This window comes from Equus przewalskii, chromosome 13, assembly GCF_037783145.1.
Source record: "Equus przewalskii isolate Varuska chromosome 13, EquPr2, whole genome shotgun sequence".
Taxonomy (NCBI): domain Eukaryota; kingdom Metazoa; phylum Chordata; class Mammalia; order Perissodactyla; family Equidae; genus Equus; species Equus przewalskii.
Window position 1 is genome coordinate 19330283 of NC_091843.1, and position 118534 is coordinate 19448816.

The 118534-nt window shown below is 39.5% G+C and overlaps 2 protein-coding genes and 2 long non-coding RNA genes across 7 annotated transcripts; 1 reads left to right on the forward strand and 3 right to left on the reverse strand.

Moving 5' to 3' along the window:
• Nucleotides 1-18321: 18321 nt before the first annotated feature.
• On the reverse strand, nt 18322-29981 carry LOC139075257 (uncharacterized). Its single transcript, XR_011525460.1, has 3 exons — nt 29715-29981; nt 24626-24720; nt 18322-19638 (listed from the first exon to the last, which is right to left on the reverse strand). It is a non-coding gene; the product is annotated as an uncharacterized lncRNA (long non-coding RNA).
• Nucleotides 29982-37846: 7865 nt separating this feature from the next.
• On the reverse strand, nt 37847-38599 carry LOC139075424 (actin nucleation-promoting factor WAS-like). Its single transcript, XM_070571740.1, has one exon. The coding sequence runs from the start codon at nt 38597-38599 to the stop codon at nt 37847-37849; it is 753 nt and encodes a 250-aa protein (XP_070427841.1).
• On the forward strand, nt 37952-89500 carry RNF145 (ring finger protein 145). Of its 3 annotated transcripts, none has more exons than XM_070570374.1 (11): nt 37952-38117; nt 43980-44182; nt 51823-51931; nt 61112-61203; nt 67695-67930; nt 70500-70675; nt 74088-74228; nt 76980-77162; nt 83904-84051; nt 85250-85606; nt 87869-89500. In XM_070570374.1, exons 2-11 carry the CDS (start codon nt 43999-44001, stop codon nt 88253-88255), a joined length of 2013 nt encoding a protein of 670 aa, XP_070426475.1. In that variant the 5' UTR covers nt 37952-38117; nt 43980-43998; the 3' UTR covers nt 88256-89500. The 3 variants fall into 3 exon arrangements, with proteins under 3 accessions (XP_070426475.1, XP_070426474.1, XP_008513375.1); XM_070570373.1 differs by lacking the exon at nt 37952-38117 and adding an exon at nt 38189-38544; XM_008515153.2 differs by lacking the exon at nt 37952-38117 and adding an exon at nt 38698-39414.
• Nucleotides 66968-114415, reverse strand: LOC139075258 (uncharacterized). Of its 2 annotated transcripts, none has more exons than XR_011525461.1 (3): nt 114140-114415; nt 97444-97545; nt 66968-67316 (listed from the first exon to the last, which is right to left on the reverse strand). It is a non-coding gene; the product is annotated as an uncharacterized lncRNA (long non-coding RNA). The 2 variants fall into 2 exon arrangements; XR_011525462.1 differs by lacking the exon at nt 66968-67316 and adding an exon at nt 96831-96973.
• Nucleotides 114416-118534: the final 4119 nt, after the last annotated feature.

The window sequence follows — 118534 nt, forward strand, 5'->3', positions numbered from 1 at the left end:
ATTAGGCAATGGTTTCTTAAATATGACACTGAAAGCATAAGCAACAAAAGGCAAAATTGGTAAGTTGCACTTCATCAAAAACAAAATGTTTGTGCATCAAAGGACACTATGGTGAAAGTGAAAAGATAACCAACAGAATGGGAGACAATATTTGCAAAACATATATCTGATAACAGTTTAGTATCCAGAATATGCAAACTCTTACCAACTTGACAACATAAAGACAAACAGCCCAATTAGAAATGGGCAAAGAAGGGCCAGCCCAATGGCATTGTGGTTAAGTTTATACATGTTCCACTTTAGTGGCTCCGGGTTCATGGGTTTGGATCCCAGGTGCAGACCTATACCACTCATCATGCCATGCTGTGGCGGCATCCCACATAAGAAATAGAAGAAGATCGGCACAGATGTTAGCTCAGGACCAATCTTCCTGGGGCAAAAAGAAGAAGATTAGCAAAAGACGTTAGCTCAGGGCCAATCTTCCTCACCAATAAAAAGGGGGGTGGGCAAAGAAAAAAAAAGGGCTAAAGATCTAAATAAACATTTCTCAAAGAAGATAAGTAAATGGCCAATAAGCTTATAAAAAGATGCTCAACATCATTAGTCACTAGGAAAATACAAATCAAGACCACAATGGGTACACCACTTCACATGCACTATGATGGCTATAATAAAAAGAAAAAGAAATATGTCAAGTGTTGGTGAGGATATGGAGGAAATGTGCCCCTGCAAACCTTTGGTCAGAATGAAAAATGGTGCAGCCACCATGGAAAACAATTTGGCACTTCCTCAAAATGTTAAACAAAGAGTTACCATCTGATTCAGCAATTATCCTCTTGTGTATATACACAAGAGAATTGAAAACGTGTTAAAACAGGGACTTGTACATGAATGTTCATAGTAGCATTATTCATAACAGCCAAAAAGTGGGAACAACTCAAATGTCCATCAACAATGAATGAATAAACTGTGGTGGGATAGAATATTATTCAGTCACAAAAAGGAATGAAGTACTGAAACATGCTAAAATGTGGATGAACCTCGAAAATATGCTAACTGAAAGAAGCCAGACACAAAAGGTCACATACTGTATGATACCATTTATGTGAAATGTCCAGAACAGGCAAATCCATAGAGATGGAAAGCAGATTAGTGGTTGCCAGGTGGTGGGGAGGCTACACTGGAGGAGAGGTGACTGCTTATTGCGTATGGCGTTTCTTTTTGGGATGATGAAAGTGTTACGAAATTAGATAGTAGGGCTGGTTGCACACATTGTGAGTGTAGTAAAAGACACTGAATTGTAAACTGTAAAATGGTTAAAATAGTGAATTTTGTTATGTGAATTTTACCTCAATTAAAAAAAAAATTTCTTAATATTCTATGAAATCTCCATTGTCTGATGCATTCATTATATCCAATTCCCAAATCCCATCCAAGTGCTTTTCTCCAAGAACAGCAGCCCAACCACTCATCTTCTGTAAGTTTCTTCTGTTTATTAAATTCACTGGCTCTTTTTTCCCATCCTTTAGCTTCATATGAAAGCAAGTTTACGCTTTTCTGAGCACGGGCATTTTCCTCCAACTATTCTTTATTGCCACCTCTAGGTGTTCATTTAGCTGATGTATTTTTAAGGATGTTTGTGTTGCAGCTACTTGAAACTGGATATATTCTGATGCATTTTTTAAAGATCAAGTCTTTCTTGTAATGTCGGCCATCAGCTCAACTTGTTCCCCGTGCTAAGATTTGTCTTCAGAGTCTCTCAGCCCCAAGTAAAAAGTTGGACATTTCCAGGCATTTATTAATGGCCACCAGTTTTTGTGTTTATGATCATTTGTTGAAAAGACTAGTTTACATTAAAGAAGATTGAAAGGCTCCAAATTTATCGGAATGAGGCTAAGCTGTTAACAGCATTGATGTCTTTCCTCCTTGAGGGCAGAAGCTCCAAAGGCCAGTCCTTTGTTTTTATTTGCATAAAATTGTGTTTTTAATAATTAAAAATCTGACTGTGACTGCAAATACCATTATATCTCACAGCTATTGGTGAGGATCTGTGCTGAGGTTTGAGAAGCACTGTTCTAGTTAACTCTTTCTTGCCCCCAGGCGTCAGCTCAAGCACCCTTTCCTCAGATAGGCTTTTGTGAACTCACAGACTAAGTCAGGTCCTTGACAGTGAACTCCAGAGAAGCACAGTCCTTTCCTTCAGAGGTTATCATAGTTCATAATCACATACCCCAACTGAACTGAGAGGTAGCCGTTTTCCTGAATTTGACATTAAGCATGCCCTTCTTTGCTTTAGAGCGCACCACATATGTATGTAACCTCTAAACTATTGTTTACTTTTGTCTATTTTTAAACAAAATCAATTAAATCATGTTGTATATGGCATTCTGTGATTACTGTCACTGTTTTGGGATTCATCCATTTCATGTGTGTGCTTGCGTTAATTTTCACTGCTGTATAAAAAATCCATGACATGGATAGATCACAATTTGCTTATCCATTTTACTGTCAATAGTAATCTGAATTGTGCCAATGTTTTTGCCCATTAGGAACTGTTATGGGCTATTATGCATTGGAGCCTCTTTTAGGTGTCTCTTGCTGCACATGTGCACAGATCTTTTGAGTTTATCTGTGGCAGTAGAATTGCTTGGTATATGATATGTGCTTATTTGACTTTACCGGATGATGCCCAATTGCTTTCCGAAGTTGTCCCAAATTATCTCCCCACCAGGAGTGTGCGAGTTCGCACTGCTCTACCTTCTTGTCAAAACTTTGTATTGTCTCATTTTTACATTTATGCCAGTCTGGTGAGTTGAAATAGTTTCTCATCATGGTTTTAATTTGCACTTTCCTGATTACTGAGGAGACTGAGTATTTTTCCTGTTTCTGGACATTTGGGTTTCCTCTTGTGTGAAGCGACTTTTTGCCTATATTCTTTATGGTTGTATGTCTTCTTCTTCGTTGTTTATAGGAATTATTTATACATTCTTCATACTAATCTTTCACGCATTATGTATGTTGTGACTATCTTCTTCCAGTTTTGCTTTTGCTTTTCATTCTCTTTATCATATCCTTTGTTGAACAAAAGTTCTTAATTCTAAGGATGTTTAATGTTTTACCTTTTCCTTTATGAGTTGCTCTTGCTGTAGCTTGTATAAGAAATCTTTCCCTAGCTTAAGTCATAAAGATATTCTGTATTTTCTTTTAAAGTTTTCAAAGTTTACCTTTCGTATTTGATCCTTATGAAATTGAATTTTGACTATGGCATGAGGTACGATCCATTTTCACATGGGCTTGTTTTTCTCTTGTGTAAAACAAATCTGGAGGTAGGCAATCCAGCAATGCTACTCCAAGGTATATGCCCCAGAGAAAGAATCTTGGACATATATGAACAAGTTCAATATAACATTATTCATAACTGCAAAAACGCTGGTAACAACAGAAGAAATTTAATGTGGAGAACTAGTGACAGAATGTTGGCAGAGCTGCCAATGAGAAGATGAGGCATCTCAGAGATCACCAACTGTGGGGAGTCACTACCATCCCTAGGGATAGAAGACAAAAGGAGGAGATGGTGTCATTGGAGCCCAGGAACCGGGGTATATGGCAGGATCTGTGTAGCCGCCCCTGACACAGGCAGGGTTAATAATCACTGGAAAAAGCTTGCCAACAAACTGTGACCCGGAGGTGAGAAGGCCAGTTAGCCAATGACGGGTAAGACCTCCAGGGGGAGGCAACCTAAGACAGGCATCGGCCGCCAGGGGCACAGATGGAGACACGATATCAGGAGAAGAAGGGGCCATTGCCTAGGAGGGCTTGCATGTTCCAAGAGAAAGTATACGAGCACAGCAATAACATGATAATATCAAAACAGAGGCCAAGGGAGGGCTCCTTGAGAAATCACTAAGAATTCTTGGCATTCGCTAATTACTTCATCCAGAACACCTGTGTATGTTTAACAGCTGTAAGCTATGTATATGTTGAAATGCTCGTTATAATAAACTCAGAGTGGCCATCAGCCCTCTCCGCATCTATCCTGATGTGTACATTGGATTGTGACACCGACAATCTGGAACTTAGAGCAGGAGTCTCCAACACCACTCAATGGATTGTGCAGCCAGGGTTTCCAGAAAAAGTTGGAGCCATGCATGGTAGGGGCTGCCCAGCAAGAGCTGGACCACGGAGGAGACACAGCTATGCCAGAGATGCTTGCCCAAAGCAGAAAGAGAAGGGGAGAAATACACTGTCTTCTTCCCTCCTCCTGCCCTCTAGTCTGCTATCAGTGCCCCTATTGGCCAAACCTAAGCAGAAGCCAGTGGGCAAGGTTGTCTGAGAGATGTGTGTCACTTGGGTCAGCAGGAGAGGGCAGGGAATGGATCTGAGTACCATCACGCCAACAACAGGCACAAGATACTTCCCGTGTCTGGCCCTAATTTACCTTCCCTTTCTCATTTCCACCACTCCCTGCCCCCTTGTACTGTTTGTCTCCAGCCATGTCAGATTATTGGATATTTCCAGGCTATGCTCTGCACATTCCCATTCTCTGGCCCTTTGTTCCAACTGTCTCCTCAGCTTAGAATGCTTCCTTGTCTCCCTTGAAATTTTATTTATCCTTCAAATATTAGTTTATGTCCTCACTCTTGAAGCCTTTCTCCCCAGTCACATTTGCGAGTTTCTCACCCTCCAAACATCCTGTAAGTGTTGGGGTCCCTAGGATTCTGTCCTTAGTGACCTTAGTGGGTGATTTAATACAAGCCCATGACTTTCAACTTCCACTGAAGTAGTGATGATTCACAGATTTATCTTTCCTAAACTCTAGACCTACATATATAGCTATGATTAGACGTTTCCACTCGCATGTTTTGTAATGCTTCAAACTCAGTATGTCTAAAACTTAATTCTTCACCAACCAAACTGCCTCTCCCAGTATATTTCACTTGTATCCTACTTAGTTGCCGATGGTCAATATTTAGAAATCACCCAATGCTACTCCTTTCCTCTGAACCTTTCCCCAGTTATAATCAGTCACACCAAATCCTATCTGCGCCACCTCATTTAAGTCTCAAAGATGCACCCTAAAAACTTGGCAACGTATATAAAAAGTCTTAAAGATACGTTATGAGTTGAATTTTGTCCCCCTAAAATTCATGTTGAGGTCCTAACATCTAGTACTTCAGAATGTCACCTTGTTTGGAAATAGCGTCATTATAGGTGAGGTCATACTGGAGTAGGGTGGTCCCCAATCCAATATAAAAATGGGAAATCTGGACACAGACAGGCACACAGGGAGAACGCCATGTTAAGATTAAGGCAGAGATCGAGATGATGCCGCAGAAGCCAAGGAACACCAAAGATGTCCAGCACACTATGAGAAGCCAGGAGAGAGGCATGGGGCACATCCTCCCCATGGCCCCTAGGAAGAATCAACCCTGCCGACAGCTGGATCTTGGACCTCCAGCCTCCACAACTGTGAGACAACGAATTTCTGTCGTTTAAGCCACTCAGTTTGTGATACTTTTTTCCAGCAGCCCTAGAAAACGAATACAGTATGTGTACTCTGACTAAATTTTCACACCTGGTAATTAATCCTATGAAAATAATTGCACAAGTGAACAAAGGACAATAGTGCTTATAGTTGTATAGCAGGACAGACAACCTAAGTGCTTACAGTGGAAGACATAGTTCATAAATTATGGCATACGCAAACAGTGGAATGTTATGTCACTTTAAAAAGTGATAATGTATGTATAGAGCTTAAGAGAGAAAGACATTCAAAATATAGTTAAGTTGTTTACAGGGGGGCTATAAAAGAGCATATATATTACAAGACCATTTTTGCAGCTTATATTTAAGTGTGTTATAAATGCATAGGAAAAATCTGAAAGTATATCAACATATTTACAGTAGTGGAATTTCAGGTAATTTACATTTTCTTCTTTCTGTTTATCCAAATTTTCTTAAGAGACATGGTTAAGAAATTAACCTGTAAGTGTTGTTAGTTTTCTCTTTCTCCACTGCCCTCTAGTAAAGAGAAGACATCTTTGCCTGATTAGATTTGCAATCCTTCTCTACCTTGGGAAGGAGGAAGGAAGAAAAGGAGTAGGGGGAGGAGCAAGAGGGGAGGAAGGAACGTTGTCAATCTATTAAAGAACTAGGATAGAAAGATAGGGAATTTATAAAGCAAAATAGCAGTGTGAACTGTAGGAGAAAACGTTTTTGAGAGGTAGAGGTGTGAATGAGAGGATCCAAGGCAATATGGGGTATAAGAGCAATGTGGAAGACAGAAAAGGGCACAGGAAAAGGGTTCCTGGCAGTTAGAAACGAGATACTCAGGGCCAGCCCCGTGGTCGAGTGGTTAACTTTGAACGCTCTGCTTTGGCAGCCCAGGGTTTTGCCAGTTCGAATCCTGGGCGCCCACATGACACCGCTCATCAGGCCAAGTTAAGGCGGCATCCCACATACCACAACTAGAAGGACCCACAACTAAAAATATACAACTACGTACCAGGGGGCTTTGGGGAGAAAAAGGAAAAATTAAATCTTGAAAAAAAAAAAAAAGAAAGAAAGAAATAGAATCCTCTGCAAAGATTTTTGAGCAGTGCAAGTTAAAACTCAGAATTTCATTTTTATTATTCCTAGCTGTTTGTACTTCTTTGAATACAATATCGTACAAAGAAAAGACCCAATGAGTCTCAGATTAATAAAATTTACATTATTTTTTCTATAATAAACATACAAATCCCAGTTCACAAACTGATGTAAGAAATATGACTTTATTTTTCTGTATCTGAACTTAATTTTTGTTATTATTCCACTCAGTGGCAGAAAGCCTCAGACAATGTGAGTTTTCTGAGATAACATTTAAGTGGAGGTAGGGAGTGGGCACAGGCTTAAGTAATGTTGAGTCACATTTGGGGCACATCTGGGCCTCAGCTCTCAGAACAATGAAAACCTTTGAGATGTGTCTCATCCCATCTGGTCTTTGGTCATTAGTCTGTCTAGGTCTCTGACTTTTCTAGTCTGATGAGTCTCTTTGCTGGGCCCAGGCTGTTTTGAGTTAAGGGGCTCCTGAACTACATTGGGCCATGTCCACTTTACTCCCTTCCACACTGGGCTGTGGGTAAACTGGAGTCTTGTCACCTCTAGGGTTCGATTTGGGACTTGGGTAGGGGACCATAGATCCACTTAAGCCATCAGATGAGAGTCTGTAATTCCCAAATCTTTCTAGGGCTTCTGACATTGCATCCCCAAGCCCCTAGCCACCTCCCAACGCACACGCTGTGAGTTTGACCTCTTTCTCAATGACGCTTGCCAATATTTAACTCTTCTGCATTATCTCCAATTCCCTTTCTCCCCTCGGTCTTGGGAAATCCTGCCACAATTTTCTGCTATCCAGATTCTTCTTAGGCCTCTGAGCATCCCTTCACTGTCTCTTTCCTGCACGTTTGTTCATCTTCTGCCCATGAAATATTCAGCATCTTAGCATTCCATCTTCGGCCCGCTGTCTCAGTTTTCCCAGGTTACCTCTTCCACTCCCAAAGATTTAACCACCACTATTGAACCTGACTCCCGAATCTACAGTTCCAGTTCAAAATCAATGTCCAGTCACTGTATATCTCTTCACGATCTCCCACAAGCCAATAAAAACTTATCCCAAACACTATACATCTTTTGGAGACCTGTTCTTTCTCCTGCATTCTCTCATTGTCTGTTGGTAGATAGGATTATAAACTGCTAAGGTTATTAAAGAAAAGTGCTTAGTGCTCTGAAGATGTTCAATGGAGGCACTCTCCATCTGTTTGGGATGGGGAGTGGCAATGCAAGGCAAGATTCTCTCAGTATTACTGCAGCCCACATTTCTGTATGTGCACAGCTCAGGAACCTGACCGTGTCACTTCCTTGCCCCAGATCTTGAGGAAAAATATGCAGTGGTCATGTTGACAGAGAGGAGTATTTTTATCATTGTTTACAATTGTTGGTAAGTTAGTCATTTTTATTATTGTTTTCAAATACTCTACAAAGAGCACACTTCCTTTTTGCCTGCACCTGGGGCGGACCACTCCAGTTACTCTCGGCTTGGTGTGCCACTGACAATTTGGAGGTCTCCAGCCTCCTCTCCTTATTGCCACCTGCCTTTCAGGTAAGGATCTAAAGCTGAGTCACTCTTCAATTTCTCACTTCTTTGTCTCTTGTCATGCTCTCCCCTTTGCCTGAAATGCCCTCACTCGATACACTCTCCATCTGGTTTCCCCTACTCTTTAAGATTCAGCTTAGTGCCACCTCCCTCAGAAAGCTGCTTCTGCTCACCCAACCCCAAGTCATGTACCCCTTGGGCTTCCATAGTATCTTCTAAATATTGAATTCCTTTATTGTCCACATTGTACTCTAATCTGTTCATGACTGTATCTTCCCCAGTTACTGGGCACAAAGTCAAGGTCGTCTTATTCATTTTCATAGCTCAAGGATCTGGGGAAATACTTGTCACATAGTATGCCTTCAACAAAGGTTTACTGAAAGAATGAAAGAATAATGAAATCACTATCATTTTATTTTTTATTTTTTTAATATTGATTAGGAGTTAACACATTTAGTGCTTCTGAAATGCTAGATATATGAGCTGATGATAAAGGTATTTAGTATTTTTCTTGGGATGTAAGTTTTAATTTCTACGAACATTTATTTTCATGGAAAAAACATAAGTTTTAAATTCTATTAAGACTTATTTCCATTGAAGGAATCTCTTAGAATCTTCTTCTACTTCCTTTCTTGATGCCCTTTAGAAACCTTCATGTGATCTTTCCACATATCTGTTTAAGGCCCTGGTTGGTCTCCACCCATGTGGCCTGAATTCTGCAACATTCACAAGGTGAAAGAAGTTTTTGAGTTTTAAAGAGTATTCTTTTCCAGGTCTCTGCAGAGCTTTTGTTTTGGCAAGACAGTTACACTCAGTGACCAAGCATTTGGGATTCAATTATTATTCCATTTATTTAACTCCACCAGCAAAGGGTAACAGAATTCAGAACGTTGAGCTACAATAGTGTGGAATTTTTAAAAGGCACTTGAAATCCTTGACAGCTGAAGCAGAGACATTTAAAATACATATGACAGGGAATCAAATTGTGAAATGTTCTCTCTGTAATCTTCACCAAAGAGATGTGCTCTGGAAATGACTCCTTATTCCAGGGGAGAAAATACGATCTGTTCGTCTCTTCCCATCACTGCCATTTATAAACCACCAAGTCTTGCAGATTTTTTCTTCCCAATGTCTCTCGTAACCATTTTAACTTTACTAGCCTTATGAATGTTCCATCACTTCATACCATCTTTTACAGTCATTCTTTCAATAGCTAGAATACTGTGTTGAAATATCAAAAAGAGCTGGAAGCAGTGGTGTGCTGGTAAATGTATCACAACCAGCTCTTTGGGGAAAGAAGCTCTGTTTGTAATACTTGCCAATTGCGATGGTATAAATACTCCCACCAAAGCAGATTTCAAACTATCACCTTGACGTGACAGAATGAGGAACAGGTGAGAAGAGCGCAACAATTGGCTTTCGTGAGCCAGAGCAAGCGGCTGCAGGTCAGCTCCAGCACACCACTGACTGGAAGATTAATTTTTCTCAAGCACCATTTAGATCAGGCTACTCCCAGATTCAGGAATCCACCTAGACCGCTACTGCCTACCATGGAAACAGCAACTGCAGTCTGTTCACTTTTCTCTACCACAAACACTATGCTAGGCCACTTGACTGGAGGCTACATTAGCCATTTAAATAATCTCCCTGGTTCCCTGATAGCCCTACAATTCTTCTCCACCCAGTACTCAGAGTGTTCTTTTAAAAATCCTGATTTGATTGTATCACCTGCAGGAAGGCAATGTTATGCCACACCAGGGAGTATGCCAACAGTGTCCCACAGAGCTATGCAGTGCCCAGGGCGTATAGTCAGCCATATTTAGCACCTCTGGCCTTTCCTTAAAATCCTCGGTGGTTTTCCACTACACTTAGGGATTTGTATAATATTGGTATTTGTATCATAGATGGCCGAACATGGGCTCTGAGGACCTTTATGATCTGCCCCATCTCCCTCTCCATCCAGCACCGTCAGTGCTGCTCTCCCTCTGATGCTCTTTGTTCCAGGTACACTGGACTCCTTCATTTCCTCTACCACACCAAGTTCTTTCCAGGATCCCATCTGGAACTCCTCTCTCCTTACTCTTCCTCTGGCTAATCCCTTTTTCCAAAAAGTCTCTGCTCACAAGACATTTTCTCAAAGAAGCCTTCCTTAAACCCCTAATCTAAATTAAGTCCCCTTCTTTAGTTTCTTTCACCATATTCGTTCCCTTCAAGGCACTATATCAGGTACTTTCAGCATGAGTTTTTTGGTGTTATTGATGGCAGGTTTTGTGCCCAGTAAAGATTACCTACAATTAGTTTGGCTTTAGAAATGAATGTTCCACTTAAGTTTATGTTGACCTCAAACAAATAGACAGCCAGTTATTTCTCCAGCAAAACTGGATTTATTTGGGATCAGCAAAGAATTGCGATTTGGGGTCTGCAATCATGGCAAGCCACATATGAGTCCCTCAGCAGCAAGGGAGGAGAAACTCTATAGAGGGGAAGAGGAAGTTGGGAGGGCTATTGTAAACAAAGAGGTTGAGGTGTACTGGCTTTCCATTGGCTGAGTTGTGACAGTCTCTCATAGGCTGAGTTTCTTGGCACTCATGAAGAGGAAGCCTCTGACCAGCCTGATGGCACAGCTGTTAAGTTTGCACATTGTGCTTCGGTGGCTCAGGGTTCACCAGTTCAGATCCCAGGTGCGGACTTATGCACTGCGTGTCAAGCCACGCTGTGACAGGCATCCCATAATGTAACGTAGAGGAAGATGGGCACAGATCTTAGCTCAGGGCAAATCTTCCTCAGCAAAAAAGAGGAGGGTAGGTGGCACATGTTAGCTCAGGGCTAATTTTCCTTAAAAAAAAGAAAAGAAAAAAGAAGAGGAAGTCTTTCTTCTTCCTTTTGGGCTCTGCTATCTACACAGGGCATGAGAGTTCCTCCTTTTGGCCTCCTGACTCCAATTTAATGAGTTTTCTGTTTATTAATTTCCATACTTTTCCCTTTTGATCGAGATCTTTCTCTGAAAGCATTGCTGGGCAGGTTTTTCAGGTTTCAGTAGCCTTTTGTCCCTCAATGCCAGGAAGGAGCTTTCCATAGTATCATGTCCCACGTCAGAGGGAAAGTGCATAGATTGGAAACCTATTGAGGTCACGTTTGAGCAACAAGAAAAGGTAGAAGAGAGAACACCCAGGCATTTTTCTTTTCTCTTTTATTTTTGCTGGGAAAGATTTGCCCTGAGCTAACATCTCTTGTCAATCTTCCTCTCTCTTTTTTTTCCCTTCCCAAAGCCCCTACTACATAGTTGTATATTCTAGTTGTAAGTCCTTCTAGTTCTTCTGTGTGAGCTGCCACCGCAGAAATGAGTGGTGTGGTTCTGCACCCAGGAACGGAAGCTGGGCTGCCAAAGCAGAGCGGGCCAAACTTTAACTACAAGGCCATCAGGGCTGGCTCAGGCATTTTTCTTTTCTAAAGTCCATATGTCACCAAGATCATAGGCATTGGAAATCATCTGAAGCATTATGTCATTATCAAAGGTTTGGCAGACAAACTTCCAACAGGCCTGATCTGGACATCTTGGGAAAGCTGTCTCATCAGATGATGTCTACCTCAGTTCTGGGAAATCTTTACTTTCAGGTCACCAGATGATGTGCAGGTCCAGCCAGGGTTTGGTGCTTTCTTTAGGTGTGTCCATGTGAATCGAAGAGTTTTGCAGCACAAGGGTTACTTAAAAGGACCTGATAGGGGCCTTTCCAGTGAGGTTGAAGAGAGTCCTTCTGGAGGGGTCTTTTCCAATAGATGAATCTCTAGGTTGCAAAGTGTGAGGCTTAAGGTTTTTGTCTCCCTGGAGCAGACTGTGAAAAGATTGCTCTACCAAAACATGGTGATTTTTAATAGAAGCAATTAAGCCCTTGCAATGTCAGAGTATATCTCCTTTTGTCAGCTATGGGTCAAAAGAGTCAGGAGCCAAATGCATTGGGCCTCCTGTGACTATCTCAAAGGGCGAGAGCTTACGAGTTCCCAAGGGGGTGGATCTGACATTTAGAAGGACCAATGGCAATGCTTTGGGTGAAGGCATTGGAGGATCTCTACCGATTTTGCTAACTGAGTCTTAATAATGCTGTAATACATTCAACTAAACCAGAGAATTGAGGGCAGCAAGCACAGTGAAATTGTTGTAAAACCAAACAGCATGGACTTATTGAAGTACCTGACCAGTAAAATGGGTTCCTCAATCACTGCAAAGCTTAAGAGGAGTTCCCCAGGTAGGGACAATCCTTTCTAAAAGGATTTTAACCACAGAAGAGGTAGTAGCCTGTCTGCAGGGGAAGGCTTCAGACCAGCACACAAACCATGGCTAAAACATATTTATATCCATAAGATGGGAGTTGTATGAAATCCATTTGCTAAACCTGGAATGGTCCATTAGGCAGTTTAAAATGTCTGGGCACAGTACAGACAGGTTTCCTTGGGTTGTATTTTGGACCAGTGAGAGAAGTGAGGTAGGCACTTTTTGTGATCTTGTTAATCTTTTCCCACCAGTATAGATTCATGAATGTTTTCATCTTGTCAGTAGATCAACGGTTTAATGCACGTACAGCAGTTAGGAGTGGGAATTTTAGAGTCTCCAGGAGGAATGGGTTGTTATTTGGTCCAAACCAGAGCTTCCTCTTTTTATCAAACCAACAATTGTTGAACTTCTAATCTTGTTTTTCCTTTTCTGAGGCCAATTGTTGGGCTTCTCTAGCTAGTTTTTCTAAGTTATCATTTGGGGAAATATCCATTAGGACCATGACAGAGGTTTGATTGTTGCTGGTTTCTTTAAGGGCTGCATTCCTTGCAGAAATATCAGCAAGGTGATTTCCTTTAGCTTCCAGAGAGTGAAGTTCAGAATGCCCTGGGATCTTTTTTCTTTTAAAGATTTCATTTCTCCTTTTTCTCCCCAAAGCCGCCCAGTACAATTTGTGTATTTTTAGTTGTGGGTTCTTCTAGTTGTGGCATGTGGGATGCTGCCTCTGCATGGCTTGATGAGCGGTGCCATGCCCGTGCCCAGGATTCGAACCAGTGAAACCCTGGGCCACCGAAGCGGAGCACGCAAACTTAACTACTCAGCCACAGGGCCAGCCCCCACCCTGGGATCTTAATAATAGCAAAAGCAGCAGATAAAAGTATAGCATCCAATAATTCCCGAACATAGGGGCCATTTTTAGTTGTATTTCTGCCAGAAGTAAGGAATCCACGTTGCATTCACAACATTCCAAAATCATGAGCTACTTCGAAAATGTATCCACTATCAGTACAAATAGTGGCAGTTTTGCCCTTGGCAAAAGTACAAGCCCATGTAAGAGCATGTAATTCAGCCTGTTGGGCTGAAGTAGCCATAGGTGAAGGTGCTGCTTAAACAGTATCAAAAGGAGTTGCAATAGCATACCCAGCACAGTATTTGCCATTGTCACCTTTTAAATAACAACCATCAGTTAACCATGAGAAGTCAGCGTTACCCACAGGAGTTTCCTGCACATCATCATGTGGAGCCAGAAGGGGATCCGTCAGCATTAAGCAGTTGTGAGGGACTTTGTGGGTAATGAACGGGAGAAGAGTAGCAGAGTTAAGCTTATTACAACATAAAACAATTATTTGAAGAGCGGTTAGCAAAAGGATTCTATAGAATTAAGGCAGCTGACTGAAAAATGTTGAGTGTGATGAGAATTCAGGAGGCCTGGGCAAACTGCAATTTCTCCTTGGCGAACTTACGTCCCTTTAAGGCTAAAAGCTTTAGCAAGTGGATGCTGTCTTCCTGTGGGGAGCTACAGGAAGGAGAGTGAGAAAACAAATCCTCCACATGTTGCAACAAAGTAGAACCCCTAGGGAATTTTACATCGTCCAGATCAGCCTTCAGGATTTGTGAAAAATAAGAAGGGCTCTCAGTAAAACCCTGAGGCATGACTGTCCAGGTGAATTGTTTTCCTTCCCAAGTGAAGGCAAAAATGTATTGACTAATTTCATCCACTGGGATGCAAAAGAATGCACTACATAAATCAATTACAGTAAAGAATTCACTTCCAGTGGGAATGGATGTTAGTAGCGTATAAATGTTAGGAACAACAGGGCATCAAGGGATGACGATGTTGTTTATTGCTCAGAGGTCCTGAAAAAACCTTCACGCTTGGTCCTTGGGTTTTCTCCTTGGTCCTTGGGTTTTCTCACAGGTAAAACGGGAGTATTACAGGGACTAGTCTTGTAATCTCTTATTTTTATACCTTTATACCTTGAAGGGCTTCTTTACTTACAAGGTATTGATTAATTCTGAGGAGAGGTTTCGAGGTATCTATTTGAATCTTGATGGGAGGTGTGCTGTGAATTTTACCAATATCAGCTGGAGATTTTGCCCATAAGGAGGGTCGTAGCTGATCCAATAAGGACAAATGATAAGTGTTTACAGAATCAGCTCTAGCGTCGTCAAAGATGGAGCAAATAAAAGATGTCAAAGAGTCACTTAATTCACCTGGTTGGCCACTTTGATGGCTACTGTCAAATTTAGAATTATTTCCCCCTGTCAGGAGAAAGAAATTCCAGCACAATACTTTTCCAAGAAGTCTCGGCCAAATAGATGGATGGGGGTGGAGGAACTAAGGAGAAAAGGGTGTGTGTCTCTCAAAGGGCCTAAACAACAGGGAATAGTGCAGAGATAGGAACTTTTTGAGGTTTATTAGAAATCCCCACTATTTTGAACTATTTTCGTACTCCGAGGGAGAGGCTGCTTTATGGTGGTGGGATTGAGCATCGAGAGTGTGGCTCCAGTGTCACTTAGGACAGAAAGAGATTCATCTCCAATCTGGAGAAATGTTTCTCCAAGCCAATTAAGAGGGGAGATTGGGAAGAGCCCCCAGAGTTCCTCGGAGCCCCATCATTGAGAATTTGGAGGACATTGGAAAGGCTGGTTAGAGGGCTGAAGGCACTTGAAGCACTTAAATTTGTAACAATCTCTTTTCCAATGTCCTGGCTTTCTGCAGTAACACCAGAAACTAGGAGAATTTTGTTTGCTTAAGGGCCTTCATTTGCTGGAGTTGAAGACTAAGAATTTTAGTGGTCTTTTTTGGGGGGTGACTCATCTAGAGTACAAGAGAGCTGGTTTGCCATATTAACCAAATCTGGAGTGGACATAGTTTCCCATTCCATCCTGGACCTTTTACTAAAAGGGAAAGGTCTCAGTTCAGCTCATTAATAAACAGAGTTAAAAGCTACCAGGTACAATCAACATCTGAAGGAAGACCAGAATTTTCTTTAAAAACAATCTGGGGGCCAGCCTGGTGGCATAGTGGTTAAGTCTGTATGTTCCACTTCAGTGGCCTAGAGTTCACCAGTTCAGATCCCAGGTGGGGAGCTATGCACCGCTCATCAAGCCATGCCGTGGCAGGCGTCCCATGCTGCCGAGACCAGCTAGGCAGCCAGCTGAAGGGGCGGACGGAATTAATAAACAGAACACAATCTATATTATTCAATGGGACGGGGGACCATCAGCCTCAAGGACTGAGGTGATGTCCCTCGGATCGCCACATATTTATTTGCAGGTGAAGAATCTCAAGCAAGTACAATAGCCGGAACTCATGCCTGCAGGGACACGCAAGCCAAAGCCCAAAGGTTCTATTCTTCATCTCCCCAAATCACACCAGCCCATCCCAGGTCATTCCCTTGGGGAGTATCTTAAGGACAATCAGCAAGGTATGCAGACGGTGTTCTGTCCCTGCAAGGGCCCGGTGTTCCTAAGCCCCTTGTCTTCATGCTCCATGAGATATTCCCTTCCGGCCTTTGAATCCAAGGCGCAAGCAATCTGGTGTCAGTTCACAAATCTCCCAGTTACCCATTTGGAATTTGTTTTTCCTAGGCTTAAAGCTTAGCAAGAATGCCGCTATGATCTCCTGCAGCAGTCCCACATACAAAACAGAAGAAGATTGCCATAGATGTTAGCTCAGGCACACTCTTCCTCAAGCAAAAGGAGGAAGATTGGCGACAGAAGTTAGCTCAGGGCCCGTCTTCCTCAAAAAAAAAAAAGAAAAGAAAAAAGCCTTTGGGACAGCCCTAGGAGTTGCCCAATGAAGTCATCTAGCAGTTGCCCAAGCCTGATCATACAACAGGTCAGCAGGTTGGTCTCCTGGTTGTAAATCTAGAGACCTTTCAGGATTTTCCCAACCAGCGAGTTTCATCCAACGCTGGGCCTGGCCTTCACTGACAAGCATATGAACTAGCTGATATAGTCAGAGAAACAAGTTTGATAAATTTGAATGACTATATTAAATTCCTCAGCAAATCTGTGAGGATCTTCAGTTACTTTGGGAAAATCTTTGATTACGGCTTGCAGCTCAGTGTTAGTCCAAGGAATATAAAAAATTACAAGTTTAGTCTTTGGATCCTCAGAAGGCTTAATTTTAAAGGGACAGGTTCTTCTAAAGAGGGAGTAGGGAGAGGTTCTGGGGAAAAGGAAAGTTTGACGAGAGTGTTAGTATGGGGGAACTGAGAGTACAGAGGAGGTGTAGGTGGTATAGAAGGGAAGGAGGTGGCTCCAGAGGTGGAGCCTGAGACACGGAAGCAGGAGGAGAGGTACAAGATGGCGCCGGAGAAGAGGAGCTTGAGGCTTCAGAAGCCATGTTATCTTTCTTTAATTGTTTGTTTGCCTCAGTTAATCTTAAAATTTTACTTTGCAAAGAAGCATTTTAGGGGCTGGCTCCATGGCCAAGTAGTTAAGTTTGCGCACTCTGCTGCAGTGGCCCAGGGTTCACATCCTGGGCGTGGACATGGCACTGCTCGTCAGGCCACGTTGAGGCCGCGTCCCACATCCCACAACTAGAAGGACCTGCAACTAAGATATACAACTATGTACCGGCGGGGTTTGGGAAATAAAGCAGAAAAAAAAAAGATTGGCAACAGTTGTTAGCCCAGGTGCCAATCTTTAAAAAAAAAAAAAGAAGCATTTTAGACTCCTGATAATGTTTGGAAGACTCAAAACACCCATCAAACTAGGCGTGCCCTTCAGTTTGGGAAACAGAGATATAGTTGTCCAATTTGGTTCTCAGAATAGTTTGGGGTGGGGCTGGCCCAGTGGCCAAGTGGTTAAGTTCACAAGCTCCACTTTGGCAGCCCCGGGTTTCACCAGTTTGGATCCTTGGATCCTGGGAGCGGGCATGGCACTGCTTGTCAGGCCATGCTGAGGCAGCGTCCCACATGCCACAACTAGAAGTATCTACAACTAGAATATATGACTATGTACTGGGGGCCTTTGGGGAGAAGAAGAAGGAAAAAAAAAAAGAAGATTGGCAACAGATGTTAGCTCAGATGCCAATCTTAGAAAAAAAAAGAATAGTTTGGGTAATTCAAAAGTTCCCCATCATGGCCATTGATATTCTAAATTACTTTTGGTTGAAACCGTCCATTTAGTTAGAAATATGCATGAGGGAGGACCGTGATTTTTAAACATAAAACCAGCAGGGGTCCCTGCAGAGGGGGTGCCCTTAAAATATTTAGATAACTGAGATCCCATTTCTTAGAGGGTTTTCTCTAGAGCAAAGGGATAATTTTAAACAGCCTAAACAGCTCCAACAGCTTTAGCTTGCAACTCAAACAGCTTGAACAGCTCAAACAGCCTGCAAGCTTAGTGCCAGCCAGTTCCAATAGAATAGTCCAACTTCATTAAGGTAGACCGAAGATTGAATCAACGCAGTTCCAGAGAACAGCCCAGTTCCCAAAGGAATCAAACCGAAGGGTGATCAATGCAATTCCAAGGGACAGCCTGCTCCCTAGGGAGTCAGGGTAAGGCTGGATGGCACAGTTCCAATGAATAGTCTGAAAGTTGGACCAGAGGCTAACCAGTCCCCAGTATGGAACTGAAGGCTAGCTCAGTTCAAAGAAATAGCCCGATTCAAAGAGTCAGGCCCAATTGAAAGACTACTCACAGACAAACAAGACCTAACCAGAAAAGGACAAAGCCTTAAAATAGATCTTAAATAAAAAGCCTGAAGAGCCCCAAAACACAAAAAGGGCAGAAGCTCAGATCCAGGAGAAAGACTTCCCCTCACACTCTAGGGTGATGAGAAAAGCAGCGAGAGCAGCGGACTGTGTTGTGGGTACCACACCTGTTTGCTCACCAGTCTCAGAGTCGTTGGGTGTCTTTGCTGGAGCCAAATGTCGACCTCAAACAAACAGATGGCCAGTTATTTCTCTAGCAAAAATGGGTTTATTCAGGATCAGCAAAGAATTGCAATTTGGGGTCTGCAACCATGGCAAGCCACGTGCAAGTCCCCTAGCAGCAAGGGAGGAGAAACTCTTTCATACAGGGGAAGAGGAAGTTGGGAGGGCAATTGTAAACAAAGAGGTTGAGGGGTAGGGGCTTTCCATTGGCTGAGTTGTGACAGTTTCTCATTGGCTGAGGTTCTTGCTGGTCAAGAAAAGGAAGTCTTTCTTCCCGTTGGGCTCTGCTATTGATGTAGCGATGAGAGCTCCCCTTTTTGGCCTCCCGACTCCAATTTAATGAGGTTTCTGTTTATAAATTTTCAGTCATAAGATTAAAAATCTATTCATCCTTAAGCTTCTAAACTCAAAGTTAAAATCACATTGTTCTATTTATAGATAGACAAGACTTTTAACAAATATGTTTAAGGTGGACTTTAATTAATGTGTGAGCCTATTTACAAACTTAATTTTAGTTTCTTAAACATTTTAAATTATACTTATAAATGTAATGTAATTGTTTTTATTTTAAGTCCTTCAATTATCTAGCAAAAATAATGTAACTGTAATTTATTAAACATCTATATATGGTGAATACTAGGTTTTCTTAAATATTCCAATACTGTCTTCACATTTAGTAAAATCTTCCTATTAATTGAACTTAAACTCATAAGTCTAATCAATTATTCAATTACATAATATAAATTGAAATCACAAGGCAATTTGGTTTGATTTGCTAATATGCTAAACTTTCCGAAATATTACAAGCATTGTAAACAGCAAGCATACCCTCTTATTCCTCTGCTTACTACGATTACTACAGTAAGTTCAAATTAATCAGTTATCATTGATGTGGGCTCAGGGAGGTGAGGAGTAGAAAGAAAGATTTTGTGGACTCTCAAGTTCTGGTAGTAGTGCTCTTTTATTCAGAGAATAGCATGGGGACAGGACCCGTGGGCAGTGGAGGGCTGCAGCATGGGGACAGGACCCGTGGGCAGTGAAGAGCTGCAATGGGTTAGCAGTAGGGTTAAATTTATAAGGCACAGATATGTGAGTTATTTTCTTACAAAACAAAGGAAAGATCATGTAAAAAAGTCCTTAAAATGGTGCCAGGGCAGGTGGGGCCTGGTTATCGTGTGGTTGTACAACTTTAGATATGAATCAGGTCAGGACGTCCTATACTTCCTGGAGGCTGGTATAGATGGCAGGTAGGCCAGAAGGCCTTGGGCTTCTCTCCCTGGGGCAGCCTTGATCCTCCTCTTCCTCCTTTACTCCATTATCTTTATTCTCAATTCTAAGTCTTCCTGGAATTAAAATGGACAGATAACGCAGATTACACCATACCAAACAATTTAGGGTTATCTTTCAGGGAGGAGGGCACTGAGGATACAAACTGACCTAGGATTTGGCTGAGACTCAGGACTGTGTGTTCTCCCATCACACTGAGGCCTATTCATGTTCACTATAGCAGGGATTCCACCACCAGAAAGGGTCTCATATCCATTTCCCTAATTTTAGTCAAATTTGAGTCTGTAACCTCTCACCCGGATTGTTTCACTTCATGACTGGATTCATTTAATCTCTTAAATTATCCTCTAAATTGAATTATTTTTAAATTATTGTATTCTTCCTAGCTGGTTGGGTTCAGCCCCTACTGATATTTAAAAAGCATCCAATAGCATTCCACATATCTCTTGTAGTTTTGTACGGAGATGGATCTCAATCTACAAACTGACAAGAGATTTTCACATATTGACGAATACAGGGTTCGAGTTCAAAACTGATTCAGCTTGAACTAAAAAGCCTGACTTATGGCCTATCAAGCATACATTGTACATCTGATTAAACATCCAAAGTAAAGAATGCACTCTCTTAAGATAAGAATGCATACTTCCCCTCCTGCGCCTTATTGGTAATGCCTGGATTAGTTGAACATCAAGATAATGTTGACCTGCTAATTTGCAACTGAGTACCACTTTGAAATTTTGATGAAAATGTATCCTGGGTGTGTTTAGTGTATGTTCTTTGTTCTAAAAAGATATAAGACTGCACTGAAACCCATGCTTCTCTGGAACGTCTTCTAAGGCCTTCCTGGGTTATAATCCTCACTCTGGCTCATAATAAATTCACCCCAATTTTTATTTATAGGTTGGTTATGGATTATTTGTGTTGAAGAAACTCAGGTCTACAAAAACTCTAACTTTTTTTTTAAATAACTCACCTTAATTAATAATTTAAGCCTCCTTTCAACGAGGAATTGAAAACAATATTGGAGTCAGTATTCTCCCCTCCTTTTCCTCCTGGAGTTTCATCTAGTTTCCAGGGAGCTCACTGAGTGCCACGACATTAGGAGAGGGAGAATGTGGTTCTTGATTGTCATCCATCAAAGCTGATCTCTGCTGTAAAGTCCCTTGACCCCTCAATTTCCCAGTAACAGCCTACAGTGGCCTCTGCTGTCACCTCCTGGCTTCCATTTATGGGCCTTCCAGGCGCTGCTCTTCCTTGTTCCTTCCACATACCCCTTAGGGGTGGGACAATCCATTCTGCAGCTCTTGCACCATGCTGAACTGTGGAAAATTCTCTGGGGCCTTCTGACACCTGTGGGGACCTGAAATTGGCCACCCCAAGATATGTCTCTTTGGCATCAGGATTATTTGAGGCTGATTGCTTTTGATAAACTGGGACAGGGAAGGAGGCTCTGAGGAATGGAACTTGCCCTTCCTTAGGACACCTTTACATTTGTAAGGTAAATCTCTATCTGTAAAGGTGCCTCCCTCTCTGTACCAGGAAGAAGAAAGGGGATGACCTTCTCTCTAAAAACTCTTAATCAATACCAAAGGCAAGGACTTAAAATCTGCATTTTATTGTGCTAGTCTGGTAACCTCCTGTAACTGACTTCCCTCCCCCTCCCAACGTTGGCATTTCTTTAAGGATTAAGCATCTTTCCTTAGGCTAGGAACTGATTGCTGCGCTCACCTGTGACCGCCCAGCTCCAGACAATCGACTTGCCTCCTGCTACGCCCACCGAGATAGCCGACCACTACCTGCTGTGTCCATCAAACACTGTGCCGACAGGGCAATCTTGTGACTATTGTGGGAGGGACATTTCAATCGCATGTGAAACACCCTGTTTGGGGGTATATAACCACTATGTGCACCCCACTTCTTGGGTGTCCTTTCTTCCTTCGGGAAGAAAGGCCCCGGGTCATGGTTCCTCATAAAGCTTTGTTTAATTTTCTCTTGCTATTCTGTCTCATGTGAATTTAATTCATTCTCTGGCCAGACGAACCCCCCATTTGGGAAGAGGAAATGTCTTCCTCCCCTACACACCGTATGTGTGATATAGTAAAAAATGTATATATTTGGTCTTTGTTCCTTGTTCCTGGCACAGAGCTCCTGATACCCCAGGAATTTCCTGATAGAGGTCTTTTGTTATTCCTAACAAGCCCCTTTCCACCATACCTGAATTTATGCTAATGAGGTGATTCTTGGCCTTTAGCTAGCTTCAGGATGGGGGCTGGTCACCAGAGGAACCAACCACATGATTAGAAGGTTAGAACTTTTGTCCTATCCCCCGACCTTGGGGAAGGAAGAGAGACTAGAGATTGAATTCAATCACCAGAGGACAATGACTTAATCATTCATGTCTACGTAATGAGACTTCAATAAAATCTCTAGAATAACCAGGTTTGGGGGCCTTCCAGGTTGGTGAACACATTACTGTACTGGGAGGGCGTGTACTTGGAGAGGGCAGAGGAGTTCTGTGGACTCCCCCTCCCTTCCTTGTCCTGTGCATCTCTTCCATTTGGCTGTTTCTCAGTTGTATCCTTTATAATAAAACTGTAATGGTAAGTATAGCGCTTTCCTGAGTTCTTTGAGTCATTCTAGTGAGTTATCAAAGCTAGGGGTGAGGTTGTGGGAACTCCCACATTTGTAGTCAACTGGGCAGGTGCAGGTAGCTTGGGAACTCCATTTGTGGCTGGCATGTGAAATGGCGGCTTTTTTGTGGGTCTGAGCCCTTAATTTGTGGATCTGTACTACCTCTGCGTAGTTAGCATCAGAATTATATTGTTGGACACCTTGTTGGTATCAGAGAATTAAAGAATTGGTTGTTGTTGGAAAACAACAGATTTGCTGTCAGTAAAACAATACTATGCTTCTTTGGAGTATTACTCCTCTCTGCCCTGGGATCACTTTGCTTTTCTATACCAAAAAGAAGCACAGGCAACTCTGTGAGGCTTCAAAGGCCAAGTGCCTAGACCTATCATAATGCCGTTTCTAGTCTGAGGTTGGTCAACCTGCTGGGCCATACTGGAGAAGGGGAGCACTGTTCTCCTGTGCTCTCGTGCACCACAAGCCTATCTTGGTCTTCTGTCATCCACTGGAGGACGCCCTGGGCAATGAGATGGGATGGGGGCTCCCTTTCCCAGAGACCTAGCAGCACCTATACTCTGATCACTTCGCTTCTGACTCTTCTCTCCTTCAACCTGTGGAAATATTGCTCGCCTCTGGGCCAGGAAGCCTTGCTCTGACTCATCAAGTATTTTCCCAAATCACTATTCATGCCAGAAGTTATAATCTTTGCCTTCAGAAAACCAGGATTTTGAAACTCAAGAGCTGGGACAAAATTCCCGTTAGTTATACATTGGATTCTGCTGTGTCATACCTTTTCTGAGTCATTACATACAGAATACTGAAAGGAATAAATACATAAGGGCCAAAGGGGAATGGGAAATACTGGTGACAAAACCCACATTGATTGGGGCTGGCCCCGTGGTCGAGTGGTTGAGTTCGCGTGCTCCGCTGCAGGGGGCCCAGTGTTTCGTTGGTTCGAGTCCTGGGCGCGGACATGGCACAGCTCATCAAACCACACTGAGGCAGCGTCCCACATACCACAACTAGAAGGACCCACAACGAAGAATATACAACTATGTACCGGAGGGGCTTTGGGGAGAAAAAGGAAAAAGTAAAAAAAAATCTAAAAAAAAAAAAAAAACCCACATTGATTAATATGCCCAAAATATTAACCCAGTGCCCACTTTGGCAATTTGTATTGATATTTATGGAATATTATTTGATATTAATCTTCCACTAGATTATAAACACCTGAGGGCAGAAATTATATCTCTTGTTCATTATTGTATAAAAAGTACCTAGAATAGTACCTAGCACTCAGTAGAAAGTCTAAATATTTGTTGAAGGCGTAAATTAATTTAAACCCCTTAGGTTGACATTCAATACATTTAACCAAATGATGACTCCCTGCTCTGATAAGCTAATTTTAGTCCTGTATTGACCAACTTTCTTTCTTTCTTTTTTTTTTTTTTGAGGAAGATTAGCCCTGAGCTAACTGCTGCCAATCCTCCTCTTTTTTGCTAAGGAAGAGTGGCCCTGAGCTAACATCCATGCCCATCTTCCTCTACTTTATATGTGGGATGCCTACCACAACATGGCCTGCCAAGCGATGCCATGTCCGTACCCAGGATCCAAACTGAGGAACCCTAGGCCGCTGAAGCAGAACGTGCGTGCGCACTTAACCACTGCACCACTGGGCTGGCCCTGACCGACTTTCTGTATCACTTGAATTAGTATAGTTACCAGCATCTGTCTGTCACTTGTTCAAGACTGGATCATTTCCTTGAATATCTCATTTTCTTTGGTAAAAATGTCCTTTCTTCTTTCTAATAATTAATCATCTTCCCTACTTTCAAACTATGCCTTAAAACTGACCTCCAAACAACCATCTATGATTGACCTCACTTGTCTATTCACTCAGTTTTATTCATTCATTCATTAAAAATATATATACTGGATAATTACCATTATTAGACACCCATTATAGGCACTGAGGATATAAATGTAAATAAGACAGAGAAGGTCTCTGTTTAAATAAACAAACACACAAATAAGATATTTCCAAATAGTGGTAAATACTAATAAAACACAAACACATATGCCTGGTGGCATAGTGGTTAAGTTCACGCACTCTGTTCTGGCAGCCCAGGTTCACAGGTTTGGACCCTGGGAGCGGACTTAGTATCGCTCGTCAAGCCACCCTGTGGCAGCATCCCACATAAAAAAAAATAGAGGAAGATTGGCAACAGATGTTAGCTCAGGGCCAATCTTTCTCACAAATTGAAAAAAACACACACAAACATAGGGCAGTATGATAGAAAGTAACTGGGGGACAACTTTAAATAAGGGTTCAGGAAAGCACCCTTTGAGGAGGTCATGGTTGAGCTGGGACCTGAATAATGAGAAGAAGATGTGAGAGTGGAGAATTTCTGATACCATTTCTCACATGAGGATGAACAGGTACAAAGAACCTGGTGCAGGCACAAGGTTTGGTTTGTCTTGGAAAAGCAGGGGTGAGGTCATCACTGGAGCTGCAAGAACAAGAAAGAGAGTGGTAGGAGCGAGGGCAGAGAGGGCAGCAGTGCCTGACCAAGCAGGGGCCTGCAGGCTAAGAACAGGAGTGCGCATTTTATTCCAAATGTAAGGGGGCTCTTGGGAGGCTTTGAAACTTGCAGTGTCATGGTCTGATTTAAGCTGCAAAAACCTCATTGAGCTTTGGGCTATAGACAGCAAAAATGAAAGGAAAAGGACTAGGGAGAAGGCAATTGTAGGAAGAGGCAAGGAAAAAATCTTTCCTAGAGCCTTCAGAGGGAGCATGGCCCTGCCAATATCTTGATTTCGGGTGCCTAGCCTCCAGAACCATGAGGGAATACATTTCTGTTGTTTTAAGCTACCCAACTGTGGTCATTTGTTACAGTAGCCCTAGCAATGTAACGCAGAAACGAGAAAAGAAAGTGTTTTAGACAGGGGTAGATGATAGACCCTTTGGAATGCTGCCAAGAAGATGAGGACTGACAAGGGGTCACTGGATTTGACAATGAGCAAGTCTTTGGTGACCTTGCTAGGACCAGCTTCAGTGAAGTGTTTGTGGTGGAATTCTGACTGTAGTGGGTTGAGGGGAGAATGGAGAGTGAGGAAGTTGAGACAGGGGCTATAGACAACTTTTCAGAACATTTTCACGGTAAAGTGGGGGTGATGGTTGCTGGGCATGGAGGGATGTTTTTAAAGATTGCCATCCTAAGTACGTTTGTACGCTAGTGGCAATTATCCAGTAGGAAAAGAAGTTGATGGTACTGGGGAGAAAGGGAATTGCTGCAGGTTATAAGTTCTTGAGAAAGCAAGAGAGCCTGAGATTCAGATTCCTAGTGGAGGACCAAATCTTTGATAGGAACGGGGAACCGTCTCCCATTATACAAGAAGGAAGGCTCAGAAGATCGCTACAGAGGCTGATAGGTTCACAGTGGAAAGATGAGGGATTTGATCAATCATTTCTATTTTCTCAGCTAGCTACTCGCCTGAAAGAGAGTAGACAAGAGAAAGAGAGAGAGAGAGAAAGAGAGAGAGAGAGTGGTATTGGAGGTTGGAGAAGAAAGCAGAGTGAGCCACTCTGAAGAGTACAGAACAAACTTATTAGGGCAATACGGTGGGTTTGTGGAGCAGGGCTGAGGCCTAAGCTTGGAGATTTGTGGCTGGTTGTGGGGTTTATCCAATAATATCAGCTGCTCAAGTGGAGGTGTAGAGCAGATGGCGGGGGAGGGAGGGAGGAGTTAAGAATGTTTGTGTTAGAAATTTAAATGGTAGACTATAGAATGTATGGTGGGTAAAGAGAGATGTGAGGACATAAGAGGGGTATGTAAAGAATTGGTAGGGTCAGTGGACGGAAGCTTAATGCTGAGAAGACCATGTGAGTGTAGGCTTTATAAAAAAAAGAACCAGGGGCCGGCCCCTTGGCCGAGTGGTTAAGTTTGCGCACTCCGCTGCAGGCGGCTCAGTGTTTCTACGATTTGAATCCTGGGCGCGGACATGGCACTGCTCATCAAGCCACGCTGAGGCAGTGTCCCACATGCCACAACTAGAAGGACCCACAACTAAGAATATACAACTATGTACTGGGGGGCTTTGGGGAGAAAAAGGAAAAAATAAAATATTTTTTTAAAAAAAAGAACCAGAATGTTTGCAGGAGTGATCAGAGAGAAAGATGCTCAAAATTGAGGTTTTGAAAGTTGATGTTTAATGACAACTTGAGAGGTAACTATGGGTGTAGGTGGGATGGAGGAAAAGATCATTTAAGTGAGAGCGTCAAACTAGGAGATTGGGGAGCAACTACTTCATGGGTACGGAGTTTCCTTTTGGGGTGCTGAAAATGTTTTGAAACTCAGTAGAGGTGGTGGTTGCATAACATTGTGAATATAAGTGCCACTGCATCGTTCACTTTAAAATGGTTAATTTTGGGGGCTGGCCCTGTGGCCGAGTGGTTAAGTTCGCGTGCTCCGCTGTAGGCGGCCCAGTGTTTCGACGATTTGAATCCTGGGCGCGGACATGGCACTGCTCATCAAGCCACGCTGAGGCAGTGTCCCACATCCACAACTAGAAGGACCCACAACAAAGAATATTCAACTATGTAAGAATATTTGGGGAGAAAAAGGAAAAATTAAAATCTTTAAAAAAATAAATAAATAAATAAAATGGTTAATTTTATGTTATGTGAATTTCACTGCAATTAAAAAAAAAGAAAAAGAGAAAAAACACGCATTATCTATGCGGTTGTTGAAGTCACCAGGAATGAGGACGCAGCAGAGGTGGAGAGGAACTCAGTGAGCCAGGGATAAAGTTATCTGTGAACGAGGGAGAGTGATTAAGCATGACCTCATTCCATTTGTACCACTGCATCAAGGTGCGGTCCTATAAATTTGTTTCTCAGTTGCTTCGTGTTCACTCAACCACATTTACTGAAGACTTGTGATATACAACATCCTAAATGGACGGCAGAGTTGGTGAGGGGTTCAAAGAGGAATAAACATTGGCTCATACCACGAAAGAGTTCATAATCAAGCAGGGGAGATAATATGCACAAAGCAGCTTTACAACAAGGCAGTATAAGTATAATAGTCCATCTATCTAACTGGGTCATGAGAGGCATGAAGCCAGGAATTATGCTGTTTCATTTGTATCTAACTAGCATCTGTAAAAATTGTGTTTTAATTCATTTATATCGTACCTAGAATCTAACAGATACTATTACTATGCATTCAATAAATATTGACTGATGGTTAGTATCTTTAGTATTAATCTTTGAATAGTGAAGCATGATAAACCAAAATAATAACAATAATAACAACAATGATAGTTAATGCTGCTTTCCTTGTGCAAAGCATTGTTCTATGGTATATATATATATATATATACACATCTAATCTTCACAAAACTCTATGAGATCACTGCTATTAAGTGGGAAAATTAGGCACAGAGAGGTTGGCTAACTTGATCAAAGTCATATAACAAGGAAGTGGCAGAACCAGGCTTTGAACCTAGGTAGAATAACTCCAGACTCTCCTCTCTTAGCCACCACCTCTATTTCCTATTTAAGAAAAGGCAATTTTCCATACTGTGCTCTGAAGTCTATGACCCAAAGCAAACTTTCTCATTTTGTGGAACCGGGCAGAGACATCAAAGAGTGCTCACAGGGAAAATTCCCGAAGTGTTGCTCCTTTTTGTTTATATAGGTATTTCAGGTAAGATAATAATAATGTATTCATTTCCAAAGAGAGACCAGGGGACTTTGAGTTCTAGACACAGAGAGGTGGCTCTTTGAATAAACTCATTACCTCTTCCGATATGGTTAGTCTGACAGGAAGCAGGGTACAGTGTGGTGAGGGACATACGCAACCAACCCCGACACTGGGTCGCATCTAAGCTCTGCTCTTGACTAGCTGTTTAACACCAGACAAGTTACTTGACCTCTCTACACCTCAGTTCTCTCATTTTAGGGTGGAGATAACGATTGCATCTATTTCACAGGGTTTTTGTGAGGATTAACTGTGATAACTCATGTAAACAACCTAATATAGAACCTAGAACGTAGTGAATGCCCAAAAATATTACTCTCCTGCACAAACTCCTCAGTGTTGCTCCATTTCCTGTTAAAGTCCAAATTCCTTAGCATGACGTGGAAAGTCTCTCCTCAACTCCTGAACAGACCTCAGCTTACTTCATCTCTTCCTACATTCCCTCTGTAAATCTAAGATCCAATCACAATTGTATTGCTTATTGTTTCTTGCATGTACCTCACACTCTGGGGGTACCTAGCAAGATTTGTGATGTAATTAAAACACAATCTGATTTTGTCACCCTCTAGCCCTTAAAATTTTTATTCAGAAGGGGTAATTCTTCCCTGCCCTCCAATGTACTCTTGGACGGATTTCAAGACTTCTTAATTAAAGGGCAGTCCTACTCACTTTAAGTCACAAATCATGGTCTTGATTTGGTAATGAGAATGTGTCTAGTCAAGAGATTAATTAAATGTCTCAATCTCCGTTCAGGAAGTGAGAGTTCTCTCCAGGTGTGAAGGCCTGTGGTCAATTTCTGCTCTTTCCCCATCACTTTCTCCCTGTGCACCAGCTGCTGCATCAAACCCGGCCTGGGTGGAAGCCACCTGAAGCAGGACAGGTCAGGGACCTGGCAGTTGTTACTTGTTGGTGGCTTTCAACTTCTCTCGATCTGGCAGATGGCTAAACTTGAATCTTTCTCTCCTAGTGCCTAGTGCACATTTTTTTCTTTTTAAATAGCAGTTTATTGAAAAGGATATATGGATATATAACAGAAAGTGATATAGTTGATGGAAGAGGACCCACGATATCACTATTCACTAATTGCTCCAGGAAACTAGTTCATGCAGTGACTCAGAAGGGGGTCCTGGTTGCAGTGTGCACGGGCTGCTTCCACATTGGTTACTAGTTATTGGTAAAGTCTGAACAATCAGCACCGACTACTGATCTCTCAACTAGTGGAAGCTAGCTGGCTTTTTATAGTGATCAACTGTGGCAAGAAGCTGGTGGTCCTCCATGGATTGTTAGAAGATTCTTTTTTTTTTTTAATTAAAAAAATTTTTTCCTTTTTCTCCCCAAAGCCCCCTGAAACATAGTTGTATATTTTTAGTTGTGGGTCCCTCTGGCTGTGGCATGTGGGACGCTGCCCCAGCATGGCTTGACGAGTGGTGCCAGGTCCTCGCCAAGGATCCAAACCAGTGAAACCCTGGGCCACCGAAGTGGAGCGTGTGAACTTAACCACTTGGCCACAGGGCCGGCCCCTGAAGATTCTTAATTCTGGTGTCAATGACCTAGGTAGATGCATCTCTGTTCTAGGTGATCACATGTGACCCTAAGAATTGGGTTTTTTACCTCCAACTTCTTACTGCCAGGTCCCTCTGCCCTTCTATTTAGGCCTATTTTACAGGACTGTGGAAAACTGGGGGCCAGCCCTGTTTCCCATGGGGCACACATCTGCTCCGTGGGAAACACACACCTACCTCTTGCTTCCTTTGACAAACGCTAGCAGTGCTCATCCATCCCAAGGCAGCCGCTTCTCTTTTGTGGCCACAGGTTGCTTTCACCCTCTCAGGTGGGCATTAGGCACCAGCCTATGCATGGAACACATTTCAACCTCTGTGAACGGTCCCATGGAAGATCTCACCACCGTTAGACTAGAGTGGAAGCAGAGAGCATCCTCTGTGATGCCTCCTTTGCTTGGACAGCAACAGCTCCCTCCAAAGAAACCTTTCCCAAATCCTCTCTCTGCTCACACTTTTACACCATTTGGTAACCTCGTCTGGCTGAAGGGGTCAACGAGTCTTGGAACTAGTTTGCTCACATTCCTTTGGTAAGTTATGCCCGTGGGAGAATTTGCTTCATAAACATGCTGGCACCTGAATCTATTGCTTTGGCCCCTCACTTGACACTTCAGCAAGAAGTGGCCCATGTCAACATCCTGAAATGTGTATGTGAAATGTGTGCTCACTCCCCCCCTCCCCCACTCAAGAGCTAACTCCTATGGATTTTTCAACACTTAGCACGCCTTTCCCTTCCTCCCTCCCCGTGACCCCACAGAATGGGCTAATTCCTCCCATTTGTATTTCCATGGTAGCCTTTGCTTACCTTTATCACAACCAATCCATTCCACTTGGCATTAAAACCATTTATGGTCTGTCCCCAACCCCAAGAGCTTGGAAGTTCTTGGGGTCAGGGACTCTTGAGATTTACTGTTACGTATTCAAAGACTATGATAAAATTTAAATTACCATTAACAATAGCATCAAAAACATAAAACATCTAGGAGTTAATGTAATAAAGGATATGCAGACCTCTATGTTGGAAAACTAAAAATCTCAATGAGATCTTGGGAAACTCAATAAGCCAAAATTCCAAATTTCATTCCAAAATCAATAAAGAAATGCAAACAGCCAAGATCCTCTTGAAGAAAACAAAGAAAACCAAGTGGGAAGACTTGCTCTACTACATATCAAGACTACCTATTTAGCAAAATTAATTGAAGTGGTTTGTTATGGGCACAACGACAAACGAACAGGTGGGGTGGACTGGTGAGTTCAGAAACAGACCTACTAAGATCTGCTCACTCAATTTAGGACAGCGATGGCACTGTGGAGCAGCGGGGAAGCAGGCTTAAAACCAGCATTAAGCATAAAAAAATTATTAAATTTAAATTAAGAATTTATGTTCATCAAAAAACACCATTTAAAGAATGAAAAAGGAAGCTACAGAACAAGAGAAGATTTTTGCAGCATATGTAATTGACAAGGGGCTTGCATTCACAATATACAAAGGATTACAAACCAAAAAGCAAAAAACTTGCATAAGAGACTTGAGCAATTCACAAAAGAAGAAGTCCAAAAGGCCAGTAAACATATGAAAAGGTACTCAACTCCATTAGCCCCACTCCAATGGCTAAAATGAAAAGACTGACATGCCATTGCGGGCTAGAATACAGAGCAGTAGGAACTCTCACAAGTTGCTGTTGGGAGTGCAGATTGGTGCAAACATCTTGGAAGACTGGAGTTATCTAAGAAAGTTGAATGCCTGCTGACCCTGTGGTCCAGCATTTCTCCTCAAGAAAAATGCGTTTAGGTGTGCACCAGGAGACAAGTGCAAAAATCTTGACAGCAGCATAATTCATAGTAGCCTCAAAATGGAATTTGGGTGTTCACGAACCCAAATGCTTTTAAAAAGCAGAATGAATTAATAAATAATGCTATAGTCATATGATAGAATTGTATACTGTAATGAAAATGAATGAACTGCAGTTTCACACAAGAACGTAATTGAATCTCAAACACAATGTCAAGCAGAAAAAGTTACTTACTGAAGAATATATACATGTGATTCCATTTATATAAAATTCAAGAACAGGCAAAACTGAGCTACAGTATTTAGGTATTCGTACTTAGGTGGTCAAACAAAGAAAAGGAAGTGACTCTATTAAAGTCAGAAAAATGGTTACCTTTGTGCTTAGTGAAACATGCTTTGTGCATGGGAAAGAGTATATGCAGGATTTCTGGGGTATTGAGAAAGCTTCTATGTCTGGATAGTGGTTCAATGGTTGTGTTTTATAATAATTTATTGATTTGTACAATTGTGTTTCTATATACTTATCATCATTTTTTTAGTTGCTTCCTCGTCTTCATAACAGCATATTACACTGACTAGCAAATTAAAAGGATTGAATGCCTTGCGACTCTTTTAACTGCAAATAACAGAAAACGTAACCCAAACTGACTTAAGCAAAAAAGGCAATTTATTGGTTAATATAATTAAAGAATAGGAGGTGGACATGCTGGCTTCAGATAAGGCTTAGATCAGGGCTCATACACTGTGATCAGATCTTGGGGTTTTTTGTTTTTGTTTTTGTTTTTTTTTGAGGAAGATTATCCCTGAGCTAACATCTGCTGCCAATCCTCCTCTTTTTGCTGAGGAAGACTGGCCCTGAGCTAACATCTGTGCCCATCTTCCTCTACTTTATATGTGGGATGCTGCCACAGCATGGCTTGACGAGAGGTTCATAGGTCTGCACCCGGGATCCGAACCAGCAAACCCTGGGCCGCTGAAGCAGAATGTGTGAACTTAACTGCTACACCACTGGGCTGGCCCCCAGATCTTGGTTTCTTATTATGCCTTGGGTTCTTTTACTTGCTTTGGCAAATTTTCAGATTGGCTCTTCTCTTTTGGATCCAAGATGGCTGCCTATAGTCCCTGAATTTATAGGATTCGTTTTTTATGTCCAGCAAGAAAGAGAAACTTTGCTCTCTTGATATTTCAGTCAAAAGCCCTAGTCTTGGGTCTCGCCCCGATTGGCTTGACTTGGTCATCGGTCCTTCCCTGCATGATCACCATGGGAGATAGGATAAGCAGATTGAGCCATCTATGGTCAATGACCAAAAGACTACATGGCCAGAACTGTCAAGATAGTATTAAAAAGAGAGAAAGGAGAATAATCGATATTGAGGAGGCAACTTTCAAATGTCTATGACAATCAATATCTGCTCAATTTAGTTGAATATCATCTGTTTGAAAAGCAACACACAATTTTGTATCACTGCCCAGCTCAGGCTTAATCAGAATCAACACAAAGAAAGTGGCTGGGTAGGATAGAGGCACACCAGCTGAGGTTAAATCTGAAAACAACAGCAATAATATATATATATATATTTTCCTTGCTGATGTTAGAGGTTCAAAACGGTCACCAGCACTCTGCACACAAAAGCAAGGCTGGCTTATAAGACATAACAACCAAGGCAATGAGTGAAAGTTGATTGGATCTGGGTTAGAAAAAAAGTTATCTGTAAAAGATATTTCAGAGAGAACTATGAAATTATGAATATTGGCCGGACAGTAAAAAATTTAGGGAACTATAATTGATTTTCTTAGGTGTGGTAATGGCGTTTGATAATATCGGAGAAAACGCTTGTGTTTAGAAGAGGCAGGCTAGAGTATTTAAGGGTGCAGCATGTTGATGCCTGCAACTTACTTTCAAATAACTTAACAAAAGACACATATAGACAAAGCAAATATTCAAAACTTTAACAACTGTTGAATCTAGCTGGTGAGTATATGAGTGATAATTGTAACATTCTTTTAGTTCTTCTGTATATTTGAAACTTTTTTTTTTAAAGATTTTATTTTTCCTTTTTCTCCCCAAAGTCCCCTGGTACATAGTTGTGTATTTTTAGTTGTAGGTCCTTCTAATTGTGGCATGTGGCACGCCACCTCAGCACGGCCTGATGAGCGATGCCGTGTCTGCGCCCAGGATCCGAATGGGGAAAACCCTGGGCCACTGAAGCCGAGAACTTAACCACTCGGCCACGGGGCCAGCCCCTGAAACTCTTTAAAATAAAAAGTTGAGGAAACAAAAAATCTTTCGGGGAAAATCTGAAAAATCCAAACCAAACAAAAAGCTGACTTGTTTCTATGTTTTCTCCCCTGATAGTCTCAGGAATTATTCCATAGGAGGTAGAAAAAGATAAATTTATTTTGGTATTAAAACTATGTAAGTTCTATTGCTTTTCCAATTATCCATGACAAATATTTATTCAGCACCAACTATGTGTCTGCATCTCTAATTGTTAATAGGGAGTTATAATTTTATCTCTTTCTGACTTTATTACAGAATAAATGTTGCCAACCAAATACTAAAGACAGAAGGAAGGGAACGAATAATATTTATTGAGAGAGCTTACTTTGTACCAGGAATATTACCATACATCATTTCATTTATTTTTCATTATAATCCTGTAAAGTAGATATTATCATTATCCCTGTTTTGCAGATGACAAATGGAGGCATTTGTAAATTACGTACACTTGGCACAGGGTTCCACATCCAACAAGTAGGGGGCATCTGAATCTAAGAGTAAATCCTTCCTCCTACACTGCTGGTGGGAATGTAAAATGGAGCAGCCACTTTGGAAAATAGTCTGGCAGTTCCTCAAAAAGTTAAACATAGAGTTACCATGACCCAGCAATTCAGTTCTGTTCCTAAATATACACCCAAAACAAATGAAAAGATGTGTCCACACAAAGCTCGTACACAAATGTTCATAGTAGCACTATTCATAGGAGCCAAAAGGTGGAAACAACCCAAATGTCCATCAAGTGGTGAATGGACAGACAAAATGTGATATATCCATATAATGGAATTTTATTTGGCAGTAAAAAGAAACGAAATACCTGTACATGCTACCGCATGGATAGACCTTGAAAACATTATGCTAAGTGAAATAAGCCAGACTCGAAAAACCACATCTTGTATGACTTCATTTAAATGAAATGTCTAGAATAGGCAAATCTGTAGAGACAGGAAGATTAGTGGTTGCCTAAGGCTGGGGGAAAGGGAGTGACTGCTAATGGATTACAGGGTTTTTTATGGGGAGGGAGGTAGTGATGAAAATGTTCTAAATTGATTGTGGTGATAGGTGCATAACTCTGAATATACTAAAAACCACTGAAGTGTACACTTTAAAATAGGTGTATTGTATGGTATGTGAATTATATCTCAAAAAGAGTGAATGTCCCCTTTACTGAACCGTGTCACCTAAAAAAACAATAGTTTTCCTCTTAGAATCGGCTCTCAAAATCAAAACATGGGCGTAGCCAGGTGGAATGAGATTTTATGTATCATTTGGAGTCTTCTATTCAACAAAGTTAACTATTTTTGAATTGGATAGATAAAATCTCAGAGTGCCCAGAAAATATTAGAAACTAATAAAGTGAGTGAATAAATGAATAGATAAAAAGTCTCCGTTCTCCAATATTTCCAACGTTGGCTATCCAAGTTCCTTCGTTTTGGCCCCATTCTGTGAAATCTCTTATGGGACATCTTATCTCTGGATCTAGCAGGTAGTGCATAATGAACTGGCCGTGAGTTATGTGCAGATTTGCAACAAAGGACTATTTCTATGTGCTGATTAGCAATCACTGGTTCTATAAGGAATCCAGGGACTAGCCTTTTGGAGTGGCCAGAGCTGTAACCAACATGCACTCTTCCAAACTTTGTGCTGACTTCCTCCTCAATGTTGCATACAGTCAGTGAACAGGAAGATAACCTTTAGAATCCTGAATGGTCTGCCATTCTGCACTCATAAACACTCCACTCCTTTCCTTCCAGCACCCGGAGCTAAGTCTTTTATGACCAAGCTGTGGCATTTGGGCATTTCCTTAAGCTCGGTTCCAGGTACTTATAAGTTCTGCTCCTGACCTTTGGTGATCTGGGTGAGTCTGGCGCCTCTAGAAAGTACTTCAAGTACTCTGCACTGGGATTGCTTTTTATCTGAGCAGCCCTCTCCACTTCCCCACTCCTGTTTTTTCTCGTGCTTTTCCTTTTAGTTTGATTTAGTTACTTGCTTCTGGCAATGTGGAGCTTTCCAAAACTGGATTAGCAGCCAATATAATAGCAGTAACCCTTTCATTACCACAGTAATTTTCTTTACTGGTTTTGAACTTCAGCATTTACAGGCAGCTGCTGTAAAATTCAAAGGTGAAAAAAAAGACATGTGGCTTTTTCCTGTTTTTACAAGTCCAGAGTACTTAGAGTGAGGGGTGCAGGGCTTTGAAGCCATTTTTTTTTTCTTTTGAAAAAAGGAAAGGTGAGAGCTGAGGTAGGCCTCTCCTCCATTTAAACAAAACACACAAATCCAATAACAATACCAAAGGAATATCTTCAAGATTCTGCAATTCACTCTAGAAGATGAATAAATCCAATTGGAATTTAAGATTTTTAGATTTTGGATTGAAATTTAAATATTTTTTTAAATAAAATTAACATTTTATTTTAAATTTTAAAATTTAGATTTAAATTTTTTTAAATTTTAGATTTTGACTTCTTTGTAATCTGTTTCTGGCCTTACGTTTTCTCCATGGAGTCAGGAGTAAAGTTGCTAAAATAGGGAGGAAAGCAAGGAATAAGGCCTTGCTATCTGGGGTGGTTTCCTATTCCAGTCATTAGTCATGTGGCCTCTGTAATTTCTTACTATACCAGGCTATATAAAGAGACTCATAAAACTACTGCCCTGGGATGTAGCAGGCCTGATTATTCCAAAGCAGTCTAAAGTACCAGGATGAAAGGTGAAATGTGCTTATAGAGAGTTATGAACACAATTCCCAGAAATTTCAAAACCTTGATTTCTTTCTTTTTCCTGCTTTTTTCTCCCCAAATCCCCCCAGTACATGGCTGTATGTTATAGTTGTGGGTCCTTCTAGTTGTGGCATGTGGGACGCCGCCTCAGCGTGGTCTGACCTAGCGGTGCCACGTCTGTGCCCAGGATCTGAACCAGCAAAACCCTGGGATGCTGAAGCGGAGCGGGCGAACTTAACCACTCGGCCAGGGTGCTGGCCCCTAAAACTTGATCTTTTTTATTTTTTTGAGATCGGCCCTGAGCTAACATAACATCTGCTGCTAACCCTCCTCTTTTTGCTGAGGAAGACTGGCCCTGAGCTAACATCCGTGCCCATCTTCCTCTACTTTGTGACATGCCTGCCACAGCATAGCTTGATGAGTGGTGCCATGTCCGCACCTGGGATCTGAACCGGCAGACCCCCGGCCACTGAAGTGGAATGGGCGAACTTAACTGCTACGCCACCGGGCCAGCCCCTAAAACTTGATTTCTACAGAGCTATCGAATTAGTAAAAGAGAAGTTACTCAGAATTTGATAGACTGATATCTCCAATAATTACATTTTCTAAATGTAGAGCTCGCTTTTACAATTTTAGCAGGATACAAAGGTTGCTCAGAACTGGGTTTTGCCATTTGAAATGCAGAGGCCAGAGACTTGAATTTCCAAGGAAGGCCCCCAACACAGAAATCTAGATTGAAGTGGGCTCATTTCTTTTGTAACATGCAGAAGTTGAGGCTTCACAATTTCAGGATGATCCATATAGTTGCGACATTTTACCCACTACTAGCTGTGTGTCTTCTGTGTATACTGTACAGACACTGTCACCCTCAAAGGCCAGACTGGTTCCAAGTAGCTACTGGCTCTCCAGGAACTAACCAAAGACAAAGCAAAGAACAGTGTAGGGAGTTTTTCTGGAGGGGGAATTTGTGGAAGGTCATGGTGAGGCACGGCAGTAGAAAAACTGGGCAATAAGGAGTCCTGCCAAAGCCCAGAAGACTAGCAACATCTGTGATTTCGTTCTGTGCACACACAACGTGCTCCAGGCTTTCTACTGTGGGGGAAGTTCGGAACAGCTCCTGCCCTAAAAAGTGTGTAGGCATTTAAATTAAGGTAGGAACGATGGTCAGTGCTAGCGACTCAGGCAGAACAAATGGGTTTCCTCGACCTTGGGAAGAGGGTGTGTACGCTAATCACTGGAACCTTGGACCAAAAAACAAACACACAAATGCCATTTCATTTCACACTATAGTAAAATTCTTCGAACAAATTCTTTAAACCAAGAGGTCAGAATTTTAAAATTAAAGATAGCGAACAGTTTCAATTCATTTATTCGGGCATCACTCATTTAGTCAACAGAGGTTTATTTAGCGCCTATTCTGGGCTAGGCACTGCTGAGCCATCACAGACATGGTCCCTGACGCCACGGAGTTGGCAGTCTAGGCCAATCAGTGAGGGAGTTAACTAAAATTCCGGCATCATTGCTACTGCGGTTGCACCGGCTGAGGATCAGCCCCTCCAATTCTCCCACGTGGTCCCGGCAGGTGAGTGTGGGTGTGAGCGCGTGAGGCTGGTGGTGTTTGGGGAGTGTGAGAGCGCACGTGTGTCAGAATGGCGGGTGTCACAGTGTGCGTGCAGGTGTCGCCGTGGTAGGCGTCTCCATAGCCGCCAGAGCCCGGCTGTGCGGGCCACGGGAGGCGTGTGTCTTTCGCCCACGTACCGGAGACAGCGCGGGAACCCCCGGCCGGTGTGATTGTGAGTGAGCGCGGGAGCGCGCGCGGGGGCGGGGGAGGGGGCGCGCCGTGCTGGCAGGGCGGCGCGCAGGCGCAGAAAGCGGGAGCCGGCAGCCGCCGCCGCAGAGCGCCGGGGGCGGGCGGAGTGAGCGCAGGAGGCCATGGCCGCCGCCGGCTGCTGAGGGGCTCGGCCTGTGAGCGCCAGCTGCCGCGGACGATGGTGACCGCACGGGTCGGGTCGCTGCCGCCGCCGCTGCCGCCGCCTCCCAAGACGCAGCAACCAAGGCCCGGCGCGGAGGAGCCGCCGCTGTGAGCCGCGCCGTCCGGGCCCCCGCCGCCGCCGCCGCCGCCCGAGGAGAACGGGAGGGCTGGCGAGAAAGCCGAGGAGTTGCGGAGCCCGTCTGCTCGCCGGCGGTGCCGCCCCCCGGGGAGGGAGGCCGCAGCCCGAGGTGACCGAGCGGTACCCCCCTTCTCATCCCGGCGCCCCCCGTCCACTTCCCACATCCTCCCTCCCCTCCCCCATCCCGTCGCCCGCTCCTTCCTCTTCTCCCCCTTCCCGGTTCACCGCCCTCCTCTCCTCCCATCCTCCACATCCCCTCTTCACCCGCAGCGCCCCCTCCCTCGCAGCCGCCAGCCCCTCTCGCGGTCCTCCGGGCCCCTCACCCTCTCCCTCCGACTCTGCCCTCTCCTCTCGGGGCCCCGCACGGAGTCCCCTCCCCCAGCCCCGGGCTGTGTCCGCCGCCGCCTCCCCACCCTCCTGGAGATTACCCTCACCTCCCCCGGCATTCCTGAGATGCCCTCACTCTGAGCTCTCCCCCATCGCTTGCCCAGCTCCCTGTTTCGAGGCCTTTTCTAAGCCCCTTCCTGAGCTGCTGCTTTCCTAGCTGCTCTTTTCCCCCAGTTCCCACTTCCAACTTTCCCTCTTCTGCGTCTTTGTCCACTTTGCTTCTCAGCTTCCCTCCCTCTTTCCTTTCGCCTTACCCTTGGGTCCACGCAGCCCCAAACTCGGCCTCCCCACTTTCATGCGGTTGGAGGTTGTTTGGGGGTGGGGGTGGGGGGGGGAAGGCCTGCCAAGCCGTTTTTCGAATGGGGACCCATCTGCTCTGCATCCCGTCTGTCGGTCCTGTTTAACAGTGAGGCGTTCCTTATCCTTTCCTTTTTGTCCTCATCGCTTCCTCTCTCGCTTGCCACCCTTTCTGCATCCCCCTCCAGTTCTGCTTTTCCCACCCAAGGACCCCCGAGACCTCCCTTCCGGAATGAGTCCCCTTTTTGTTCGGGTGTGATGAACTTCGCCGGCGTCTTTCTTCGGAAGCTTTTTGGTGCGTGGCGGGCAGCATCCTTGGCCAGACGAGAGGAGAGCTCCCTGGCACGGGCCTCTCTCCTGGCAGAGTTTTTGTGGACGTAATCCCCTAGCCCCGCGGCGGCAGCAGCTCCGCCGCCGCGGCTGCTGCTGCTGCTGCTGCTGCTGTGCTGCCTGCTTTGCAGCGAGCTGGGTTGGGGTTACTATAGTTCAAACGCATCTGAGATCAGCAGGCGTCAGGGGCGGGGGAGGTGCAGGGAGAGAGGAAAGGGGCTTTACAGTGAGAAGGCATCAAAGATTAATGGATGGCTTTGCATCGCAGTCTGCAGTAAACAGGAAACTAGTTAGGAAGGAGAGGAGAGGACTGTGTGTCTTTTTATTTTTTAAAATACAGAGTGTGCAGTTCTACTGAATCTTGAATCATGCCCAAAGGATGAGCTGTCGGTGCTGCAGTCGTGACCCAGGCTGCGCGCCCAGTGGCAGAGATAGCAGTTTTTATTTCCTCTGTCTGGTTCCTTAAGTTGAAAGATGGCCTTTGTATTCAGAGTGGACTCTGTCTTGGCCGCTTTGGAGATGACGAGCTGCCACAGAATTGCTAGTAGTTTATGTGAAAATCAGGTACATAAAAGTTAGCTAGCAGTGAGTGAGAGTGGGGAGGACCAGCTCTATTTAAAACGTGCCAGTGCTTATGTAAGAAGTGCCTTCTCTTCCAGGATATCTCAGTTTTGGCGGAGTTTACTTAGGATTTTAAGGTCTAGCTTTGCCCTCTCACATTTTCAGGACTAACCATCCTAACATATGGACAGTAAAGGAAATATATTTTTCTTAAGATGGGTTTTAGCTGATGGTAGAATGTTTTTTTAGTTGGATTGGACAAAGAAAGGAGATTAATGATGAAGAATAGTATGTTTTTCTTTTCATGGGGGAAAAAGGTGTAGAAACTTTCAGCCATAAATTGTGTTGTACTGAATAATTTTGAATTGGATCTATGGCATTCTTATTTTTGTCTTTTTAAAAGGAATTTTATCTGGGAGATATGAATACTGTTCATTTTTTGGATAAGAGGACATATTCCATTTCTGTTTCTTATTTAACATAATTCTTCAACAGGTTGAGCTGTGACTTTAAAAACTTAGGTTTTTCATATTGTTCAAGATGATTTGTTTGACTTCTTCATATTCAAAACCAAAATGCAATGTTTTCAGGAAAGTAGAATAAGGCCTCATGTGTTTCGTAACCCACAAATATGAATGGTGAGCTGTGCACAGGACGTTGCTGTGTGTATAAGCAGGGGGAAGTCATTTAATGAAATCGTTGTGGTCTTGTTTTTGGTTAGCATTTGTTGAGCCTTTTTTGCCGTCGTTGGAAAGAAAGGGTTTTCTTTTAAGCTGTTTTACTCTGTAGAGCATCTTTGAGTCACGTTTAGTTTACGTTACTTGTGAGACATTTTGTTGAAATATTACTCTCCTGGTTCTTTTCACATTTCAAGGAGGAAATTTAAAAATCTTGCAGGAAAGGTAAAATGTAGGTAATGGAACAGGGCCAGAAGTAGCTTTAGATATTTGGCTTTAGGAGTGTCAAGCCTTTAGATTTTATTTGCCTTCAGTTCTCTTGCTTTTTTTGAGGATTATTTGGTATTGTTTTGGTTTTAAGAGAATTTTGAGCCCCCTCTGACTTAGAATAGGCTTATTAGCTCTGTTTGACAATAAATCTAGGAAAAAGATAAATTAGCTTGAACTAAACATCACAGAGGTATGGTAATCTGTTCACCCCAGGAGAGAAAGGTCCATTTTTACCTCATACTTCTAATATAGTGATTTGCCAGGTGTAAGTGATTTCATGTATCTGCAAACAAGATAAATATTTCAGCATTTTGTTTAGGTGTTGGTTTAGTGTGTAGTGTTAGAGTGTAGTGTACGGTATTTATTTGTGATGGTCGTCACCCTGTCACGTGGTGCTTCTACTTTAGAAAGTTTCAAAATTATAAACTTTGGGGGGAAGTATTTTTTTTCTCTTTTCCTTCCGCAGCTCTTGTGGGTAACATTTTAGATTTAGTTTTCCGTGTATTAAATTTGTTTCCTCTGTACATGTCCCTATACATGGCCAGCTTGCCAATGACTTGATAAAATAACACTCACATATAGAAATAAATGAAATATTTAGTAAGCATTAGATTTGTTATTAAATGAGCATGTTTCATTCTGTCCAAGATCCTCCTTAATTCAGACGTTTCAGTCTTGAGTTTACTATGCAGTAGAGTTTTGGGATCTGTCTTGGACATTCCTCTGTATTAACAGCTTTAGGGACCCAAGATTTTCTTTTTATTCTTCTATTTGTGAGGCAGGAGTACTGGTAATTAAGAGGGAACATGTGCCATTCTGCTAATGGCCTTCTTTTGTAGGAGAGATCATCCTCTGTAAGAATTAGGGAGATTTTTTCCCCTACAAGTTCAGGTCTTGGTTTCTAATGCAGGATTGGTTATTTGTTTAGTTTAAATTTTTTTGTTTACCCCTTTAAGGGCTACAATAAATGGTGCAAGTTGGTACATTTAAAAATAACAAAATATTAAAAACAGAGGAGGGCTCCGAGTTAGATGAAATATAGACCACATGTATTAGTTTAGTAATAGTCCCTTTTTTTGTTACTTACAAAAGCAGTAGTGATTTGTATTGGATTCTAGAATGTGGAAAAATAGTTACTTTGCCATTGTGGTATAATGCCTGTCAGTGATATAATTATTTCCGTACGTGGTAATTTTTACACGTGACTGGTGGCTTGTGAGAAAAATCTGTTGTTGTGTACTTTAAAATAAAATCCCAAGAGTGCGTTGAGTGAACAGTTTGACTACCAGAGTAAGTAGTTATTTCCCGTATATTTCTTTAAGTCAACTATATGGCGTAGGCACATTACACTTTTTACCAAGAATTTTTTTTAAGTATATCCCCCTCCCCCCAATAATAGATGGGTATTCTAAGACATCTGGCAAAGAGAAAAAAATAGAAGGAAATAAAAATCTCCCCAGCCCCACTGTTGAAAGATTGTTAATGTGAATATTTTGGCATATTTCTTCCCAGCATTTTTTTTTGTTAATATCGTGAGCTTTGAGAAATTCAGGTTCCTGAATGGTATAATGTGCGATAAATATTGATTAGAGATTTTATTTTTCAGTGCTTTTTTTGCCCTTAGGATACAGCTATTTGGTTTTGATTCTCTTACAATATTTTTTTTCTTACAAAAGAAAATTATTAAGGTGGTTTTGTTCATTTAAAGTAATCAGAATTACAGTATTTATAAAAACATTAATTCTGCATTATTGGTAGGATATATATATAACATTTGGGTAATGAGAATGTTGTATGAGCAATCACTGATCAATAAAATCCATCAGTTTTTCAGAGATTAAAAAACATTAACAGTGTTCCAAGTTGAGTTGCCTTTTTTTTTTTTTAAACTAAGCTAGGAAGCTATGAAAATTAGAGGGTAAAATGGAAATACTGACAAATATTTAACCATAGCATAGCAATCTGTCACTATAATTTTCTTCAGAAATAAATGTTTTCATTTGTCTTGTAATGTCTGAAATTTCTGCCAGAGCTAGAATTGTGTTTAGCGTTCTCAGCAAAATTTTTAAAAGGATATTGTCAGAGCCAACAATCCAGAATTATCATTACTGTGAAAATTGTCCTTTACCCACTTTTGTTTGCCCTCTTCTCTTTCTTATAATTCCTTGGATTAATTTGCGGCTCTATCATCTAAAGCAGTATTGCGCTGAATTTGCCCTTTTAAATAGTAAGTTGTCCAGGGAGATCCTTCATGACTTTTTTTTTCCATTCTACTACTCCTACTACTCATCAACAGCTAAGCAAAGATGGGCTGCAGACTCACAGTGCCTGACTTCTTCCGTGTGCCAGCATGTCTGTGTATCACGGGAAGATGAGCATTGTTTTCCTACTTTGGAGGCAGACCACGGGAATTTCAGACCAAGAGTTTAATGATTCAAGGAAACAATATTATAGCTAATGTTACCTTTATATCATGAGTTATCTGGATTGTATTGATATCATGTACATTTAATACTTTAATTTTAATTGTAAGAAGGAAAAGGATAGACTATGAGATGCTGCAAACTAAATGTGCAGTTATCAGATTTTTATTGAATAGCTTAGGCTTTTCCATATAATGACAATTTAAAATTTGCCCTTTTTTAAGAGCTGCGTAAATCTCTCATAATTTCATAGGAGTGAATTTTTCTTTTCAAGTCAATTGGACAAAAGCTGGAGTATTCTTATAGGGTATTTTGTTACTAAATGCCTAGATTTGGAGTTTGGGGCTTTTTAAAACTAAGTTTTGAGGCCTGGACATTTAATCAGAATCTTAGGATTGGGCAGACTTGAAAGAGTCAAGGTGAAAACACAATACAAAGCTTATTTCATAAATATCTAGAAGTAGTAGATGTGGCTAAGGAGTTTTATCCATTGTAACATAGTTTTTGAATAGTATGTGGCAATCCTTAGATTCCTAAGAGGATATCTAAAAGCTATTTGAGCTGACTTATTTTTATATTTTGTGTCTTCTGAATTTTAGGCCTGTTCCAAGAAAAAACATGGCTGCAAAGGAGAAACTGGAGGCTGTGTTAAATGTGGCCCTGAGGGTGCCAAGCATCATGCTGTTGGATGTCCTGTACAGATGGGATGTCAGCTCCTTCTTCCAGCAGATCCAAAGAAGTAGCCTCAGTAACAACCCTCTTTTCCAATATAAGTATTTGGCTCTTAATATGCATTATGTAGGTAAGTGTCTACATCACCTTTTCTAATCTTTTAGTGAGCATTCTGATTTATTTTATGTCTTTGTATATTTTTGAATTTGGGTAAAATGAACTCTGGTTTACGTTAGAGGAAAACAGACAGTGTTGGATTTATTTTACTGGATGAAACTTTAAGGCAGACGAAAACATTTTGTGTTTTACTATGATAAAATGTAATGAGAAACGCTTTTCCAGATATTTGGCCTGTTCTAATTTGTCATGATTTTGGGTTGTGGTAGTAATTCAGAAAGTAAGCTTTTTTAAATCCAATATTCCTTATTGCTCCAAAACATTAATATCAGTTGAAGATAAATCATTCATTTCAGTTAAATGAAATATAGGAAGTATAATATTATTATAATATACTTTAAAATTATATTATATTTTATATAATATTTAAAAAATACTTGAAATATAATTGATATGATTTGGAGTTAGTGGTGAAAGTAATGTTGAGTGTAAAGAAATCAAAGTCAAGAAATATAGGCAGGAAACAGATAAAATTTATCAAGAATAAAAGTCATGATCCTTAATTTCTAGGTTAATTTTTGGTTTAAGTGATAATGGCAATATATTTTCATTTAACGTTACTGTTGCGTAACTCAAGACGTGGTTTGAATGATATACTATAGTGGTTTTATTAGTATTTTTTATTATTAGAAATTTCCATCAACAAGTATATCTCTTGTAAAATTGTGAAGGGTTATGTTTTATAAAATTATGAAGAGTCGTCCTGTCTCTGAGATTTATTTTTAACTGTAGATGGACTTTCTGGGTACGAAAGCTTAGCCCTGAGAACCTCTTACAGCTCTAAGAAATTACCGAATAGGCCACTGTGGGAAGAAGTTGGCATAGTAGGAAAGACAGTGTACTGGAAGCAGAACATCTGGGTACAATAAACTCATCTCTTAGATGGTACTACCTTGGGAAAGTCTGTGAAATGTTCTTTTATGCTGCAGAACACTATAATTTGCAGCCCTTTATTAAAGGCTTTGTATGTTAGCCAATTTATGGAAAAAAATTTCAGTCTGTTGTTGAAGTGCAGTTGGGTACTTGGCTTAGATTTTTAGCTTAATCAGCAGAGTAATTCACACTGTGGTTTAAAAATATGCTTATATATATATAATTTCTCAATAGATTGAAATATTTATTATAAAAACAGCTGCCTAATAACCAGAAACATTAATTTTAGAAATTGAATAGGTGCTGGTACAGTTGCAGTTCATACTCTCTCGCTCATAACTTTGGGAACTCAACAGAACCTTCTTGATAGACTTATTACATGCTATGGTAGAGTAAATTCAGTAATTACATGAGTAGATATTTTCAGCTTGAACAGTTTTTTTGGTTGGAGTAACCTCTGTGTCAAAGTATTATGTAATGGTTATGTAATGTTCTGGTTTACAGAATTTCACCCTTAAATACATTTTAAAAAGCAAAAAGCATAAAAAGTATAGTGAAAATATCTTCCTCCTATCTCTGTTCCTCATCCACTAAGTTCTCACTCTGAGCCCCAACAAGCAGGCATTTTTATTTCCTTGTGTATAATTCTAGAGATATTTTTATGTATATAAGTAAATATAAAGATATATTGATATATAAATGTAAATATGTATAAAAATAAATGTATTTCCAACTTTTTGTACAGATGATAGCTTAATACACACTGTTCTGAGCCTTTTGTTTTACTTGACGATGTATTGTAGAGCCATAACTACTCTTTTATTCATGGAAGAAAGCTTTGTAGTCTGTTTTTTTTTGTTGACACTCTCTGTTCTGCCGTATCTTAAGATTTTGATTAAATGTTGAGCCTCCCCACAAGCCTCCAATTCTGTTGTATGGTGGCATAGTTTCTTTGTGTGGCTGTACCATAATTTATTGAACTAATTACTTTACAGGTGGTCATTTTAGATAGTTTCTGTCTTGTGCTGTTTGATTCAGTTTTGTACTAAATTTTGTGTAGCCATAATTTCAACAGGTCCAAATATAGCCTTGGGATAAATTACTAAAAGTGAAATTGCCGGGTTAAAGAGTATATAATATACATTTGTATATTGATCGATATGCTCTTCATAGGGTTTTACTATTTTGTGCCTCCACAAACAGTGGTTGAGAGTTCCTGCAGTCCTACATCCTTATCAAGAGTGTTATCCAGGGGCTGGCCCCATGGCCGAATGATTAAGTTCGCACGCTCTACTTTGGTGGCCCATGGTTTCCCCAGTTTGAATTCTGGGCATGGACATGGCACTGCTCATCAAGCCATGCTGAGGTGGCACCCCACGGGCCACAACTAGAAGGACCCACAACTAAAAAAAATACACAACTATGTACTGGGGGGCTTTGGGGAGAAAAAGGGAGAAAAAAAGAATGTTATTCAGCTTTTATATTTGGCTACTCCAGTAGGTGAAAAATAGATGTTTTTTAATGTAGGTTTAATTTCTCTTATTATGAGTGAGATTGAATTTTAGTCACATTTAAGAAAAACGTGCATTGCCTCTTGTGACAGTTGTCAGTTATATCCCTTGTCCACTTTTCTGTGGGATTGTTAGCCTTTTCTTACCAATTTGTGGGAGTTTGGTATATATTAGGGACATTAACCCTTTGTGATGAGTTGAAATTATTTTTTCCAGTTTCAGATCCCCTGAGTTTGCTTATGATTTTCTTGACATGCAGAATTTGTTTTTAATATGGTTTAATCATTTTTTATAGCTTTAGGATTTTGCGTCAGTTAGAAAAGCCTTCTCTATTTTTGAGTTTATGAAGAATTCTATCATGTTTTGTAACATTATTTTTGTGATTTCATTTTTTCCATTTAAATCTTTGCTACATTTAGAATTTATCTGCATTTACAGTGTGTTATAGGTATAATTTAATTTTTTTCCAGATAACTATCTGGTAGTCTCCATGTATTTATTAAATAGTTTAGTCAGTCTTTTCCTCACTGATTATTATGTACTAAATTCTCACGTATATTTTGTTCCAGTTCTGAACTTTTTTTTTGTTCTTTTAGTCTGCCTTGCTGAGGATTTAGATTATATTTACCTGTCTGATAGAGTTAGTCCCATCATTGTGTAACAGACTTTTTCTGTTATTGTTAGTTTTCTGTATGAACTTTAGAATTATCTAGTCTTGTTCCCAAAACAAACAACCCTCTTGACCTTTTTGTTGAAATTGCATTATTACTAAATTTTAAGTTAGGATGAAGAGATAGCTTAAGGATGCTAACTCTTCTCTATGTAAGAACACAGAAAGCCTTCCTGTGTTCAAGATTTCTTTTGAATCCTTCTGGAGTGTTTTAAAGTTTTCTTTATATAGGTCTTGGACATTTATTGTTAAGTTCATCCTAGGTATTTAATCTTTTTTATTGCTATTCTAAGTGATTTTTCCTCCCCTTTATATCCTTTAATTGTTTTTAAGAGCTTGAAAATGAAGGTAGGGAGTGGTAAAGTTTGTGTTTATGGGATATAATTGTACCTTCAAATTTAGAAGCTTTCCAGTGTGGGTTCTGTCTTAGAACAGCAAACAGAAGTTACTGCCCAAATGTAATTGGTGGAATGTTAATTATAGAACTGTTTTGCAGAGTATAGGTTATAAAAAGGGGAATAGAAATAATATTAAAAAGGTAGAGTGGGGCCGTTTGTGAAAAGCCCTGAATGCATATGGTTAGGTATTCTGCCTAATTTGGTAGGTAGTGATGCGTCAGTGAAGGATTTAGAGCAGGTGAACTGTATTTTAAGAAAATTGATTTAGGCAGTGTTGTATAGGATGATGGATTGTGGAAGGGAGAAAACTGGAGGCTAGAAGACCAGTTAGGATTTTAGGCAAGAGGTAATGAGAGCCAGAACTAGCATGGTAGAAGTTGGAAACAAAAGAGTGAATATGAGAATAATTCTATTGAAACTGTGATCACTAAAATCATTAGTGAACTAAAATGTGAAACTCAAGCTTCGTTTGTTTACTCATTTACAGACCTTTCCATGTTTGTGAAACTGTTGACCACTTCTTTCTTGAAAATATTTCTGAATTCTTCTGACTTTCTGACCTTCCTTCTGACTCCTTTGCTGTCTTTTTCCTTTAGACTTCTTAAGTGTTGCCCAGAATTTATGTTTAGTTTTCATCTTTTGTTGTTTGGGTGATCTCACATAGTTTTGGCTGCAAATCTCTCCACTTTCCACTGCTTGCTTGACCACCTTGGTCTGAGATTAGTGTTCCTCCTCTGTCATCCCATGGCACCCAGTTCATACCTCACTATAGCACTTAGTATGCTGCATTCTTGAGGGTGCATATGCTCATCTATCTTCCTGACTAGATTATGAGCTCCTTTAAGGTAGGAATGGGGTTATTATCTCAGTATTCCCAGCACCTAGCTAGTGCCTGATAATGAATGAATTTCTAACTATCCTTAGACATGTTCACCTGAACATTCTATAGGCACTTCGACTTATCATCAGTCACTGAACTCATCAGCTTTACTTCACCTCAAACCTGCTCCTCTTTCTGTTTTTCCTATCTCAGTAGGAAAGCTGTTTTCTTGATTACCCAAGCTAGAAACATCAGAACCATCTTCACTTCCTTGTTCTCAACCACTCACCCATAGATCACCACTAAGACCTATTTAAATATGTATGTCATTGCTGACCCTGCCAACTCTATACGCTAAGCTACTGTTTTATTCCAGGTCCTCATTTTTTCCCCACTACTAACATAATCTTTAAATAGCGGAAATTCCTGCATTTTGTCAGGAAGATTCATCAGTGTTATTTTAAGCAGGTCATCATTTTTAAATGCTGCTGGTCTTGCTTTTTGATTATAAATTACTGTTGGGTTAGCTTCATTACATCAATTTAATTTATTGTGGTTTGTTTGGTTAATTCTGTAGAATGAATAGTGATACATATTTGCATCACCAATAGTTTTGGTTTGTATTTTTCAAATCATTAGATTATGTACATATTGTAGTTCAAACGATTCATTCATACTACTATGTTTTAGCGTAAGTATTCATAATCCCTCAAAAATCCTCTTGTGTGATATATTTTCTTCTCATCACAGAGTTATTTTTCCACTGGAGTGTGAAAATAGGGGTATAGGTGAGCCATAGGGTTTTTGTTGTTGTTCTGTCTTTTGTTTTCTTACCTCTTTTTGTTTTCTTCCCTCGCTTAAACAGGTTTCTATAGGATTTGAGAACCATTAGCACAGTCTAACTCATCCTATGCAAGGCTTTATATTGAGGCTTTAGCCACCAGTTCTGTCAGCATTATCTCCCAGAACTCTCCCAATACTCTTTCTGTTTACATCAAATTCTAGTCTAGCCTATAGAATTTACTGTCTCCTGAAAATATCCTTTGTGTTTTTATGGTCTCCATACCTGTTATTCTCTTTTCCTGGAATGTTTCCCCTTTTCTTGGCCTGATAAATATCAGATCATTCACCCGGAAGTCCAGGTCAAATTTAATCACTTAATCAACCATAGCCCTTCTAATGTTTATTTATTATAACACCAATATTGTATCATAATTTTGTCCATGTTTATTTTTTCACTAGACTGTGATTACTTTGTTCTTCTTTGGATCTTCCATGTGTAGGAATGCATATGGCTTTACATGTAATAATGTGGGTTGAGTGACTGGATAATTGAAAGAATGAATGAAAACAATTTGTTCAGTCTAGAGGATTTGACAGCTGTTTTTATGAGATGTGCAGGAGAAGAGAAAGATAATATCTGGAAAGGAAAATGATAGTTCATTAAAAGATGTGGAGGATCTAAGGAGCGGTATCATGTGATAGATTGATTGGAAAATCCTTCAGCCACAAACACTGCAAATGCTTGCTAAATATAATAAACATCCTTTTAAATACTGCTAAAGTCCTTTGAGATAGGGATTAACAAAATAAATTGGGGAAATTATTTTAAGAACTTCAAAGCAAATAGACATGCTTATCTCTGTCTTCTGCTGGATTTTTCTTGAAGTTAGGATGTATGAGAAATCTGAATTCTACCTCTAGTCTCTGGCACACTGCTCCTTTTTTCTTAGCTTTAAGCATGATTGATTCAGCATGAGAGGGGCATTAGGTGCTAAGAAGGGATATCTGTGTCCTAATAAAGACTCATTAATAAGGAAAATAGTTATAGAAGAGTAGACTGGGACCAGATTTTGCGAGACCTAGAATATCAGGCTGAGAACTTCAGAACTTTTTTTGAAGGTTTTAGAGCAAGAGAGTTGTCTAGATGAAAGTGATGGTTTTGGGACTGTTACCCTGGTAATGAAGTATAGGATGGAGGAGGAAGGAAAGAAACCGAAAGAAGAATAGCAGTATACTATTATATTACAGAGCAGGTTATGATGGAGCATAGAGACTGGAAAGGAAGGGTAACATATAGGAGGCCTATTGAGGAAGACTTAGCAGGACTTGGCGATGAGAGAAGAGATGGCTCAGGTTTGAGTCAGAGTGAATGGGATTTAGGAGAGTGAAAGAGGGGGTGAGCCAGCTTGTGAAGGGATGAGGAAGAGAGCTCAGTTTGTACTCATTTTATGTGAGGAAATTTAAGTGCAATATATCTCAGGCATCATGAGCTATGAGATGTCTACTTAGGATAAAAAATCGTTAAGTTTTTTTACTTATATAGTAGGTTCTCAGTAACTATTTGTTGATAGCATACATTTGGAGTGGTATATTTGAAACAGCAAAATAGACTGTTTGAGGTAGATAGTTTATAGAGAGGAAAGCAGTTGTTCAGGGACTAAATTTCCTCTGTTCATCTGGGAAGGTGAACAGAATGTTCAGGGGAGAATTTGGAGGGTAGAAGGAACTCCATGTCACAGGGCTAAAGAAGAAGAGTTTTGAGGGTGGTTGCTTCAGATGCTGGGACACGGACAAGCAGGACACGTTAGATTTGACAAGTGGGTAATTGTTGACTTCTTAGTTTCTTTAGAGTGGAAGAGTAAAGGGGTTTGTAGAGGTGTGTAGATTGTAGAGGGTACAGAGAGAATAATAGATGATTAGAAAATAGAGACATCAGTATAAATAGTTTATAACATTTGTCAGTGGAATGAGAAAACTAGGTAATATAAAAAGGGAAAGTCACTGTCAGTGCAGAGAGAAGTTTATCTTTCAGACTGGGGAAGAACCCTGCACATCCTCTGAAAACAGAGGTGTCAGGACTGGCATCAGGGGAATGAGTGAAGATGTAGTGGGTAGAGGGTCTTTAGAAGCTGGAAAAATAAGATCTTGAGTCAAACGGAAAGGGCAGCCTTAGAGAGGGGTGTTAAGACACCAATTTATTCCTCTGGGACTAGAGAATGAGAGAAGTGGTATAGAACAGATAGGTAGACATCAAGGAAAAGTGGATGATGAGTCCTGTTGTACCATTGTGTGATGTATTTGATTATAAAGCAAAGAAAAGGTACAAAAGGAGTGAAAAATTCTCCACAAAAAAATCCATAGTGCTTTTACTATGGTAAGCTTACTTTGATAGTAAAGTGAAAAACCTTAAAGTTGTTGAAACCCAGTTGGAAAGTAAAAATTCAAGCTAAGAAATTCAAGCTCTTTTTGTTAGTGTGATTAATTGAGAGACTAAATAGAATTATATTTTATTTATATCTCTCTTAATTTCTACTACAGGTTATATCTTAAGTGTTGTGCTACTAACCTTGCCAAGGCAGCATCTGGTTCAGCTTTACCTATACTTTTTGACCGCCCTGCTCCTCTATGCTGGACATCAAATCTCCAGGTAAGAATGTGACCGCATTTTTGAAATGTATGACTAAATTTAAAGTTTTCCTTTACCAATAAAATACTTTTCATGAACACTGTTGAGCTGAGGCTTTGGTAGGTATCCAAAACAGTTTTTTTGATACTTTTCAAAATAATTATTATCATACAAGATTATTAGCTGGGGTTATGCCTCAAATTTTTTTGCTTTTAAAAACAAGCTGAATTTGAAATGGGCCTTAAGGTTATGTTTACAAGAGACCCATGAGCTTTTCTATACTACATAAGAAAGAATTTCGAAAGACAGGCTATAGGAACATTTTGACCATTTGCACTTCATTACTTTCCTCATTTTAGGAAGTCAGGTTATGATGCATCAGAATCAGCATATGAGGCAGTCATGTATGTAGGTGGTGACTGGTATGGATTATTTGATGAGGTTAATTATGGAGCTAAGAATTTCTGCCTCTTTAGCAATATTATCTGTTTGCCTACGTTTGCTAGTCCTAAATTTTAAGACTGGTCTACCAGTGAATATGAGCTTCCTACTTTGGAACAGAATGTGAAAATACAGGTGAACCAAAGCCACACAGTAAATGTAATGGGGTATAATAAATCTAGGAGGTATAATTTCTTTTGTTTTGATCGACATGCATAACCATAATGAAATATATTCCCAAATCTAAGAAAACTGGCAGTTACTTTGCATATATAACAAAATACAGTTGTCTAGAGGTCTGAAACACAGATTTTGGTGTAGGCTTGAAATTTAATCTTAGAAATAGCATTTTTATATTACTAGAATTGAATGGTTGACTTTTTAAAAAATCAATTAATTATTTAATTTGGTGAGGAAGATTGGCCCTGAGCTAATATGTGTTGCCAGTCTTCCTCTTTTTGCTTGAGGAAGACTGTTGCTGTGCTAACATCTGTGCCATTCTTCTCTATTTTGTATGTGGGATGCTGCCACAGCGTGGCTTAATGAATGGTGTGTAGGTCCATGTCTGGGATCCGAACCTGCAAACCCTGGGGTGCTGAAGTGGAGTGTGCAAACTTAACCACTACGCCACCAGGCCAGACCCAATGGTTGACTTTTTAAAAACCTTCCTCCCACCCCGATTATAAAATAATGCAGTTCACTGTAGGCAATTTTTGGGAAACAGAGGAAATTTAAAGGCAGTTAACAGTCATCTGAAATTATACCACTCAAAGATAGACCTGTTAAATTCTGGTATTTCCTTCCAGTTTTTTAATACCTTACAGTTTTCACCACTTCATTGGATACAAAAGAGTGAAAATAAGTAATAGTCACTGACTCTTGGCTTCTCTTGTTGAAGCGGGACCTCCTTCTCCTTAATATTTCATCTAGTTATTTCTCAGAGGCCCCAACGTGTTTCCCAGAGCACTGTGTTCCTTGTCTGATTTCCTTGGCTCAAAATGGTGCCTGGAGGGTGGTCTCTTACTCTTTAACTTCTGCCACTATCCTTACCAAGGATAACTTCTGCCACTATCCTTACCAAGGATATGTCCTCGGATATCAAAGTTGCAAAATCTGGAGCTGCCAGAGCAGTGTGGCATTTCTTGTAATCCCCACAGTGTTTCAAATCAAGCTGTGTTTTACTCTGCAGTGGAGACAATGACTGTTCTAATTTCGTGTCACACAAATATGTGCCTGTGTCTTAGAATCCTTCATGAGAACAACTTCAGCCTTTTCCTGTAGGATCTTTCTCCATAGAGCTTAGACTAGGAGCCCAAGGGCCAGTACTGACACAGACAACGTGATATCCTTTCCATTCCGGTACCACCAGGCTCAAACCCTGACACAATCTATTCCTGTGGCCTTATCCAGACACCTCTGAATGTCAACTCAAGCTCGAGGTGGAGGTGTTTCTTATCTTGATTTATTCATTTTTAAACAAAATTGTGTTTGTAGAGTATAATGCCGTAGTTAGGGTATGGGCTCCTGAGTCACTGTTTTAGTGTGTAAATGAGTGCCTGGGCAGCTGAGAGTACCATATCTTTTGGGTAAGTGGACAGGTGATTGGATAAGTTCGAATTCTACATTTCTTATTTACTGCTCTATAATCTCAGTGTCACTTATCAGAAAGATAATGTCTTAGTTTCCTCACCTGTAAAATGGTGATAATCTCTTAAAGGGGTTATTGTAAAGATTCAATAAGATAAAGTATGTGAAGCCCTTAGCACAATTTCTTACATAAAAGTTCTCAGTGAATTGTAGCTAACATTCTTATGTCTCGTTTTCATTTCTCAGCAGTGTTTTCTGAGTTTTCCTGTGTCATTAGTCTTTAAAAAATGATTCTTTTAAATGGCAGAGTATTCCATCATATAGCTAATAGAGTGGTAGCTTTTAGTGTTGATAGGATTTTGATGATCTATCAGAGAAATCTCAAAGTTCAAGATAGGGCAATTAAAATTGTTTCTTTTATTAGCTATAATTTTGGGTAAAAATACAATGAACCAGCCCTTTCCCTCATGGTTTTTCAGTTTCCATGTGGTTTAGTGGTGTAGAGCTGGTTGAAACAATGTAGCTCTATTTTTGTCTATAGTTTTACCATCCAGGCTTTTCTAGAAAGGTCAAAATTTTATTATGTAAGGATAAAGGAAGCCTAACAGTGTCAGAGGTAAAGAAAAACGTTTTTCTGACCATTCTTCTTGTGGCGATTTCAGCTTTTTAGTCTATGGGAATTGTTTTTCTAATCTGTAAAGTTTGTTTTCATTAATAGAAAATTCAGACTTATTTTAAATAATAAAAAGAATTGTAATAACATTTTACAGTGTGCAACAACATTCCCTGTTCTTTATTTCATTTTTATCTTTATTATAATCCTTTGGGATTTACTGATAAAAAAACTGATGTGGGTAAACAACTAGGAAGGGATAGTCCCAGACTTTGACTTGAATCCAGGCTTTCTGATTCCTAATTCTGTACTCTTATGGAGGCAGTCAGGTAGTAGAAAGAAAATTAGTTTTAGAATCAGACTGAGTATGAAATAGTTTCCCTACTTAATAAGTATGTTACCTTGGCAGGTTGCTTCTTTGAAACTGTAAAGTAAGACAATGCCCATCTTAGGGAGTTAGTTTTGATATTAAATTAATGAATTTCAAGATAGGGCATATTTTAGTATTTCTCCTCTTAGTATAATTTACACTAATTGTGCTGTCTCACAAAAGGTTAGCAAAGATGTTATCTTTTATTATTTACAACTTGTCACATTTAATAAATATTGAGGTTTGAACCTGTCCCATTTATAAAATATTAAGGCTGAAGTTTTTAGTTTTTTCTCTTTTTTGGGGGGGGAAGATTAGCCTTGAGCTAACTACTGTTAATCCTCCTCTTTTTGCTGAGGAAGACTGGCCCTGAGCTAACATCCATGCCCATCTTCCTCTACTTTATACGTGGGATGCCTACCACAGCATGGCTTTTGCCAAGGGGTGCCATGTCCGCACCTGGGATCTGAACTGGCGAACCCTGGGCCTCCGAGAAGCGGCATGTGCGCACTTAATTGCTGCACCACAAGGCCGGCCCTGAGGTTTTTAGTTTTAAGAAACATAATGGTTCACATTTCACATGGCAGCTTCATAACCAAGTATATTTTTAAAAAAATAACAGCTTTATTGAGATATAAATCACACACCTATTTAAAGTATGCAGCTCAGTGGTTTTTAGGACAGTCACAGAATTGTGCAAACCATCACCACAATCGATTTTAGAACATTTTCATCACTCCAAAAAGAAACCCCATACCCATCATTGCAGTTACTCCCCGTTTCCCACCACTCCCTTCGCCTCCCATCCTGGGCAACTGTCAGTCTCTTTTCTGTCTCTATGGATTGGCCTATTCAGGACATTTTATATACATTAAATTGTACAGCATGTCGTCCTTTGTGTCTGGCTTCTTTTACTTAGCAAGTTTTCAGGGTTCATCCATGTTGTCGCATGTATCATTACTTTATCTTTCTGTCCAAATCATAATTCTATTATATGACTGTACCACATTTTGTTTATCCATTCATCCATTGATGGACAATTTGTTTCCACTTTTTGGCTATTATGAATAATGCTGTGAATATTCATGGTTTTTGTGTGGGCATACTTTATTTTCTTGGACATATACCTTGGAGTGAATTACTGGACCCTGTGGTATCTAAATTCAAGCTTTTGAGGAACTGCCAGACTATTTCCTAAAGTGGCTGCACTATTTTACATTGCCATCAGCAGTGTATGAGGGTTCCAATTTCTCCATTTCCTTGTTAGCACTTATTTATATCTTTTTTAGTATAGCCATCATAGTAAGTGTGAAGTTATATTTCATTGGTTTTGATTTGCATTTCCCTGATGGCTAATGATGTTGAGCTGTGTTCATTAACCATTTGTAAATCTTCCTTGGAGAAATGTTTATTCTGAGCCCTTGCCTGTTATTTAATTGGGTTATTTATCTTTTTTTCATTGAGTTGTAAGAATTCTTTATATATTCTAGTTACAAGTCTCTTGTCAGTTATAGGATTTGCAGATGCTTTCCACCATTTGTACCCGTCTAGTTATATCAAGGCAGAATGTAGTGTGGTCCTGAGAAGGAGAATCAGTGCTTGGATAATTTACATAATTCATTCAGCACTTCAAAAACTGTTACAGAAAAAGACATTTGCAAATAATATTTTCTCAAACTGAAAATTGCATCAACTCTTGAAAAGCTGGGTCTCTCTTTTCCTTTAATACATATATAAGGAAGCTGATTATCCTTAAGTGAATAGAAACTTGTTTAGAATGTGTCTATAGAATGGATACAGCTTGTAGTTCAAAAGAATTAAACTTTAGAAAAATGCATGGCCTTAATTGGTGTAGTATGAGCATTTAATATTCTACTTGTACTCATTAGAATTTAGTAAATGTCAAGTTCTTTGTTTCTTAAAATTACTAAGCTATGCTTTTTTGTTTTAATTGCTTTTCCTCCCCAAATCCCCCCAGTACATAGTTGTATATTTTAGTTGTGGGTCTTTTTAGTTGTGGCATGTGGGATGCCGCCTCAACATGGCCTGATGAGCGCTGCCATGTCCGCGCCCAGGATCTGAACCAGCGAAACCCTGGGCCACTGAAACGGAGCGTGCAAACTTAACCACTCGGCCACGGGGCCAGCCGCTAAACTGCTTTTCATGTTGAGTGAATGTAAGGAATGTATTTTCCATTTCCAATCCTACTTTAAAATTGAAACTGTCCAGAACTATGGGGGAAAAAGAAAACTGTAGTTGACGTGATCATTCCTATGAGGTGTGGTCATGGTTTACATCCAGAAATCTGTTTTTCTCTAAAATTTTTAAACTCTAGTGTTTTTTTTTTGTTTGTTTTGTTTTTTTAAAGAAAATTAGCCCTGAGCTAACATCCACCACCAATCCTCCTCTTTTGGCTGAGGAAGAGTGGCCCTGAGCTAACATCTGTGCCCATTTTCCTCTACTTTATATATGGGACGCCTGCCACAGCATGGCTTGACAAGCGGTGCGTAGGTCTGCACACCAGATCCAAACTGGCAAACCCTGGGCTGCTGAAGCGGAAGCGGGCGAACTTAACCCGCTGTGCCACCAAGCCGGCCCCAAAACTCTAGTATTCTTAAATTGCTTGTTTTTTTGTTAGATTTATGAACCAAAATATCAATTTTTTATGTATATTACTTGAATTAAGAGTTCATGGGTTTCGAAAATGAAAGTATACCATTTTCCATCCTGGCTTTGGGTATGTAAGTATGGTTTCAAATGTAAAGCTTTCCCAAGAGTGAGTTATGTGTAAAATATAGGTAACTACCTCTTTATTTTATGCAAGTTTGTTTAATTAAAAGCTGTAGTTGAGGGTTTCTCTATTTCAAGATTATTAGCATTTGGGGCCAGGTCATTCTTTGCTGTGGGCGCAGTCCAGTGCGTTATCTGATGTTGACAACACCCTGCCTCTACTCCCTAGATTCCAGAGCATCACCAGCGCTCCGCCCCCCCCCCCCCCCACCCCAACCCCACCCCGCCGGCAGTTGTGAAGCCAAGAAGTGTCCTTACTTGCCCAATGTTGTCTCCTGGGGAACAAAATTTTCCTCAGTTGAGAACCACTGCTATTAGATAAAGGAATTGTTAAAGTGAATTTTATCATTATATATTCAGCTTTTAATTCTGACTGGAATAAAACTGACTCACTTCAGTATTTGATATGTTTTCTTCTTTTGAACATTATCAGATCCAGGCACTAAATATTTGGTAGAAAGTCAGAAAGAAGCTGAGGAAAGAAACAGGGTGGTAGAGAAGATTTACATAATTAAACCCTGGGTAAATGAACTCTTCGATTGCTAGCACAGTCTTAGGGTGTAGGAGGTACTCAAATCCAGGTGTTGGAACGTCTCGGTATCTGGGATCTCTTAAATGGAGCAGTGCCTTTTGTTTGCACATATTGCAAAAGCTGACTTGGAGGGCTCAGCCACTTCATACTGTGTAAAAGTAGATTAGGTTTCTTTGGAATTGACTTTGTTTGAAAGCTTTAAGTGGCCAGAAGGTACATACTGTTCCTACATTGTTCAGTGAGGCAGTCAGGTTGCTTAAGAGACTGTTAGAAGTGAAGTCTTTAATCACTTGGTAAATCGGTAAGCTTCTGGGTGGTGGTGGTGTTATTTATTTTTTGTAAGTTGTATGCTTCTCTCTAATGAATATTTGTTCAGTTATGTCTCCACTCCTGGTTTGTCACTTCATGCTGATGGACTGTGTCTTTCTTATCTGCTGCAGTATTCCCAGAGCCTAGCAGTATGCTGGTAACATTATATACACAATAAACTCTTTTTGAGTTAAAAAAAAGTATAGAGAATGTTAATCTTCCTTAGGAGTTTTGTTATGTGAAATTAGAATTTAAAGTAAGAGACTAAAGAAAGAAAAAGAAGCTTTAAAGAAGAGAGGAAGCTAAAGTAGGCTGGGAAATAATGCAAAACAATTAACGGGTGTCTCAGCAATAAGAAATTTTAGGATAGTGTTGAGTTTGCTGAGGTATATTATAAAACGTCCGTAATATGGTGACAAAAGCAAATGAGAAAGAAAACATGACAAGGAATCCAACTCTGCAGCACCCCCCCCCTTTGCCCCTCACTATGAGAGAGCACCTGGGGACTGAGGCCCTCTGGGGCACCTTTTGGCTTTTCCCCTTAGGGATAGTACTCCTGTAGACCCCCCTTTTTTATTGAGGTGAAATTCACATAACATAAAATTAACTTTATAAAGTGAACAATTCAATGGCATATAGTACGTTTGTAGTACTGGGCAAGCATCACCATTATCTAATTCCAAAACATTTTCATCACCCCAAAATAAAACCCAGTACCCGTTAAGTGGTCGTTTCTGTTTCCCCGCCTCCCAGCAAGCACCAGTCTGCTTTCTGTCTTTATGAGCTTGCCCTGGCCTCTTTTTAAACTGCATCTGTTGGAGAGGGCTATGCTATGGCATGCTGTGGCCAAAAAGAAATTAAGTTGGCTTTAGAGTTCTAGGTAGTACTGGGACTCAGAGTTAGATCTCTTTTAAATATAAATTTATTTCTTTGATAGCATTTTTCAAAGACTTCATAAATGTATGTGGTATTTATATGTGTATTTTATTTTAAACTTCATAATTCTCTTAATTCTTTTAGCTTTCTATTCTAAAACTATGTAAAATATAGTAATTACATTGATGGTTACCTACAGTAATCTAGTAATCAGATCTTTATACTGTGTGATTTGCATGTGTAGCATTTGTACCTCTCTGCGTTAAAACAGGGTGTCAACCACTGACCTTCTGGACTGGGTGGTTCTTTGTTGTGGGGGCTGTTTTGTGCACAGGCGGAATGTTTTGGCAGCATCTTGGCCTAGGTGCCAGTAGTACCCCCCGCTTCCAACTGTGACAACTAAAAATGTCGTTAGACATTGCAGAATGTCCCTTTTGGGGCGAAATCACCCCTGGTTGACAACTACTGCATTAAAATCCTTCTTCTTGAGAATTTGGCTTTCTATTTCCATAGAAAGAGACCATTAATACATTATTTGTCAGAAATAGTCATCATAGAGTGATAGAGGAGAATTGCTAAATCACCCATGAAGCTTAGTCAGTCATTGATTTTTTATAATTATTCCTCAGACTGCTCCCATTCTCAAAACAATTTTATTTTAGTTTTTAATTTTGTTTTTTGGCAATATTCTCCTTGCTGGTTATGTAAGGGTCGTTTCTTGTTTGGCTGTGCTGTGCTAAAGGAATTCAACTTGATTGCCTAATAGGAAGTAACTTCATAGAAAAAGTAAATATAGCCATGTGCGTTTGTTCAGAAATACTTGAAATGTTCAGACTGTTTTTAAAATATGACTAAAGCATTCAGCAGTTGAAGAAAAGAGGGAGAAGTTTTTTACACAAATTTGCCTACTTTGATGTCAAAAGAACTTAAGACAACTATCTTCTAGTGTTACCACTTAACTTACTAGTAATAAATTGTTCCTTTCTGTGCATCCTGGTTACGCCCTAGAAGTTCTGTTTTCTCAGAGTGTAAAGGCTCTTTGGCTCCTACTTAAATCTTGTTATTTCTCAGTAATCACGTGTTAAATGAATTAAATTTAAAAAGGAACATTTGATTTAAAATTTGTTTCAAAATAAATTTGTAGCCTAGTTAAATGTTATAATTCTAATTATAGATTTGCTATAGAGTTGGAAGTGACAGTTTTTAAGGATTGTGCTGCTATGAGCCAGTTTTCTAACTAGTTTGTGATTTAACTGTAAGTAAGTATAACTGGGGACAAAACTTTGGGGAAAATAAGACAGGAGGGATGGTGGAAGAGAGACAAAGGGGAAATTTAATGTATTATTACTGGGTATTATCAGTTAAGTAGTGAGGTTCAGAGATGGCATCTCAGCTGGCTTTTTACTGTTTGTAGGCCATAGGAAGAAAGAAAATCCCACAGAATGGAGCCTTGGCTGTCTTCTCTGCATAGTAAAATTGTTTAAGTAAATTCTGTTTCCAGTGCCTGGAAGAAGGAGATGAAGGCCATCCCTATATAATTCTTTATACCTAAATTTTTCCTTAAATAGATGTGGAGAGAGGTGTTATTAACATAATATTCTTCTTATAAGAATACTTGTAGCTGCTTCTCTCTCCTATATGTGCTTGAAATGTATCTAATATATTCTTATTTTATTTATTTAGAGACTACGTCAGGAGTGAACTGGAGTCCGCCTATGAAGGACCAATGTACTTAGAACCTCTCTCCATGAATCGTTTTACCACAGCCTTAATAGGTAAGTACTATAAAAGAATTAAAAGTGTAGGTAGGAACCAACCAGTCTTACTATCTTATAAAATTGGTGCATACTTACTACAAAAAAAAAAAAATTGGACAACTCAGAGTTCTTCCTGGTGACTCTTTCAAAATACAGCCATTGTTAAATGTTATATTTTCTCAGCCTTTCCACCCCCCACACACATAAGTGTTTCTTAATTTACATTTATAATCCTGCATAGCCTATAGTTACTTGTGTTTTTTTGAGAGTATTTTAAGGATTTTGGAAGATTAATTTTTAAATAAAAGCTGATTATTAACAGTTGTCCCTTGGTGTCGACACGGGAGATTGGTTCCAGGACTCCTGCGGATACCAAAATCCTGTGATACTCAAGTCCCGTATGTAAAATGGCGTATAGTATTTGTGTATAACCTATGCCCATCCTCCTGTATACTTTAAATCATGTCTAGATTACTTACAATACCTAATACAATGTAAATGCTGTGTAAATAGTTATTATACTATATTGTTTAGGGAATAATGATAAGAAAAAAAGTCTGTACATGTAAAGACACAACCATCGTAGGCCTTTTGATCCATGGTTGGTTTAACCCATGGATGGCGGAAACCACGGATCCAGGACCAGGTTGCAGAGTGTTAAAAATGGAAGTGTTGGTTAAGATCCCCAAACCATATATGTATAGTCCAGAGTGACGTACCAGACCCTACCACGCCAGAGTTGCAAAACAGGAAGTGAGAGGAAACCTGTTTGTGCCTCTTAAACTCACTCACGTAGAGGGTGTTAAAAGGTTGAATGTTGGAGATTGTAGGAGGATTTCTTTAGAGAGAGCTGTTGTCTCTCTAATACCTTCCCAGCCCTTCACGTCTAGAGAATTCAGCGGTGGACCATTTGGAGAATCACATGTCTTCTGTGGCTTAGTGGGGGATACTGTGGACTGGTGTCTGACCCAGGCCTACAAAATCTAAATAAAGCAGCACCATCCAAAACTAGCCACATGTGGCTGTCAAGTATTTGAAATGTGGCTGATCCAGATTAAGATATGCTGTAAGTGTGAAACACACACCCAATTTCTAAGACTTAGTACAAAAAGGGATGCAAAATGTCATGTTAATTTTTTAATAGAGATTGAATGTCCATATGATAATATTTGGGATGTATTGGGTTAAATAAGATACATTGTTAATTTCTCCTGATTTTTTTTTCTTTTTAAAATTTTAAATTACTTATGTGGCTCGTATTATAATTCTAATCTGATATAAAGGCCAACAGTGGGTTGTCTGGCTGTTGAGTTTTCTGACTACGGAGTGAAGATGTCTTGTGGATCTCTCCTGTATCTTCTAATCTGTGTAGACAAAGAATATTAGTTTCCTATGGACTAGATGGGGCCCCAAGAGTCTGGGATTTTCTTAGATCCTTCCAAGAGGGCCCTTACAAGGATGAGAAGACTCCAACAGGGATTGAACTTCCAGATTCCCAGGAGCTGAGGAAAGAACCAAAAACAGCCAGAGGAGGGTATGTAACAAGCAATAAGGGTACTAAAGGTGAGAGATCCACAGTGATGGGAACAATCTCAGAAGAATCCATAAAAATGCCCAGGAGAAAGGAGATTAGTTTTATATACCCCAACTCCGGGGAGTACCAACACCGTATCATTGTAAGGGTACAGTTGAATAAGAATTTCCTACTTCCCTCTCTCTCCTGCCCTACCTTTTTCAATCCTGGATAAATCAGGAGGAGAGAGAGATGGCGCAGAGAAAGAGGAAGAAGCCTGGTGTAACCTCTCTTTTCCCTCTCGCAACTGCAGATTTTCTGCCTGTCGTCCCATAGAAGGCTTGAGCTGGAGTAAGGGAAAAGCCTCAACTATAAATCAGTTTCAAAGTTTGGTTATTATTAGATTGAGACTGTAACCTTAGCTAGATTAGAAGAATTATGGGACTTGCTTTAGGGGCAGGAGAACGCTTAATTTTCACAGAGTGGATTTTAAAAGACAGCAGGAGACAAAAATAATGGTGCTTTATGACTATATCCTGTGAGTTGGGGTATTCAATAATGGTAACATTCATGTCTGAAAATGTTTGCTAGGTTAGAAAGCTTGTAAAATATTCTCTTTTATTCTGCGACGAATGCAATCTAGTATAAATCTGAAACATATTTCCTTAAGTTTTTCCTATCAATGGCTGGGATAGTCTGTTTATTCAACTAAGATTCATTTAATTGGAAATAACACAAAATCCTTAAACTATTAAGTCACATATTTTTTTCCAACTTTGGTTTTAATGTAACTTTCTACTTTTCTTCCATTTCGCTAATGAACTTTTAGTGAAAAACTAAGAAATTTGAGCATGCCATCATTTTTTAGGGTTGAGGACTTCTTGGAGATAGTTCTAATAGTGGAATCTTGAAATCTGAAGAGTTCATCTTGATTTTGATTTATTCAGAATTACCAGTTGGAATGGGCACATAGAATTAAACAACTTCCCATTCTTTTGGAGTTTCAGGAGAGATTTTCACTAACAATATGATTCCTTCCTTCTTTCAACTAAATAGAAGTAGTCTCCTCTTAAAGAGAGTCATAGCATATGAGTCATATTCTATGAAAGAAGATTAATGAAGCCTGTAACCCTTGAGCTCAGCACTGAATGTTCTGGCATAGACTTACGGGAAGTTTCACAGCTTAGAGGAAGTTTACATTATGCTGAACAAGGACATTTAAATATCATAGTCAGGAGTACAGTGAAAGTAAGATATACCAGAACGAAAATTCCTAATTGTTTCTAGTACTAAAGCGTTTCCTCCAAGCAGTTTATTTCTTTCAGGGTTTTAGCTAAATTTTTAATTAAAGAAATACATTTATTTTTAAAAGTCAAATACCACAATTTTATGGTGAAAATCGGCTCTTTCCTGGACAACTTATCTCTGCTCTCAGCTGTCATTCCCCAGAGATCTCTTCTTTCAACTCATGACAATTTCTTCCCTGCTGTTTTCTGTTTGGCCCCTTTCTGGAAATCCTGTTAATTAAAGAAGTTTCCTCCTACATTGCGCCCCTAACTTTCTTATGTTCTGTTTTCCTTTTCTCTCCCTCTCTCTCTTTTTTTTTTTTTTTGTCTTTTACTTTCTGAGATTTCCCAGCTTTATCTTCCAACCCTTTTTACTGTATTTTTTTTGTTATATATTTTTAATATCCAGGAGCTTGTTTTCATTGATAGTGTTTTTGTATCATGACAGTCTTTTTATTTCTTAGATATATTCTTTCTTTCTTTGAAGCTCTCTTTTGTTCTTTGCATTTTCTCCATTTCCTCAGATCTTTTTTCTGTTTGTTTTGGTCTTTGTTTTTCATGGGACAGCAGTGTTTCTCAAGCCTGGATTAGAATCATCTGGTTATATTAAATACAGAATTATAAATACTGATGCCTAGGTCCCATCTGAGGCTGATTAAGTCAAAAGTTGTACTTAAATATGTGGAGTCCTTGACTGATCATTTGTATTAACGTGAGTTAGTAAGTTGTTGGTTGTAATCTCTTTAGGGCTTACCAGCTGATGTGTTTCATAGTTGGTGTCCAAATGGGACTGGCTGTTTTTGAGGGGGCCCCTAAGTGTGAGTATTTGTAGGTTTTTTTACTTGAATTTGGTCAGTTTTCCCCAAAGAGCAATCTTTCTATCCCTTGTAAGGGAGGCCAGTGTCAGTGACCAGAAGTGAGTGGCAGTAAACGTGGCAACAGTGTTTGGGACTCTAGAGAGATCTCATCTTTCAGGGTACGGACTTTTATTTTAGTTTCCTCTTTTCATTTGGGCACCTCACCTCTTCCTTGGGCTGTGCGTGTGGTGACCAGGAGCCTGTTTCAGCTTCTCCAGAGAGCAAACTTCACTCTTCCTCCCAGGGTGAGGGGACGAGTCATGGCCTGGCTAAAACCACAGTTAGCTGCCTCATATTTCTTTGTTTTCTATCCTCCAGAGAGTTATCAACATATCTTACTTTGGCAGCCTTTCCTCTTGTTTTATTATTCAGATTTTCCTCTTTTTTGGGCCTTTATGAATGTTTTTCCCATTATTTCATTATCATCAGTTCTTTAAAGGCTACAATTAATACTTTGTGGAAGAAAATACCACGTCTTATAACATAGTAAATGGTTAATAAATGTTCAGCTTTCTGTAAAAATGGTTGCCATTTGTGTATCTTCTAATAATAACATGGATAGAACACAAACAAAAATCCCAAAGTATTGTGTTGCTTTTTATTAGCAAGAAGGAAGAAAATTTGACTAAGTGATTCTTAATCTGAAATAACATGTTCAAGAATTTCCAAGAAATTCTGAAAGGAGCAATGAGAGGAGACTTGTCCAGTCAGTGAAATAAAACAATGTGGTACTGTCCTCAGAGAAGATCATTGAAAAAAAAAATAACAAGTTCCAACACAGACACACATATATTTGCAGTACATTAAAGTGGCATTTCAAATGAATGAGAAAAGAACTGGATAATTACAATAGCTAGTTTTAAGACAACTGACTGAACACCTGGAAAAACAAACTTTGATATTTACTTTTTATCTTACTCTAAAATAAATTCCAAATGTATTAATTAACTCTCCCTGCATTTTTCTTTTTTTTTTTTTTTAGGAAGATTGGCCCTGAGCGGATGTCTCTTGCCAGTCTTCCTCTTTTTTTTCCTTCCCCAAAGCCCCAGTGCATAGATGTATATCCTAGTTGCAAGTCGTTCTAATTCCTGGATGTGGGATGCTGCCACAGCATGGCTTGATGAGCAGTTTGTAGGTCCACATCTAGGATCTGAACCAGTGAACCCCAGGCTGCTGAAGCGAAGTGCATCAACTTAACCACTTGGCCATGGGGCCTGCCCCCAAACGTATTGACTTTTAAATTAAAGATTACTAAAAGAAGATATTGATTACTTGTATAATCTTGAGTAGGGGGAGCCATGTAATTAACCATGGCATCAAAGGTGAAAACTATTGAGGAAAAGATTGATAGGTTTGACTATTTACAATAAAAATTTCTATACTGTAAGAGAAAAAAGTTATTAAAATATTCAAATGACACATTGGGAAAATACACTCATATGACAAAGAAAATTAATATCTTGATCAAGCCATAGAAGGCTACGTATCCTAATAGAAGAATGGACAAAGAATTTGAACAAGCATTTCACCAAATAATTCCAAATGTTTTTATATACTTACTGGTAATGTCAGTGCTACTGATAATCAGCAAAGTACAAATTTAAAAAAATTTAGGAAATAATTTCTTGGTCTTCCCTTTCTTAAATTATTTTCACTGTTGGCAAGTCAGTGGGGAAATGGGCACCTTGTACCTGAGTGTTTTGTTTCTGTAGGGCAATTTGACAGTGTGTGTCAAAAGCCTTAAACAATGTTTCTTCTCACTCAGTAATCCTACTTTTAGGAATTTAGTCTAAGAAAATATTAGGAAATTTGCTATGAGTAGTTTATACAAGGATGTCATAAATGTACAAGCTTATTCATAACGAAGCATTTTATAAAATATTTGAAAAAAGCCAAATGCTAATAGTACGTCATATACATTGTGTAATATACCACAAAAAAAAACTATGTATATGTATTTATTGCTGTGGAGAGATATGCATAATATGTATTAAATGAAAAAAGCTGATTATAAAATGGTATGTATAATTTTATAAAAATTATAAAATCATGTATACTATAATCACCTTTATATGAAACATTTGTGTATGTTCACATGCATAGAATAAATCTGAAAAGGCAGCAAATACTATGAATAGCTAACTTTTATTGAGCACTTATTAGGTCTCAGATACAATGCTAAGGCTTTACATGTAGTACTTCTTTTAATGGACCCACCTACTTTTTGGTGATAGGATTATAAGAGTTTGGGTTTTTTTCCTTTTTGCTTATGTATACTTTCTAACTTTTCATAATGATGATGCATAATCCTCTGTGAGAAGAATTTCTTAAACTTTTCAGTTATAACTCATTGAGTCATTTGGGAATGCTTTCATGGTACTATAAGAGCAATTAAAGATCGAAAACCTCGCAATAAGTCTTGTCGCAGCATGATCTCGGACGGGCAGCTGTGTCTCTTGGATTTTATGTTTTCACCTATAGACCAGAACAGTTAAATATTTAGGACCTTTGTAAAAGGAGCTTTATATAAACAATAGTTACTGAATTACTGTAATATTGAATTAGACGTTTTAATAAACTTTCTCCATATTATGCATGCCATCTGGAATATGATGAAGACCATTTGGATATTTGTGCTGCTTTTTTCAAATCAGTCCTAGGGAATTGGTGTTCAAAATTCACAGAACAAGTGAATGTGTAATTATGGTCAGATGAAGTTAAAACTTGATTTAAAGTATTATCTAAGAGATCTTAGTAAGACTTCTTCAAAAGCTGTGTCATCATCCTCGTTTTTTGTTTTTGTTTTGTGGATACCAAATCTCAAAATTAAATGCATTCTCTTCCCCATTTTAGGTCAGTTGGTGGTATGTACTTTATGCTCCTGTGTCATGAAAACGAAGCAGATTTGGCTCTTTTCAGCTCACATGCTTCCTCTGCTAGCACGACTCTGCCTTGTTCCTCTGGAGACAATTGTTATCATCAACAAATTTGCCATGATTTTTACTGGATTGGAAGTTCTCTATTTTCTTGGGTCTAATCTCTTAGTACCTTATAATCTTGCGAAGTCTGCATATAGAGAATTGGTTCAGGTAAGACTGACAGTCACACACAGGCAGATAAGATTCTATGTAAATTTAAGGCTATTAGAGATGTAGTTCACTTTCATTTCACAGTCATGGTCATCGTAACATTCTGTTTGACAGTTTCAAAATAGCAACTATTTTCACCCCAGTTAGGAGCATCTGAGATTTACTATTATGAAGTTCTGTTGAGAGGCAGTGAAGTGAAGTGCTTCTCTGGAAGCAGACTGTCTGGGTTTTTGCTCTGGCGCTGCTGTTCACCAGCAACGTAACCTGGGGATAGTCACTTAAGTTCGCTCATCTGTAACATGGAGCTACTGACAGTGGTACTTAGCTCAGAGGGTTGCTGTGAGACTTAAATGAGTTCACTGCCAGGCAGACGATGCTCAGTATGTGTTAACTCTTATAACGAAGACAAAAATAATACAGAATTGAATACCTAGAGATCTAGTCCTGATTGTTCTCCTGATTATAGTCCTGCTGTGACTAGTTTTTTCCCTGTGTTTGCCTAATTTATTTAAATTGACGAGTTAAATAGTCTGGGCTATAATATGATGAATTTTGTTTAGGTATAGTACTTGAGCTGATTTTGACGACATAACATACTTCTGTCTTCCTACTTTTTTCAGCCTTTGCTCTAAAACAGATTATTCCCAGGCGCAAATAGTAGATATTCAGGTGGTAAATATTTCTACTTGATGTAATTGATAAGTTTCAGTATATAAGATTAGATCTTAAAACTGGCATTGGTGTAAAAAGAGAATGTTAAAATGGGCATTCTCCTTACATCTTGACTGTGTCCGTGACCTTAAGGTACAGGAAGCGCTCAGATTGGCCAAGCTGGTGGTACCAAGTGAAGTGTTATTTGCTGCTGTTGTGGCCCCAGGGGTAGATTTCCCAGAAAAATTTCCCTAAGCTCTTGGCCTTAGCCTGTTTCTACCTCCTTTCTTCATCTTACATAACAATTAACTTGGGCGATTTTCCTGAAAGTAGGTCTTCCAAAGAAGAGGAAGTTATTTTCACACTGTAAATGAAGAGCTTCTTCATGAGGAAGGGTTGCAGTTGTCTTCAGAGTCAGAATGACAAATTTAAGATGTGTATTTCTTTGAATCAGTCTTCTGGAGCTGTCCCCATTTGTAAGAAACAGTAGATATTCAGTAAATATTAATTGGATACTGTTTATTTAGTCACCATGAGGACAGAGCCTCCATTTTTCCATGTCTTGTTTACCCTCTTGGTTGCCATAGATTCATGCATTACTAGGTATTGTAGTTGAAAATAAGTTGTAGGTTATGAAATTCATGACCTGGAAAGAACTGGATAGGCAAGAAGTAGAAACTCATGCTTTTAGTGATCATCGTCTTGAATGGAAAGGATCAAGAGTACTCTCTCCCTCTCAGTGATCAGCTTTGCTGCTAATAATAATTTTGCAACTAGTTGGGCAGTTTCCTTTTTCTTTCAATATTTTCTAATCAGGGAAAAATAGAGGTTAATCTTCACTAGATTTTAGCAAAAGCATTGATTTACAGATGAAAACATTTAAATTTAGAATAACCTGCATGTCAGGATATTTTAACTTAATACTTAAAGATTTTTATCTACCTAGAGATAGATATTAATTAGAAACCAGTACAACTTGCAAGTCAATGTATTTTAATTTAAGATTTTTATAGTTTATTGAAACTTGCTGGTATCACATTGAGAGTTTCAGCAAAACCAGTTGGCTGCTCAAGTTAGAATTTGTAGCCTGCTTGGCAGAGCTCTGTTGTGTTACCAGGGTCTGGTCCCTGGCTTAGTAACTCCAGAAACTTAGTTATGTTTATACTTTCAGGCTGAATCAGATGAGAATTGATTCTCCTGATCAATCTCGTAAGAGATTGTTCTATAAACTAGAAAGCTAATTTTACTGACTTACAGTTGATTAATAAGCTTTTTTTAGGTGTTACCTTTTTTGCTGGTGTTAATGCACTTGGCAAGCCAAATCAGTTGAGAAATGTTGCTTGTTAAACACACAGTAGGAGCAAGGGGAATTGATTTGCCTGGGGGACAAGACTTGGTAACCATCTTTGCTCCACAGTGAACTTCTCCAGTGATTATACTGTCTTCCAGCAAACTAATTCTCATCTGTGACATTCTTGAATAAACCCTGCAAAATTCTTTCTTTTCTGTTTCCCCTTTTCCTCGTCCCTCAAGCAGTGTTGCATCATTCGTGCTAGTCCTGATCATTTTGATTAGATATGAGTAAGTTTACCAAGTCTCTTCAAGCTGCCTTTGACTAGTTTTACTCTGAATGTGACTTTCTTTTGACCTTATCTGTGAACTATATTAGGGCAGTATTCTGTTGCCATGTAATGGGTATATGTCAAGTATTAATAATAATTCACAATCAGTAGATTTTAAAAAAACATGCTATTTACTAACTGTATAGAGCTAACTTTAAAGGAATTTAGCTGAAACACTTGCAATAAAAGAAAATCTGTTTAATTTTTCTCTTTTAGTACTTTGGATTAAATTCTTTTGTGCTTAAAAGTGTGTGTTGAAATGATACAAGATGTTATTATCTTATTTTATTATTCAGGTAGTGGAGGTATATGGCCTTCTAGCCTTGGGAATGTCCCTGTGGAATCAACTGGTCGTCCCTGTACTTTTCATGGTTTTCTGGCTCGTCTTGTTTGCTCTCCAGATTTACTCCTATTTCAGTACTCGAGATCAGCCTGCATCACGGGAGAGGCTTCTTTTCCTTTTCCTGACAAGGTAAATAATAAGAGCATATAATACTATATATAACCTTAGGAAGAGAAAACTTTGATCTGGGGTAGAAAGTTTTGCAGATTAACTTTTATCAGTCGTATTATATTAATATTGCTAATTAAATATATTGATATTTAATTAAGCTAGGATTTTCATTCAGTGGATGCCTATGTCTGGCAATGCAGGGAGGTGCTGAATAATAATGGTGGTGTATTTGGCTGCAGTATGGACCAAAGTGCAGCAAATGAGTTGTGGAAAGATATATATAGCAAATTGTAAAAATATTTTTTCAGTTTCAAGTTAAGTTATTGAGTCAATAAAAGAAAAATGTTACAAAAAGTAACTATCATTCATTGAGTATTTAGTATGTTCCAGCCACACTACTAAACACTTTTCCTCCTACTTAATGTTTACAGCAGCCCTGAGGATAGGTGCCTTTACTGTCAGTACCATTTTATAGCTGAGGAGACCGCCCCATGAGTGACTCGCCCTGTGATGCTGCTTACACGCAGACCCTGAGTTCAGGCCCTGTTCCTTACCTATACACTTTCACTGGATCCTGGTGTTTGTAATGTTTTGCTTCATTATTGAGATAAAGTCAAATAATTGGTGAAATATCATAGTACTTTACTATTTAACTCAAAGGAATTCTAAGACTTGTTTTTTTAAGGTTTTGTTTTTTTAAAGAAAATCTTTTAAGTCATTAGAGTCTTTTTTTCTGCTTTGCTTTTTCTACTTCACTGCTGTGAGCTTATGCTAGATCCTCAGTTGTCATTTTTCCACTCTGAGTTTGAATCTCAAGCCCTCAGAATCTGGTGCGTAGGTATACGTCTTTGTTCCCTGGCTCTTTGTCACTTTGAAAAGCAAGAATGAACCTCCATCGTCCTGGAAAGTAGATAGAGGCAGATACAAGTTTTGAGTTTAGTTAATAGTGCCATTGTTTCTCAGCCGTCGAGATGGTGGAGCACTGTGCACCACATGGCGCAGGGAATGAGATGGTTAAGACCAATTGTTGTCCTTAAGGGTATGGCATTTGTTAAGATTGAAAATGTACTAAATTAAATATCAATAAAAATGTCATGGAGCAATACCTGTTTTGACAAATAAGTAGAATAAACTTATTGGTGAGTCAGATTTTGTAGTTTTTGAAAATAAGACTTTTACTTGGTAAATAGCTTTTATAAACATGCAATAAATTGATATCAAATACATTTTAATGGCTAATTCATTATTAATTGTTTCACTCCTATTTTTATATAAATATTATGGAGGTTTTATGCAGAATATTAAAATGTTCCATAAGTAACTTCATTGAAAGAGAGAGAGAGATACAATCCTGTGGTTAGGATAATAACCCTAGTGTGGAGCTGGGATTGGTCATGTTTTAAACCAGATTGTTATCCACTGTAAAGCACAGTCAAATGAATTATAGCATAATGTAGTAAGCTTAACAAATCAGTGAAGCTGTGAATGAATTTGGACTTACTTAGAGAGTAAGAAAATAATATGTGAGATTTTAGATGAGGTTTCGGTATCTTAAAGTAATTTTTCTCTCTGTTCCTTTCTTATACGTAAGATAGATTGTCCCCTCTCAGAATAAGAATATTTTAATTTGGTTTTTAATAGAGAAGTCCCCGTACAATTCTTTTCTTAATTTATGTCTCTGTAAGTGTTGTTCTTTGTCCTTCTAGAGCTCTCGTGCACCAGGTTATATTTGTGTGCTGCCTTGACCAAGAACAACTTATTTACAAAAAGAATTGCAAGTTTACCAGATACCCTGACTGAACAAACCAACAAAAAAAGCACACACAAACAAACTGAAAAACAAAAAGAAGATTTTTTTGCAGCCGAAAAATAGAAACTAAAATCAATAAAATGTATCATTGAAGAGAGAGGGGAAGAAAAATTTTATAAATTTCCCAAGCTCGCTCACTTCCCCAAAGCTAGGTTGAAACCTTTTGTTTTCTTTAGTATGTTCTCTTTTGAAAAATAGCACCACATACTTTTCTAAAGTGAGAGGGAAAGAATGTGCTCCTCTTGAAAATGTAGTTGAATGTTTGGGTGTAAAAGATTTCTGTCTATATGGAGACAGGAATAGAGAAATAGTGTAGACCTCCAGTAAAATTTTCAGACTTTTCCAGTGAGGATGCAGTAAAATTTTTAGTACTATTTTCAGCCATGGTTCTCATATTTTTTAATTACTTGATGTTGTGTTTAAACATATTATGTAATAATTTTGCTGAGAAAAATGTCAGTCACTTCAGAAATTATATTTGTATAAAATTATTTATTTTAGCTGTCAACCACCATGACTGGTAGATATTTTGGCTCGTAAGGGATATTTTTTCTCATCATAATGTACATTGGTCTACGTAAAATTAGATGTTTTCACATAAAAACTCCCTTGTAAGCAGTCGTGCGGGAAGGATGACTGGAGCAGAAGTGGGAGCTGCATAGTAGAGGGCGGGTGTTGATTTGCCTGAATGGATGCCTCATCCGAACGAATGAAATTCTTCCCTGAGATTCTAAAACTTAAGGTGTACAGTGGTTTGAACATTTTTTGGATGCTATATAAATGTTAAATCCAAATTATTAGTACATAATATTACATATATTTGCAAAATACTTGTAAGTTAATATCTACGATGGTCAATTAAAGTATTGAATGTATTTCCATAAAATATGAAAGTCTTTCCAGGCTGTAGTGTCAGGTCTTCCAGTTCTTCTAATAAGTAGTATTCATAGCAAACTTGTTTGTTAAAAATTGATCCTAAAATTATTTTCAAATAGTCTTGGGCTGTAATCTTGGACATGCTTTTGAAATGGCCCAGGAAAAAAATGCATTTAGCTAAACCTAAACTAAATTAAATTAAATTCTAAAGCACCATTAGTGTGGAAGATACTGTGTGGTGAGCGAGGTCGAGGGCTGCAGAGTCAGGTGGGCCCTGCCCCATAGCTGTCGGGTCAGACGAGGAGTTTGGACAAGTAACCACATTAGCGGTACGGTCTGACAAATTTGAACAGCCAGCATTTTTCAGAAGAAATAATGGGCAACTATACAAGTTTCTGTTAAATGTCATTGTGTTAATTATATGTTTCTTAAGGTTTGAACAAGATTTAAGCCCTTAGAGTTTTATTGCCTTTGAAGGAGATGATAGGTATATAGAAATAAGGCTTTGTTTCAGGTAGGGTGCTATGGACTGAATATTTGCCAGAGAGAGAAGAATGTAGGTTAGGATAATAAGAAGGGGTTTAAATTATTAACGGAATGGTTAGATGATTTCATCTCAAATTTTGGTTTGGGGTGTATTAGTTAATGAGGATCAGATCACGCTTGGTGGTTATTTAAAGGCTAAAGAAGTTTTTATTCCCAATGGAACGTTTTTATGTGTCAGCGTTTCCCCCTTTTTTCTAGTATTGCTGAGTGCTGCAGTACGCCTTACTCTCTTTTGGGTTTGGTCTTCACGGTTTCTTTTGTTGCCTTGGGCGTCCTGACACTCTGCAAGTTCTACTTGCAGGGTTATCGAGCTTTCATGAATGATCCTGCCATGAATCGGTAAGTTCTTTACAATGAATATCTCTAGAAATTTAAATCTTATATTTAACTTAAAGAAGTAATGATTAATTTTTTTTCTTGATGAATATTAGAAGAAATGGAATTTTGAGGAGGCTTTTTTGGAATGAGTGCAACATTTGGATTAAAATACTATGGAAAATAACTAAATTCTCATGTATTAGAGATATATTTTTGTTGTATATACCTAACAATGCATATAAGTCACTCTCCTAGATTTGTTTAAGATATTCTTGGTAGTTTCCTTTTTCCCATTTGAAGTTTTAGTGTAGCCCTGTTAGAATCTGATTTCTACATTTGATACTTTACTAAAAATTTTTACATGGGGCCGGCCTGGTGAGCGAGTGGTTAAGTTTTGCTTTGGCGGCCCAGGGTTTCTCCAGTTCAGATCCTGGGTGCGGACCTAGCACCACTCATCAAGCCATGCTGAGGTGGCATCTCACATAGCAGAGCAGAGCCAGAAGGACCTACAACTAGAATGTATAATTATGTATGGGGGGTTTTGGGGAGGAACAAAAAAAGAAGATAGGCAAACAGATGGTAGCTCAGGTGCCAATCTTCAAAAAAAAATTTTGTTATTTTTCAACATAATTTTGATGCTGATTGAAGTTTCAAAGGACACATTAATGAGAATGCAGAAGAGTCACTCTAGTTGTTATTAAGTCACTAAGATCAGATATTGTGAAACTCTGTAACTGTTTGTAGAACTTGTCATGATTTCTGTTATCTTAATATAGAAGTTTAATGGTTTCATTTATATAAGTTTATAAAACCTCTTAAAGTTTTTAAATCTTTATGGAATATTTCAGAATTAGTAGATGGTGTGTACTTTGGAAATTGGGGGAAAGTTTTTTTTGTGTGTGTATCAGGGTTTTTTTTGAAAGAAAAGAAAAAAACCTATGCACTACAATCTTCCTGCCAGTCCCAACTAACACTTTTATAATGGGAAAAGAGGAGGGAGGATAAGAAAGGAAAATAATTCATGTATAAGTTCACAAAGTTCATACCATTCAAAAAGTACAAAACAGAAAGTGACAACTTCCTCCCCTACTTCCTATTTCTTCTCCCCAAAGGTATAGCTATAGATGGTTATTTTAAAATTTCTTGTAGGGAAAAGTACATATATATATATTCTTTTTGGTTCATTTTCATGTACTATATACACTGTTCTGCACTTTATTTTTTCACTAAATATGTTTTAGATAGTTTTTGTTTTGTTTTGCTTTTTATGTCAGCACATACAAATACATCATTCTCTTTGATGAAGGGATAGTATTTCAAAATATAGATATCTCTTTTATGTTGTTTTGCTATTTAAAAATAATTTTGCTGTGAGTAACTTTGTACTTGTCTCTCTTTCTTTTAAATGCTTAATTAGGAAAATTCAAACCAACACAGTTGAGAGAACAATAAAATGAATCACCCTCATGTACCTGTCACCCCTCTCCAGTAACATGACCAGCCTCATGTCGTGTATGCCCTTATCAACTCCACCCACCCTTCCCCCTCCTCCATAACCCTGGCTGCATTTGTTTGGAGCAAATCCCAGATATAATATCATTTTCACCATAAATATTTCAGCCTATAAATATTTTGAAAAAACGTAACAGTAGAATGTTCATTCCTAAGAGAAGAATTCCTTGACGTCAGTTGCTGTTCAGATTTCCCTAATTATCTAAATTTTTTTAAACATTTTTTTGTTCAACTCAAGATCCAAATAAGGCCCATATTGCAATTAGTTTACATGTGTCTTAAGTGTCTTTTAATATTTAGGTCCCTGCTATCTCTATATTTTATCCCTTTTATTTTACTTGTTGAAGACACCAGATTGTTTGTCCTACTTAGTTCTTCAGACTCTGGATTTTGCTGATTGTATCTTCATGATGTCACATAACACATTCCATTGTTCACTATATTTTCTCATATCTGTATATCTTAACTTTTGTAGTACATGCATAGGGTAAATTATTACCAGTAAGATTGCGTTGAAGGGTATGTCCATTTTAAATTTATTAACAGATTTTTCTCCAGAAAGGTTTCATCTGGTTATATCTCAACTTGGTCTGACCATTTTTTTCTCACATTCTTTGTCAGTACTTGGGTCATCACACTTTGAAATATTTGCTAATTTGTGATTTTGAAAGTTATACCTATCCTTTGCTCATTTCGCATTTATAAAAGTTCTTTATAAATTGAGTCCGTAGGATAAAAGGTCTTAGAACTTTGTATATATTTTGCATATGGAGATTGAATTTCAAAGAAATATTTGTATTTATGTCTTCTGGTTCTTATGCTTAAAGAAACCTTTCCTACTCCAAGATTATGAAGACATTTACCTGTGACTTTTATATTTTATAATCAGGATATAGCTCGTGATGATATAAGGATATAGTTCAGGATATAGCAGTGATAAATTCAGTAGATATCTGAGAATGGGTAGAGGTATCTGGCTCATTAGCAACAAGTTAGAACACTTTTATTTATCTTAGAAGTTGCTTTTTTTCTCCTCATTCTGTGCTAAAATAATAGCTGTTATGTTTTGCACATGTAGTGATATATTATGACTGTATTACGCTGATGTTAAAAGTTAATATTCTGATCAGGTTTTTTTTATCTTCAGTCAGAATAGGTTACAAATATGTAACAACAGTCTAAACTTTTGGATTATTTTCTCTCAAAATTATGTAAGATTGTAATTATTGTTTGTTTCTCTGAAAATGTGTGTTTTTTCAGGGGCATGACAGAAGGAGTCACGCTCTTAATCCTGGCAGTGCAGACGGGTCTGATAGAGCTGCAGGTGGTCCACCGGGCCTTCCTGCTCAGCATTATCCTCTTCATCGTCGTGGCGTCCATCCTGCAGTCTATGTTAGAGATTGCAGATCCTATTGTTTTGGCGCTGGGAGCATCTAGAGACAAGTGAGAAACTTCCTGAAAGAAATTTTTGTAATCTTCTTTACATGAGTTTGTTATCTGAAGATTTAGAAATGGATGAATAATTGGTATTAGGTTAAGTTAACAAGTTTACATTTTTGTTTTTTCTATATGTTTAGTGTTTCGTTTTTTTCTCTCAAGATTCTTGCAGTTAAAAAGTCACATCAAAGGCTGTGTGGTTACAAATCAACTTTTTCTATTTTGGAGAAATTTAATACTTTTTGTATTTTTCCAGTTTTAAAATTAAGGATGTAGAACATCAAATTTAGTCCAGTAAATATGGCAAATAATACATAATTTTATTCTGTGTAATGCTGAAGGAGAGAAAGCATTGAGAGAACTGCAAATGGAGAGAAAAATAAGGCTTGTCAGGCAGTCATAAAGATAGGCATTCATGGAACAGCCTCATCTGATGGCCTTTCAGACAGTTGCACCTTAGTGAGGTTATAATGGGGATTCTTGACCCCTTATGGGACCAGATAAATTTAATAGGTGGAGTCACATTTATCTCATATCACAGAAGTTTTCTTAAGAAATAAAAGTTACAGTATTTAGCTATTTAAGATACTATTTTTGGCTTATTGTAGTTTATACAAGGACATCCTATAAGGAATTGCTTAAAATTCAGGCCATTATTTTTTTCCAGCTTCTATCTAACACTGACTGTTGATTATCAAAATGCCTGAATCTGTTACTGCTTTTGGTGGTGTTTTATGAGCAAGGGAGCAAGCAGTCTTTTGGGAGATAGAATTTTGACAGCAGATTTTTAAAACATTCAGTATTAGCATTTTAATTCTAGTTCATCAGATTTATCTTTCTATCCCCCATCCCAAATTGCCAAACATTCTGAAATTTTTCTCAAATGGTAGAATGGCTGAAAGAAATACTTTAATTTAAATAATCTCAAAGCTCTTGCGTATATTTCAGATAATCATTATAATTAATTATAGTTATTTGATATTGGGTTTGAGGGTTAAGGTTTCTCAATAGAAGCATTTAAGATGTTGACCTCAGTGATGAACTCAGTTAAATGGCTGCTTAAATTGGATTGTTTTTGACCTAAATACAATTACTATTTTGTCATATCTGGCAGTATCCTTTAGTATTATTAGTTATACTAATTAATTTAGCATATTTTAATGAGACTAATATAATACTATAGAAAGTCTGAAAAAGAGAAAAATATACGTAATTCCACTACCATAAGAATCAGAAATCCAATTCTGGATCCTTCCAGGATGCGGAACTAGCCTCATTACTGGCCTCTTCCTCCAAGATCAAATGCAGAGGAAATTGAGAGGGAAAGAAGCAGAACTGAGATCCTTGTGTGTGGGGGTGGGGTGGTCACTTTGACCTGGTGTCAGTGTTGTCATTGATGCCCACAGCGGAGCCAGGAGAGGCTCTTGGCTGTGAAAGGATAAAATAAGAATGAACTGTTAGGGTTCTGTTCTTACCTCTTTCCCACCATTGCCTATGGTAATAAGAGAACACTGTCAACAGCTATATGCCAATACTTTTTAAAACAAATGAAATGGGAAAGATATGGGGAAAATGTAACTTAATAGAACTGACTCAAGAAGAATTAAAAAGCTTGCATAGTTCTACAACTGTTAAAGAAATGGAAGCAAATGGGTTTAAAGATCTTGGCCCAGTTGGCATTACAGGCAAGGTCTACCAAACTTTGAAGGAACGGATTGTCCCTATTTTAAACAGACACTTCCAGACAATGAAAGGAATACTCCCCAACTCATTCTGTGAGGCCAGTATAATCCCTATATTAAAATCAGACAATTTGAGAAAAATAAAGTTTTATTTCACTCATAGTGGGAGATACTATGAAGCTTTTGTAATATTGGGTCAAGTATAGACACCTTGACCAGTGGAACAGAGAGCCCCCAAAACAGGTCCATATATGTATGGAACTTGGGTATATGACAGAAGTGGCATGTTAGATGAGTGGGGACAGGTGTAACGTAGCTTGAAAAAAATGGTTTCTACTTAGATTCTTATCTCAAACTATAAACAAAAGAATCAACTTGAGAATGTTAGAAGACTTAAATGTCAAAACCGAAAAATTAAAACTACATAGGTTAGTATATTTTGGACCTTCAAATAGGAAAAAATTTCTTAAACTAACAGAACTGGCTACGAAAGACTAAGACTAACTGTGATTATGAAAGAAATGAGTGATTAACTATTAAAATTAGTAACATTTCTTAAACCTACAGATAAATAAATTAGAAATGATTATTACAAACTGTCTTTGGGAGAAGATAGTCATAAAATTCACATGTGCCCAAGAATTAGGATCAAGAATATATGAACAGCTCAAATCAGTGAGAGAAATGGATAAAATGCATTGCCACTTTAGCAAAAGAGGAAACATATGAATATGGAGAAGTTCAACATCTTTAGTAATCAGAGCAATGTAAATCCAGACCACAATGAGATACTATTTTAAACCTGTGGGATTGTCAATGAATAAATAAATAAAAGGAAGGCAGAAAAAGAGAAAGGAAAGTCAGCTGATACCTAGGGTAGAAGAAGATATAGATCACAGGATATCCCAGGTTTCTGGTGGACATGTAAATTGGTGTAATCACTTTGGAAAACAGTTTGGCGATATCTCCTCCTAGGTATATGCCAAAGACATTCTTGCACGTGTTCAGTAGGGACACACAGAAGAATGTTCATAGCACAATTCACAATAACAAAAAGGTGGGAACAACCCAAATGCCAAACAAGAAAGTGGGTGAATAAATGTGATAATAGTCACAGAGGAGTGTTAAAAATATAGTGACACAGAAAACAGTATGAATTGGGACCGGCCCGGGGGCACAGCAGTTAAGTTTGCACGTTCCGCTTCTCAGCGGCCTGGGGTTCGCCAGTTCGGATACCGGGTGCAGACATGGCACTGCTTGGCATGCCATGCTGTGGTAGGCGTCCCACATATAAAAAGTAGAGGAAGATGGGCATGGATGTTAGCTCAGGGCCAGGCTTCCTCAGCAAAAAAAAAAAAGAAAAAGAGGAGGACTGGCAGTAGTTAGCTCAGGGCTAGTCTTCCTCAAAAAAAAAAAAAAAAACAGTATGAATGATTCATAGCAATATAATGTAAAAAAGTAAATCCAAAAAGATGACAATATAGAATATTATTTTTATGTTAAAAACAGTTTTGAAATATGCTCTTTGGGAATAGATATAAGTTAAACAAAACTATAAACAGGGAAACAAGCAAGAGAGGGAAGAATACAGGATTCAAGACTGGTTTCATTGGGTGGAGGGAGGCAGGACGTGGAATAGGCAGGCCTGCCGTATAGTTGGATGTGGGTTATTGTCCAGGCCCTCGCTTTTGTTTGGGGAGATGGGTTCGTGAACGCTTGTTACATTATTTACAATAGCTAATTAGATGACTAACTAAAAAGAGGGACATGCACAGACCAATGATGATAGTGTGTTCTGAATCAAGCATTACGATTAATTCAGTGTACTGGGGATTAAAAAAGGAAATGAAAAATATCTTAATTCTCAAATTAGAGGAACAACTAGGAGATAATATTGATAGTGCATGAAACACTGCTTCTCTCTGTTATTAAGGAAGTCTTTAGGAGGAAAATCCTCATGTCTTTGGAATTGCTTGGACTAGAGGTAATTTCCAGCGTTTAACTTAGAACGATGTCTCAGATCGTTTTAGCCATAGAGATAATTGTTACTTTTATCTGTAAGTCTTATTGCTTTATTTAACAAGGAATTTTAGGACTGCAGTCTGCTTATTCAAATTATGTAGCAGATTTTTCAAATGACAGACTTTTTAAGAAACGAGTTGGGGTGGATGTAAAAAAATTTTTTTCATTTAAAGTGCTTAACCTATGAATGGACCAAGATTTCAGTGTCATGTTCTGCTGTTCTTTTTATTTATTTATTTATTTTTGCTGAGGAAGATTGGCCTTGAGCTAACATCTGTGCCAGTCTTTCTCTATTTTGTAGTATGTGGGCCACCAACACAGCATGGCCACTAACAGAGCAGGGTAGGTCGGCACCCAGGAGCTGAACCCTAGGCCGCTGAAGCAGAGCGTACTGAACTTAACCACTAGGTCAGTGGGGCTGGTCCTATTCTTTTTATTTTTAATTTTAAATTAGATTTTTATTGAATATTACCTGCTTATATAAGGGTATGTATGTGTATATAATACACGCAAATAATTAGAATAAATTTAAAACTCTTGTCATACTGTTGTATATACTTTTCTGTTTATGTGTGTAAATATACCTACTTTATATAAATGGATTGTAGGTAACTTGATTTTGGAAGATATATTTAAAATTTTAAGGCAAGTCATCCTATTAAATAAAATGATTTATAATTTATCATCTAACCTAATTACTGTTACAGTAATTCCTTCCTGCTTTTCTTTAAAAAAAAATAAAGTTGCTTGTGTTTGAATCTCAAAGCACCCTTAACTTCTGATGATAGAAATGTTTGACAAGAAAAGACATAAAACACTTTCCAAAGTACCCAGCTTTAATATTTACCATCATAATAATTCACTTCCTTTTCCGAATTGCTAATTATAGATAGTCCCACACAGTGTAGCACTTAACTTTGTGTGTGGTTATTTTAAAATAGTTAAAGGTAGGAAAGATGATTTATGCTGCTTTTTAGCTCCTTGAGACTCTTAGCATGGATTTGAGAACATATCACAAGTGCTTGATATTTGATTAAAACAGCTTAATTTTGTTGCAGCCACAAGGTTTAAACTATTTTGGGTTGAAATCCACATTTCTTCATAATGGTTTTAAATAATCTGTTCATGTTTTATAGGAAATCATTAAAAAATAATTTTAAGTCTCGATATTCAGTTTATGTTGATTGTAGTTGAGTTTTGTTTTTAAGAGAGGGGAAAGCTGTTTTGGGCTCATGCTGATTTCTATCTAGATTTGTGATCACAATGTTAAAAAATTACTCCAACTTTAGCTTTTATTTACCCAGGAAATGGAAGTAGCTATTATCTTTTTTTAAAAAATCGCTTGTGGAGGTAATAGGGTCCTTTATCACCTATTTGCTTATGAATTGGATCCGTAAAGTAACTTGTAGGGGGGTGAAAATCACATCTTTTTTCTGTTGCACAGAAAAGATTTTTCAAAGTTCTGCTTAAGGCGCATCTTGGGGAGAGTTTTTGTATATTTATCTTTCGGAAGTTGGTGTACAATCTGCCTTAATTGGGGTGTATTTAAGGAATGATCTATTAGAGTATTACAATGTATAAAGAGGTAAAAGAAAAAATTATGTTTCTTCTGCTTTTGCCATAACTAGTGGGCTTCACGTGTATATGTATTCCACTGTTGATAACAAAGCAGAGTTCAAGTGGAATCAGAAACTGAAATCTAAGTCTGAGAAATCTCTTGATTATTGAGTGTCTTAAAAGCGTAAAGTTATATGTGTAACTATTTCCCTGTGAAATAACCACGATCTCTTGTCCTGCTTACATCAGAGGGCTTTGCACTTGGATGGGTAGATGGGTAGGTAAGAAAAGGTAGTAACAGATGGAAAATAATTTGAAAAATATAGAACAGGAATAAATTTTCAAGTTTTATTTGTCTCTAATTTCAAGTCTTTGTGCTTGGGCTCTGGGCTGTATGAGGGAGTAATTGTCCTTTTTTCAAGGAATTTGGATTTGGGCAATAAGACTTTTTTATGTGTGTGTGTATATATATATATACACGCATACATATGTATAAATATTTTTAGATAAAAATATAAATAAAAATGTTTAGATGCATAATATATAAAATATATAATTGAAGCAGTACTACAGCTCGTTGTATTGTTGGTTGGTATAGGTATTAAGAATTCTGAGAGTACAGGTGATTCTTGGAGAAAAGATTTACATTATCTGTAAAATATATTCGTTTAGCTTGAGTCTAGACTAGGGTTTAGAAAAAGAGAGAGTGGGATGGAGGCATTTCTGGTGGGATGTAAGAGTGCTTGTGTTTTTCTGGGAGGACAGATCATTAATTAACCATCTTTGCTTATAGTGAGGAACAATGTTAACAAGTTTGGACTGAAAAATTAGTAGTAGAGGACCTCAAATGCTGGGCTACAAAGTTTACAGGAGGTGTTGCCAATGTTACTCTGGTAGAGCTTTGGGAAGATTGATCTGGCTGGGATAGATCAAGGGGTAGAGGAAGGAGCGCCAGCCAGTACGTCTTAAGACACAGTGGTTCATAGTTTCTTCCCCCCAACCTCAGCAGATGTGAGGATTAATATATCTGCTCATCGAGAGCCGTTCCTTTTAGTAACTGTACTCAGAGCGGCAGAGGTTTTCATCACAGGGTGGACCGGATCAGGGAAAGGATGTTGTGTAACTTCCAATCACAAATTACTATTAAAATTGTTAAGATTTAATGCTACAAAAGCTGGAAATTGCTTTGAAGTGCTAGGAGTGGGAATGAAACTGAAAGCAAACTATTGAGAAAAAAAGAGAATTGATGATACTTGAAAGTGACTGAGCGTGGAGATTGAAAGAGAAGGAGTGAGTCAGGTGGCTTTGAAATACCAAGCCTGTGACACGCCTTGCCCTGAAACCCAGCACAGTGACTGCCGTGGGTAGGGGCACTGAAGCAGCGCATTGGTGGAGTTTAAGTATGGCGCAAGACCTGCTGGTTGCTGATGCGATTGTCGTGCTGCTAGATGACAGGCACTTTAAAAGAATGCTTTTCTTCCCTTAGGAGTTTATGGAAACACTTCCGTGCCGTGAGCCTCTGTTTGTTTTTACTGGTATTCCCTGCTTATATGGCTTACATGATTTGCCAGTTTTTCCACATGGATTTTTGGCTTCTTATCATTATTTCTAGCAGCATTCTCACCTCTCTTCAGGTAAGCCCAGGATTAAGTTTATATAATAACTGATTTTCTTATTTTTCCTTCTGGAAAAGGAATTAAACTTTTTCAAGATTAATTATTTTAAGTGTCCTGTTTAGGTGATTACTTCCCACTCTGTTTACTAGAATACATTTATTTGCGCATAGGAGTGAGAATGTAAGTTATTAAAATGCTAGACCTATGTCGTATTTCTTTTAATCAAGGTAATTAAACTTTGAAATTTCTCTTTTTCAAAAAGGTATAATACAGGGGCCAGCCTGGTGAAGTTAGAGGTTAAGTTCACGGACTCCGCTTCGGCGGCTCGGGGTTCGCCGGTTTCAGTCCTGGGCATAGACCTACACACTGCTTATCAAGCCATGCTGTGGCAGGCGTCCCACATATAAAATGGAAGAAGATGGGCACGGATGTTAGCTCAGGGCCAATCTTCCTCAGCAAAAATAGAAGAATTGGTGGAGGATGTTAGCTCAGGGCTAATCTTCCTCAAAAAAAAAAAAAAGGTCTAATACAGAGCTGTCATATAAATCTTCAACAGATAAGTACCCAATAAATATTTTAAAACTTTAGCTCTTGTTTGGAGCACATTTTTTAGTAAATACCCACTCAGAAATATATATAGTTTCATGATGTATATAAATATATGACGTGTGTCTCTATTACAAACACAGACGTGATATATACTTTATATATACACACATACACACACATGCATTATTGCCCTGGAAATGATAACTTGTATTGGTAATAATACTGTATATTGCAGGGAAATTTTTATTGCCTAGTAGTAAGAAGTAAGAGAAAATGTAGTGCTGGCATTAAAAATGGATTCATTGTTTCCTGTAGAGGTAAAGAGTCTTTGAAAGTTGAGGAACAGGCATGACTACAGGATTAGGAAAATTTAGGTAGAATTTTGTTGGGTTTTAGTGATCTAGGGAATGAGGGGAAAGGCTGAGTCAGAGAAAACTGATTATTAATCAGAATTGTTTTAGAAAAGTTACATTTCAAGGTATGGCTTTTTGGTATCTAATACCTGGGTTACTGAGATCACCCACATTTTAATTACACCACTGTCTCCTCTAGATATAAAATGTGGCATCCTAAAAGTGTTAGGAATGTGTTACTGTTTTTGAAAGCTATGAAAAACCTTTCTCAATGATCATATTCTGTTTTAACATACATACTTATTTTTTTTCAGGTTCTGGGAACACTTTTTATTTATGTCTTATTTATGGTTGAGGAATTCAGAAAAGAGCCAGTGGAAAACATGGATGATGTCATCTACTATGTGAATGGCACTTACCGCCTGCTGGAGTTTCTTGTGGCCCTTTGTGTGGTGGCCTATGGTGTCTCAGAGACCATCTTTGGAGAATGGACAGTAATGGGCTCGATGATCATTTTCATCCATTCATACTATAATGTGTGGCTTCGGGCCCAGCTGGGGTGGAAGAGCTTCCTTCTCCGCAGGGATGCTGTGAATAAGATTAAATCCTTACCCATTGCTACGAAAGAGCAACTTGAGAAACACAATGATATTTGTGCCATCTGCTATCAGGTAACTCACAGCAAGAATCCATTTGGTTGGGTCATGTGACGTATCCCTTGGGACGTTAACCACATTAACCAAATTCAAGTTAAATTTCCCGGCGGAATTATCTCCTTGGTTTGGAAAAGAAAAAGGGCCTCAGAAATTATTAAAGACCTGATAAAATATTTCCATTTTATTTCTAAATTGAAAGTTTTTAATTTAGTCCCTCGAATTCTAATTTATTGTTATTTTCAACATTATTGCTCACCCATAAATAAAGGAAAAACAGGTCAGGTGTATTTTATATTTACTCCTGAATATACACACACACACACAGATATATATGCACTATCAAATATATACTGTCAATCAGGAGTCAGCAACTTCTGAAAAGTGGTGTGCCAAGATTCTGACTCTTCCTTCTGGTGTTCCCCGGGTGGGGAAGAAGTATTCATTTACTTAATGTAGGTGCAGCGGGTATGTGCTTACCTGTGGGTTGATGGATATCTGAGATGGGTACAAACTTCTCTGTGTGACAGTGGGGGGCGGGGCGATATGGTAGAGGCAACCAGTTGGTGTGCTGTTGCAGTTGGCCTACCTGGCATTTTTGGCACATGCACCATGAATAGCTGCTGATTGCCTTCTTTTAAAAATCCAAAGATACTATTTAAATCAGCTTGGAAATAAAACAACAACAAAAATTGGCCTAGAGTGTAGTCACCAGTCACTTGAGTAGCATTTACAGCTGAACTGTACTGTTGGAAGAGTGGACAGAAATTATGGGCCACAGCAGAAACTCTGCCTTTAAAATCCCTCTTAAAGAGTGTGGGCTGGTGGAGTAAAACCATGGATAGTACCCGTGAGTGTGCAGGGAATCTTCTTCCTCCAGGGCTGCTTCATCGTTTAGGTGGGGTGTGTATGTGTGTGTGTGTAAGACTGTCTAGAATAGGCATTTTTTTCCTAAGAGTAAAATGCAACTACCACTTTTTTTTATTGTTGTTAGAGCATACTTTTGGGTACTAGCAAAATAACGTTTTCCGGGTTGTTTCTGCATTTGAGGGGACTGAGGAGTGATGTAGGTTCCTCCCAAGTTAAATGGTCATTGTCTTAGTTCTGGCTCCTTTGTGCTCAGTAGCCTTGTGCACAAGACAAAGCACATCAAAGACAAGTTCAGGCACATCAGCTTCAGCAGCCGATGTCTCAATGTTCCATCTCTGGGATTTGAGTCCTCTTTTTGTATTTCCTGTTGTCACATCACTTTTTTTGAGGTGCTAGAACTGCCTGCTGATATCACACAGATAATGAAAGTCAAATTGCTTACCCTCCCAGCTGGCTGCCTTTCTTTGGATGGCTTTCTGCTTAAAAGTTGATTCCCAGGTGTTACCAGTTCTTGGCAAGGAATTTCTGCAATAGCCACAACTCCTTGTTTTGGGACTTAAAATTGATGGTCCATTCACTAAATGTATATTCTTATAATTTAAACTTCATGTTCTCAGGCTTCCCTCCCCAAATATATATTATGCAAGGAATATTAATGTATATTAAGGAATATACCACTTTTCATTCCAGTGTTATGGAACTTGAGTGTGCATAAAGTCACGTGAGTGGCATACTATGTAACTATAGATTGGTGAATGCCATCTTCAGATATCCTGATTCAGTAGGTCTGGGGTGGCCCAAGAGTCTGCATGGTTAGCAAGCACTCTGGGTGATTCTGATGCAAGTTGAGAAACACTGGCTTATATAGACCATCTTGAAAACTGGGTATTACATTGTCCTTAGTGAAATTGCCACTTCCTTGCCAACACTCTGGTGTTCTGTGGCTGATTTTGTCTCCTTGTCAATAATCTCATCCTGGAATAATCTGTTCAGCTGTGTTGAAGCATAACTGTGGAAAAAGTCCTGTCTTCATCAGATTTTTGAGGTTCTGATTGTACTCATGCCATTCCGTTGGAGACCCAGGAATTATACTCTGCAGTTGTGTGATCCTCGTGTTTCATACTAAGGCAGAACTCAGTTAAAAAGGTTGTCTCTTCCTCATTTTTAGTTTTTAGTTCTTTTTTTTTAATTATTTAGCCAGCGGTTCTTGCATTATTTGTATAAAGGGATCTTTGATGGCAAGAGGATTGTTACTAAAATATAAAATGAATTTTATTTTAAGATCTTGTGTTACCAATTTTCTATGGGGAATTTGTTGGAAAGAAATGCTGGAACTAGAACTTTTGGGATGTAGCAGCAAAGATTTTAGATGACAGACATTTATGAGGTATCTTTTTTCCCCCTTTTTAGGACATGAAATCTGCTGTGATCACACCTTGCAGTCATTTCTTCCACGCAGGCTGTCTCAAGAAATGGCTCTATGTCCAGGAGACCTGCCCCCTGTGCCACTGCCACCTCAAAAACTCCTCCCAGCCTCCAGGGTTAGGAACTGAGCCGGCTCCACAACCTCCTGCTGGAGCTGAGCAGAACATCGTGCTTCAGGAAGGTACTGAACCCCGGGACCAAGAGCGTCCTCGAGGGACCGGGATGGAGGAACATTCTAGGGACAATAATGAGTGCATTGCCAGAAGATCAGAGAGCCAGGAAGGAACTTGTGAACCCAAGGAGTATCCTCTTAGTGCAAAAGATGAAGCACGTCCTATTGAGGTCAGCCCAGAAGAAAAGAAGCAGGAGTAAAGCTTCGATCCTCTGGTGGAGGGCTTGACTCACGATGCCATTCGTGCTTAGATTTGAGGAATGAATGTATGCAGTGACTGGGCAGGAAACTCGACATTCCAAGGATCTAATCCAGGAAGTACTCTCAGTGGAGACCGCCTGCTGTCATCCCCTTGACATTGTGGGGGAAATTTTGCAATGTATGCTAATCAAAATGTATTTATGTATCCTATGCTGATGTTTCGTAGAGGTTTGCCAAGAAATTCAACCTCAACAACTTCAGAAACTGCCCCTGACTTGTAAGGGATAAGTAAAATCAGATTTGAGTGTTTGAAAGGGGCTAAAGAAAGGAGGATGAAGAGCCTAAGGACAGCATGGGAAGAAGCAGGCAGAGTGGAACTGACATTTCACTTTCCATGGGACAGGATCATTCCTGTTACCAAGTGTGAGTAGTGACCAGCCCTTTTCTCCACTCCCTTTTCCCTCAGTTAATTGGAACTCAGTCAGGTGATGATTGAATTTTGTACAGCACCGAAATGAAATCAAAGATGTAAATGCATTGATTGTATTCAGAGATTGAAGCACGCTCATACGTGGTTTGTGCTTAGGGGCGGGGGGGTGGGGTGGGCACATGGGCCTTGCGGGTGCATTCACGTAATCTGAGGCTCTTGAACTTCATGATGGAGTCTTCACTATTTTCATGTATATGAAGCTTTTGTTAATATGTTGTATACTCTGTTGGCTGTGTGAAGTAAACTAAAACTCTAATGAACACTTTGGAGTCCACGTTAGTGTAGGAGGCCAAAGTGGGAAGGGCTTTAGGGCACTGATAAAGGCCCTAAGTGTACTTTTCAATCCTGTGTAATGTTTAATTCTTGCAACTGAATCAAAACAGTGTTAAATTATGGCAATATTTGCACTTTGGGAATGAGTACATAACTGTATGATCACATTCTGCAAATGCCACTTTTAAAGCTGTTAATAGACTTTGCACCTTTTCTTTGACGAGGATGTGTCATATTTAAATTTTTACATTCATCATGGCTACAGGTAGAACTGGGGAGGGGGGAATGTAATTTTTTATGGGAATTTTGATATGAAAAGAAACTAGTCATTTATTTATACAATAGGATTGGCTCAAAAAGTGTTTTTCAGACTCGGTATTCCTAATGTGGGATGTGACTTTATTTTCTTTTTAGTAGCAAATTTGGATGTAGACTGACAGACATAGCTGAATGTCTTAATAAATTTAAATTTTGAGGATAACGATGTCTTGTTCCTGTGATTACTATTATTGTAAAGTGTTTTATTGAAATTCTGTTCTTAGGAGGTTTTGTTTTTATCTAGCTGGGCTTTTTATATATCTTGATCCCTGTCAAAAAGGCCCTGCAGATGGCAAAGCTTTTTAACTGAAAAGGACCAGTTCTTTGAAATCTCCTGCCCGTGGTAGCAAACCTAGCTCTGCATCAGAAGCATCTGGGAGCTTTACAAAAAATTACGCATTTCTGAAGCCCATTTCAGACCTACCGAATCAGCCTTTGGGGGTGCCTGAGCACGTGCATTTCAAAGCATCCTGGGTGATTCTATCCAACTAGCCTGGCACCAGCACAATTTTACATCTAGAAAAGAAGTGGCTAGATGAGAATGAATTTCTCCCGCGTGTAGCTGGAAGTTTCTCGCCAGGCTTTTGTGAGCCAGGGTAGGCAGGAACAGAGCAGGTGGCTCCCTCTACTGGTAGCCAGGCTCTTGTCCAAAGACCTAGCAGCCATCTCTGATTTAAAAGGCTGATTTTCAGCCTTTGTGTAAAAGTACATGTTCAAATATTAAACTTCCTGTTGTCTTATTTGAAGGAATAAAATTGCAGACAAAGTTGAAATCATTTACGGCACAGTGAACTTGGCTATCCTTTAGCATTGTTGACTCTTCTTCCCAAAGGACTTTCTCTCACATGGACCTAAGGAAAAGTACTCAGATGTTTTAATAAAAGTGGAGACTTCTTTGGCATGAATTTTACCTTATAATACACTTCTTACTTCCTGATGGCACAGAGACCCCAGCTCTCCTGAGTCTCATGAGCCTCTCAGCAGCCTGGTGGACAAATCGCACCCTCCCAATGTGTGTCCTTTTGCTTCAGTCGGGTGAGCTGTATTACGCTCTAGTAACAAAACCCCTCAAAATCTTAGCGGCGTCACAACAACAAAGGTTTATGTCCCGGGCACACACTGCATATGTGCCTATCTGCAAGTTGGCTGGGAGCTCTATTTCGTGCAGACACTCGGGGATTCTAGGCTGATGGAATAGCCACTGTCTTGAACCTTCCTGATGGTTGTGGCCAAGGGAAAGGGCTCTGGAAGGCTGTAGGTTAGCAGTTACGTGCTCCTCCCGGCAGTGGACCTGTGTCCCTTCCGCTCAACCCCTGTGGCCAGAACTATGGCCCCACCAGCGCAAGAAGGTACGAAAGTTCAGTCTCCCTCCCGGGGTCTGGAAAGAGAACCTGTTGGCAGTGCTGATGACTACCACACCTCAGTGAAAGCAAGACAATTTTATTTACATGTTCAAAATTTGGGAGCATACCTGTGAATGACTCAAAACATACCAGTTGAGAACCTCTGGCTTAATTTGTTCCTTGTTCCAATATGCTGGGATAGTAGCGTTGTATAATGCCATCTGTATTTAAAATTTCTGTTTTTCGGTCATTTTTGTGATAGTTCCCAACTCACTGCCAGACTTTGGACTTAGGAAGACAAAGTTTAACTACCTAGTTTGTACTAGTGAAGAGAAAAGAGGAAAATAAGATTCAATTTCCCTTCTATTATACTTGATCAAAGTAAATGAGAAAATATCACATCTCTTATGGGCCCTTTTTAGGCCGCTTTTCCTGTCCGTTTAATGATTTCTACTGTTTTTCAGACTGCATGTGCATTTTCCCTCATGATCACTTTTCCCTTAAAAACTTTTATCACCTTGTGAACTTTGACATCAAAGTTAGTACTTAATCTAAACTTTCATACTAGTCATCAACATGTATTTCCACTGTGTGGTGTTTTTCATTTCATAAAACTCGTTCTAGTGATCTAAATCATGCTGTTTGCACGTCTCTTAAGGGTCTGATTTTTAAACATTGGACTGAACAACAGGCTCCTTGAGGTCCGTCCCTCATTAGGGCTTCAGTGTTTTAAGTATGCCTTGTTTCATGAGCATGTTCCATTGTAACACTGCTTTCCCTACAGGTTTTGTTATGATGTCAAATTGTGAATTTAATTGGTTAATGGGAAAGGAAAAATTGTGTAGTTTCCAAGTTTAAAGGGGGAATTTTTTCTAAGGCTGTGGTAATGGGACAAAGACCTTACAGAGATTTAAGCACTAATAAATTAATGTGCCAGTTTTGAAAAAAACAGCTTCAAGTAAGTTTTACACCCTATTTGCTTCCACTCTGGCTTTCCTGAGAATAGAGTTTCTCCATTTTTAGAATCACGGCAAGTTGAAGGTAAGAATTACAAGATTTTGGGGGCTGGCCCTGTGGCATAGTGGTTAAGTTCCTGTGCTCCACTTCAGTGGTCCAGATTTGTGGCTTTGGATCCCAGGCATGTACCTACACTACTCGTTAGCCATGCTGTGGCAGCGACCCACATACAAAGTGGAGGAGGATTGGCATAGATGTTAGCTCAGGGTTAATCTTCCTCAAGCAAAAAAAATATAAGTTAATAATTACAAGGTTTTGATTTTTTATAAATGCTTTGTTATTTTTAAAAATACTTTTTCTGGGGCCAGCCCCGTGGCTGAGTGGTTAAATTCGCGTGCTTCGCTTCGGCGGCCCAGGGCTTCACTGGTTTGGATCCTGGGCGCAGACATGGCACCGTTCATCAGGCCATGCTGAGGTGGCATCTCACATAGCACAACCAGAAGGACCACAACTAGAATATACAACTGTGTACTGGGGAGGTCTTTGGGGAGAAAAAAAAAAAGAGATTGGCAACAGATGTTAGCTCAGGTGCCAATCTTTAAAAAAAAAAAAATTTTCCTCCTGTTTTTCAACATTGCTTATTACTTGGAAAGTATTTAAAAAGAATAAAAGTCACTCGTAATCTCTCTTTTGGAATTAGTCTTTTCAAGTTACTTTTTTATTTGGAGATAGGAGAACTCCGCTATTGGCAAGCACACCCCAGGAGTCATTTTCACTTCTCTTTCTAAAGTCGACCATCTATCATTTAGCTTCTGAAATTCATACACATTCCAAACACTTGTGAAATTCATCAGTTCAGGCACACCTGTTTCTCCCACCTTTGAAGATAGAGAATGCTATGACTTTTCAAAATAAGGTTACATTTTATAGGTAGTACTTGCTTAGAAAATGATCAAAAATACTAGGGGCAGCTTATAGAACTGGTTATTCTTGTGGCCACTCAGGAAAATACTTCCTTTCTCTCTTCCAGTGGATTCATATTCGGTTGCAGTGTGGTTTCAGAGTAAAGGTAGGACATTTCTAGCGAAGACTGAGTAAACCCTTCCCTCACCCTCACTTCTACTATCCTGTTCATTTTCCTGGCTCTTACTAACACTGATATTGGTGTTCTTTTCCTATTTTGTGAAGGTTGGCTGTTTGACTCAATTTTTCTTTCTATTCGTGATAGATATAAACAACTCCTTTCTTTTCTGTTGTTTCATATGTTCTGAGGTAAGAGAGAATGGCTTCTGACTAGCTGGAAATGATAATCTCCGTGAAGGTACGAGAAATTCTGAGTCAATTCTAGATGGAATATTCAATTACTTTCCAAATGAGAACTTGGCAAAGTGAGGTCATCTCACTGAGTGGCATAAAGCCGGCTAGTTTCCTTTGTCAGTCCTTTCTCAGTCCCCTTGGGTTAGGGAAATAGCAGAAGGGGTGAGAAGAGTCTTGACTCAAGGCAGGAGCTCTGGGCTGTGATTTTTACTCTCATTCTAGCTGTGTGATCCTTGGCCAACCTTCATTTTTCTGGGCTTCAGCCTCATCTGAAAAAATGGTCTCTGATCTATCATTCTGCTCTTCAGATTTTGCCTGTCTGTATTTTTAATCTTGCCCACTGACTGACTGGTGAGCTTCGTATATTTTTTATGTGCTATGCCAAATACTAAACTTAGCTAAGATTTGATTTACCGCTGTGCTCTCAGTGCCTGGCACAGGATGGGAGCTTGCTAAATGTCTGCTGGGTGAACAAATGAACCTAGTGTGTGGCTCCTCGTATGAACCCCATAGTTCAAAGGTGGCAGAGACTTCTGCTGGTTCTAGAGGCAGAGAGCATAACACTATGTGCCAGCTGGATGAAGTCATTTTTGTGAGTGGATTGTCTTAACTGAATTCAGATACAGAACTGAGAGCTACTAGAACAGAGATTACAAACTTAGGACATTTAGGTAAAATCTGGGCTGATGTATTTTGCTTTGTTTTATGTTTGGACACAAAGGTACACTTCTAAGTGGTGTTTTAAAAAACATTTGAATTAATTGCCCACCATTTAAAAATTGCAAGAATATAAATACAAACTCAATTTCTAGCTTCTCTTGGAAAATGGGAAGATCTGGCCACATGAGGTTGCTCACTCCTGCCTGGCAATAGTGGGCAGGAGCTGAGGTGGGTTGAGTGGGGTTTCTAACTCACTCCAGATACCTTCCCCCCGCCCACCCGCTCTAGAAAATGAAATTGTTTTCATCAAACTCTTCTGTTTGCATGAGAGATGTTGTGATTACTGGGAAAGTTTGGCTTCTCATTTATTGAATATGAATAGCGTAGATGTTCTGTACTGATCACAGTGAAAAATATGAGAACCAGAAGCAGTGTGGGTAAATCTGATGTTCACTTGTGAAAGTGTAGAATCTGTATATTTTCATTTTTCTTTAATTCCAGTAGTCCAGTAAAAAAGAAAAGAAAAGAAAAATTGGTGACCAAGTGTTTCATTTAAATGTATTTTCAATTTAGGTCTATGCTTGAATTTTGCACTCTATGGTATTACCGTATTGTTACATGAACCTAGGCCGGTGTTTCTCCATCTTTGATGGATGTTGGGAGCAGGGAAGAAGCATGTGAAGAATGCAGATGCCTGGGCCCAACCCCACTGATTCTGATTGGATAAGTTTGGGATGGAGATTGAGCATCTGTTACCTTTTTACAAATTTTGCAGATGATTCTGATCCCATCAAAATGTGCGAACATTTGATGGAGAGCAAATAAGCCTGCTATTTTGGTGAGAGAGGGTTCCTTGTTTTTGGAACTATGGCTTTTATGGAAGATTCTTAGAGAAGAAATACACATGAAGACGCTCACCTCTAAGGAACATTTGTGGTTAAGGTTCGCAGCAGATGCAACAGTTTACAGGGTTTCTGCAGTGAAGCAGCAAGCCTGGCTGGCGTGCCAGTGCAGGCGCACCTGCAAGGTCTGACCTAATCTACCCACCATTTTGGTTGATTAACCACCCAGAAATGTTGGAAACTATTTATATTTGAAGGTAAAACATTGTCAGTTTTTTTCCCACAGCATACAGAATTAAAGAACCATATGGGGCCGGCCCCATGGTCGAATGGTTAAGTTCTCGCGCTCTGCTTCGGAGGTCCAGGCTTTCACCAGTTCAAATCCTGGACGTGGACATGGCACCGCTCGTCAGGCCACATTGAGGCGGTGTCCCACATGCCACAACTAGAAGGACCTACAACTAAAAAAATGTACAACTATGTACCAGGGGGCTTTGGGAAAAAAAGGAAAAATAAAATCTTTGAAAAAAAAAAACAGAATTAAAGAACCATAGAATTTTGGGAGTAAACCAGCCTTCAGAGTTCTAGATCTCTTGTCCTATTTTACAAGATAGCAAATTATTCAACTTGTCCAAGGCCACACAGTTGATGGCAAAGCTGGGCATAGTGCTTAGGGCTCCTGGATTCCAGTCTAGTGCTCTTTCTGTCATATCTGCTCATCTCAAAAAAATACCCAAATATCCATGTGTATCATGTCGCATTCAAGACAGCCATTTTATTAAATTTAAAAGTATTGTATGTGAGCTTTGGTGAGAAGGTGAAATAGAATTTCTGGGATATTATATTTAAAACTATCAATTTGACATAAAATTTTTGGTGAATTGTTTAAAGGGAAAACAGAGTAAATAAATAATAGTTGGGGTGCAGAATAAATCTTAATATATGGCAAGCCACAATCCATGAAGACGTGGAAGTTGGAAGCTGTTGGCTATAAAATGTCCTTGTATCATTTACTAGGAAAATGCACACTGTCTAGTTAGAGCCACAAATTGTGCTGACATGGGGTGACCCAGTTTGCAGGAAAAGCTGGGAAGTGTTTGAGATTGGGGAGGCAAGTTTTGGTTGAGAGAATTTTAAAATATAATACTGCTTCCTTCCCGAGATAAGCATTACATCTTTCTGAGAGGCAACGCAAAACGGACAGACAGATATAAACATTATAAACTCCTGTTTTCTCACGAGTTGTTGAATAAATCTTTTTCAAAGCCACTAGTCTTTCTTAAATCACCCCCAAACTCCTCCCTCTCCCTTTAAAAAAATGAAGCGCATTTTTTTACAGTTGTAAAAAACAAATGTTTTGTACAACTCCCACAGAAGTGAGCTCGAAAGCTGGAGCCTCTGCCTGCGTTCTCGAGTTGCTGACAGCGGAGGACCAATTTCTGAGTCCGTGTGTGTGAGGAGCGATGCTGACAAGGGAAGGTAGCCAATTCGCTGAGCTAATTTGTGTCATGAGAACATTTAAGACTTTCAATCTGTATTTTACGGGCCGAGAGCCTGCCTTCATGCTGTCGCCATATATCTTACGTTACGGGTTTAGGTTTTTGTAGTTTCTTCCACAGTTAAGAAAAAAATAAATAGCCTGAAGAAATGGGACCTAAGAACTGCATCTGTGCCTGGAGTGGACAGCAGCAACCAAAGGCCACCTGGTAATCTGGGGGGAAGGAAAAACCAACTTTTAAGAAATCTTTCTATAAGAAAGGACAGAAAGTGGTGTTAACTGCTTAGAAAAAGAATATTTTTAATGACATATGGAGCAGACACATACTTCATAAGTCCCAAATCCAAACACAAACTAACATTCTGCTTAGTCAAATGCACGTGCATACACAGCACATCATACTTTGAAGACAGAAGTGGACGAGTTCAGTGAACTCAGGTGTGGTGTGACTCGTTTAGAATCGGATCAGAAGGCGCAGTTACTAGCACACCGTCACAGGACATGGACTTTGAGGGTCCCCCACTATCCACCCTGGCCTGGGGGTGAGGGGACCAGTGTGTGCGTAATCATTCTCACTGAATCAGCCAATCTTTCTAGACTACTACCGCGTGTTTAAAGAGATTTAAACAGAGTCTGAGAACTAGGGAGCTGTCTCGCCTCCCTTTCCCCTTAGGCTTTGACCCCAAGACCTTGTGAACCCTGCATTCTAGGTAGCTCATGGTCCGTGTTTTCCAAACATCTGACGTGTTTATCCAAAAGAAGCACTACATCCTTTTTTCTGATATTCTCCAACAAAATACCAGCTAACACTTGCCCTGTGCCAGGTACTCTTTTGATCTCTTTACACAAAATCACCCCTTAACTCCTTACACCCACCTGTTGGCGTAGGTATTATGGTCCACATTTTCCAGATGAGGAAACTGAGGCACAGAGGCGTTCAATGATGTGCTTGAAGTCCAAAGTGGTACCTGGGCACTCTGGCTTCAGAGTCTGCTTAATCATCACATTATGGTGTGTCCCTATTCACAGACACAGGTTTTTCAGAGTTTTTCATTCTTATACTTAAAATTGGCAGAGGTCGTAAGGAAGCCATCTTAGGGACTCCTCCTGGACACTCCTATGGGCTGGGTACTTTGCAGGTTTCATTCTTTCAATAGCCATCACAGGTGGTCTCCATCAAACCCACCTCTGTTCTTGGATACGGACAACGGATGCTTTCTCAGTTCTGTGTAAAGTGCTGTTGAAATGTAGCTTCAACCAGTATCCCACCCCACATCCTTTCGCCCCCAATTAACTTACCTTCCCTACGTCCCCATGGCATCTAATCAACACATATTTGTAAGTAACTCCTAGGCCCCGAATGTGGGCTCCATGCCTGGGACAGTCCTGCCCTCGTAAAGCTCTCAGAGTCCATTTGAGGACGCATAATTAAATAACACCAATAAAGTGCAATGAGCTCCTTGACAGGGAGCCCAACTTCTCCACTCACCTGTGGCTGTTTGTGAAGTCCATCGTTCCTAAGTCCAAAGTGACTAAGGACAGGTTTAAGCTTGTCACTCCTGGATTCATTTGCCATCGAAAGTGAGACAACCTTCAAAATTTAAAATACAGTCATCCCTCAGTATGGGGGGGGATTGGTTCCAGGACCCCTGCAGATGCCCAGATCTGCAAATACTCAAGTTCCTTACATAAAATGGCACAATATTTGCATATCACCTACACACAGCCTCCCATATACTTTAAATCATCTTTAGATTACTTATAATACATAATGTAAAGGCTATGTGAAAAGTTGTTATACTGTGTTTCTTAGGGAATAGTGCAACAATAAAGTCTGTGCTTGTTCAGTACGGACACAGCCATCGTGGGCCTTCAATCTGTGGTTGGTTGAATTCGAGGATTCAGAACCCATGGATATGGAGGGTCGACTATAGCTTTCTTGCCTTCTATGGGCATATTTACCCCCAAAGACCAGATTTATCAACACTGTGGAGACAGGTACTTGGAATCATAGAGTCCCGTAGTGTATTGGTTCTCAAACTTTGTTGCATATTGTAATCCCCTGGGGTCCTACCCCTAGACATTCTGGTTCACCTGGGCTAGGGTGACACCTCGGCATCAGAATTCTGAAAAGCTTCCTAAGGGATTCCTGTGTGCACCAAGGTTTGGAAATCATAGCGTCCAAGAGATCAGCACTCGCTGCTGCTCTATGACTTTGATGCTTTGCAGATAGCCCCCGATGAGCCTGGGACCTTTTTACCCAGTGTCGCGGGATGGTGGCATGATTGCCTCCCAGACTGATCTTGCATTCTCAATGCCCAGGCTTCTCTGCGATCAGCCTCAGGCGAGCTGGTCTCTGCTGCGCTGCCAACCTCCTGACTCAGACTTGGCAAACTCGCACCCAGGGGCTAAATCCGACTGGAAACTTTGTTTGCTTTGCCTGGACAGTGTTTCCAAAAAATCTGAGCTAACATCTAAAAATTTGGAGATTTCACATAAAAAGTCTGGATTCCTGAGTTCTCTAGAAAAATTGAAAGATCCAAGCCCATTCCCACTGTAATATTCAACAGGAATTTGGGGGCTCCTGCCCTTAAACCAACATCTACTCCCCATCACCACCCCCTAGTTCAACAGACCCTACCCAGACCCCCTTCATTTATATTTATACTACCTGTGACCCCTGCAGGCTACATACCCAGGAATTACTCCTTTTTTTTTTTTTAGGGAGATTAGCCCTGAGGTAACATCTGCTGCCAATCCTCCTCTTTTTGCTGAGAAGGCTGGCCCTGAGCAACATCCGTGCTCATCTTCCTCTACTTTATATGTGGGATGCCTACCACAGCATGGCTTGCTAAGTGGTGCCATGTCCACACCCAGGATCCGAACCGGCGGATCCCAGGCCACTGAAGCAGAAGGTGCACACTTAACTGCTGCACCACCGGGCTGGCCCCAGGAATCACTCCATTTTGACTGCTTTTGCTCGCCTTTTGCTGAGTATTGATTACATATGCACATGGTTTGCTTCCGGCTTGAATAGTTTCTACTAAGGTAGTGCTTATCTCTCTCTCTCTCACACACACACACACCACTTCCCAGGTTTATTATCCTACTTCTGTATTCACTATTTCAGATCACTTCCACCTCTTTCTCCTTTTATACCTTCCTGACAGGATAGGGTTAGCAGGGTTGTCAAAACATTGCAAAATTAAGCAGAAACCAAAAAGTGTCTGGTAGACCAGGTTCTCAAATTCAAACGCTTACAGAGGTCAGGCTGGGGACCACAGAGACCTGAAAAGCTGTTGCTCTATCTGCGGGACTACCCTCTAGATAATAAGGCTCATTAGAACATTTTAGGATGATGGACATGTTCTGTATCTGCCCTGTCCCACCTGGTAGCCACCAGCCACATGTGCCTATTGAGCACTTGAAATGTGGCCAGTGAGACTGAGGAACTGAATTTTAAATTTTACTCAATTTTTATTAATTTAAATTTAAATAGCCACATTTGGCTAGTGACTACAATATTGGAATGAGTCTAGCTGGTAATGAGCTGGCTGAGCAGAAGTGAATGTGGGTCCACTGTGGCCAGCTATTCCAATTTTTCCAAAGCATTCAGGAATCCATATTTCTAATGAAATCTCTTCCATTTAAAATGTTTGCTTGGGGGGTGAGCTCTGTGGCTGAGTGGTTAAAGGTCTGTATCCTCCAGTTCGGTGGCCAGGGTTGGCAGGTTTGGATCCCAGCTGCGGACCTACTCATCTGCCACGCTGTGGTGGCATCCCACATAAAAAGTAGAGGAAGATCATCGTGGATGTTACCTCAGGGCTAATCTTCCTCAAGCAAAGAGGAAAAAGAAAAGGAGGATTGGCAAAGGATGTTAGCTAAGGGCAAATTTTCCTCACAAAATAAATAAATAAATAAATAAAATGTTGGCTCGAGGCTGGCCCGGTGGCATAGTGGTTAAGTTTGCATGCTCTGCTTCAGCAGCCTGGGGTTTGTGGGTTCAGATCCTGGGCTCGGACCTACACACTGCTCATCAAGCCATGCCGTGGCAGCATCCTACACATGAAATAGAGGGAGATTGGTATAGGTGTTAGCTCAGCGACAATCTTCCTCAAGCAAAAAGAGGAAGTTCGGCAACAGATGTTAGCTCAGGGCCAGTCTTCCCTACCAAAAAAAAAAAAAGTGGCTCCATTTTTAAAATGTTGTGAAAGCTAAACAAAACACATTGATGGGATGAATCATGGTCTGTGACCACCCATGCATGTCCTCCACTCATTTAATTAATGAACATCCAAGGGCAAGGAGAAAAACTCCTTGCATATGTGTCAGTAGAAAGCAAAAGGCATAGTTAATGTGTTATTGCCCTGAAATTTAATCTTACTTGCACCAAGGAAAGTTTGTTGGTTGAAAGCTTATCAGTGGTAGAGTTTATATACATCCTATCCTGTGAAAGCATGTAACAAGGACACGTAGGCTGAGACATAATGAATGAAGAGAAGGTCTTCAGATGAGAGGAAACATCAAGGGCAAAGACCCAGAGGCAAGAGAGGACATAACTAGTTGGAAACTTAAAGATGTTTTATGTGTCTGCTCTGTCCAATATGGCTGCCACTACCCATGTGTGGCTATTCAAATTTAAATTTAAATAAAATTTCAAAAATTAAAAATTCAGTTCCTCAGTCACATTAGCCACATTTTAAGTGCTCAATAGCCGTGTGTGGTAGTGGCTGCCATATTGGACCTTGCAGATACAGAACATGTGCATCATTGCACAAGTCTACAGAGAAGCCCTAGAGCTGAGAGGGTGGAGGAGATAAAGGCAAGGGGTGGGGAGGAGTATTGTGAGAGAGGCCAGACAGATCCTTACAGATGTGACCATGAGATCCTGAAGGGGCTGGTGTGTTACATGAGGAAGTTTGGACTTTGAGCTGAAGATCTGTCTTTTAGGAAGCTCATGCTGGTACTGTGTGGAAAATGGATTGGAAGGAGGACGAGAGCGGATGTCGGAGACCTGATAAGAGGCTGTGGTAGTGCAGGTAAGAGATGAGGATGCCCCAGCAGTCAGCATCCATCACCCACTTCAGCCTGCTTGGTCCAGGACCTATAGTACATTCATCACTTGCAGCACCAGGTATAGAAAACTCACTCAAAATAACCCTAATTCTCCAGTCAAGGAAACTGAGGTTCATAGTGGTAAAACAAATTAAAGTCACAGAGCACACCACTAGTAAGTTCCAGAACTACGAATTTAATCCACGGCTGTTTAGTTCCAAAGCCTGATATTATTTTTTATTTTTATTTTCTTTCTATCCAATGCTCACATCAGCTTCCCTCACATCCAGAGAGTCACTCTCTCCAACTGCAATCTCACCAGCACTCCATTTTCTGTACCTTTTACAATGAGGAGAATTACATTTCAGAGCATTTTTTTCTATAGCCAGGTTCTTCCATTCCAAATTAAGGGTAGTCACAGCTGGTTGCTTGGGTTCTATGCCAGAACCCAACATGGAGAAAAGTCTTTTGTATGTTATATTAAGTGTGTCAGCTTTTATAAAAATATGTGTGCCTTTGAGGAATTCTCCAGACATCTGGGGAATTTAAGCTAGTAATTTATAATAGATTTCCTTGACTAGCATGAAAATTCCCTCATGAAAAGAGTGGGGCTCTCTCTCAAACTGCATGCACAGTGGAAAGAAACTTAGCTGAGACCTTGAAATTCTCAAGCCTCTAGGTGCAAGTTTGTTTATTTTGCTCTTTTTTCATTTGTTTTTCAATAAATAAGGCACTTAAAAATGCCTTAAAATCAATTTTCTCTTTTTTTGGTGACTTTTATTTTGATAACAGTCGTTTCTGCAGATATATAGTCGTTTCTCCACGTCCTCTGGCGATTGGGTCCAGGACCCCCCCGCCCCCCCCCGCCCCCCCCCCCCCCCCCCCCCCGCAGATACCAAGCTCCCCGGATGCTCACATCCCTTACAGGAAATGCAATATTTCCATATAACCTAGTACATCTTCCCATATGCTTTAAATGGTCTCTCTACTACGGATAATACCTAATACATTATAAATGCTATGTGAATAGGTGTTATTCTGTATTGTTTGCAGAATAATGATAAGGAAAAACGTCTGTACATGTTCAGTACTGACGCAACCATTGCAGGCCTTTCAATACGTAGTTGGCCGAATTCTAGGATGTGGAACCGCAGATACGCAGGGCCAACTGCAATTTCAAACATACAGAAAACTTGCTAGAATACTACAAAGAACCTCCGTGAACTCTGTACCTGTTGTTAACATTTTGCCACATTTGCTTATCATTTTCTCTGTCCACACACACGCACGCGCACGCACATTATTTTTTGAACCACATGAGTAAGCTGCAGACGTAAGGAAGCTTTATCCCTAAATATTTTAGTGTATATTTCCTAAGACAAGGACATTCTCTTACATAATCACAGTAAAATGATCAAAACAGGAAATTTAACACTAGTACAGTGTCATTATTTAATACACAGTATCTAATTCACAGGATTGTTCAAATTTCACCAATTATCTGCATCACGTCCTTTATAGGTATTTACAACTCCTTCCTTCCCCCACACCCTGTGCAGAATTAAATCCAGGATTATGCATAATGTTCAATGGTCATATCTCTTCAATCTCCTTAACCTGGAACAATTCCTCATGCTTTTTTTTTTTTTTTTGATGTAATAACAGAGATTAGCTTACATTCAAGAGTTTTTTGTTTTTTTTAAAGTTAATTTTTATTGAGTTAATGATAGGTTACAATCTTGTGAAATTTCAGTTGTACATTATTGTCTGTCAGTCGTGTTGTAGGTGCACCCCTTCACCCTTTGTGCCCACCCCCCAACCCCCCTTTCCCCTGGTAGCCACTAATCTGTTCTCTTTGTCTACATGTTTAAATTCCTCATATGAGTGGAGTCATACAGAGATTGTCCTTCTCTATCTGGCTTATTTCACTTAACATAATTCCCTCAAGGTCCATCCATGATGTTGCAAATGGGACGATTTTATTCTTTTTTATGGCTGAGTTGTATATATATACCATATCTTCTTTATCCAATCACCTGTTGATGGGCATTTAGGTTGCTTCCATGTCTTGGCTATTGTAAATAATGCTGCAATGAACATTGGGGTGCATAGGACTTCTGGAATTGCTGACTTCAAGCTCTTTGGGATAGAGCATCCCAGTAGTGGGATGGCTGGGTCATATGGTATTTCTATTTTTAATTTTTTGAGGAATCTCCATACTGTTTTCTATAGTGGCTGTACCAGTTTGCATTCCCACCAGCAGTGTTTGAGTGTTCCTTTTTCTCCACAACCTCTCCAACATTTGTTACTTTTTGTTTTGGTTATTTTTGTCATTCTAATGGGTGTAAGGTGATATCTTAGTGTAGTTTTGATTTTCATTTCCCTGATGATCAGTGATGCTGAACATCTTTTAATGTGCCTATTGGCCATCCATATATCTTCTTTGGAGAAATGTCTGTTCATGTCTCCTGCCCATTTTTTGATTGGGTTGTTTGATTTTTTGTTGTTGAGTTGTGTGAGTTCTTTATATATTATGGAGATTAACCCTTTGTTGGATATATGACTTGCAAATACTTTTTCCCAGTTAGTGGGTTGTCTTTTTGTTTCAATCCTGTTTTCCTTTGACTTGAAGGAGCTCTTTAGGCTGATGAAGTCCCATTTGTTTATTCTTTCTATTGTTTCCCTTCTCTGAGAAGACATGGTGTCCAAAAAGATCCTTTTAATACTGATGTCAAAGAGTGTACTGCCTACATTTTCTTCTAGAAACCTTATGGCTTCAGGTCTTACCTTTAGGTCTTTGATCCACTTTGAGTTTATTTTGGTGAATGGTGAAAAAGAATGGTAAATTTTCACTCTTTTACATGTGGCTGTCCAGTTTTCCCAGCACCATTTGTTGAAGAGACTTTCTTTCCTCCATTGTAGGCCCTCAGCTCCTTTGTCAAAGATTAGCTGTCCATAGATGTGTGGTTTTATTTCTGGGCTTTCAATTCTGTTCCATGATCTGTATGCCTGTTTTTGTACCAGTACCATGCTGTTTTGATTACTGTAGCTTTGTAGTATGTTTTGAAGTCAGGGATTGTGATGCCTCCCGTTTTGTTCTTTTCTCTCAGGATTGCTTTAGCTATTTGGGGTCTTTTGTTGCCCCATACGAATTTTAGGATTCTTTGTTCTAATTCTGTAATGAATGTCATTGGGATTCTGATTGGGATGGCGTTGAATCTGTAGATTGCTTTAGGTAGAATGGACATTTTAACTATGTTTATTCTTCCAATCCATGTGCATGGAATGTCTTTCCATCTCTTTATGTCATCATCCATTTCTTTCAGAAAAGCCTTGTAGTTTTCGTTGTATAGGTCTTTCACTTCCTTAGTTAAATTCACCCCGAGGTATTTTATTCTTTTTGTTGCAACTGTGAATGGTATTGTGCTCTTGAGTTCTTTTTCTGTTAGTTCATTATTAGAGTATAGAAATGCTACTGATTTATGTAGGTTGATTTTATACCCTGCAACTTTGCTGTAGTTGCTGATTATTTCTAAAAGTTTTCCAATGGATTCTTTGGGGTTTTCTATATATAAGATCATGTCATCTGCAAACAGCGAGAGTTTCACGTCTTCTCTCTCTATTTGGATTCCTTTTATTCCTTTTTCTTGCCTAACTGCTCTGGCCAAAACCTCCAGTACTATGTTAAATAAGAGTGGTGATAGAGGGCATCCTTGTCTCGTTCCTGTTTTCAGGGGGACGGCACTCAGTTTTTTCCCATTGAGTATGATGTTGGCTGTGAGTTTGTCATATATGGCCTTTATTATCTTGAGGTAGTTCCCTTCTATCCCCATTTTGTTCACAGTTTTTATCATAAATGGCTGTCGGATCTTGTCAAATACTTTCTCTTTACCTATTGAGATGATCATGTGGTTTTTATTCCTCAATTTGTTGATGTGGTATAGCACGTTGATTGATTTGTAGATGTTGAACCATCCCTGTGTCCCTGGTATGAATCCCACTTGATCATGATGTATGATCCTTTTGATGAATTGCTGAATTCAGGTTGCCAAAATTTTGTTGAGAATTTTTGCATCTATGTTCATCAGCAATATTGGCCTGTAGTTCTCCTTTTCTGTGCTGTCCTTGTCGGGCTTTGGTATCAGCGTGATGTTGGCTTCATAGAATGTGATAGGAAGTATTCCATCCTCCCTAATTTTTTGGAATAGCTTGAAAATGATAAGTATTAAATCCTCTCTGAAAGCTTGGTAGAATTCCCCAGGAAAGCCGTCTGGTCCTGGGGTTTTATTCTTTTGGATGCTTTTGATTGCTATTTCAATCTCTTTCCTTGTGATTGATCTGTTCAGATTGTCTGCTTCTTCTTGACTTAGCTTTGGGAGATTATAGGAGTCTAAGAATTTATCCATTTCTTCTAGGTTATCCATTTTGTTGGCATATAGTTTTTCATAGTATTCTATTATAATCCATTGTATTTCTGTGGAGTCTATTGTTATTTCTCCTCTTTCATTTCTGATTTTGTTTATTTGAGCTTTCTCTCTTTTTTTCTTTGTAAGTCTGGCTAGGGGTTTGTCAATTTTTTTATCTTCTCAAAAACCAGCTCTTTGTTTCACTGATCCTTTCTACTGCCTTTCTTGTTTCAATAGCATTTATTTCTGCTCTGATTTTTATTATTTCTCTCCTTCTGCTGACTTTGGGCTTTGTTTGTTCTTCTTTCTCTAATTCAGTTAGCTGTAGTTTAAGATTACTTATTGGGGATTTTTCTTGTTTGTTAAGATGTGCCTGTATTGTGATGAACTTCCCTCTTAATACAGCTTTTGCTGTATTCCATGTAAGCTGGTATGGCACGTTATCATTTTCGTTTGTCTCCAGATATTTTTTGATTTCTCCTTTAATTTCTTCAATGATCCATTGCATGTTCAATAGCACATTGTTTAGTCTCCACATCTTTGTGCCTTTCTCAGCTTTTTTCTTATAATTAATTTCTAGCTTTATAGCATTATGAACAGAGAAGATGCTTGTATTATTTCAATTTTTTAAAATTTATAGAGGCTTGCCTTGTTTCCCAACATATGGTCTATCCTTGAGAATTTTCCATGTGTGCTTGAGAAGAATGTGTATTCTGCTGTTTTTGGATGAAGTGTTCTATATATGTCTATTAAGTCCAACTGTTTTAGCTTTTCGTTTAGCTCCACTGTTTCCTTGTTGATTTTCAGTCTGGATGATCTGTCCGTTGTTGTGAGTGGGGTGTTGAGGTCCTCCAGGATTATTGGGTTATCTTTGATATCTTCTTTTTGGTTTGTTAATAGTTGCTTTATGAACTTTGGTGCTCCTGTGTTGGGTGCATAGACATTTATAAGCATTATTTCTTCTTGATGAAGTGTCCCTTTGATCATTATATACTGGCCCTCTATGTCTCTCTTTACCTGCTATATCTTGAAATCTGCTTTGTCTGATATAAGTATTGCGACATCTGCTTTCTTTTGTTTTCCATTAGCTTGGAGTATTGTCTTCCACCCCTTCACTCTGAGCCTGTGTTTGTCCTTGGAGCTTACGTGTGTTTCCTGGAGGCAACAAATTGTTGGATCTTGTTCTTTAATGCATCTTGCCACTCTGTGTCTTTTTATTGGAGAGTTCAATCCATTTACATTGAGGGTGAGTATTGATGCATGAGGGCTTAAGGCTGTCATTCTGTTGCTTGTCTTCTGGTTTTCCTGCATTTCCTTTGTTTCTCATCCTGTGTGTTTTAGCCTACCCATTGACTTCTGCAATTTCTTATGCTGGGTTTCTTAGCTTTTTCCTTATTTATTTTTGTGTCTCTGTTCTGTTTTTTAATTTAGTGACTACCCTGAAGTTTGTATTCAGAATCTCACGGATAACATAGTCCATTTTCTGGTGGTCTCTTACTTCCTTAGCCTAGACTGTTTCAGTCCCTTTCCTCCTCCCCTCCTAAGTTATTATTTTCATCTCTTCATCCAATTTGTGTTGTGAGTTTGTGGTAAGAGTGATAAGATTGTCTTTGTTTTTGGTGATTTCCTTCCCTTTGTCCTAATGCTATAGTTGAATATTTGCTATCCTATTCTGATTCGACTATTTGTCTCCTTACTCTGTGTTTTGTGACCGCTATCTCCCTCTTTTCTTTTTTCAGGTATGAGAGCCTTCTTCAGGATTTCTTGTAGGAGGAGTCTTGTGGCTATGAAGTCCCTCAGCTTTTGTTTGTCTGGAAAAGATTTAATTTCTCCCTCATATCTGAAGGATATTTTTGCTGGATAGAGCATTCTTAGCTGAAGATTTTTATCCTTTAAAGTTTTGAATATGTCATTCCAATCTCTCCTAGCTTGTAAGGTTTCTGTAGAGAGATCCACTGAAAGTCTGATAGGGGTTCCTTTGTAGGTTATTTTCTTCTGCCTTGCTGCCCTGAGCATTCTTTCTTTGTCATTCATTTTTGCAATTTTTACTGCTATATGCCTTGCAGTAGGTCTTTTTACATTGACATATCTGGGAGATCTGAAAGCTTCCTCCACACACATTTCTCTCTCAATCCCTAGATTTGGGAAGTTCTCTGCTATTATTTCTTTGAGCATGCTTTCTGCTCCATTTTCTTTTTCCTCGCCCTTGGGAAAACTGATGATTCTTAAGTTGCATTTTCTCATTGAGTCGGCTATTTCTCGGAGAGTTTTTTTAGTCTTAGTTCTCTTTCTTCCTCTGTCTGGAGCCACTCAACCTGTATATCTTTGATTACGCTGATTTGCTCCTCTATGGTGACCACATGGGCATTCAGGGAATCCGTGTTCTGTGTTATCTGATCCATTGTATTTTTCATCTCTAGTATTTCTGATTGGTTCTTCTTTATAGTTTCAATCTCTTTTGTGAAGTAGCTCCAGAACTCGTTGACTTGTTTCTCTATATTTCCCTTTACCTCATTGAGTTTTTTGATGATAGCTATTCTGAATTCACTATCGTTTGATTTACCTATTTCCAAGCCCTCAGGACATAATTCTGTGTTTTTATTCTTTTCTTTCTGGTCTGGAGCTTTTATAAATTGCTGGATGGTAGAGGAGCAGATTTTCCGCATAATGCTATTATTTGGTTGCAGTTACAGCCTGTTGCCACTAGATGGGGGTCGAGAATCCGATATTATGAGCCCTCTGCCTTCAGCTGAGATGGCAGTGCACAGCATGGGTTGGGGGCGGGGCACTTTCTCTTGTGCACAGACCCAGGTTTCCCATCAGCTCTGGCTCTCTGGTTTCCTGGGGCCTTGGCTTATTGGGGTCCCCTCACATGAAAGCTTTCCCCTGTTAGAGGGCTTCCGTCTGGGCAGCACTGGCCCTGGGAGTCCAGGACAATCCCCTGGATGCGTGGCCCCTCCCCCACTCCTTCCCTGTTGGAGCCTCCTGTGGCAGTGATCCCAGTCTTTAGGGGAGGGAGCGAAGTTCTCTCTTACCCCATTCCAGCACCCCCCAGGGGGTTCCAGCCTCTCTGCCCTCTGTCATTTGGCTGCTGTGGGTCTCTGAGGATTCACGTGCTATTAGGATATTTTTTTTTGGAATGTGGTTGCTCCTTTTTGTTGTATGTTGGAAGGGAGAGAGTCCTGTGCGAGCTCACTCCACTGTGATGCTGATGTCACTCCTCCTCTTACTTTTCTGACTTTCATGACATTTATGTTTTTTAAGAGAAAAACATAATGACAGCAATATATTATAGATTATGTATAGATTTGTATGCAGAGATTTATACATAATCTCTAATTTATACATAAATCTATGTGTTTAATATATTAATATAATATCTACTATAGAATATATACTGAATATTCTCGTGAATTCTTACATAATATATAATTTATTGGGAAGAAATCTTCGAATGAAAGGGAACAGCAAGGGCAAAGAACCTAAAGAAATTCCTTGTATCTGCTCTGCCCAATATGGTAGCTATAGTGAACACTTATACATATAATTGTTGTATGGATTATAGATGATGTAAGAATTCATGAGTCCATATTAATAAATAAATAAAAACATAAATAAATAATAAAATAGAGAAAGCCCTTCTTTCTGTAAAACAATGAAACTATAGAAAGGAATGACAGAATTAGAGAATTACCATTTTGCAACCATTATGGTAATAATTGATTCAAGCAAGAATTATCAATGGATACTAAAACTGTGGATAAAAGTTTGAAGAGGAAAAAGATATTTATATAGCCCCAAAATATTGCCCCACGAATCATTTATTAATTAGAAAGTAAAAGACAATAACTTTATAGTGGATAAACATGGAGGATATCATTTTAACCAAGCAGCCAAAGTTAGTGCCACCAGTGACAGAACAAACCGTCCTCATTTGCCTCTTTATATGATGCACTAAGGAGGGCACAACTTCACTTATGTGGTATTCCTGTTAAAAAATAAATCTATTCACGAGGAAACAGACAAACCCAAACTGAGGGATATTGTACAAAATAACGTTTGCTCTTTAATGAAAAAGTTGCTCAAATTGTGTTGCATCAAAAGTTGCATTATCGAAGAACACCACTAGATGCCACTGTGGCTTTGCAAGTAGCACAACTTTTATCCACGTTAAAGAACATCAGTTCCTTTGTAGGCTGCCTCCTTACTTTGACACCTTTGTGCACTGGACACATTTACCCAATTCCAACACATATAGCTTTGGGGAAGCTTCCAAGTTAAATAATGGTAAAAGCAGTGGAGGGGGAGGCAGCAGGCTGAGATTAAAGCCTGTCTTGGCCATTGCAAGCTTGTCTCCGGGCCTTGGTGTCCTCGGGTGTAAAATGAGGGGATTTGGTTGTTTGCTCCAACTCTCCTTTAGCTCTGCCAGTCTATGATTTCACGCTGATATTTTCTTAACTAAAATTGTTTCCGTCCTCCTTAACAAGACTTTTGCCCAACTGCGTTGGACCCACTACTGGTCTTTGCTTTTTCCTACAGTACTCTAACTTACCCAATGCTTGTCTTTAAGTTGACTCGGTTTTTAAAAATGTAAATAAAGAAAAAAATTTATAGGCCGATCACAAATGGAAACCAGTTCACTTGCCATAAATAGAAGGCAGCCGCAAAAAGAAATATAATAAAAACTACATAGCGTCATTAAATTCGAGCTACATATATTGTCTGCCAAAGCCTCAGAGCCTGTGGCCTGCTCTGTTTTTCTTTTTTAATGGGAGGTGCTAAAGAGAAGTTGAAGACAGGCTAGCCCTGAGACCTTCCTCTTGATGGAAGCAAAAGAAGTGAGACTGGGAAGGGATCCTTCTGTCTGTGCAGTTCACTATTATTTAATCCGGTATCCACAAAACCAACCACAATACTTCGTATGCCATTTAAACCAGTCCCGTGCTTTCATGAGCTGTCCTAAGTTATATTATTCCCTTTCCTACTTTGAACTCCTGATTCTTCAATATTTCTAATAGACCGGAAATCACACATTATTGTTTTCTTCAATCTGTATTTAAGCTTTCATTTTATTTTGATACTCCTTTCCGTTTCGTATCAGTTTAGCTTCCCTTTAGCGTTTATTTCAATTTGCTTTTACATTCAGTCTTCTTCCATTTAAGACGTTAACGCCCTTTTTAACAGAGGAGATGATATATACCCCTCTGCTGTCAATGTCAAAGCAATTATGTGCCATCAAATGGCTTGTGATTTGGCATCTTCTCCTGATAAAGGCTTATGATAGATAGGATGTGGCAGAGGTCAGGAATTCTGCTGGGTACAACCTGAGGGTATGCTTCAAATTGCTTGAGCTTTACCCAAATCCCCTAGGACACAATCAGAAAACTGGTCCCCTTCAATTTTGGTGCAGAGCTTTTGTCTTCATTCTTCACAAGGATTCAGAGTGAAGACATCCAGGGCTGAGCCCCCTAATTGCTCGCTTTACTCCCTCACGTTAGTGTAGCCCTCTCCTGCTTTGTATAATCTGTTATCATCACTAATTTGCTGGCTACAATTAGCATAGGGGATTGTATAGGAGTAGAGACAATTTCTTAGCTGGCCAATGTTACTAAATAATTTAAAAAGGGGAAGACAAAGAATTTCCATCAATTACGTTTTGTTTTCTTAAGGCCTGTGTTGCCATTAAGGAAAACCATTCTAAGGTAAGAAAAACAGGAAATTCGTAGAGATCAATACATCAATTATTTCCCACATTATAAAAGTCATTTTTTCGTAACTTTCTTTTCTTTGGCGAGGTGCTTTAATTTGCCATTAGAAGCCCAAAAGCTGAGAAGTCATTTTCACTGTTCAACAAAACAGATGCTTTTTGTCTTGCATGAAGCACTGTTCCCATCAGCAAAAAAAAAAAAAAAAAAAAAAGACAACCAAAAAAAACTAGAGAGATTTCTTTTCAGAAGAAATTTTCATAAAAAGGTTGATTCTGAATCAATAGAAACTTTTTTTTCTATAGTAAATTCTATAGAACTATGCTCTTACCACCCACCCACCCCAATTCAGAGTAAGAACTGTTTTTCCCTTTTCTGTTCTCAGGTTCATTGCTGTAGCCATGCTCCAATTTAAACCAGAGTGAGCGGATATTATAAGATTTCACGAGATTCACTAAATACACTAATGAAAATCAAATATGAAGCACGATTATTTTCTGGTGAGAGACTTACTTGAGATTTGCTAAAGAGTTCTTCAGTTTTCCTGTTGCCACATTTGTTCTTGATGTTGATGAATGTTTATGATTCCATTATCCTCTTTATGTTTACAGATTCTTACCCCCTATCCCCGCCCAACATTCACTGAATTGTTTTATTATGTGTTGACATCAGTGTTAATGGATGATGGTATTCTGGCAGAGTCTCCTTCCAAGGTTTGCTGAATATCACTAGTAAGTGTACTTTGAGCCCGTTTCTGGAACTGTATCCCCACTATACCGCCAGGGCTGCAAATTATACTTCAGTTCATTGTTTCAAAGTGTCTAGAGCCAACATGTCTGTTTGAGATACTGAGCCGAGTATTGTCTTCCCAGCACATCTATAACTATTGATTCCTATGAGAGAGGCTTAATTATATTTGCGCTTATCTTAGGACCACAGCATCGAAAGAGGCTTTAAAGATCCCTTCATCCCATCTGGTGCCCGGGTCCCTACCATATCAGCCTTCTCTGGTGCAAGTAATAGAAACCAACTCTGGGCAAGTTAAACCAAAAAGGGTATTTACAGTATTAATAAAATGCGGCTCACGAAATTTAAAAATAAAATAGCCAAAGAACCAGCTTCTGCAGGGTCAGAAACCATATGGACTCTGGGGATCTAGGAAGTGCATACTAATTGGCAGTGTCTTTAAAAGTTAACCAGTGGTGACTCCTACGGGATATTTGGGGGAGCTTAAACTCCCCCTCACCCTGATTCTTAGGCTGGGCAGCTGAGACTTCTTACCCTTATTCCAAATGCCATGTGAAAGTAGTTTCAAGCTGGCCCGGAAATCCTGCCATCGAGCCGAATGCCACCCCCTCGCTTCTACACAGAAATGCTAAGGCCGCCCCTGAGACAACCGCTAGGGGGCATCAGCTTTGCGTTGTGTCCTCGACTCCACCTTTGGACCGCTGCAGAAAGGAGGGTCCAGCGGACGAAGGCCCATGTGACTCGTCTCAGGTCATGACGTGACCACTCTTTGTCCAGGGCTATTGTTAAGTCAAGGTTGTCACAATAGGGGAGAGAGAAGTCCCACCAGGAGAACCGGAGATTGTTCCACATGGGAGGAGGGATGGCCAAAAACCGTGTGTTCACTAACCTTACTAAGAGAGTGACAATCTTCCAGTGATATGGGCTGTGCTGGCTCCTCAAGTACCTCTTGATGAGGCACTTGCGCTAATGGTGGAGTTAATACAGGGTTGCCAAAACCATTTTCCAAAAAGAGTGGAACATGTAGGCTTTTTTCTTGAGTCGTTTTTAAAAGCTTTATGAAAGTATAATTTATATGTAATAAAACTGCACATATTTAAAATGTGGTATCTTATAAGTTTCAACATACATATGTACCTGTGAGACCATTCTCATAGTCAGGTAATGATCATATCTGTCACCATCTATTTGCTTCATGTCCTTTTATAATCTCTCTCCCTGCCCTTCACAATGCTCCAAATAACCGTTGATTTGCTTTTCCTTACAATAGACACCTTTGCATTTTCTAGAATTTACGTGGTTGGAATCCTAAAATGTTTACTCTTTTTTCTTTTTAGTTTGTTCTATGTTTCATAATTACTTTGAGATCCCTCAATGGTATTATATGAATAGCTCATCCTTCTGGGGTTTTTTTGCTGAGTAATATTCTTATCTTTGGATATACCACTATTAGTTTATCCATTCATCTGTTTATGGACATTTGAGTTATTTCCCATTTTTGACTATTGAAAATAAAGCAGGTACAAACATTTGTGTACAATTGTTAATATGGGAAAAAAGGAGTTTTTATTTTGTCCTGCCTCAAAGGAAATCTTTATTAATCATGCATAGTTCATAGATGTTTTTGAAAAGACCCAACTTTTTAGAAAAGCACAGTCCTCATGAGTGGCTTCAGCTTTGCATCATGAATCTTGTATTCAAAGAAAATCAAAGTGGTACAATTTATTTACATGATGATGCTTTCTAAATAAACTCTTTCTTAAAAAAAGTCTGGTCTTCTCTTAAATGTTACAGCAAAACATATAAAATTGACAACAAATTATAGTTTACATTTACAGAAAAGCTGTAAGTGCAATTATAGATCATAAACGTATTATTCAATCAGTTTAGTAAGAAATGGGTTTCCCAATACATGATTGTGAAAAAGACATTTAAAAAATATCCAAAGATTTAATCCAAGTCTTACTCTCTACAAAGGAAACTGTGATTTCCGTTCATAAAGAGCATGCCCACCCAGACCCCATCCTACAGGCTGGGCGCCCCTGCATCACCTTGTTTCCTTTGTTGCTTCTAACCTGCAACGTGAGATGCTGTGCAGTAAAAGGGGGAGAACCATTTTACCGGAATAGATGAGATATTAGAGCCAATGTTGCTGAAGTTAGGGTGCTTTTCAAAGAGCCATTCCAAAAAAGAAGAGGTGCCGAATTGCTTTCACATGTTACACAGTGAAGTGATGACTATTAAAAATGCTTCTCACCCCCTGTAGCCTCACCTCAAAGTGTGGGCGATCCGCTTTCAGTTCTGACGGCGCCAAGCCTGCCTTTCCTCCAGCAGAATTCAGCCTCTCTTGCCTTGTACCCGCTGATCCTCACTCCACCTCCTTGCGTCCATCCAAAGCAATCCTTCAGATGTTTGATGTCAGCTCGCAAGTCCCTCTCTCCTTCTCCAGACTTTTCTGAGCTCTCAACTTATTTTCTCTCCCTGGGAGGCGCTTGCTCCAGATCCTTATATGGCCAACTCCTTCTCACTCTTCAGTTCTCACTCAAATGTCATCTCCGCAGAGAGACCTTCTCTGGCAGAGCTGGCTCACTGCCCTTCTCCCCAGTGCTTCCCTCTAGCCACCAGCCTGTTCTTCATACTCTTTGTTGTAATCTGAAATTACCCCTTTTTTGGACTTACTTTTCACTGTCTTTCTCCCCATAAGCTGTAAGCTCCATGAGAACAGAGACGTTCTCTGACTTTGTTACTGTATGCTCATTGTCTAGAACTGCTGTTTATACTAAAGTTGCACAATAAATATTTATTGACTAAATTAACAAATTAATAGTGTGATTTATACAGTTTTTATTGTAATATATAATATACATGCTGAAACATGCATGTATAAAACTACATATATTGTTTAAGAAATGGTTTTAAAGTGAATATTTGTTAACTACCATTCAAATCAAGAGATAGAATAGTATTGGCATCCTGGAAACCATCCATGTGCTCCATGTGTCCACTTCCCTCCACAACCGCCCCTTCCTCCTCTGAGAGGTAATGACTATCCTCACATAGATGATAATCATTTACTTGCTTTTCTTCACAGTATCACCACCGATACACTCATCCTTAAACCATGTAGTTTAGTTTTGCCCGTACTTAGAGCAGATGTAAATGGAATTATACTGTACATACTCTTCCACATCTTAATTATTTCAGACTTCGAACTTCTGGCGTGATGGAGTGAGAAGGTTGACAAATCTTACCTTTGAAAAACAACTGTGAGGGGCCTGCCCTGTGGCGCAGTGGTTAAGTTTGTGCGCTCAGCTTTGGTGGCCCAGGGTCCACCGGTTCATATCCCAGGTGTGGACCTACACACTGCTTATTAGGCCATGCTGTGGCAGGCATCCCACATATAAAGTAGAGGAAGATGGGCACGGATGTTAGCTCAGGGCCAGTTTTCCTCGGCAAAAAGAGGGGGATTGGTGGCAGATGTTAGCTCAGGGCTGATCTTCCTTAAACAAAACAAAACAAAAAACAACTGTGAGGTTCATCAGAATCTCAAAAACAACCATTTCAGTGCTCTGGAAATTGACCAAAATCATACTGATGAAATCTGCTGAACTTTGGGTAAGAACAGCATGAGTCTGCGGCCCTGTTGCCTGGGCTGCTCTCATCCCCTCTTTGCCCCCCAGCTTTATGGTGGTAGTTCATCCAGGTTGCGCCAGCCCAAGAAAACCAGCAGCCTTGTTGCTGTCACCAGAAGGGGCTCCTTGATTTGGATCATTGTCCATTAAAGGTGTCAGTCTTGGTGCCAAGCAGATAGGGAGAGCCAGCAGCTCCACTAGCCTGAGCTCATGGTCCCATTTAGGGCAAGCAATGGACTAGCAGGCTGCCAAAACTTAACAGGGATGTACAGACGTGAGGCAGCCATGGGGGCAGAAGACACATGCTTTTCAAGTGCACATGGAACATGCTCCAGGAGAGATCATATAGTGAATCACAAAACAAATCTCCATACATTTTAAGAGACTGAAATCAAACAAAGTTTTTTTTCTCTGACCACAACAGAATTAAATTAGGGGTCAACAGCAGTAAGAATTCTCAGTAAATATCAAATATTTGGAAATTAAACAACACACTTCTAAATAACCCCTGGGTCAAGGAAGACATCACGAAGGAAATTAAAATATTTTTGAACTGAATGAGAATGAAAACACAATATATCAAAGTTTGTGGGATGTATTGAATAAGCATTTAGGGGAAATTTTTAGCTTTAAATACCTGTATCAGAATAGGTGAAAGATCTCTAATCAATAACCTAAGCATCCTCCTTAAGAAACTATAAGCAGGAGGTAAATAGTAAAGATTAGACCAGAAATCAATGGAATAGAATCCCTCTCCCAACAGAAAAAAATCAACGAAAGCAAAACTTGGTTCTTTAAAAATATTAACAAAATTGACAAATCCTTAGTAAGTCTGAGAAAATAAAAGAGAAGATGCAAACTGCTAAAAATCAGCAATAAAAGAATAGACATCACTACCAACCCTATAGAAACTAAAAGAATTATATGGGAATATTATGAATAACTTTATGTCAACAAATTAGACAATTTCGGTGAAATGGACAAAATTCCTGAAAAACTCAAATTGCCAAAACCGACTGAAGAAAAAATAGAAAATATCAGACCTGTTAGAAAGAAAGAAATTGAACACCCATGTTCATAGCAGCATTATTCACAATCACCAAGGTGGAAACAACTCAAGTGCACGTTGACAAATGAATGGATAGCAAAATGTAGTACATACATGAAATGGAGTATTATTCAGCTTCAAAAAAGAGGAAATTCTGACATATACTGCAACATGGATGAAACTTAAGGACATTATGCTAAGTGAAATAAATCACAAAAAGACAAATACTGCGAATCCATTATTATATGCAGTGCCTAGAGCAGCCAAATTCATAGGGATAGAAAGCAGAAGGGTACTTCCCAGGGGCCAGGGGAGAGAAGAACAGGAGTTATTTAGTGGGTATAGAGTTTCAGTTTTACAAGGTGACGAGTTCTGGAGATCGATCGCACAGCAGTGTGAATGAATGCACTTAACACTACTGGACAGTACACTTAACAATGGTTAAGATGGTAAATTTTATGTTATGCATATTCTACCACAATTCAAAACAAAAAAAGAAGCCTGGTTGGAGAGCACAAGACTTCAACACTTGTCACTACTCCTGTATAAACACAATGTACCCCAAAAATTTTTAAAAAGAGAGAGAAGTAAGGAAATTGAATCAGCAATTAAAAATATTCCCATAGAGAAAAGTCCAGAAGCAGAAGATTTTTTACTGGTAAATTCTATCAAATATTTAAAGAAATAATACCAAACGTTCATGAACTTTTTCCAAAAATAGAGGAGAGACTGCTTCTAAACTTACTCTGTCAAGCCACTACTTTCTTGTTACCAAAACCAGAAAAAGAACTCACAAAAAAAGAAAACTACAGACCAAGCTGGCTCATGACCATAGATACAAAAATTCTTAACAAAATATTAGCAACTTGAATTTAGCAATATATAAAAAGGATTATACCCTATGACCAAGTGGGATTTATTTCCGGAATGTTAGGTTGGTTTAACACGTATTTCTGTAAAGTATATACCAGGGAGTGGAATTGCTGGATTATAAGGTAAAAAATTTTGTAGATAAAGCCAGACTGCTTTCGGAAGCAATATGACTGGTTTTGCTACAAACAGAGAAGACAGGCGCACAGCAGGCAGATGGCCATGTGAGGGCAGAGGCAGAGCCGGGAGTGGTGCTGCCGCAGCCTGGGGCTAGCAAGGAAGCATTCTTCTCTAGAGCCTTCCGAGAGAGCTGGGTCTGCCAACACCTGGGTTTTGGATTTCTAGTCTTCAGAACTGTGGGATAATAAGTTCCTGTTTTAAGCCACAGTGTTTGTGGTAGTCAGTTAACGGCAACCCTACAAATCTAATACACCTTAGAAACGACAACCTTCCTAATTATCTTACCCAAGTCGAGAAGTCATCAGAAACTCTACCCATTCCTGGACAAACAAGGAGCACAAGGAGACCTCAGACAAGAACCTTTGATCACTTCTGCATTTCCTCTCTTCCAGCTCAGATGCTTTTGCTGTGTAACACCTTAAGTCAATCCCTTTCTCCTTCCCTAGATATTTTCATTACCATTTTATACAGCTGATGCTTATTTTATTCAACCGAATTCCCTACTTTCTTTTTTCCACAAACTTTCTTGCATCTCAGATCTTTTGTCAGCATCACCTTCTTTCTGCCTGAAGCACTTCAACAGTTCCTGTAGCGAGAATCTGCTGTTGATGTATTCTCTCAAGTTTAGTTTGTCTTTCGCTAGGTGCAGAATTCTATTGTGGCAATTATTTCCTTTGTATACATTGAAGATACCAGTCCATTGTCTTCTGCCTTCCATTAGTGCTGTGGAGAAAACTGCTAGCTGTTTGTTAGAAGTTAGTCTAACTGTCAGGCCTTTAAAGGTAACTTGTCGTTTTTTCCTCCGGCTGCTTTTTATTTTTATTTTTTTTTAGGAAGATTAGCCCTGAGATAACATCTGCTGCCAATCCTCCTCTTTTTGCCGAGGAAGACTGGCCCTGAGCTAACATCCATGCCCATCTTCCTCTACTTTATATGT

What these genes read in the sequence shown, in the direction of transcription:
- RNF145 (XM_070570374.1), top strand. Translation starts at nt 43,999, where the DNA reads ATGGCTGCAAAGGAGAAACTGGAGGCTGTGTTAAATGTGGCCCTGAGG. An exon ending in CATATAGAGAATTGGTTCAG is followed by an intron (nt 67,931 to 70,499) that starts GTAAGACTGACA and finishes TTTATTATTCAG; the next exon opens with GTAGTGGAGGTATATGGCCT. An exon ending in GCATTCTCACCTCTCTTCAG is followed by an intron (nt 84,052 to 85,249) that starts GTAAGCCCAGGA and finishes ATTTTTTTTCAG; the next exon opens with GTTCTGGGAACACTTTTTAT.
- LOC139075424 (XM_070571740.1), bottom strand. Translation starts at nt 38,599, where the DNA reads ATGTGGGAAGTGGACGGGGGGCGCCGGGATGAGAAGGGGGGTACCGCT.